General features: G+C 41.2%; 2 protein-coding genes across 5 annotated transcripts; one reads left to right on the top strand and one right to left on the bottom strand.

Annotated features, from left to right (window-relative positions):
* Positions 1 to 57,910: 57,910 nt before the first annotated feature.
* Positions 57,911 to 101,034, top strand: RNASEH2B (ribonuclease H2 subunit B). 4 transcript variants are annotated; one of them, XM_041467077.1, is made up of 11 exons: positions 57,911 to 58,038; positions 68,886 to 68,957; positions 71,894 to 72,001; positions 74,268 to 74,344; positions 76,923 to 77,040; positions 83,319 to 83,383; positions 84,606 to 84,711; positions 87,782 to 87,860; positions 88,646 to 88,688; positions 93,823 to 93,903; positions 95,842 to 96,587. In XM_041467077.1, the coding sequence occupies exons 1-11, from the start codon at positions 57,957 to 57,959 to the stop codon at positions 95,947 to 95,949; spliced, it is 939 nt and encodes a 312-aa protein (XP_041323011.1). In that variant the 5' UTR covers positions 57,911 to 57,956; the 3' UTR covers positions 95,950 to 96,587. The 4 variants fall into 4 exon arrangements, with proteins under 4 accessions (XP_041323011.1, XP_041323010.1, XP_041323013.1 ...); XM_041467076.1 differs by having other exon boundaries at positions 76,920 to 77,040; XM_041467079.1 differs by lacking the exons at positions 93,823 to 93,903; positions 95,842 to 96,587 and adding an exon at positions 99,196 to 101,034 and having other exon boundaries at positions 76,920 to 77,040.
* Positions 101,035 to 139,201: 38,167 nt separating this feature from the next.
* Positions 139,202 to 143,601, bottom strand: CUNH13orf42 (chromosome unknown C13orf42 homolog). Its single transcript, XM_041466935.1, has 3 exons — positions 143,188 to 143,601; positions 140,339 to 140,486; positions 139,202 to 139,434 (listed from the first exon to the last, which is right to left on the bottom strand). Exons 1-3 carry the CDS (start codon positions 143,599 to 143,601, stop codon positions 139,202 to 139,204), a joined length of 795 nt encoding a protein of 264 aa, XP_041322869.1.
* Positions 143,602 to 144,179: the final 578 nt, after the last annotated feature.

Raw genomic sequence — 144,179 nt, 5'->3', positions numbered from 1 at the left:
TGGTAAGATCTAATCCTGAGTACACTGAAATCAAGAGCAAAATTTTCAGTCACTTCCCAAGTACAGAATCAGGACAGCTATCCAACCACAGCTGAAATATTTGAGAAAGCTTTGCTAGACCAGAAAAAAAAAAAAAAAAAAAAAAAAAAAAAAAAAAAAAAAAAAAAAAAAAAGAGTGGCAGGCAAATTTTCAGGTTAACTCCACAGACACAGGAAAAAGAGCTGTTCCCCTACAGGAAAGGGAAAATGAAGGCTTCAGTACAGTGTGCAAGTGTGTGTGTAGCATCTTAGGGCGTCAGTCCTCATGGTGGGTTGATGCATATTTATAAGTTTCTCTTTTGGATGGGGACTAATTACTGCTGGTTTAAATGACATTAAATGCCTGTGGGTACAAGGGCTTATCAGTGATTAGAACAACAATAAGGGGCACTAGCAGCTTGGTTTTACTTCAACATTGTTTTTCACTATATTCCATGTTTTCTATGCATGTGAATATTCCTAGTAAGGAATGTTTTTGGGAAAAACCAACTTTTTGGAAAAAAAACCCTTTCCATGGGTGGAAATCAGTGTGGCTATGGGCCTTTCCACTCCTCCAGAGCAGTATAATCCTGAGAAAGGTGCAGATTTGCCAGGATCAGGGTTGTTTTTTGGTAGAAACTTGTCTTTTTCCCTTTTAAAAGAAACTTAAAAAAAATTTTGCAGCTGCATTTGATTGTATGTCAGAAAGGTGAACTGACCCTGCCCATGCTGCCCCTGTTTCTGCGCTGGAACAGGCCATCTTGTCATGATGTGAGAAGTTCTGGACCACCAGTGATTTTAGGGTGATGAGATGCAAATACTGAGACGATGCAGAGCTGAGTCTGGTCCAAACATCTGCAGGAATTACTTCTGTAGCATTAAGTCTAAAACATTTTTGTTGCCCATGTCTCTAATATCTGACTTAGGTTATGAGCTCAGATTTTTTTTGGGTTTTTTGCCCAACACAGGCTTAGTCTCCATTCTCAACCTAAGAGTGTATTGAACGCACCTCCCAGCAATCCAAAGCCATGAATCCAACATTCCCCTACACTCCAAGAAAAGGTTTTACATCAAATTTCTTCAGAAGTTTTAAAATGTTTGGGGTCTTTTAGTCTTCTCTTTTCAATAGTGCATTTTTTTTGGCATGTTGCACCGACATTGTTTCAAACTTAATTCTTATGAAGACCCACTTGTGATGTACCTAAAGGGTGCTATATAAATTCATGTAAATCATTTCAACAAACATTCGCTCTTCAACACCAAATCAAACTCAGGAGAGGCTGACAGCAAGAGGAACACACAGGAGAATGAGAGGAGAACCATGTTCACCCTGCAGCAGACCATTACTGGTCATCACCAACAACCTAAGAGATGCCAAAGCCCACCAGCCCCTTCTTGCGAGCAGAGGAGCCACAGCCTCCAGTTTTGGGCTCCTGTGTAACTTCTTGGCTCTGCTCACAGGCTGAGGGGCAAGAGGGATTGAAGGTACAAGAAAGAGCCCAGCCTTGACAGCACTGGGATGGAGGGAGCGTGTTGGCACACGTCCTCCTGCCTCTCCCAGCTTGATGTGTGATTTTCAGGCATAAAGCTATTGTTTTGCTCGCTGGGCCTTCTACGGTGGCTGGGCCAAACTTCCTGCTAGGAGCCAGGATCTGCAACCTTATGAAAGTTGCAGGGCCCGGCAAGCTGCCGGTATTTTCAGCTGGATTGAGCCCAGAACAATTTTATTTTCATCAGAAATGTTCCCTGGCCCTACCACATGTGCAAGCATATATGAAACCACCAAGAAGGCTCCCTCCCCCAGCTATCTTATTTAGCTAAAATTCAGCTGCCCAGCAGAACTGTTTCTTATCCAAGCCCTTAGAGACGGGAGAGGAGTGGAGAGATTTAATTATAATCTTTCTCTCCCTGCACCTCCCACAGTACACTAATGCTTTTCATTAGCCGAAGCCAAAACCTTGCTTTATAAGCTGCAAGAGCTGTCTTTTAAAAAACACATCCAGCATTAAGAGAGTTCTAAATGGCAGTAACAGCAGTGTAACCCTCATCCACAGGTGTGGGAGATTCGCTGGAGGATTGCTGGTGGAGAGGCGAGTTTTATTTGAAAGACATCTGATTCCTATTTCTGTCCACTGGCTGATTACGCCTCACATTACAACACTTCTGTGCCCACTGACAACTTCAGTCCAAATGAATGAGAGAAAAGACTCGACATCCAGGAGCTCTGGATGATTTTTATAAGTATCCAGATGTTTAGACTTTTATCTGAAGCTTATACAAAAAATATGAGGCCACTCCCAGGGGCAGCTTGACAAATATCCTCAGTCATTTATTCAGTGTGTAGAACAGACAGTCATACATACAGGTATGTTCATACAGACATACCACTGGAGTAGGTACATCTGCTAACCTCAGTGGCATGGAAATGCAGGAAAATGAAGAATTACATTTTTGACCCCCAACTGCAATGTTATTTGAGTGACACAATTAAAGGAGTACCTTCTATTGATGGAAAGGTTCTGAGAAAATATTACTGAATTAATGGTCATTGCCTTACAGAATACATTGAGCTGACTTTCATCTTTGAAAAATTAGGTTTTTTCTGGTACCTCCCCAAAAGGTGACTACCCAGAGGTCTGAGAACACTATGGATGGAGCTTGGTTCCCCAAAACACCTGGTTCTCTATCTCTCTTTTTTTAAGGAAAATGTCATTTTTCTTCTCATTCCCTTGCCCTCTGCCAGCTTCAAAAGTATAAATAGGCAAATAAACCTCAGCAAATCACTAGGGTGGCTTCAGGGATATTTGTTTGTTTTATCTAGTAGCCCTTGGAAGCTTCAGGCCGGTTGTGCCAGCTCTGTACAAACACTGAGTGCGGCGGGAAATCCTCAATCCTGAGGAAATCCTCACAATGACAGCCTGTGTGGAGGGAAGAGCATAAGCAGCAGCATAACAAATACCTGTCTGGTCAATAAAGGACAAATGAAAAGGCCATGGGATTACATGGATTACAGTACTTGGTTACACAGATTAACCAGGCAATTAAAGGCAGCAGGAATAATAAATATCCTTCCAAGGGGAGCCACTATTGGGCTGTAGGCTGAATGTGGCCTTCCAACTCTAAACTGGTTTTGCCATAAACACAAAATCACAAAAGCTGAAGGAGAGGGACAAGGCCCTGGAAACAGACCCACAAATGAGACACGCTTTCCTTGAATCCTCAAGAAATTTTATACTATTGACTGGGGTATTTTTCATTTATATTTTGATGGTTTCTTATCTTATGTTTTAAAAGGAAATCTGCTGAATGTCTAAAATGCCTTTTGGCAGTCAGGCCTTTTGTTGCTGATCTCCGACTTAAAAACAGTTTAACTTATCAAGAAGCTTTGGTGTAGATCTGGTGTAGTGAGTTGGTTCATTTGGTTTTTAAATGCTTTCTTTTGGATCACTTTTAATCATCACTTACATTGCACATGGCCATTTATGCATTGACAGGTTGATGGGGACTTTAATGTACATAAAACTTTCTCTGTCAGGACTTATGCCTCTCTGTCAGATTTTATCCTGCAGTAGAGAGGGTTCATGTACAGTTGCTGACAGATAAAATAAGCTCCTCCAGCAGCTGCAGCTCTGCCTCCCACAGATTTTTTTTTTTTCTACTCTGGTTCTGTGTCCCCAGCTAAGTGTTGAGAAAGCACAGGGCTGTGCCGGGACAGACAAGCAGGAGCACAGCACCAGACCTGTAAGAGGGACAAGGACTTCACTACATCGGGGCCTGTAGTGCAACACTAAATGTTTGACATCTTTCTTTAGCCCCAGGTGCAGGAGACAGATAAGTAAACCATTCTATTCTACAGAAAAGTGCATTTCCAGCCTGGATTTCTGCAGAGAAAACCTAAAAGGGAAGAAGCTGACTTTGAAAAAAGTTTCAAAGTCACGAATCACATAAAAACTGAAAAAGCTCATCAATTTTAAGCCTGTCCCATGATTTTAAGGACCTCCTGAATTTGAAACTCATGGGTTTCAATATGAGAAGCTGTGCTCTGTTGTGTGGTTCACAAGGCAAAGCCCTAAGGTTTCCTTCAAGCCTGGTACAATCATCTAACACTGGAGGTATTCAGATATTATAGCTGATATGAAAAGATGCCCAGTGTCTGTGACTCACACAGAAGCCAATGGAAACTGCAAACACTCAGCTCTGAAGGATCAGGCCTTTAATCATTAATATGTTTCCAGATCTATAAAAAAATGTTTCCTAAGACACTTTATTTCTGCAAGAAATTCCCTGTTGGCAAGAGACTTTTCATAGCTCCTTAAAGACCTATAAGAAACTGTGGAAGAAATAAAGAGGGGTTTTGCTTATGGAAATGAGACCTACTAGAGAGCAACTGGAAATGTTTTTATGAGTCTTTATAATGGAACTACAGTAGCAGTTCCATGTTCATTTTTATTGGAAGACCCAATATTTTTTTCTTCTTCTTTTGTAAGCCTAATTTTTTCCCACCTGAAGCTTCACGTGTGGTCTCTTGGCAGAGGAGAATATTTTTGTAACGGCTGATTGTTTTAAGTAAAGAGATATTTCAGAGAACGCTTCAAAAATGTCTTCAAAGCTTTCCTTGTTCATTTAGAAGTTGAAAACAGCTAACACTAAAAAAAAATCCACTTTGATTTTATATTTGCTCTTAAAGAGATAGAGCTTATAAACATATACTTGGAAATTTCAGTGGTACCAAAATTTGGGCCTTTATTAAAGGTAATTTTGAAGACTATAATAAAAATAACATTAAATATGAGAAACTATATGAATAGAAGATTTAAATGTTAGATATAGGTCCATCAATCAACATGAGGATATAAACCAGAAGAGATAACAAATTAAAATATATTCTAGAAGCTTTGAAATAATTAAGGTGTTCATTGTTTTAGAACTCTTCAGCCTTCTTTTTGTATTGATGATAAACATTTTTGTAAATAACTTGTTCCAAGTAAATTTAACCCAAACTACTGTGCATGTCCAATAGCTGATTTCTAGTAGTAGCTGAGAACTATCACATGCCCTCAACTGACTTGGCACACAAGTAGCAGTTCTTGAGGGGAAAAAATAAGGAAAAGGTAGTTTCAGTGAAACTTGAAACTAGACTGATAAGTCTTTTAAACAGACCTATCAAAGTGGACAAAAAACTGAATTTCCCCATATATGACAAACAGTTCTGTAGTGATACTTTGAGTTACCCCAGGTATCTCTGAAGAGAGCTCTGGGGTAGAGAAACTTCCTCCCTAAGCAAGTCTGGAAAGGAGCATGTACCTTTTTCATTAGCCAAATTTTAAAATGCCTTCAGCAAAATTTTAGCAAACAACTCACCAGGTTTTGTTGGTGGACTCACTTTAGCTTGCGATACATGGCCTGATCACAGAGGTCACTGCATCTGAGCTCCGTTCAGGACTACTTGTTCCAGGCTTTACTCCATGGCTGTGGCTGGCAAAGTGCCACCCTCAGGCTTGCCTCCCTTTTCAGCATTCGGGGGTGCTGAGTCTTCCTCCTCCTTCTCACTAATAGACACTTGAGTTGCAGACAACAGAGATTTCACCTCAATATTCATTCAACCTGCTTCTGAGAAGTTTTGTTGGTCTTGCCCTTCGTTTTTCTTAAGAAAAAATTGCAGGAGAAAAAGTGATTCCTTAAATCTCTGGAAAAAGAATCTTTCTCCTAGCAGACAAGTCTCACATCTTCTTTCTGTGTGCTCCCCTCTACTTTGCTCCTGTTATCTCCTTTTCCTCCCCTTATGCTGATAAATCCATTCCTGCTTGTTTGGCTTACTATCTTCAGCACAGAACCTTTTTTCTTTATTTATTTATTCCCTACTGATACTTTTATTGCCTTTGGTTATATTTTTACAGGAACTTATTTCCAGAAAGGAGGAGAAACATGGAGCCCCTTTTCCAATTATACCATTGTGCCTATCATATATATAGTACAGTGTATATCCTGGTATCCTGTTTTTCTTCAGCTAGAGCAGAAAATTAATCCACCTAATTCTTTACCACAAGAAAATATACTACACTCAGTAGGGAAGGGACTGCTTGCTTGTTCTCTGTAAACTTTTGTTGAGGTTTGATGAAGAGCAAGTGCAGAGAACTCCACCAGCAGGGCTTCCCCAGCCAGCTGCTTGATCACCATCATGTTCCTCTGCTCTGTCCCTGTAATGTGCTCAAGTGACCTAGGGCTGTTACTGCTCAAATTTGGCTCATTATAAACTCTGCCAGGTCAAAAACTCATTCCAATCACAAAGCAACTATTGTAGGATGAGATATTATACCCAGGGTAACAATAATTTCTATACTTCTGTTTCAATGAAAGACTCTCACCACCAAGAATAAGAGCAATGTCAGGCAGGCAGACTATAATGTAGGTTGTTCCTTGTATAAGTCAGGCAGGTAGGTTGTTCCTGATACAAGGATTAACTTGTAGTCCTGACCTCAATCAAATAAATTCAAAGTTTCACAGAAGTTGAACAACAGCTTGTTTTCCTTCTTCTTCTTCAGCAGCTTCACATTTCTCATGGTAATGAGTACCTGTAGCAGAAAATCCAATGAAAAACACGATTTTTTTTTTTTGTAGTCTTTCTCATGTAACTAGATGAAAATGGTGAGCAATCTCAACAGAGTATACTTTCATGTTTTTCATAAAATTCTCAGCAGTATTCAATGCTTTTAGTGACTACTTGATTCAGACTTCTGGAGATTCACCCTTATTTGCTAATCACTGTTACTGGGATTTGATCTGTATACCTTGCCACAGACTCCTTATACCGTGCTGCTTGTGATGAGGCAGCGCCATGCAATATATTCCATCCTTTAACAGTGTCTCCTTTAACAGGGACTTGGATATCAGGTCCTGGACAAAGGTTTGGAAGGCAGCACTGAATTTGCAGTTAGATATAAGCTTAAGCAGCAATCACTCAGTGATTTTCTATATAGGTTCCAGGGTGTGAGGAATGTAGTAACTGGAGATAGAATGTCCCGTGGATTGTCTTTCTGTACTGAAGTAATTCCTTATGTGCTGCTTGGATGGCTCCTTCAGAAACATGACATGACTGTCTCAAGTAGCACACCTGTTGAGAAAGAGTCCTTCTCAGACCCTTGGGTTGTTCACAGCAGAACTCCTCTCAAAATGGGGTGGTGGTAGTGGTATTTGAGGGCTTGGCTGCACCACCAGCTTTTTCAGATATTTGATGTGTATGTTGAGTTGCTAAGCTTGTCTCAAGGTTTTATATGTGCACATATTATTATTATTATTAAGAAATTCTTTACTGTGAGGCTGGTGAAACTCTGGAATAGGCTGACCAGAGAAGGTGTGGATGCTGCATCCCTGGAAGTGTTCAAGGCCAGGTTGGATGGAACTCTGAACAAACCAGTCTAGTGGAAGCTGTCCCTGCCCATGGCAGGGAATTTGGAACTAGATGATCCTTAAAGTCCCTTCCAACCCAAATCATTTTAGAATTCTATCCTTCAATGGCTGCTACTTTCAAGAAAATAAGAGGTTCTGATAATAATACCATTGTATGTATTTCATGTAGGATTCATATGACCAGCTTTAGCCATCAAAGTGTTTGACTTCCACCATTCCAAAACAGAATTCATAAAATAAGTGGGATCATCTCTTTGCTTGTGTGTGCCTCTCTGATTGACTCCAGAGGAAATCCAGAAAAGCAGCTGAAACCACCCTTTGGAAGTGGAAAGCAGATACTGTCATGTCCTTCTGGACATGGATATGGTAAATTGTCCACTTATTGTGACTTAACAATTTATTATTCATCTACCAAGCCATAGTAATTTATTGTGCACATGATCCCAGCTCACCCAAGCTAAGTGCTCACCTTAATCATTCTCTAAAGACACACCTTAAGTTGTGGTAACTTAATTGCTTATCCATGTCTATTCAGACCTTATTTTCTCAAAGTGCACGGTCATATTCACCCACTTTGTTCCAGAAAGCCAACTAAATATTGGCTAACACTCTACACATAAACTGAGACACACAAAATTAGGAAAAAGAGAGAAGTATTAGGTCTACAGCTGTATATATTTCAAGCAAACCTTCCAAGTAAGAAACAATGCAAATGTATAAAAGTAATAACATCTAGATGTCCTCTTAGTGTAAAGTTGGAAGAAAGGCACTAAAGATATAAAAAACAATTATAAATATTAGGAGTCACATTATATTTTTATTTGCTTTCAAACAGGAGCTGTGTGGCTCAGGGAAGGGAAACATTGACCTTTCACTTCTGTTCTCTCCAGCTTCAGTGCTGCTGCAGGCCCTAAGTGAAAACGAGTCTATTGGTATCATCCAAACCTCAGCCCATGTTAGCCCACATTACAAAACACCAGAGAATTTGGCATGATCAGCAGTTTCTGCTCAAGAGAGGCCCAGGACTGCAATAGCAGAGGTGTTAGAGATCAGAATTTGGGAACGCTGGTTGAGTTACGTGGGAAAGCAAAATGCTTCGTCTCCTGCTTTCATTGGGACTGTATTCACTTGCACAAAATAAACACAGTATGAACAATACAAAAAAAAATATTTATATCACAGCAAATGATACTTATAAATAAGGAAAACAGCTCATTACCACCATTCACCCAAAGGTCACAGAGTGCTTTTAAAGCAGAAATTTAGCTGCACTGGTGAAGCAGTGTAACATCGTTCTTATTTTACAGATGGAAAAACTGAGGCACACAGACACCTTCCTATCCAAGACCGCACAGGAAATCTGTGGCAAGACCAGCACAGGCTCCTGATCACAGGAGTCTGCATGTGTAGGGGTTTGGGGAGGACAGCTGAGCTGCCTTGCACTCAGATGCCTGTGGCAAGAGCTGAAGTGCACACCAGCAAAAGGTCAGTGTATCCATTCTCCAAGCCACAAAGTTCCAGTCTGAAGAGACATAAAAATGCAATGAGATTTTTCTGAGGTTTTTCTTTTTCAAATATTAATTGTTTCTTGGCACCAGGAGTCATTTTTACATCAAAAATAGTTATGTATTACATACTGTTATTTACATAAGTTTGCACTGTCTCTAATTTGGAAAGTTTAATAGGAATATAAAGAAAACCTGTAGACCACTAGATATCAGCCTGATGCTGTCCTCTTAGCACCATGTGATGGTAAACTGTTCTAGCTGAAATGGGTGAATGTCCTCTTAGGTCTCTGTTTCCAGGTTATTGTTTTGTTGTTTTTTTTTCCTGAACTGATATCCACATTACTTCCTCCTTACATCCTCTGAGCTGTAAACTAAATTAAACATTATTCTGGATATCAGGCTTTTGGCTATAAATGCAGCTGCTTGGAGTAAAATCAACCACCCAGAAGAATCCAACCTAGGAGAAGCAATGCTTGGGTACTGTGACAGAAGTGATTTTTATGGGAATGAAGCCAGAGGAAAATCAGTTGCTCTGTAGTTGGGGATCTCCCTGATCCTTTTGCAAGTCTCACAATATCATCACCACATGTGCACAGACTGTCACTCCTCCAAACTGTTCTCACTCTTCATTCCCAGGTGCTTGATCAAATGCTTTGAACTGCTTTTGGTGACTCCAGTTCATTCCTCCATACCTTTCATTTTTGAAGGGTCTCCCCTAATTTGCTGTTTGCTCTCCAAAAACATGCTATGTTGTGAGTCATTAGATCTCAAGTGAACTTCTCTACTCTGGAAATCTATTAGATTCCTCAATTAAAAAGAATTACTTAGATGCTTGTCACCCAGTTCCCCTGCATTACCATGAGCCCCATTAAATGGGAATACTGGCTGAGGACACTCACTAAGCACCAACCTAGTGCTGGAAGCAGCACAGAACTGCAGGATTTCTCAGGGCTCACACATACCTGGACAGTCCTTGGCAAGAGGACCATCTGCTGCAGGGAAGAAAGACGGGCTCTTTGTTAAAAAGTGCACCGGACACTGTATTTAACTGGTGTCCCTCATGGGAGCTTTCAGCCTGTGAGGAACAAGCCAGGAAGCAAAAGGAAGTCACAGGGGACTTGGTGCAGCACACCTTAGGAGCATGTGCCCCACAGAACATCCAGCTGACTGCACCTCTGGCTTGCAGTGTGAAGCACCAGCACAAAGTATTGTGGAGAGGCTTCCAGGGAAAAAGTAAACAAGAGAGGAGTCATGCTCTGATGGCTTCTTCAGGCTGAGACATCTTGCTAACTTTTAAAGCCAAAACACAGTGGTAGTGTTAATGCTGCTTAGGTTAAATATCTCACCTTCTTCAGACAACCCTGGGGGAGTGAAACTCAGTCTGAAATGAGAAAAGTTTCCCGAAGGTGAGTTCATAGATCACAAAATGCGGAGATGGAAAGAATCTATTCAATCATCTCTCCCATCTCTCTGCCAGTTCAGAATTACTCCCCATGATGTTTTTAACATAACTGCTTTTCTCATTTGGAAAAAAAAAAAAAAAAAAAAAAAAAAAAAAAAAAAAAGGGGCGGGAAAAAATGGGGGAGAAATACCTAAAAATGGTCTATGAGCTTTTCTATGAAAAACTGTTTGATTCCTTGACTTAATTCTAGTGTCTCCTTTTGATTTGTGCAGATGAGTTCAGCATGAGCATGTGCCAGGATGAAGAGCAAACCAATATTTTCCGGAGGGACTCTTCCACCATCTGCAGCATCCAACAACTGGAAAAATCCTCCCAATAACTGAGTTGCATCTGCATTTTCTTAACTGTGTTAAATTTCTCCTCCCTTTACATGGGACTGAGAAGTTGGGCTTTCATGATAGTATTCTGTGTGGTTATAGACTAGCTAACCTGGAAAGTGCTACCGAGTCTCCCCTATTTCAAATATTACATGCAGAATGAGACACATCTTTGCTAAAATAATGGAAATAACCCATGAGTCTAAAAAGTGGTTTGGATGGTGCAGTTATAAAAGAAACCATCCTATTTCACTGTGGTGAAGAGAAGAACAAAGAGTGTTTTTCACCTCTAACTGAGGATTCCACAAGTCTAACACTATTTTTTTCCCCAGTTTAATTTATGTCCATGTGTTACATAGTTTGGATCTCTTTTAAATGTCTGGTTGGAGACTGCAGCCTGTTTCACCCCCAGCACAAGTTTCCTATTTCCCTCTCAGAGCTGAGATGTCCTGGGGCCCTTGCAGGGCTCCTTGACTACACATATATTTGGGACAACCCTGTCCATGCAAGAAAAGTTCAGAAAACAGAAGACAACATGTGTATTACTCAGAATATCCTATTAACACAGGCAAATGGTAACCTGTGGGGGCAGCAAGACTTCACCCTGTTCCCTCTGACACTGATGCTGCAGTGGGAGTGGTGCCAGCAAGACTCTGGGTTTGTAGGAGTCCACTCTGGGGCTCCTCAGTCCATCCTACAGACACTATGGCCACTTTCAGACTGCTGAGGTGTGAAACACTGATATCAGTGTAACATCAGAGCCAAAAAAGCTTATTTTATCAATTTAGAGTAACAAAAGTGAAGAACTTCTCGCTCTACTCATCTCTTGCATTCATCACCATGAAATGGAAGAACGAGTACGGAGTCGTGCAACAAGCTGTCACATCAGCTTCAAAAGCAATGGCCCACACAAGCAAATTTCCCTACTGTACAGTCTTGTTATTTAAGATTATTTAATCAAAGGTAGCAGAAAGCAAGAGGTGGTTGTTGTTTGTTAGTTCTTTTTTCCCCAAGAAAGCAATTCAGCCATTTCCAGAACTGGCCTGAGTGTTGACAGCAGCGTCTACCCACAGATACAAGGTATAAATTGCTTAATTATGTGTGAAGATTATGGGAGCTATGTCAAGCCTGAGTCATCAGCAGTTATTTGAAAAGGTAAAACAAAAATGATTAGCAGATTCCTCTGGAAAGTGGTTATTGTAATTTTTCTTCATGTGCATGTGGGTGTTGCTCTGTCTCCTGGCAGTACTGTGGCCACCTTCTCAATGTGTGCGATGGCAGGGGCCAAACAAAACTCAGGGCTCAGACATTGTAATATTAACAGACTTCCAAGGGACAATGCAAGGCAACAGAAGAAAAGCTGGAAAATTTGATTTTCTAAAAAAAACCAAAAAAACCCAAAAAAAAAGAGCAACACCTCAAGCAAGTAAAGTCTTTGGGTTAAAGATTATTATTGTAGCACTAAGGATCTTTCCCTCGCCTGGTTTTATGCAGAAAGCTTTCCGCATTTCCAGAACTACCATTAAAATGAGGAATGCCCAGTGATACTCCATTTTGTGTAGCCTCATGCTGCTGGCGAGTGTTGGGCCCATGAGTGTGACTCTGAACACAGAACGTACCTGTTGCATGTCACGGCACAGTGCAAGCAGCACAGTCCTACTGGCAAGTCCAGTTAGGGCTCCTCTTCACCGGTGTAATTTTTGACTCCTCAGGAGAGGTAGGTGCTATACTGGTGCATGTAACCACTAGCTAAGGCAGAGTTGCACTTGAGGTATCACCAGAGTAACTGTGTGATTAAAAAAAAAGAGATCCCTGTCTCTTGTCATAGCTGCAGATTTCCAGCGCTTTGGGGAGTGCAAACATTGTATTGGAAAACAGCCTTCCCGCGGCGTTTGAGTTCCTGCACTTTCAATCCCGGTAGATAGAGTGGAAGCGAGTGGAAATTTAATAGCGATTAAAAAAAAAAAGTGATAGTTAACTTAATTGCTTTGACCTTCTGAAAAAGCGGAGGGGAAGATGCACAGACAAGTTTCGTCCTTTTGTTTATTTATTTATGTTCCGTCCTTTCCCTCCTTTCCCTGCCACCTCTTTCCCTTCCCCTCCTCTCCTCCGCCGCCCCATCCCGTCCCATCCCATGCTCCCGCGGCACGGCCCCGCCTCCCACCACTCGCGCATCCCTCCGCAGCCCCCACGGCAGCATCACTTTTTCCGCTTTTAATTCCTCCCACCTTCGCGTTCCTCCCTCCCCGCGCCCGCTCCGCGCCCAGTTTTTCACCTTCTCCGCAGCCTCCCGCCACCCACGACGGGGCCGCCGCGCCAGACCCGGCTCCCGCTCCGCTCCCGGTTCACTCCCGCTCCCGGTGCGTTCCCGGTGCGCTCCCGGTGCGCTCCCGGTGCGCTCCCGGTGCGCTCCCGCGCAGCCCCCGCCGCGCCCCGTGGGCGACTCGCCAGCGCCACCCGCTGGGCGGCCGCGGTCAGGGCGGCCCCGCGCAGCCCCGCGCCCCGCCGGCCGCGCTGCGGGGACCCGAGGGCGCCGAGGGCGAGCGGGGACGCGGCGCTCCGGGGCCGCTCCGGAGCAGAGCCGGCATGAGGCTGACTGATAGACATCGATGCAGCCCTAGTCTGTCACCCCGGGAGATGCGCCCGCCTACGCATCCCGGCGGCAGAGGCACCCTGGAGGGCGCTGGCCCGGATCCCTCGCTAGTTCCTGCTGGTTTTCCTCTGGGCAAAGAAGGTTACACCAGGCATTGAAGTTACGCACCACCATGTGCAGAGCTGGGCAGCAACGTGCAAAGCTGGTTAAAGCCCGAGTAATCCTGTCTCAACCTTTCCTGGGCTGTCCATTCCCATCCGGAGGCTGAGCCCCGGCCTGGCCTTGTCCTGCCCGTGGGAGGGATGACAAGGGGCTGTGGCAGCTGCGGTGCCCTGTGCCCACCGAGGGCAGCATCTCTCGGCTGCCACCTCTGTGTGCCACAGCTCCTGCTCTGCAGAGCGGCCGTGCGGCAGGCACGGAGCCACGCGCAGCGCTACGGGTCACAGGGATGCTCCTTCGGGAAATGCTCTCTGCCCTATGTTCTCTGTCCGGGGTGCACACTCAGCAGGAGCCTCCAGACAAAGGGTCTGGAATTAAAAACTTTCACATTATGCCTGTCCAAAAGGGAGGTATTGATGGACTGGCAAAAAACTAAACTTTGACAACTCTTTATTTCCTTTGCCTGTTTGATGGCACGGCCTTAACAGTGCTCGTTGCACACTGACCTTCTCTAATGACCACAAACATGGCTAAAGAAGAAACCAGAACATTCTGTGGTGTGATGCAATTATAAAATCAGTTTTCCTAGGGAAGTTTTCCTAGGGAAGTTTTAGATTCTTTATGTGACATTTTCTTAGCGTGTGCAAGTTTGCACATAACACAAATTTAGCAACCTCTGAACTGTCTGGAGAGGTTCAAAGTGACAGTCACCTTTAAGCCATGCAATATTCAGCTTAAAATTGTTTAAAAAAACCATCAATTTCTACCTGTGGGGGCCTGTCAAATATTTCACATTTCGTCTGGCACTGAGTATTTGAAGTTGACGGTGAAGGAAATACACTTTAATGTTTGACAAACAAGGAGCTCAGTTTCTCTGAATCTGGTCAGGAATTTGGAAGGCTAAAGCAATCTCAGAGCAGGGATTCATGAGCTCAGGTGTGCTGCTCAAAGCTGAACAACAGATGAAATGTGCTACAGAGATATGGAAAGGTTACCTAAATTGTAGGACTGGTCAGAGCAAAACCAACACCTTTTGGAAAAAAAGTGTTCCAGTCTTCTTTTCTGATATAAATCTCAAACTGTTCCAAGCAGCTAAAAAAAAAAAAAAAAAACTCCAACTCGGATGCAGGGCAGTTAGCATGAGATTTATTTAAGAAAAAATATCCATATGAAAAATCATTAAAATTTTTTTCTAATTTTTTTTTTTCAGATTTAATGCTAGATTTTGGAAACAAAATCCAAGTAGTTCTACATATGCCATGAAAAGGGTGTGTATGTACATTTTTGTTGCATTACTATGTAAGTTTTTTATTTTCCTGGACTACTTTGCCTCATTTGTTAACCTGAGCCTCATGTGTGGAGTACAATAGGAGGATACTTTTATCAGATTGTTGGAATTGTTGATACATTCATGCTCAGGGTTTCCTTGCTGGTTCAGTTTCTTATTCACTAGTTCCCTGCTGTAGCAAGGGTATCTCGTGTTCGAAGCCTTGCATGCTGGTGGGAAACATCCTGATCCTTTAGATGCTACTGTAGGAAGATCCAGCTGAAACAACAGAGTGTGTGCTCTAGCAAGGACTGCTCACGTGAGCAGGGATTTGAGTCATCCAAGCCCAAAGGGACTGGTAAGGAGGAGGAAGCTGTTTCATCAAAAGCCTGGTAGCAGGAGATGTAAATGCATAACCCAGGCAAAGAGGCTGGTTTTGTGGATCATATGCACAGTGGTTGTGCTGAACTGGGTGGTGTCATTTGGAAAGCACGACAGAAAAGGTGCATACAGAGAGCTCTGAATCAAAGATGCTTCGGTGTAGGATATTGGGGGTGGATATATGGAATAACAGAGGTGCAAGCAGTGTTTGTTCTCCTTCTGAACCCAAAGTGGAATACCTTAGCATTAAAATCTGATGTTTTTTAGGTGTGGCAGCACTGTGTGTGTGGCACTTGAGCTGGTGACAGCAGGTCCCTTTGCACTTGTCGAGGGCAGGGAGGCAGAATGTAGGCTCTTCTCTCTGATGCTCTAAATTTCACCAGCTGCATAGCAAACACAAGGCACTGCAGAGAGCAGCTTGCACCCTGGCTCAAGGGCTGCTCACCCTGGAGAGGACTGCCAGCCTGCCGAGGCCACGAGGCCAGGAGAGCTGTGAATCCCCACCCCAGGGGCATGTCGGATGCTCGTATCTTCTAGCACACTTCATCTCAATTAAGGCCTGATGAAACGGGACCTTGAGCAGCAAACATGCCAAGGGGTAACTTGAGATAAATGTGCAGCTGCACAGATCTCCTGAAAGGGGGTGAGTTGCACATTTTGCAATTAGGGTAAGCTAATTGTATGTGCACAGGCAGTTGCCACAGCTCAGCTGATGGGTGGTAACTTATTAAACCACAGTAATGTGAGCACTTTGAGTCATGAAACCATATCCAAAGTGTTTGCAGACTCAGGGCCTCAGAACCCATTGCCCTCCCTTTCCATTGCATCGTCATCTCGAGGACAGGGAGAGGAATTGAAAACCTGTGCTGTATATTCTGATGCAAGATGAATTCCCCAAGGGATTCTTGGATTTCTAGCCAGAATTTCAAAGAATTTAACAATGTTTTCTTTTTAAATGACCATGAATCCAAATATTCATTTTAAGTGGGAATGTTTGGGAAAGAAAGAGTTCTGGAAATTTTCAGCATAAACACTAGTTCTTGTAAAAAGACATGAAGAGTGATATTCAGAAGGCCTAAATTTCCCCCAAGTCTCTGGGCCTTGTGTTTCTTCAGCTAGAAATCTCTACAAGCCTTGAGCCATCCAGAAGGGAACCTGTCCAGTTTGGTGGAACTGTGGCTGGACTTGCTAGTTTCTAGGCAGCTTGAGGAGAAAATTATCTGCCAAATACTTTCACTCCTCTGCAATTTCCTCATGAGTTTTCTATACACATGCATGTGACCTAACAGAGTTCAAATCAGTCAGGGGTCGGTTTGTTTGTTTATTTTCAGAATCTTCCTGATGCCAACCCTGTTAGCAACACTGAAGTGAGCTTTGACCTGGACAGCATAGCTCAGATTCTGGACCTGGTGATGTCAATGGGATCTTTCTATTGATCTTCAGACCAGGATTCCAACACACTGAGCTGCCTACAAGTGAGGGGTATTGAGATTCTTTGGGGAAGCTTTTTTTTTTTTAAATGACTTTTTAACTAAACTGGAGATAAAACCATTTGTGCTTGAGGCATTGCTGAAGAAACTGGAACTCAGGCCCTGTAATAGGGTATTTTTGTGTGTGAGAGCAGAGGGAGTGAACTAATAGAAACAACTGTACAAAGCCTAAATGGTGGGGAATAACAAAACAGCCCCTTGCAGCTGGGGCAGCAGGGGTCTGGCTCCAGCGGGTGGCTGTCACACCAAAGTGTGTGGGGGTGGTGCCACCACTTCGTGCTCTGCAAATGGGGCAATCTCAGGGCTGCAGCTGCATCTGCCTCCTCACAGGTTTCCTCCCCCCGCCTCTCTGCTGCCAACATGTCTCCCCTCCAAGAGGATACCATTAGAAAAATAGCATAAAATCTCATTTCATAGGAGGTCTTCAGCTTTTTGTCCTTCCGTGTGATGGGTGGTGACACCAACAGTGGATGCATGCTCACTAGAAACCGGTGTAGGAACGTGTATAACACCTTTGTGTGCATTCCCTCTGTTTATTTGCTGCCTGCTGTTATGCTCAGCGTTGCCCTGGAGATCACAACATTTCAGCAAACACCACCGTGTTGTGCTCCCAGCAGAGCCCTTTTCCCTCTTCCCCTGAGGGACAGAGTCACACTTGAAAAAAGAAAGCGGGTATCTAGTGCTGGCTGGACCTTCATGGCACTTTTTTACTATTTCTAAATAACTCCTAAGCTAAGACATCCCATGCAAAATTTCGACCCAGGGCAGCTGTCTGAATTCACACCAAGAGCCAATGAGTAAGTTTTTTGAGGCAGCCTTAATTGTAGTTGTGAGAATGAAACCAGTGTAACATTTAAAGTGTGAACATAAAATATGGCAAATCAATCAGAGTATGGAACCACATTTGGAAAGTATTCAGTTGATGATGTTCCTGATCACACATTAACAGATTTTAAATAATAATTAAAAAAAATTAAAAGTCACATGTGGAAATTTACTCCTCCAGCCAATGGAAAGAGATACTTTTCTATCTCATAGGCAACAAAAATTCCCTCATCTACTACCCAAATCACAGTTAAAAGTAGCTTAATTTATCCCTTAAAAAATTTTTTTTACAAGCCCTTATTCCTGCTCAGCAATCACACAGACATTAAATCTTATTGCAGAAAGGGGAAGGGGGGGAATGTCTCTTCTCAGCATTACAGCTGCAGCTGTTTGACAGAAGTAAGTGACTTCATAAACCATCCTGATTTGGCAGTAGAAGAGCAGAGTTTTATGCTGTCTGCTGCACAGTCACGGCGCTGAGAAAGCTCTGCAAAGCAATCTTCACAAATGTTTCACCTCAGTTTATAAATACCTTCACTTTACCGTGTTAATACCTCTTCTGCTTTGCTTTCCATTCACCACCACTGGATCATCTACCAAAACCTTTTATTGCTGTAAAATGATTGATCCCACTGGACCCACATATTTTTCTTCTTCTTTTTCTTTGTCTTTTTTTTTTCTTTTCTCAACAGAAGGTATTGCACTTATACCTCTCCATTTGTTACTTGGCTTATTATGGTAAAATTCAGTAAAGATCTAGCAGACTGTCTTTATTTGCAACATAATCAGGCTGTATACCTTCTCATGAAAGAGTCCATACTTAAGCACTCTGTTTTCTCTGTCTCTCTCAAGTGTTCACTCCATAAAGAATTACTTGAAAACACATTTTCTTGAGCTGTGATGAAAACAGAGAGATTTCTGATGGTTGTCTTCCCAGCCTCCACATTTCTGTATTCATTTCAAGACCTTATTATTTAAGAATGAATTCTTGCGCCTCCAGAGCAACTTCTGGAGACATTCCCAGCTCCTAATAACATGATTTTGGTATGAGTTTGATATGAGAAGGCTATTCACTACTTTGCAGGAACACCATTTCCTCTGGGAAATCTTCACTGATGTAAAGTCAGCAGGAGCTCTCACTAGAGTGAAATCTCCAGGATTCACCTTTCAAGATATCTGTGATTTTTATAGGAGCATTACAGCTCATAAGCTTTGCTTGTTCCTTGGGCAAGCAGCCTGCTCCTTCACATTGCCAGGGGATTTTGCAGGATTTGTCTCAGAGCAGATCGGACCGGAATATAAGGATCTGAGGGAAAAACTGCCAATGAACAAATGAGTTTCTCAATGATGGTCTTCAAACACTGGTGAGCTTCAAGTAAGTCTGTCTCAAATTGTTGTGCCTCTCTTTGTAAAGCCATATGACTACAGATGTTAACTCAATGCTATCCTCAAAGAACTAGCAAAAAGAAATGAGGGAAAAATACTGCTCCACAAGCATTCTAGGCATGATTTTCTAAGCAGAAAGGAAATTTCTGCTTAGAAATTATGCATATTTTCTGATTTGGTGTGAAAGATCCTCAGGTTTGAGATAAATGTATGTAACCATTAAATGCCCTTAAATACCACTACAAGATGTCTTGGCAAGAAGTCCTGGGCAGCAATTGCACCTGCTCAGTATTAATGGACACCTACTTCTCTAGGCCTCAACAATTACTTTTTTAAAATTTTATTTCTGCCTTTTGCATCTATTCAGACCTTTTGCATCTGTCCTCAAGCAATTTAATTCCCTCTACCCTATCAGGCAGGGGTAGGACCTCAGGGAAATGTTATATCCAGAGGTCTCTGGAGAGCTCTCAATGGCTCCTGAGGGGACTTTATGACAGCAGCCCTTGCTGAAGCATCACTTCCGTGCAGTGTTCTTCATCTGTGATGTGAATGCGATCACCAGTGAGGCAGGTGAACTCAACAGCTCTGCCCATTGCACACCATAACTAATTCTGAAGGCTTCCCAGTCTCCCAGAGGTGGCATGGCCTGCAGCATGGAAAGCACTGCCCTAATAGCTGCCTGTGATGGGGAAATGCTCTGCATGGGATAAATGCATTCCTTAATGCAGTCAAACTGTTTGACCTAGACCGTCCCAGGTTCTTAAAAGCAAGAAGGATTTGCAGTTAAGGATTGAAATGCAGGTTAACATCGAAACCAGTGCTGAGTGACTGCTCCAGCCAGCAGATAAAAGGCATTTGTTATGGAAACTCTGGAACTGGCCATCCAAAACCTTTCTTGGGTCCTTTGGTATTGTATGGTAGCTCTTGTAGATCTGCTGTAGGCAAGGTGAACTCATTGCTCTGGTATGTCCCTATGCCAAAAAGCCAGGGAGTCCTGAGTCAGGAGCTTAGCTGAAAAGCAGCCTTTTTCACATATATTTCCAAAGTTTCCTTTTTCAGAAAGATTTTGATGTTTCCTTTGAAGGTCACCTTTCAAATCTGCTCTGTAAAGTTGCCTTAGATATAAAATCCTTACTCAAATATATTAAAAGGTCAAATAAATTGCACTAAGTAAACAAGCTGGCTTTGCTAGCTTTTGCAGGTGTCTAGCACATGGGAGTGTTAGGATATATGACAGAGAACAAAAACTTAACTTTTTTATCTCCTTTCGGTAAAAGTGGGCAGTAACTAACTGAAGAAAAAGTTTCAGACTAAAAAATTCTTTCCATTTTAGCTTCAGGAAATTGGCCCCTTGTGAGCTGAACTGATAGAGAGCAACAGCTCCTGTGGTACTTTGCCATTTAAGAGAGGGCAACAGGAATATTTGCAGTAATTTAATTTTAACTGTTTTCAATTGCAGGACAGGAGCAGATCCTCCCTGCAGCTTTCATTTGTCAAGATCCATATGTTTAGACAGATGAGTTAATAAAGAACCTCCCCCAGAATAAAAACAACATGGCCTACTAGTTTCAAGGCTAATTTACGGCTTAAAATTTTCCACTGCTCTGGGTCTGTTTCATGCAGTTGTCATTCAGTGGTAGGCTGAAGTTTCAGGATGTTTCTGATGGCCCAGCTTTTATTTTTGAACCTTAACATAAAATTGGTATTATCCAACAACTTCCTCTGTGATTATGAAGAAGCCACTTTTATAAAGGCTTTCTTGGAGAAGATACAAACGGCTTTCTTCCATCTTTTGTTTTATTCAGGGATGCCAACCTGACCCATCAAACAGATTCCTACAGCTGGCTGTTACAGAGAGCTGCCTTTTTCTTCAGCATACTCAGATTTTAGACCCAGGCCTGCTGCCAACCCTCAACATTTTTTCTTAATCTCCATGTGTCCTGGTAGACAAAATTTCCACTGAAGGCAGAGTGGCAGTGGTGGTGCCCTGGTCCAGGTGCTGGATGCGCTCCATGATTGGCGGGCCAACATCTGGGAGTCGTGGCTGGAGTGCCAGAGCTCCTAATGTCCATTTCTGGTAATTCAGGACTACCACCCCCACTGACCTATTTTATATTTTTCCAGTATAAACTCTCAGCATAGCTCAACTTCTGAAGGAATAAAGTGGCCATTTTAGAAAACTATTCCTGTGGCATTCCTTGGGTACATGGAAGTCTAAACTGAAGCTTTTTCCCAGAGGCTCTGCAAGGGGTCGGTGGGGAGCAATAGGAATGGTTTATCTGACCCAGCCTAGATGGCTGCTGTAGGATGAACTGAGTCTGAAGTTCCTCTTTCTCTGTGATGATCCTAAAAGGAAGCATAGTTTGAGCAGCTCAGTCCTCAGGAAACATCATGAGACAGATAAGCCCCACTTCAAGTCTGTATTCGTCTCTCAGCATCTGTTTTCTAAAAAGGTTGAATTTGGAAGATATCTCCTAAGACATATACCACTGAGAATGGTAGAGGTTTTAATAATTTCTTGTAAAGTTACTGTTCCTGTGGAAAAAAAGAAGTCCCCCAAGCCCCTCAAGTAGTTTGTTCTGCAGTTTGTAACTGCAAAGCCTTTTTCTAGCACAGCAGGTGCAGATTCATGCAGAGTGCAGCACTATTATATTAATAAAATGCAATCACCTAAGCGTATTTCCTCTGAGCTTCCAGAAAGATCTTGGAAGCATATCCTCACCTGAAAAAGTTCAAATTGTTCATTTGTCAGTATTCAAAAAAAAAAAAAATATAGCCACACAAACGAGTATTGATGCCTACAGATTGCAAATAACTTTATGGAGGGTGAGGCAATTTTTTCCAGCATCACTCCTCATATTAATTACTTTTAAAAAATGAACATTCAAAGCTATTGGGTCCACGAACAACTTCATATTATCAGTGGCTGCAAAATGAAAAACGTGCATGTTGGCACATTTGTTCAATCTGTGGTGGCAAGCAGGGACTCTGCTTCTGTTTTATGTGAATTTTAATGAAAGCAATTTATCTCGTTTCCGCCAACCAGAAGCCATTATTTATCAATCAGTCATCAGATCTGCTGCATAAGGAAGAACAATTTATTTTGGTACTGAGAACCAATGTCTGACTTGTGGCAGGAAATCAGCAACCAGAAAACAAGCTTATTAACTACCATTAGAAATGTCATCTAGCAACTGCCACCGTTTCCATATTCGTCACCCAAAATGGGCAGATCCCCAGGGTGGAAAGCCCTGGGCTTATGCTATGCTGAGCAGCTGGCACAGCTGCCTGGCTGCACCAGCCCTCGCTTATCTCCTGAGGACATCTCCAGATCTTCAGGTCACCTGTGGCCAAAGGCAGCAATGCCTGATGATGTGCTGCTCTTTGGCCTTCAGTGAACTTGCGGCTTCTGGTTTGTTCCCCAGGGATTGGTCTCTCTCTAGCAAAAAAACAAAGCCTGTGTCTGGCACGGCTGTGGCAGACTGAGCAGAGGCCACGCACTGCCCCCCTGCCTGCCTGCCTGGCAGCCTGCAAGGAGCCTGGCAGAGCTGCCTCTGCCATCACTTGAGTCTTGGTGACATGACTCACTCTCAGTACAAACTAAGTGCTACTGGGCTGATTTCACAGCAACCACACTGTTTCACCTAGATCCAGGAAGATCCAGGCCAAGGGGACTACAGGTGGATATGTGGGTCTGGCAATGCTGCTCTTTTTGTCTACAAGTGCCAAGCCCTTCTGCCCTGACCTTTCTCTGTGCTGGGCAGAGCAGCAGCACCAGGGGCATAGGGGCAGGAGAAACTTGCACTGTCAGAGGTTTTTTTATTATCCCTCTCTGCCAATCTGGCACTTTTTAAGGACACTGTTTTCTTTTCCCCCTTAAAGAAAACACCATGACTGTTTTGCAATTGGGATGGCTATTTTAACTTGGCATGATTTATGTTCCATTCCCTTCTGGCTGCCATTGAGATTGGCCCAGTCCTATCCACTACACATTTCTGATTTAGAACTGCCCTCACAACCCCTTGGTAACTTCAGTGCAAGAGACAGGATGTTATCAAAAAGCTGGAGTAATTCATAGCTGCACCTGAGCACAGCCAGGGCAAGCCACACACTGCTATTTTGGGAAGCTTTTATACCTTGTATTTTTCCTTTAAAAAAGCACTCATATTGCTGCTTAAAATACAGAATCTATTTTTAAAAGAGGCTGTTCTGTTCACCTTAGCAGTGTGTAGTTACAGGAGAGAGACAGCACGGGCATTAATACAGGGTGTATTTGTGGGGGCAGAAGGCACAAGGAGTTCTCTTGTGGGTGCAATGCCAGCAATCAGCTGGGCAGGCAGAGAGAGGGGTGAAGGGGTCACCTGAGTCCCGAGATGGGGAAAAGGGGCCCCTTGCCCTTCCCCATCTCCCATCTCCCCTTTGGCTAAGCCATCTCTACAGTCGTACTGCAAACTCAGTAACAACATGCTTGCTGTCAATAGCAAAGACTTTGCTCCAAATAGTTGTGAAGGTGTCACTTTTCATCGGAAATTAACCTGCCCTTTAATTGCTGAGGACCAGCACTGCCTAATTGTGCACTGGAGTGCAGCACAAAGTGTTGTTGTCAGTACCTACAGAGGATGAGCTATTTCAGTGTGTTCTTCTCATTCCTTGATTCTATATTCTCTTTAAGACTGTGTCTGTGTTTTGGGACTATTTTATGGAGTGATTTTTTTGAACCAGTTCAGCTGATAAATCAACTAATTAGGGGAAAACAAGGAACGACCTTGAAACAAAGGGATAACAGGAAAATCAGGTTTCCCGAGAAGTAACTGAAAGAATGTAACTGTAGCAATAAATAAGAAGTATCAAATACTGACTCCTAGCATGAGTGAGTGTCTCTGAGCCATAAACCTGGAGCTTTCCTTAAAAAACAATGAGTGGCGGAATATGTTATCAGGGGCTGCCAATTTGAAGGGACTTTGGCCAATTCATCATATCAGAGCTTACATTTAAGGGCTTGTTCATTGGAATTTACAAACAGGTTTTAATATAAAGGGATCCCTTGCATCCAATTTACCTCAAATTCAAATCTGCAGCAGTGAAATTACTTGCAATTAAAGGTATTAGTTACCTGTGACACAGTGTTTGAGGAAACCTACTGTAAAATGTATGTACCCTCACTGAAGAAGGATTGGGATGGAAAGTCCCAGGGCTCAACAGCTCCTGACAATGGGAAAAGAGGACCTAACTTAGCCTCAAGGAGAATACAAAAATCAGAACCCAAAATAAACCATAGTCTCAGTGGTATCTAAACTTATGCTTCCATGCAAGTAGATATTAAAGCTGTTCTGGGAAAGAAGAGGAAGAAAATAAAACCTTAATTGAGATGGCTGTGTTTCATCAAGCTAGCAAAATCCAAATGTCATTAGCCTTGTTTATTTTAAGTTATGAGCAACAAAGAACTTATTGGAAAATTTGCAGAACTCCAATCTGTCACTATTGTCTCATTTTTAAGAGTTATGTCTGACTATTTAATTTGATTTTTTAACACACTCTTTTTAGTTTCCAATATCATCCTTTCCACCTCAGCATGTATTTATTTCTAGTGGACTCTCAGGCGTCTCTTCCAGGAGACTGAAAATATTTGGATCCAAATGTTTAAAGGTTCTACTGATTCTTGATAACTGAGCTTTTGTGTGAGTTGTATCTTGATTTGAGATAGCTTGGATTTCATTTTTAATGAATTATGAACATTCACAAAACTGGACACAGTACACATGAAAACGGCACAGCATCCTGCAGTATGTCAAGGTCATCACCCAGACAGTGAGAAAAAAAAGACACAGCAATATTTCATTCACAAATATTCATCCACCAGACGAGACTTTAAAGTGGTCATGTCTTTGCAGCTTCAGTATGCCCCAGTTTCCCACATTGGACTGGTCTTTACTGGGAAAGCTGGCACAGAAGAAAAAGCAAATTCTAGTTTTAGCTCACCTAGCCCAGCACTTTGTGTCTACTGATGGTGTTTCTGTGGCATGCACCTTCAGTACTAAAAATTGGACAAGAACTGCCATCTTGTTCTACATGGTGTACCCAAGATATAATAAGGTAAAAACCTTTTGGACAATGCCAACCTAAACTGACTGGGGACAAGACATTGGAGAGATAATGGACTCGGACAACTAAACCCATGAATTGCAAGCCCATACCTAGGCTTTTACTTAGACTTCTTCCTGGGCTAAGATGCATAACAATTTTATTTGTTGGAAAATTGAGGATTTTTCCAAGTATATGTTCATTTTGCCTATTATGCTGGATATATTGTGTGTTAGTTTTGAACAATTCTGAGTTCTGTGGGTCAGCCATATTCCACTTGCAGGTTACAACTCTGCATCTTGTGTTGCTTTTTGGCTCCTTGAGGACTGGAGAATAGCTTCACAGTTTAAGACTTTATGTGCATTTCTAGAAATTTAGACATATGAAACTGGCTTCTGAAAAAGCTCTAAATAATCTTTCCAGGCTACTGAGCATGTCAGTAAGCCTTCATTGTGCCAAGAAAGCTTTTTTATCCCCTGAACTCCTGTGATGCAACTGCACTTAACTGTCAAGTAGCTTTCTGTTTTACGGGTTTTAGACTTAAATTACTTAACTGAAAATTACTGTAATTGAAACTCTTGCAGTTCGTATGGCAAGACCCAGCATGTGCAATTATGAGTGCAGTCCAGTGCCATTCTGTCAGAAACCCAAGATCAGTGTACTTCTTGTCTCTCTCTCACTTAGGCTTGGGTGGGGAGGAAGAGGATTCCGCTGTAGGAGAGGCAACAGGAGATGTTCTACCTGTAGAAGATGGGAAGTTGCTTCCGTTAATAGGGACATCTTGGTGGTCAAAGCCATCTCTTGAAGTGTTTCGCATCTCTCCAGCCTTGGCTAGGCCAGCCCGCCTGGCTGGGGCTCACCAGGGCTGAGAGGCAGGTCTCCACTCTCTTCTCCTTCCTTAGGGTTCTTCCCCAGAGCTTTTCTCTCTCCTTCCAGCCCCTGAGCCCCAGCATGCTCAGACACCTCCCCCTCCTCTCCTGGTCTGTGCGAGCTGGGCCAGACCTGCTGGTGCTGGAGGTTTGGGTGTGGGAAGGCTGTGGGGGCTGTGGGGAAGTTGGGAGCTGCAGAGCTCAGAGGAGGAGGAGAGGCCCTGCCTGGTGCCTGAGGGATGCAGGCAGGGCACCCAAACCAGCCATCAGGATTCCCACCTCGCTTCCTGCTCCAGACCTGGGTGAGGCTTTTTTAACCCAGTTTGGCCCTTTCTCTCCTCCTTCCCTCTTAATTCTGGCTCTGTGGTGGGCAGCCACCTGCCCCACCTGCCTCCCCAACACCCCCTGGCAGGCGGAAAGCTGTGGGTCCCTGGGAAGAGCAGGCAGGTGAGTCCAGAGCTTGGGATTGCCAAACCTCTTGCACAAGGCAGTGTAAATCCTCCTGTGGTCCCTGTGGGAGTGGGCTTGCCCTGGCTGGCCCAGTCAAGGGGCTGAGGGGCATGTGGAGTCAGACTCCAAAGGCTGCATCATGAACCTCGGTGCCGAAGGATTTTACAGGGTGTTTCAACGTGTAATTTAGAATGAGAGCAAGGGCCAGGAGCAAAGTCCTTCATTCCACACCCCTCCTAGTTTTGGGGATGGTTCTGGTTGGTACTCCTGCATGCCATGCCAGGTACCTCCCAGTGACACCCACATGGAGAGATAGAGACACCTGGAAATGCCCAGATGGGTCTGGCCATCAGGGTTTCCATCAGAAAGGCTGATGATGAGCCAAAACTTCTCAGACTACCTCCACTTTTATTACTATTATTATTATTTTTCACAACCCCAAAATGCATCAAATGCATCCAAACCTGTCAAGCTGAGAGTATCACATTTGGAGCATGTTAAAAAAAAGTCTCAAGTAGGAAAACAGTGGGTTGGAAACAGGAAGGTTGAACGAGCCCCACCTGAAATAACTCAAAAAAAATATTTTTGGCTTTAGCAAGTCAGCCAGAAGGATCCTATATGTTTTTGTATATAGTTCCCAGAGGACTTAGAACTGTAAGATTTGATGCTAAACCTATTTCTGTGCTGTGAAACCAAGGACAGCTGTACAAATATTTGCTGTTTTTAATTAAACCTAACATTGCTACTTCCTTCATTTAAGTTAGGTCAAAGGACTGGCAATTTTATGCTTTGATAGATGAAGAAAAACAGTTGTGGGTGTTGTGTTTTAGAAATATGTTATAAAATAAGAAGTCTGAGGGAAAAGGCCTCTGAGGCTATAATAGCTCTACCCTTGTGCTTTCTTCTCAGAGATGTTTTTCTTGTCAAATATTTTGCCTTATCCATACAGCAACTGTTTCTGGTGTAATTCTGTTCATAATTTTCCTTGAAAGACTTTTATTTAAACTTTCCTTACACTCTCTAGTTAAACTTTAGATACCATTCTCTCAGCGTTGTGTTTTTCATAAATGTAGATAAATCTGCTTTGTTAGGGGGAAATTAAGAGGGTCGTGTCAGGTCCCAATCCCTTTAGATGTGCCCCCCCACCTCCGCAAACTATATTGCTTCAATCACTCAGCAGAATTTTTCACAATAATTCCCACTGGAGAAGTGCTGCTCTGTAGAGACAGGATTTATTGTCACTGTTTCTTCCAAAATCAGAGCTAGATTATAAACTATCAGTTCAGAGACCATTTTTTGGTTACACAGCTAAGACCAAAGAGACCTGAGCTGCAACCAGAAGAGGAAAGTTCATGTTTCAGCTCCATGTTGCTTGTCCTAGGGCGAAGTCCCTCAGTCTTTCACTGTGGCAAATGAGGAGAATGATGTTGACTCCCATGGTGACCTGTTTTAGGACCTGCACAGTGAAAATGTCAGGCATTACAATTCAGCAGGCTTTTAGAGGAGGGCAACGATGACTCAGTATTAAGTAGCTGTCTTTTTGTCAAAAATTCTGCATTGATAAACATGTACTGTCTGTTGGAGAACAGCCAGTTTTATATTTTTTGTTTAAAAATCAGGAAAAAATGCTTAGAAAGTCATAATAATGCCTTTAAACACCAAAACATATATTGTAAAAATGTTTTAGACTGCTTTTAGGTCAAGGTACAAAAGGCACCAAGGAGGAGTAAGTGTTTTTCTTGTGTTGATTCATATTTCTTGTTTTGTATTGCTTTAGATTTTTATTTACCCAAAAAAAAAAAAAAAAAATTAAAAATTGTATTTCAACTTTTCATTCGAGTGAAAACCCTCAGATTTTTGTGAGGGAGGAAAAAGCACCATTTCTTCCCCTCTGCTATATACAATGAGGAGAAATGAGAGGTTGTCCTTTCTGTCCAGATTTTATTTCTGCTTTGAAATCACACCTGATTGTGCTAAGTGAAATCAGTATTATAGGATTTAAGGGTCTTCAGTAAAGCTTGTTGTTATTATTATCAATGTTACCATAATATTACTACTGCCAGCAGTTTTACCGTTGCTGTTGTTGTGGTGCTGAGCATTAATGTTGATGTTAGAAGAAAATAGTTGTTTTCCTAAATATGTAAACCTCATATATCAGTTGATAAACATCTGTCAGCAGATGGATATCTGTTCCTTCCCCTTGGGGACTATCAGACTGGCCTGGCATGCATGCAGGACCCGTGTCAGGCACTCAAACCAAAAATGTGCTAGATAGTGAATAACAGGTACAGGAGTAAGGAGAAAAACATGCAGATTTGCAGTTTATCAGCTTGATCTCTTCCTAAGTGCTAGAAGTATGATCTTCCTAGGTGGTCTAATGTCTTGGGCAGGATTAACGTTTTTATAATACCTTTTTTAATACAGAAACCTAAAAATCTTCAAACCATCTAACAAACTTGTATCAGAAATTTTTGTAAGAAATAGTATACAAGGTCAATTGCAAAAATGAGAGGAGGAAGTGTGTCTTCATTTCCAACATCTGCCTCCGTATCTGTTTGGTTTTTTTCATCTGTGTACCGTGTGGAGTCCTGCTGATACTGAGCAATTGGTGAAATAGAGTAAGCCAAGAGGAGATATATCCTGACTTCATGCTAAAGAAATCATATGCTGTGACATCTGCCTTTGTTACCACTAGCACCTCTCACCTCACAACTAAATCCTTGGCAGAATGGCTCAGCTACCTGGTTTTAGCAGGGTTCCAGTGTGTGTCCACAAGCCCGGAGGTTCTCTTCCTGGCTCTGCTGCTGTCCCATCTGCATTGCCGTGCATGCCTCAAGGGGCAGAAGTGGTCATAGGAGTGTTTGCTCCCCGCTCCAGGAGATAAAGGGAACAGCCAAGTTTTTGCCCTCTCTACTTGTGCTACAACTGAAAGTATTTCTGTATTCAATGAGTTTTTCTCAATGACTTAACCTTCGTTTCAGAAAAATAAGATGAATAGCTGCTTATTTTAATCTGGCAGCACTTTGAGCAAATACAGCATTTTTTCTGTCTCATGTAGCTCAAGGCTGAAAACCCAAAGAGCAAGAAAACTCCTCTTCTTCCCCCCCTCCCCCCCCGCCCTTCCAAAATGAAAGTCAAGATTTTGTGGGATTCAGCACAATCCATGGGATTTATGTTGCACCTGTTGAATTCTCATAAGAAATATCAATTAAAATACTGTGACTTTGGAAGGAACATAGGAAATCTGTGGGGAGACTCAAAGTCCATGGCTTTCCTGCACCTGCAGCAGTGTGCCGTCCCTGCTCTGTGCCTCTTGGACAAGGAGGGGCTGCTGGGCTGATGCCACGTGCCACTCCTTTTCCATTGGCACATGGGGAGGAGCCCATTTCCCCCACCTGCGCCGTGCTCGCTGCTTCTTGTTTGGGTTGGCACACACTGAAGGTATCGGGACTGTGAGACCTCGCAGACATAGTGCTGGGGTGTTTGGTGGCGTGGATTTGGGATGCTCTCCCTGCCCCTGAGTGTCTGGACTGTGAGGGAGGGAGGGGAGGCTGAGATTTTGTAGCAGTTGGCTCCAAAGCCCAGTCCAACCTGATACTAATTTTAAACAAGCTTGAGTGGCTGTGAGTCAGTAAGCCTTTGTTCCCCAGCTGGCAATAGTAGTATTTAGCAGGAATGGTTGGGTTCTGCACTGCTGTTGGTTGTTGCTGCTGTTCTTTGCACGTTACAGTGCTGGTGGCATGGCCCAGGGGGCGCAGGACCTCAGGGAGTACTTATGCTCAGGAGAGACCATGTCTCCAGGAAATGTGCTACATGTCCTCCCAGAATTCTGCAGTTCTAATCTGGACTTGATAGGTTGTCCTAATTCTTTCCCTTCCCTTCCCTTCCCACCATTACACAAAGAGGGGTGGAAACTACTGCTGCCCTTTGCTGCTGTGCAACTGCCCTTGGAGATAAGCCTGTAGGTATTCATCCAGAGAAGTACCTGCCCAGTGTATATTAAAGGAGCTCAGGCATAAGCCAGGTGCTGAACAATTACAGATGCTCCAGAGAATTTCAGAGACCCAGTAAAATGCTTATGGAAAAACAAGCAGAGGTTTTCAGGATCATGGTTTTGAGCACAGACATAATTTCTGCCATCTACTTGTTCATTGCTTTGGCTGGATGTTGACTTATTGAGTTACTCTGTTAGATCAGAGTAACTGGAGCCCACATTCTGATCCCCAGAGTCACACAGAGTGTGTTTTCCCTCAGTGTTTTCCCTGGATCAGGCTCATCCCTAGCATTTTGGTTGCACTCATCTTGCAGGTGTCCCCAAAACAGGCAACTCATCTCCCTGAACTGTGGCAATGGGGGACCACATTTGTGATCTCCCCCAGGGAAAAAGAAAAAAAAGTGTCCTCATTTTGATGCTTGTTGATGAATGAGAAGAGGCAAGTAAGCTGCAAAGTGTTTCCACAGTCTCTGACCTTTCTCAACTAGAGGCATTTTCTTGTGCCTGTGACAGTTTCTCCTGTTTAGTAACCCATAGTAGATCCCTTTCCAAGTGCCTATCCCCTGTCCCTTCAAACCTGTGCAGACACAATGTCTTTTGGCAACAAAGTCATGCCTACTGGTTACTTGAGGAATAATTTCAAGTTTGTTTTTAGCCTGCTTCCTTATAGCACATCTGTCTTGTACTGAAAGAGACAAGTCAATAGCCAATCCATCTCCTTGGCAGACAGCATTTTGCTGATTTCTTTTTCCTAATGCTCCTTTCCAGCTTCTTCCCATTCTCCTGCTACAGGTAAGTGTCCCCACAGAAGGCCAGCTGGGGTTGTCCCTTCTCCTGAAAGCATGGAGTCAGCCCAGTTCACTTACAAAACCATGAAAAACTGGATTAGCACGGGTGCCTTAGCAGTGTGTGCTGCAGACAGCCCACGTGGCTGGCTCTGCTGGCTCAGCTCTGGGGTCTGGACTCTGCGGCCAAGGGTCAGGCACAGCAGCTGGGTGCTGCAGCCTCTTCCACCACTGTGGCTCTTCCTGTGGGGAGCACTTGACCAGATTTAGGTGTGTGTTTCTAGGCTACAAACACAAAAATATTTTCAGTCTCACATGTGTCATTCTGGGAGACATTTTGCCCTCAGAACCGGCCTTTTTATATAGCACCAACTAAATACACATTGCACCTAAGTGGAGATACTCTGTTAGAAACAAATGTGCTTATAAGCATTTGGAAGTGTAAAGGTGATATTTATAAAGTGACCAGAACACCCACTATGTGCTGCATGAGCCAGTGAAAATAACAGCTGCTGAGTTTTATCAGCTTTAGAGCACCACAGGAGCAGCGCACTGAGTGGTTCATCTGTGATGTGTCAGTGCTGAGCACAGCTGACTAATGCACTGCTGTAGCTAAAGACAGTGTAATCATATAGAGACTATAAGTACATGATAAAATGAGTAGCAGTTTTATGGCTTTTCAGATGCTTTCTCTTAATATCCACATCTGTACTGTATTTGTGAGGGTAAAAGTAATGAAAATTCCTGCAAGTGAAAATAACTTTATTCTTAAGAGTATATCCAGGGGTGTTGTCTTCCCTCCAGCCCAGTGGTAAACATGTTGATGTTGGAGTAAAGAAAGGGTTCTTATTTGTCCTGGATGAGTGAAGAACAGCTTTATCATTATGCATTAACTGTTTCATATGCTGCGTACACTTTTTTTTTAATGACTAACTAATAGTTCATAAGTCACAGAAACTTTTTCTTTTATTAATTCTGAAACCATTAAGAGCTCCACATAAAATCTACGGTGTAAAGTCTAGCAGAAATTGAAGAAAATACAATTACCTAAAGTGACTGTTTTGTTCTCAGAACAGTTTCCACCATAGAAGGTTATGCTTTTTAAAAATTTTCTGTGTCTCTGAAAGAGATATCATTTTCCTTAGGTGCAACATCAGGTAAACTAATGGAAGCTGCAATTGAATGGACACTGAAAGTCAGTACAGAGGGGCATTGATGCAAAAAGACACAGCCCTACCTTCTCCCAATCTGGCCTCACATTCCTGCTTGTGCATCACCTCCTCCGTCGTAGTTGTGCAGAGAACTGGAGTGAGAAGCTGATCTAGATTTAGACCCACCCAGCAAAAACAATTCAGATGGATTTCCCCCCAGAAAACCTAATTTTGCAGATATGGAGGCTGCTGTGCTAGCATAGGGAGGAATGCTGTGAGGCATGAACCAGTGTTATAATATCAGAGATTTCTTTCCTTAGCAATACTTTTGCCAATTTACAGTGCTCATCAGGCTGTCACCACACTAATTTAAGAGTAGAAATATTAATATTAGCCAGTACTAAGTGGGACAAGGTATTTATTTATTAAAAACCGCTAATAAATACAGTTCTGTGTCTTTGGAAGAGGGGCCATGAGAATGGTTTACATTTTTCTGGAAGTCTAAATGCATGTTATTTGGCATGGAAGGGAGTTGCTATGGGCTCGGTCTCACCTGTGCTAGCCATAGTTCACTTTGCAGATGTGCTGAAGGATGTTCAACATGTTAGCAGCAAGTGACTATAATTGGACCTTCTGGGAAACATTATGGGTCACCTAAATTCAGCAAAGAGTCCAGAGGGAGGAAACTGAGCTTAAAAGACCTGAGAGACTTGAGCTTGTGCTGAACACAGGATATCAGGTGGTGAAGGAGGAACTGAGTCTGACCAGAGGGCCTGGAAAGGAGCTGGCTTGGTAGGGACAGACCTGTAAGGCTCCTAGCGAGGATGTGAGCTGGCTAAAAAAGATGGGAGGGAGTTCTCTGAAAAGTTTTGAATTTGCATTAATGAGGCTGGCTTTCAAAGGGGAAAAGTTCTTGGGAAAACAGGAAGAGAAAGAGGTTGAAGCAGAGCCAAAAATTAGGCTGGGTGAACAGCAGAAATCATAAATCTGTGCACAGGTTTTACCTGCTCTCGAAAAATCCCAGTCATGAAAGAAAACCAAACTTTCATGCTTGAGATCTGCACAGCGACACATGAGCAGTTTCTATGGGTGAATGCTCAGCTGAGCAGCTGAACGAGAGGCTGGCTGTTGGTTGAGAGTTAGTGATTGCAAACAGAGAGCTGTTTATGTTCACAGGAGAAGAATGGCATACAAATGTCCTACTGTTAAAGAAACAAGGTCGGGTCAGGTGAATAAAAAGGATAAGACATTGTTTGTATAATAAAAGGGGCTGAGTAAGGACTTCAGAGTGGGGTGTGGATGAAGTTACATAAACAGAACCATTAATAAATCTGCTGCCAGTACTGTACACTTGCCACTTATGCATGTGGGCTGGGCAAGGGGCCAAGTGAGTACACATTCATCTGCAGATTCCTAATTTTAGCTGGATAAAACTTGAGTGTACCACTCTAAATGCAGTCCTGTATATTTTCCCTTTTGTCAATGGAAAAAGAGGCAATCTCACATGGGGACATATTCCATTGTCAAACTCTCACAGAACTCCCTATAAAGGATATATGTATATGGGGGTGGCTCAGAGTAGGTGCCTCTTTTCTAGATGGCTGAGTTAGGTTGATGAATCCCAACCACAGAAAGTACTTTTCTTCAGAGCCATGGTGGAGTTTTCAAAATGTAGAACTAATGCTTGAGAAGCTGAATGTAGCTTACAGTCACTAATATTGATCTGTAAGTACATTTCCATCTCTCCAAAATTATTTATTTCTGCATCTACCCATCTTCCATATTTATGATGGCAGATCCCACTAGATTTGACCAAAGAGGTATTGTTTTGCTGTTGATGCTCCCATGGTACATGAGTTCATCCGAGTCTCCTGTTTGAAACAAGCATGTAAGGAGCCAATTCATTGAGCACAATTTATTCCAGATCTTTGCAGAAATATACAATGCTCTTGAGCCTGTACAGATGTGTAGCCAATAGGGAGCTGTTTGGCTACACAAGTTTTTTATATATATTTTTCAACTAAATCAGAAATCCAAATGCAAAAGTCAGCACTCGGGTGTCTACATGGATTTGTGACTCTCCTGCCTGAGTTGTAAGGTTATAAAGCAACTGAGGGATTAAATTCATATGTACATTTTTTTCTTTATCTGACAGACCTAAGATGAATAATATTGCTCATTTACAGAATTAGAGAACAGCGAAATGGGAAAGGTTTCTTTAAGCCACTGAGGTAAAACCATGGATCTTTCAAAAGGGTTTTGAGAACCCTCAGTGTCACCATTTTTCACAGGAAGACATCTCTTCTGCTAACTCTGATGATTTCTCATGTGTATGTTTCAGATCCTTGCCCACTCCAGCTTAAAAATACTCAGAAATGGGACATATGCTGGCAATCCTGAGACATGTACTAACATAAACGAAAGTTATTTAATAAAACAGTAATACTGTTCATTTTATCCAGTCCTTTCAGAAAGCCATATGTGAAAATGAAGACAGCAGAAAAGTGATGCCACTGGCAGTGAGCACAAAAACACTCAAGCTGCTTCAACCCACAGAAATGGGTTCAAAGATTATTATAGCTCAGGATGTACGCATTAAGTTCCTGAGTCCTGCCACACCCATCCCTCTGACCTTAGTGCTGTCCTCATCATAAACCCACCAACAGCTAGTCAGGTGCCCAGCCAAGTACATGGGCGCTGTGTCACACTTGCTGCCAAGCCCTCATGCCAGAAAGGGGGGTCTGGACTCACCACAGGCAGTCCAGGGCGTAAAACCTGACCTCACAGTCTTGTTTTAAAAACATCACTTGCAGGCTTGCTCTGTACATTTTTTGAAAGGTTCAGTTGAAAATGTTACACAGGATAATGCTGACACCTGAGGGCAAGATGTGTTAAATGAGACCTGCAGCCTCATTTAAAAAATCCTGAGCCAAGGTGGCATGGATGCAGTTTGCTTGGGAGAAGGCTTGTCCCATGCAGCGTAGACTAAAACCAGTTGGTGCCTGCTAAATGGAAACTCTTAATCCAATTAGACCCTTTCCCAGGGTCCAGATTAACAGAAACTAGAGATTATATTTGTTCCGACTTTCAGATGATGCCCTGACTTCCTTTAGCTTAGGATGCTTTTGAAATGAGCCCCAATTTCTTTTGGAATAGTGTTTGATATCACTGCCAGGAACATATCACAGACCCTACAGCTGGGGCCATGCTGGCACCTACATTTAGGGTATGGAGATCAGCAGCACATGCTGGTGAAACTTCAGAAAAGACAGTCCCTAAATCCCCAGGCCTCACCATTGCTTAATCAAGGAAGGAAGACTGTACCTTTTACTAAAGGCTGGAAGAATCCATGATGAAGTGGCAAGGCAAAAATAGGGTCAGTCTGCACGAAAAATCTTATATGTGCAGTTAGCTTTTCAGTATAGGAAGAAGTGATGACAGCCTGTTTGCTTCCATCCAAATCCCTCTATCATCTAGTCTTGGAGAGGACCAGGGTCTCTACATGGGACACACTATATTTTTAATCCAATTATATTATGGCTCAGTCCCTTTCCTGCAGCTCAAGCTAAAGCACTAATACAATTAGACAGCAACTGAGTTTAACAGCCATAGCCATAAACTTGATGGTTTGCATAATTTAGTTGGGAGTTTCCTTAGAGATTTGCTGAAAATACTGAACTTTGGGGTTTGTTTTTGTTTTTCTTCCAAATGTAGAAATGGAGACTATTACAAAGACTATAAATACAAACCTGATTTCTCTAGAAGGAGAGGCCTATGCAGTGTGTATTCTTATTTTGCAAACATGGTCATGAACTGCTATTAAATTCAGTGTGGCTTTGCATCTTAGGGAAGAGCCTGCAGGATTGGGCTTAGATCCATGGAAGTGCACGCCAGCCCTTCCACAAATACAGCATTAGCAGTTTTCACATTGTATTTTTCAATCAGGGGTGTGGCAATCAAATGTGTAGTTTCTATAGACAAATGGAAGAATGTGAATAGAAAAGAAAAAAGAAAAGGGAAAAAAACCACCCCGAAGCACAATAGTCAAACTGATGACAGAAATCAGGGATGGGCTTACATGGGAAAGTGAAAATGATATGGCTGTCCTGTTAACATTATCACCAGCCAGAGGAGTAGCATGACATGAGAGCACCTGAGTATCTCCATTGCAGGCCCTCTCCTAGATCAGACCTATATCTGGCCCTGAAAGTACCTCACAATATAGTCCTTGCAATAGGAAAAAACCCACCTCAATTAACAACAACTTCCTGGTATTTGCTGTAGGTGATTTGCTTTGTAATGTCATTATAAATCAACATCCCATTATTATAATATGAAAATTAACCCAGATTTAATTTCCTTTTTTTTTTTTTTTTCTGCTCTGTTAATTTAGTGTAATATGGTTTGGACAGGTAAGCATTTAAACATCATAATTCAATTAAATTACCACTGCTAAGGTATGTCCCTGACCAAAGAGCACTGAGTTCCTTAGAGTGGAAATTTAGACAAAACACAATGTCTTATTTTTATTCTAAGGTTCTATTTATTCTATGGTTCTATTAAGGCAATGTGCCTAAAAGGAATCAGATTCTATTAGATGTGTTAACAGGATTGTAAAGCACACATGCATGTTTTGGTCCTGTTCATATAAGGCAAGATGCTGAATAGTTGGAGGAAGTGGTTAATTTCCTTGTGTAGATCTTCATTCATGCATGTTTGAAATTGTAATGGGCTATTGGACATTTTACAATGAATCCTCTGTATCTTCACTCACCTGAATGCCCCGTGGCCATACTGAAAGTTAATTGGAAGATGTGAAAAGTCCAGGGGTATCATTTTCTATTTTCCATTACATGCCAACAAAAAGGAGGGGAAAAAAAAAAAAAAAAAAGAAAAAAAAAAGAAAAAGAAGGAAACCTTTGGTTCTGGAAGAATTAATTTGAACCATTTCTAATTTTACTTACCTATAGATTCATACCATGTGGTGGGTTATTTAGAGTTTATATTATGGATGGTTATAGTTACTCCATGCAAGAACATTTGTAAAAAAGATGTGCACTGGATACAATACATACTTTATCTCTTCCCAAGTAGAAAAAACTTGCAGAAATCTTCTCCCTCACCCCTCCCAAAGACCTGGGACTCTCTCCAGGTATCTGTCTGCTTTTGCTCTGAATTTTCCACCCAGAGTTGGTGAAATATATGTAAAGCTGATTCTGTAGGTCATGCTCATGGCAGAGCTAGAACCAGTTAAACAGGGCTCCCAAACCAGACCTAGCAATGTGCTCAGCAGGTGAGTGGGGAACCAGACAGAAGGGCCAGATGGATGTCAGATTTCTGTGACTTCATCGCTGGCCTCTGCAGAACATGCACTGGTGAATGAGTTCCAGTTTTGGGCCTGAAAAAGGCAGCAAGGAAGAAATGGTCTGGGTCAGCTGCAGCCTCTAAGGAGAGTGGGGTGCTGTAAAGGATCCAAAGAGATCCCCAAAGGGCTGACAGATGAAACACAGGGCTGTAGCAGACCAGCACCTGTCTAAGGCAGCAGCTGGAAAGCAGGAGAGGTACAGCAACACATCACAGTCACCACTGTATGGTTTACATTTACGCAACCATGTGCATTCTTTAATGTTTTCTTACAGTGCCTTGCACTTTGATTTTTCAAGTGATTTTAAATAACTTTTAACTGACTAAATAGATAACTTGAAATGAAATATTTTATAAAACAAAAACTTTTGTTGTTGTTGTTTTGATTTTTTTGTCTTTGGTTGTTTTTTTTTTTTTTTTTTCTTCACCAAAAGCAGTGTTTTCCAGTGTAGGTTTTTGCAGAGAGTACTGGTTCTTGTCTGAAAGGTCAGCCCAAGCAAAAAATTTCCGACAAGCTCTATGTTGAAAAAGTGGTGGGGTTTTTTCAACCTCTGAGACCCTGAAAATTACAGTCAAGGGATGCTGTGGCTTTTCACAGCATTTCATACTGGCTTATTTGTCTCACCGTTTATGTAGATAGGGGGCTGCTAAGAAGTCTTTTCTGGACCTTCCCATCTCATATGTCTGGGACACTTTTTACTCCTTCATTTTGAAATCAGAGTGAAAGGATCTTTTCTCTTTTCACTTTCTTTTCATCATGCCAAAAGCTGTCTTGAATTATGCAGCTTTTGTAAAACTCCTTGAAATGTGTTTATATAAGAACAAACCATAAAAATTGAAGTGAAAGGACCAAATCCAGTGCTGCACTTACTCTCCATTGATGAGGTACTCAGGGAAAGCCTGAATGGCAGCATGTGAATAAGAGCAGAAGAGAGATTAAATTATACTTTAGGGGAGTGGAGGCACCATGGGCAGGCAGTGCAGATTCTGAACATACTCCCTATGGATCCCATATGTAAAGGTGGACAGTTCATTCACGACACTGACACAAAATAAAGGTTGAGTTTCTCACCCACTTTGCATGGCAAACTCGTGGTGTAGCTGACAGCTGTTGCTGTGGCAACCATACTTGGGAAATTCGTACAGTGCCAAAGAAAGCACAGCTCGTCTTCTCTTTCTAACTGGTTTCCTCATGGCTGGTGCACTGGTACTGGTACATGGCACGTGTGCTGGGCCATGGCTGGGGAGGGCACTGTGTGACAGAATGGGTCCCCGAGCTCTGTGGCCCTCAACACAGGAAGGATGTGGACCTGTTGGAGTAGGGGAGAGGAGGGCCACAAAGATGATCAGAGAGCTGAAGCACCTCTCTTACAAGCACAGGCTGAGAAAGGTGGGAATGCTCAGCCTGGAGAAATCTCTGGGAGACCTTACACCTGCCTTCCAATACCTAAAAGGGGGCTCAGGAGACCTGGAAAAGGACTTTTTACAAGGGCATGTAGTGCTCGGACAAGGGAGAATGGTCTTAAATTGAAACAGGGTAGGTTTAGATTAGATATTAGGAAGAAACTCTTTATTGTGAGGTTGGTGTGGCCCTGGCACAGGTTGCCCAGAGAAACTGTGGATGCCCCATCCCTGGAAGTTTTCAAGGCTTGACAGGGCTTTGAGCAACCTGTGTCCTTGCCCATGGGACAGGAGCTGGAACTAGATGATCATTTCCCACCAAACCATTCTATGACTATATGATTTTTTATCCTCCTGGGAGAGAAGCTTGCAGGCTTACAAATGTCCTCCACAACTATGCCTTGAAGGCCACCAGAGTCCTTTTCTTTAACACCCTCCGGCACTGTCATTGCCAACCAAGCTACAATCATATTTTAATGCTTTTTGGGTTCATTTTTTTTAAATAAGGTGAAATTACTAGAACTGACTTATTACAAACACCGCTTTCCGACCAGTCACTGAGCCCCCTACTCTTTTGGCAGTGTAAGGATACAGAGTTTCTAGGTGTTGAAAACATGTAAACCCCAGTGATTTAGGATCTTTCCAGAGAAGACAGAGAGTCCAACTGTTCCAAAATTAAAACTTATACTTAAATTGCCAGGGGCAGATCCACAATTTATGGAAGCAGACATACTTGCATAGATATCTGCGGGAATTCATGCCAGAGGAGGAACTGGGTCTAGAATTTGATCCATTTTAAAAACATCCTTAACAAAACAGATCTCAGTTTATGCTTTTAGGCATGAAGAAACATATACATTTAATTTTAAACATGAATTTAATTTATTATCATATCAGAAGTAAGCAGGTAACATTTTTGGGGGGTGGGGTTTTTTGTCACATTCATTTTATTTATTCCAAAGAAACTGGGAGGTCATTTTTGTAGGAGACCTCTACTGGAAAGCATAAATATGCCACAGCAGAAGTCATTAAGCTAAAATAGCCCATCCTCTGATTCTCTCCTATGAAATAACAGCTCAGTCACACCATTTACAGTACTCCCAGAGCATCCAGGCATTTGAAGCAAGCAAGAGACTCTGTCTCTTACTTGAATTTACTGCCCAAAAGTAAATCACAGTGGCCAAATCCCCACCTTCCCACTCCATGAGGCAGCTGTCCTGATGGGGAGACCAAAGAATCTAAGAGCCTCCCTTGTAGCAACCATGTACCTGGAAGACACCTGACTGGTCCTAATCACTCCCACCCCAAAGGCACACTGTGGGGACTGTAAGGGACCTCAGCCTTCTGCTGGGGAAGAGACTACAGCAGGAAAGGGTTTCATGACCTTTTTGCCCTCCCATGATCTGCTCACCCCCACCATGTCACCACAACACCTTACCAACACAGGACTGACCCTCTCTGGAACCTCCCCCCTCCTGCACAGGGCTGCTTGGTGCACTGATAAGAAGCTTCCCTACTCTTTACTGACTTATAAACAGAGGATAATTTATGAATGTGACTTTGCCTGATTTTTGAGATACTGACACAATGCATATTTGCAAAGGCTGTTCCTTCCTCTGGCCATCTGAGTGCAGTGTTTGAGAGAATATTTATGTTTGGATACGTGAGATCAAAGACTTAGGCAAACAAAGGCTTCAACAGAAAAATAACAAATAGAAGACACTTGTAAGAGCTGAACACAGTTGAAAGCAGAATGAATATAAGGATAAATACAGGTTCCTGTCAGCAGTATGCTTGAAGGAAGAGATCAGCCGCAGACACAACAGCCAGGCACAAAGGCAGAGCGCTACAGTGTTTACAGAATCATGTTTGCCAGGGAGTGCCTGAAGTAGGATCTGAACAGGGTACTGAGTAAATCTGTGCATAGATGCTCTCAGCCAGCATCAGAAAAGGCAATGAACATTCCTACTGAGGTCTGGAAGGACCTAGAACAAGCCCCAGAGATTGTGCTTTCCCAACCTGTCAGAGCACAGAGTTAGCAGCTGTGTTTTGCCAGTGTGCTGGCCAGCACAGCCTTTCCCCTCTGGTACCAGGGGACTGTTACTTTTCAACCTGTTTCTGGCTGACAGGCAAGAGACTTCAAAGGACCACTTTTCTGCAAGACAAAAGGGCACATGGAGTTACTGAGGGATGATGTCAGTGGATTTGCAGCTAATATTTGCATGCTGTCTTTTCCCCGTGGTAGCTTACCTCTATCCCAGCAGAGTCTAAGTTGCAAGGCAAATCTGCAATACAATTAAATCACTTAGGGGAGAAATCTCCCCCAGCCCCCTACACAGGTTACACTGGCCCTCAGCTAACTCTCAGCATAGACTCTATTGTTTCATTCTTTCTGAAAAAAATAGCCAGCAGTTTGATTCTTACATTTGTTTCCTGCCAAACCTTCCAATTCATTTACCCAGAAAGAAAAGAAAAACAAAACAAAACAAAACAAAAAAATAAACAAAAACACCCAAACAAACAAACAAATAAAAACCAATAAAAAAACCTTCTTTCCTTTAGCTCTAAATAAATATTTTGGAAGTACATGCACCTAGACCTGTTCTCTGAGATCTCTACTGACATAAGTTTTAGAGGATGGCATAATTTGGTAATAAATTAGAAAGACATGTAGATAAATGCCTGACCTCATGTACTTTTAGACTCATAAAGATCAGAGATGGACAAGACTACCAGAACTCATGTTGCAAACAGCAGTAACTGTGTCCACAGAGCAAAATAGTGGAAATAAAGGGACACGACATACACACATGCTTAGAAATCATTGCTGAAACTAATGCCAAACACAGCAAATTAGGCATGTTGAAGTAAGACACACAGAAAAATTAAAAAGAGCAGAAAATAGAGGAACTGACATATTGCAGGAATTGTATATTTTCCCCATGCAGGTCACATACATAGGAGGTATGTGCTTTACAGGAATCTGTCAGTTTAATGCCTTGATGCTGATGGTTCTTATCTGCACGCTGCCCGAATATCTGGTGGTTCTGGTTTGCAGTTCATAAAAGCAGTTATTCTGAGAGCAACATTTTATTTGTGACCCATTGTGGTTCCAATTTCCATTGTTTTCCCACTGAAAACCCGTAAAAATACATTATGTCATTTTTTGAGGATGAAACTGTAATAGCCATCTTTTTTATGCATGTTCACTACCTTTTTTTATTGTTTTTCTCAGAGATCTTCTGTTAAATGAAAAATAACAACACAATGTGATAGAACAGATACTATTAAATGCTTATTACTAAATACTGAAATTTTAAAAATGACAATGATTGTACAGTTAAGTGTTAGCAGAGAAACCCTGTAGAATATGTGAGAGAAGTGAGGCTGGTTTTAGTGCATACACTTACACAGCATGGCCTCCTTAATATTTCATTTGGAACAACAGGGACTTGGGATATGTGCCTCCACAATAAAGATGGGTGATGAACATATCGCTCTTCAAAACAGGGTTCAAAACTCTTCTTCCAGAAACCTCCTACTTTGCCACTCCAGGTAGGGTCTGGATCCTAAAGGTGTCTGTATGCAGGTATTTATCTGGGAGCATCTTGCTTAAGCTCCTCTTGCAGTCAGCTGAATTCTATTTACTACTGTCAATAGAGTTCCTAAAAAAAAGGGGTCTAGTTGAGATTCCCTGGTTGCATAAAGAGGCATGTCTACAGGCTGGCAGATGTGACAGAGAGTTAGGATAGCACTTATGGCAAACCAGAACCCTGCAGCAGCAGCAGGATGCTACAAAGACATTCTTTACTATCTGACTCTTGTGTTCAACAACTCAGTGAAGCACAGTGGCTTCTGGTTGTACCTCTATTGTGACCATAATAATTGCACTTTTTAAGATACTGTGCCTTTATTGAGTGACTTGGTCCTGATCCTGACATGCAGAATAATTCTGAAGAAGCTGTACATGACACTTTCAAAGGATAATTACACACTATGATGCGCAGCAACAACAACAAAAAAAAAAAAATCACAATGTTCTTTCAGACTAAGAGCTGCTCTAGCACTGATGGCAATCCTGCTTTGGGAGGGAGGTTACACTGCATGACCAGGAAATCTCTAGGTATCTCTTCCAACTGACATTTCTATGATGCTACAGGCCTGGCTTACTCATTCCTACACAACAGAACACCTTCATAATCTCTTCACAAGATCTGTTCTATTCTTCACTAGAACCTGAAGTAAGTATTTACATTTTTTATGACTTTTTTTTTGAGTCTGCATTGGTTCAACAATTCCCCTGGCCACAGGCTGTCTCTACATTTGGAAAGGGTCCAGCACACCCTCTGTGCCATGCAAATAACAGTGTCTCAAGATACTGCAACTTTTCTTCAACTGGATCTAATTATATGGAGGCCTTACATGGAGAATTATCTCACCAACTTAAGGAAAAGCTAAGTATGAACTTAAAGCTGATCATATATTTAAGTGGTTTTCAGAACACAGGTAACCAAGAAAATAGCAAATACTGATTTTAACCAGACCAAGACTCTTGTTCCATGAGCAAATTCTTCCTGATTGTGACCATTCATTGTATTTATATGACCTCTTGGCAAATTTGAGCTGTTAGGAGGTGTGAAGGTGTGCTGCTACAAGTGGAAGGAGATAAGGTTAAATTTGAGCACAAGGTCCAGGTGTCCCCACTTCTTTACTGTTAGCTCCTTTTCTCCCTTTTAGCTCCACATAGTTCTCCCCAAAGCAAACAAGAGAGAGGAGGTGTAAGCAGGGTAAATGGGGGCACTGATTGCTTCTAGCCCTCTTCTATTTTGTAGTAGAAACAAAAGCACTGGTGAGACCAGCCTAGAGCAGCTTGGGCTTAGAGATTCCACAGATTTACTCAGAAACTGCAGGCAGCAGGGGAAAGGGGAAGGAAGGGTGGATAATATCAGTGCAGTAGGTGTGTTAGTTAGGAAGCACCTCAGGGCTGTCCAGCTTTGGGGGGCTGTATTGCACGGTGTTATGGTGAGTACTTGTGCAGTCAGAACAGCTGCATCAGCAGTAAGGCAACAAAAAGGCCCAGGATAGGACATTTATATGTCATTTATCCTTTTCACCTAAGAAATTAATTTCAGAACAGAATGAAATAACTGGATGTAATTGAACAGACATCCAGTTTAATACTTGTGTTTGTAACATTTGATAACTATATTTTTTTTTTGGAGAACATGGTGTTGGATTCTCAGTTGACTCATTCATTGTGAAAGCATCCACTAGATTTCCAACACTGAGATTTATTTCTTTTCATTAAAAGTCCACATTATTATTTATATGGTCAAGAACATAAGTAATGCTGGAAAAAAAAAAGTATTAAAGTCTAAGAAAAAATATTCAGATCAATAATAACAGAAGAAAAGAAAAATATGTAGTACATATTAAAAACGAAAACAATTGTTATAAATATAATGGCCTTAAATGTTTGCTTTTATGTGACAGATGTTTTTAACAAAATGTCTATGTTGGCAGTTTGAGCACACTTATGATTTTAATTTGTGTAATATTCCCTTTTAGTATTGATGTCTATTTACAACATCTGTGAAGGGTCTGTAACCTGAATGTGACAGGGAAAAACTAACAGACTGCTATTGGAATCTTTCCACTGGGTCCATGTAACAGACTATTAACAAAAATCTTAAATAGCTATTCTAATCATCAACAGCAATCTTACACAAATTATATCAGACCCAAAGGACCTGATTAACTTTAAAATGCCTTACAGACCTGAAACATAAATTTTGCTCCTCCTACCTTTCTCTGTAGAGTCAAAATCAGATCATATCACAGGCACTGGTTTTAGCTAGGCACACACAAAATCAGTATGCAGGGCAGGCTGCAGCCACGCAGGCAGGGTTCCACTTTCATGACAAGGAAAGCACATTTCTGAGTACTAAAATTAAATGTAATCCTCCTTTTTTTTTTTTTTCCCTGTTGCTGTTCAATAAATCTCCAACTGGAATTCCCATTCTGTAACAACTCTTTCAAACAGCTGGAACTTGGACAACATCCTGGCATGGGGAGGCATTAATATGTCATTGAAGTGATACCACTGATAGAGGCAGATACAGGATTTCTGCTGGAGGAAAGCCAAGTCTTACCAGGACGGTCGCACATAACAGGAAAGTGTAAATGAGAAAACATGAGTTGGGGTTTTTTGCTATTAATTTCTTAATATTTGCACCAAAATTTGAAATGCTAACTGTTATTGTTATGTCCCAGAGGTCTTTTCCACAGAGTTCTTGCTTGTTCACGCCTTCTAAGTCAGGAGCCAAGATTCCCCCACCTTTTGCCACTTAGGCCCTCTCTTTCCCTCCCCTCCCACACATACCCTTTATTTGACCCCATCTATACTACAATAACTATTTAATTAACAACAGTTGTTAAATTTGTTTATGGCCTGACCTTGTAAGTTTGGCTGGCCAGTTAAGATGGAGCCAAACTGTTTTATATCTTGGTTACAAAAAAAGCCTAGGTAGAGACCTCAGCTAAAGAGCTTTTTTTAATAAAAACTGAAAACCAAAATGCAACAAAAGAAGGTCATTCCATTTGTATCCCCTGTTCGCCTCATCCACCGTGGCTGTTCAAGCTGCATTATAACCAAGTTCTTGACAACAGAGCCCAACAGCCATTGACTGCTAAAGTTTTCTATTTCTCATGCAGCAGAGAAGTAGGACAGTCCTTTGCAAGTTTTTCATTTAAGGTAAAAATATTTCTTAATTTCTAACCCTGTTTTGCTTGGCATTTGGAAGTTGGGTCTAGTTTCTGTCAAGACAACCCTAGGGTCTCTGACAAATCTGGGTCTCTGCTGGCACAGCTGCTTCTGTCTGAGCCACAGATATGGTCCCATGGGTAGGAAATTTCTGGTGTTCCCTGCAGTTACTCCTTCTTTCTCTCTCATTAGACATATTTCACTTCTTTGTTTCTAACTTTTTTACCCTCCTTTGCCAAAATCCTCCTTATTTCTTGTGGGTTTATTTACAATTGCTCTTTCCTTTTTCTGCTTTTTGTCCCTCAGAATTTCCACATTAAATCACTTAAGAGTTGAGCACAGAAGTCTTAGTTTAACAACAAAAAAAAAAAAAGATGTTAGCTTTGGTTTACCTCTCTACTCCTAAGTGCATTAAGCTGCGAGGCAGAGCTAAGATAACTTCCCCAAGGACTGATAGTGTCCTAGGTGTGTTCTATGTAATTCACAAATTATATATTGCACAAATAAACCCAGCTGGTTTTTCCATATTTATTAGGCTTTCTTCTTTTTCAGAAATATTCAGATAATAGTTTTAGCACTTCAGTATTTTTAATACCTCAGTGGAAATACCTCTCCCTGAGTCCAAGATGGTTCCCCAAGCATTCTGCTGCTTAAGCAAAACTGACTTGTAAAATTTTATTTCAGCTCTGTGAAGAAAAAATGTGACTGCAGATGGGTCTAGAGCCAGACCATAGAAGGCTTAGAGAGTATTTTCATGGTGGAAAAGAAAAGAAGCAAAGCCTGGCTACAAGCGAAGGAACTCACCCATTTGCCCTCTGAAGGCAGGTTGGTTGTAGGTGGAAAGGAGAACTGCTCTTCTTTGTGCCAATGTCACTGCTCACAGAACAGGACACAGCACTCCTGTGGGACCTGTCTATGAAAGAAAGCCAGCCCATGTGATCAGAGATTTATTAGCACTTTTCATGAATTCATACCTTGGCCAAACTGGCACTTAATTTAAAAAAGAAAAAAGAAAAGTAGCATGGGTGGTAAAATAGACAGGCATTCCATACTGTGAATGTCAAGGTCTTATAGGAAAGTCTTCAGACTTTCACTGAAAAATACTAGGGATTCTTACTCCTAAACAGCTCAATTCTTCTGTTGTGCAACTGAGCTCAAAACAGGTTTCCTGAAGACCTCATCCACTTCCTAGTCACACTTGTGTTTGAGTAGAACTGCCATCAAAGTATCTCCTCACTCTGATTTCAGACCAAGAGGATGAGAAGGCACAAATCTTCATTTTATAGTGTGTTCTTTGTTATCCAAATATGCAAAAATATTTCAGCTTGAAATCAGTCAGATTTTTTGACTACAGGCTCTGCTGTTTTCTTCTTTTATTCAAACGGACTTATTTCAAATTCTGTTAGTATCCCTCTGAACCAGCAGTTCTCCTTCTCTTTTTGTGTACTGAGCTGTACATGCTCCAAAACAGTCAAAGATAATTAAATCATAAAACAGTAGATCTCTGATCCACCTGAGTGTCAAGGAAAAATTAAAAACATATTTTGGAGAAAGATTAAGGAATCACATCAGCCACTGGTCTGAGTACTTTCAGAAGACACAGATATATTAGAAAAGCTGAGTTCAACTGGTGATGCATGGCATTTCTAAACAAGTTTGTGTTCAAGAAGTTTTTGTCTTCTTTCAACTCACTACCACTGTATGTAGCAGAATCAATTGCCTTACCTGAAATTAAATTTTGGACTGAACTCTTCTATAATTTTGAATTAAATTGTTCCAGATAGACACAAGACTTGGACTTGTATTCAATAATTCAAAATAAGTTTTAATGAAACGAAATGAAAATTTATTCTATTTTTGCAGTATTTTTCTACAGTATCTAGAGCAATATTAAAGCACACAAACCACTATATCAAATACACGTACCTCCTAATTGCTATTACTTTTAGCATAGTATGCCATAATTCCCACAATGGGGCAATCTGCCTGTCTTCCTCTCCTGACCTCCATGGCCAATTTAAATCAAATTAGAAAGAAAAAGATTCAAATTGGAGCCTTACCGTAGGTTTTTAACTTGATCAAACATTTCAGAAAACTGAAGAATAAGCTCTCCTAAAGCAAAGTTTCCCTCTACAATTGGTAGAGACAGGTGAGTACCTTTGGATCTCTCTGAAAGCAGACCCTGTCTGCAAAAATTACATGCCTAGTCTCAGGACGGCAGCAATGATCTATTGTTGCTTTGGTAGGGCAGAAACACTGAAATAGGACTGGCTCTCTGGCTTTCTTGAAGTTAAGTCCCTCAGTTAGGCAGGCTTGAACCCCTCTCAGGCATCCATGAAACAATGAAGTTTTTCTGGAGGCCAGAGGTGCTCAGAAAACTTGCCCTCACTGAGACAGAGACACGGCGAGCTCAGCTATGGCAGGGCCCGGGGGCCAGCAGCACACCCCAGCTCTGACTAAGCTGCAGCATGGGATGAGTCTCAGCTGGCTCAAAAAGTGCAGAGGACCTGGGCAGGGGAGCTGGGGTTATGATGAGGGAGGCTGAAGAACAAAGACAGAATTCCATAAGGAACAATTTGTTCTTTTTAGAATTTGTTTGCATTCATTAGTTCTGCTGCGCACAAAACAACTTATTCAAGTGTGTCAGTTGCTTTTGTTTACTCTTGTAATTGCAAATGCATTCCAAATTCAACTGTTGGAGTAATGGGTAAGCCTGTCCTTACCGTACCAATTGCTTTTCCAGGACATCAAATGAAAATCCTCTGTTGTAGGAATATATCTTTTGTGGGTGGATTTGCTGATAGTGCAGTCCAAATGCCTAACTCTTACAGGAACAACCATTGCACTGACTCTTGCTTACATTTTTAATCTTTCTTTGGCCCCTGGCCATATTCTAAATAAATGAAACATGCCTGTATTGTTCCATCCAGCAGACAGATGATAAAAAGTCTGTTTCAGACTATGGGCAAGTCAGTCTTCAGCCAGTCACTTCTAAAGATATGGAACAAGTACAGCAGTCTTTAAGTTTAATACAACCCTTTCACATTTTAAATCAATTTACAATCTTTCTTTGTAATCAGTTTGGTTACTTCCCAAATCCAGTACAGGGGATGTTTTATTGCCAATTTTTTATTTCTGGTATGATGTTCTTGATAAGGGTTATGTCAAAGACAACAATTCTTGATCTGTAGAGAATCTTTGAAACAGCATCTCACACAGGTCCTTTGTTTCAATAAAGCTATGGATGGTACATAAACCTCAACAGGTTATTATTGTAATTATCTGCCTTAAAGGTCACGAAATACTTTTAATGATGTTCCAAGGAACAAGGACCTTTTTCCTCCTAGAATTTCCCTTGAGAACATTCTTGGCTGAAATCAAATTTTATGTATATTAACAATATAATCTTTTTGCAGTGTTCATAAAATAAGACTTAATTGCATTAGTGAAGACGCAACACTTCATAAGCCAATACATAATTCAACTGAGAATACTGATTTTCAGTCTGAATTAAAAGTAACCTGAGAGTATAGCTAGTTCCAATACGATTAACACATGCAGCAAGCTAAGAATTCACCAAATACCTAATTTCCAGTAAGATTTATTTTGCCCATGAATTCAGGAAACTTTTAAAAGATACATGAAAAACTGTTGTGAAGTGAAAAGTTTTATATGGTATAGGAAACCATTAACTCAGACACAACTGAAAATTCTCAATTCTTAAGTATATCTTCACATTCCACAGAAAATACCCTTATTTTTTTTACCAGAAAATTTCTACTGTCGGAAAAATGTGGTCAAGGATCCCTGCATGCCTGGCTGTCCGTTTGGAGCCTTGGCAATCACTTTCCCTGGGCTGGTAGTTCTGGGTAAATGGGCACTGTGTGTGCACTGGTACCTGCACACACATGCAGTTGTTACACGGTCTATTTCACAGAGATGCAGATCTACAACAAGTTTTCTTCATGTGTAGTAAGTCTTGCACTTCCAGAAATGTCAAGCTCACAGTGCATGAACTGGCCATGCCAACAAAATCTTCACCCACAAGTCCTAGAAATAGGTGAGCCTTGCAAGATTTTTTAGAATACTGACCTGTTGTGCCTGCTTACATTCATCCTATTTGGCAAAAATTCTCACTGGGCATGTTATGAGCCATAGTGAAGCATGGCTGTGTCTAAACTAGCAAATAAATCAACCCAGAGTGCCTTCCATTGACCCAAGGGAAGAAGCATGATGCTGACACTGTACTCTTCCCCCAACACAGGGTGGCCCTGCGTGGTGGGTTGACCCTGAGTGTCAGATGTCCACCAAAGGCACTTTGTCACTCTCCTCATCAGCTGGACAGGGGAAAGAAAATATAAGGAAAGGCTTTTGCATAGAGATATGGGCTGGGAAAAATCACTCAACAATTACCGTCATGGGCAAAACACATTCAACTTGAGGAAATTAATTTATTGCAAATCAAAACAGAGCAGGGTAATGAGAAATAAACCCAAATCTTAAAACACACTCCCCTCGCCCTCCCCTCCCTTCTTCCAGGCAGGGCTCAACTTCACTCACAATTTCTCTCCCTCTGCCCTGCCAGTGGCGCAGGCGGATGGTGAATGGGGACTGCGGTCAGTTCATCACACATTGTCATCACACATCCTCAGCAGGATGACTCACTCTTTCCCTGCTCCAGCACAGTGTCCCTCCCACAGGAAACAGTCCCTCACAAACTTCTCCTACATGAATCCTTCCCACAGGCTGCAGTTCTTCACAAATTGCTCCTGTGTGGGTATTTTCCATGGGGTGCAGCCCTTCAGGAACAGGCTGCTCCAGTGTGAGTCCCCACGGAGGCACAGGTCCTGCCAAGCCTGCTCCAGCACAAGCTTCCTGTGAGGTGACAGCCTCCTTTGGGGCATCCACCTGTTCTGGGTGGGGTCTTTCACATGCTGCAGGTGGATCTCTGCTCCACTGTGGACATCCACAGGCTGCTTCCTCATGGTCTGTACAAGCAGCTGCAGGGGAATCTCAGCTCTGGTGCCCAGAGAATCTCCTGCCCTGCCTTCTCCATTGAACTTTCTGCAGAACTGCTGCTATTGTGTAGTCTCACTCCTCTTTCTGTCTGCAATGGTGCAGGTTTTTTCCCCCTTCCTAACTCTGCCATCCCAGAGGCACTACCACTGTCAGTGCTGGGCTCAGCCCTGGCCAGTGGAGATTCTGTCCTGCAGCCGGCTGGCATTGGACCTCCCAGACACAGGGAAGGCTTCTGGCAGATCCTCACAAAAGTGACCCCTGTAGCCCCTCCTACTACCAAAGCCTTGCCATGCAAACCCAACTCACACTGCTCACACTACTTATTGGGCAAAATCTTGTTGTCTCTGGCATTGTGCTGGTGCAATGTCTGGAAAGTTGACTGCATGGCACAGGATTAAGCCTGGAGTTGCTACCAATTAGACAATACAGATGGTTTCTGGACAGTGTTTGAGGCCATGTTCTAACCCTGTTTATTTTACTTCTCCTGATACCAGTTACAGTCACAGTTACAGTAAAGAAGCCACAACCAGGAATTATGCAAGAAGCAGAATACAGCTGTGTTCTGTGGGAATTGGCCACTCCAACTGTGGAAGAACCAATAACTTGCCTTAAATGTGTTTCTTCATCTGTGAAGACAGTGTTTGTATTCTATGTCAAATGAGGCTTCTTGGAATTAAAACTCAGGTGTCTCAAACTGCTATGGTCCTGTTCTTTCTAAACTCACTCATACCTGTGCCTTCTGCTTACAGATCACCTGCTTTCATTTGTAGGCAAAGCTCGGTTCTCACACAACCACCACACAGCCCACACTTCTGGCCCCATAGAGGGATTTCTGTGCATGACCACAGATGGGCACAGGCAGATAACCCCTCCTAACATATCTGGGATTTAGAACAAGAACAACAACAAAACAATGTTCCAAATTCACCAGTGAAGCTCATTTACTAATGAATTTGAGCTCTGTAGGTGATTGAATTTTCCTTTGAACTATGGCATAAGCTCAAGTTCTTGTTAGACATCACATAACCCATGCACATGTTAGCATTTTACAAATGCTATTACTCAAAATTGGGAAGCCTTCAGGAATATTCACACCTACATGTGTTGTGGTTTAACCCCAGCTGGCAGCTGAGCACCATTGCAGCTACTCACTCACTCCCACCCTTCCTGGTCAGGAGGAGAACCAGAAAATCTTCAGCCTCATGGGCTGAGGTAGGAACAGTTTAACAATTCAAACAAAATAAAATATATTAATAATACAAATAATATTAATTATAACAATAACAATCTTCATAATGAAAAAGGAGAGGGAGAGAAATAAACCCTCCAAAAAACAACAAATGCTCAATACATTTGCTCACCACGCACTGACTGATGCCCAGCTGGTCCCCAAGCAGTGATCTCCTTCTTCTGGCCAGCTTCCCAAAGTTTAAATACTGGCCATGGTGTTCTGCAGTATGGAATACTCCTTTGGCCAGTTTGGGTGAGCTATCCTGACCATGTTTCCTCTTGTGCACCTGCTGGCTGGCAGAGCATGGGAAACTGAAAAGCCCTTGATCAGAGTAAGCACTACTTAGCAACAATGAAAACGTCAGTGTGTTGTCAACATTGAGATATATTCTCATACCAACTTCAAAACACATCTCTGTACCAGCTACTCAGAAGAAAATTAACTCTATCCCAGCTGAAAGCATGACAACAAGAAAGAATAATTAAGAGAGAGAACTCCTGGCTATGATGTTGATACTCCACTGCCTTAGGACATTTGAACATAAAAATATACACAACTAAGGCATTTAGAATTTGAATGTCTTTATCTCACAACCCTCTTCTTCCCTAGAAAGGTCACTAATGTCATCTGAGATACCCTGAGGTATCTGACACGTGTACATGCCACTAGAGGCTATGACAAAAGACCTATGGGAGACAGCACCCTACTAGACCAGAGGTGGATGGCCAGGTGTATACACAGAGAGATGTACAGGGTATGTATCCATGTGTATAAACTGTGGTAGAAAGGTATTGTTAACATTTTTTTATCCTATAGATATTACATTTTAAACCATTGATACCCTGGAAGGAAAATTGCAGCCTCAAGACCCTCAAAATACTTTTGGCTAATAACATTAACAACAACAACCAGAAAAAATAACAATAATAATGCCACTACACAGCACTTACAAGGGTCACTGTAACATTCAATCTCAAGTGTTACCTTCTTTCTTACCACCCTGGACATTTTGTTTCATAGCTTTTATTCATGCTTTCCAAGTGAACACTTGCTTTCAGAGAGTGTCCTAATGGGGCTGAGAAATTTGTTGAAGTACACAATAAAGGAAGGCAGGGCTAATACGGCTGCTATAACGGTTTTGATATATATTTATAACTTTTAATCTGAAAATATTAATAAATTCTCATATGTTTGGCTTTTTTTAAAAAAAATTATTACAGGGGCTTTGTAGGCTTTTTTTGTTGTTGTTGTTGGTCTTTGGGGGTTTTTTGGATGTGTTTTTTTTTAGGTTTTGCTGTTGGTTTGTTGGTTTTGTGCAGGAGGTGGGTTTGTTCTTGGTTGCGGGTTTTTTGGGGTGCATGTGTGTTTTGGGTTTTTTACAGTGTCTGAGTCATAATGAGGATATTTTGCAGTAACTTACTGCTGTGGATAAATGTATCAAGCACATTAAACAAGTGTTGCTACTGTTCATTTCAAGCTAGCTCACAATCTGTATACTCATTCAACTTTTTTCTCTAAACAGTATACATCATTCTGAGCAGCTTCTATAAACAGACCAAGATCTGCTTGCTATAGCAACACACCTCCAATAAGTGAATTTTCTGGCTGATTAAACAGAGGAAGAATAACACTTAGATCTAGCATACTTGTGTCAATAAATATCTGCTCGTGCTAACCCCACAGTAAGGTCCTCATCCATTCTCAGGGTGCCATGGAGGCACCAAAAACAGGGGGAAAAGGAGAATGACAAGAGTGATCACAACTGTATGTAAACAGGGGCCTCTCCCAGTACAGACAAACAAAACAAACAAAAAACAACAACAAAAACCTCTTACCTTTCATCTGAGGTATCTTCAGTTTGGATATCTACCTCTAGATAGGTAGGCTAACTCTGACATAAACTTACGAAGTAGCTCAGATGGATGCTACTCTGCTTCTCTCCATTTAGTAGAAAAAGACACTATATAATCAGATTGAAACTACACATTTACAGTATAAAATTAGGCAATATGATTACTATGGTTTCTGTGGGTGTGCCTACATTTTCCCATCTAATTCTGCTTTCTTCCTTTTCTTTCTCTTACTGCTATTTGACCTGACATACTGGCAAACTCTTGAACTTAGTAGGTTATTTCTATTAAGGCCAAAACCTACAATTGTTACCTATAGGTGCACAAGGTGATGCAACCTTGTTTAGTGCAAAGGACAAAGTGATTTCTGCTCAGAGCTGGTTAGAATATTTTTCACTGTGGCTTGAGTGCTTTTAAATGAATACTGTTATTTTCCTTAAAATGGACTATTTTCAATAAGAGAAGCACTTGTTTAGACAAATGCTGTCATGAACAACAATTTAAAATAATTACTTTTCAGCCTGACAGACTGACTCAGAATTTCAGTTAGAAATTCAAATGATGTTTTATAGGTTTGCAATGCCAGCATGTGTCCTTTCAGGTCAATGCCATCTCTGTGTCTGGCCTCTATATTTCAATTTGTTTAAATGCCACAAATGTTTTGTTTTGAATAAAACAAACAAACAAACAAAGCAACAATTTGGCCTGTGATTAACTTAGAACAGTATTTTAAACTAGATAACTTAAAATGGATCATAATTATCATGGTACATCTGCTGGTTACATGTATCACTAGGTCTTTTACTGGCATTAAATGTAACCCTTGCATCCCAATGTGCAGGTGACCCTTAAATGTGCAGAGCAATGGATTTAAAGCCATGCATGTAAATGCTTGAACGACTGAAGCATATAAACTTGGCCCATATTTGTTGAAACAGTGTAAAATGAAACATAATTATGTGGAAATAATCTTGTCTTTTAAACAAGAACTTCTACTTAACAATGAATCACACTTCTTTCTATACAGTCTTTTGTTTCTTGCTCTGAGCAAAGTTTAAAACTGCCTTCACTTAAAACTAGTGTAGAGTAGAAGGAAGGAGTAAATTCTGCAGCTGAAGGTGGACAAGAGGTAGCATTTTTTTGGCACCAAAAATAAGTAATTTTTGTTTGGCAAAAAGGGACGCTTGCATTTGCACAGATATTTGCATTATAAGAAGCAGGCCTAGCAGAAATGAATGAACAGACAGCACGTAGGTGAAGTCTGAATGCAAATCAAATGGCTCTGAAATGTGGAAAACAATTGTCCTCAGACTGGGTTAGGGTTAGTCCCATATTGGATGCATTTAACTTTCTGGACTTAATGAGTCATATGGACCCAAATGAGAATACCCATGTGCATGAAATTAAGATTTGAGTATTTAAAAAGGATATCACTGCAGCAGTTCAGATCACTCTAGTGTTTAACACATCAGCATTTTCTTTCGGGGAGACACCACTACAGTTTAAAAGTGTTGGCAAGCCTGAAGGTAAAGTATTTAATTCTTAAGCAAATAAGATTTTAGTATCATCAGCCCTTGACAGAAATCCCTAATTAGTTTATCTTTTGCTTATAATGATATAGTATATCCTCTGTTTATAAAGGGGAATGGTATATATCAAGTGCGGATGAGTAACAGCAGAAAGTTTTAAATATTTAATATGTATAAATTACTGCATAATTTTTATTCCAAAACTGATGTCATTCTAGAGCCTTGTCCAGGCCTATTTGAGAATTTCCGTTTGGGGCATTTCAAAGTATCTGAGAAAAACATTTCTATCTGAAAGTTCCTGGAAAAGGACATTATAGATCCCAGGGCCAATATAATCTAGAGATTGTGGGAGATGCTCATAAATCAAAAGAAATGAACAGCTGAATTGTCCATTCAGCTCAGTTGATGGTAGGAGTACTCAGCACCTCTGAAAATTAGCTTGCTTACCAGGTGCCTAAATAAGGATGGAATGGTGCTTTGAAAAATGTGAGCTTAATAAGTCAGTTTGGTAAACATACAGCAATGTTTGCTACAACATTTCCATCACACGCTACAGCCAGGGAGGAAATAGGAGGTCTGGAACTGCAGCTTATGCTTCTAGACTTGATCCTGACACACGCTGCATCTGGAGGCTGGCAGACTTGGATTCCTGGCTTTTCCAGAGCTTTTTTAAGTTCAGTGGTGTACAACATGCTAAGAGCTGCCATTTTCAGGACTAGAAGCCAAATCTTATGGAGAACCCTTTTTTCTACATGGATGGCTTTCCTTCTAGGAAGGTTTCAAACACAGCTATCAGCTCTGTTCTGCTCTTCCAGCAGTTTTGTACAGATTACAGTGGAATTGTTGAGCTTCCTTCTCTCTTTGCTAACATAAGAAGTGAGGAGAATTTTACAAGACCCATCAGTGAGTGTTGCAATCCAGGCACACACCACGGCAAATTGCAATCACTCTGAGAGCAAGTGATTTCTCTGGGGACTTCAAAACACATGCTGCAGTGCGGTCTTTGGCACTTAATTCTTGCCTTACTTCAATCAGTGGAAAAAAAGTCAGAAAAATTACAATAAAACAAATTTAGATTAATGTAATCTCAGTGATGAAGGTATATGCTCAAACTTCAGGAAATTATTTTTTTCAGCCTTACATCAGCTCAGCTGTTTTGCATATGCTGGCCTTGGTTAGTTCTGCTCTGTTAGTATGTTTTTAATATTTGTTTAATATCTCTGAGATTTACAATTGATATGTATACTTTAATACTTTTGATAACATAATATTTATTCCTAAATCTCTGGGAAGGTGGCCATCAATCCAGTCTGGTGCAGGTAAAGCCAAGTTTACGTACATACATGTACATGTGCATGAAAATATGCATTTTGTGTTGTGGCTATGGCTTCTCAGGGCCATCTGGAGGTAAAGAACATATTTACCAGGATCATGTTGTACACATGACCCACACAGCTGGGTAGGATGACGGCTATGAGAGAACTGTGACTCTGCCCTCGACCAGCCTTGTAGGAGTTCCATTGAATGGCCAAGGCTGGCAGGCACCTCTGGAGAGGGTCTAGTCCAGCCCTCTTCTCAGGGCTACAGCTGCAGTGGCTAGTCAGAGCAACACACAGCCTGGTTTTTGGTACCTCCACTGATGGAGACACCAGAGTCATTCAGGACAACCTGCTCCACTAAAGACACATTTTCTTATGTTTAAATGGAATTTCCTTCAGTCTGCACCGTTTGTGCCAAGCCCTGTCACACTGTTAGAAAGAACTAACTACTACAGTACTGACATGTCATGAGATGTGGCTGGAGAAGGGGGTCGTGCAGAGGTAGGGCAGCACTTTTCCTGGACAAACACCCTTTTTCTAGTTCCTGGAGATGAGCACAACACAGTACAGTTTAAACACGGGAATGATGAAGCCAGGAGGAGGGCATGGACTGTAGAGGGGGATCAAGACCACCCAAGCCCCCCAAAGGCCTCTGACCCATTTCCAGAAAGATCGGACTGCACTCGGTAACTAATTTACACAGAAAGTGAGAAGCCTGTCTTCAAGGTGGAGAAAACCTATCCAAACAAAGGTATCCCTCCCAAGCCTGGCGACGCCTAGGACTAGGATGAATGCTGGAATCAGAACTGGCGATCTCTTTTCCCCTTTCTTTTCCTCTCTCTCTTTCTCTCTGCCCCTCTTTAACTCATCTCTTCCTTTCTCTCTTCCCTTTCAACCTACCCCTATATAAAACCCACTGCCATGTGCTTACACAGTAGGCCAAGGACTAACGAAACAACTTCCACGCCAAGTGCGCGATTCACTAATAAAACTTTCTGATTGTTTGCGGACCCCGTGGCTTCTGCCGCTCCTTTGGACCACGAGCCTTCAGGAACCTCGGGCGCTGCCTTTCCCTTGCGGGTGGGACATCCCGCCCGCCCGAGCCCTGAGGGGCGGCGGAGAGGGAGAGGCTCTGCCGCCGGCGCTCCCGCCGCCACGGCCGCACCGCCCGCCGCCTGCATGTGCCGGGAAGGGGAAGAGGCGGAGCGGCGGCGCATCCCGAGTCATGGCCGCGCCCCGCCGCCGCCCGGCCCCTTCCCGGCCTGCCCCGCCCGCCCGCCATGTTGGTGCGGCGGCGGCGGGAACGGGAGTGGCGGGATTGCGGGGCGCTCGGAGCATGCGGGGCGCACGGAGCGGGCAGGGCGCGGAGCGGCGTCCCGCGGGCGCGCCCCCCGCGCAGTGGGTGCTCATTGCCCCAGGTAACCCGGCGGGGTCGCTCCGCGGAGGGGCGGCTCTGCCGCAGCGCCGAGCTCTCCGCCCCGCCGGCCGGCTCGGGCGGGAGGCGGGCGCTCGTCCCCGGGCCTGGGGCAGGTGCCGGGGCTGCTGCGGGCGGCCGGGCCCCGCCCGGGTGTGCTGAGGCCGCTTGGACACACGGCCTCTACACGAGGCCCCGCACGGTACCCGCCCTCCCCTCTCCAGGGACCCCGTTTCCCTCGCTGGATCAGTGCGTTTAATTTACGTCTGTCATTAGCATTTTGCCAAGGGCTCTTGTCACCGATGTCCCCGGTGCGGTCTCGCTGTCCCCTCCCCGGAGCTGGCGGCCCGCCTTGCCTCCATGCCCTCAGTCCCTTGCTGCAGCTTTTGAAGGAAGCGCTTTAGTGCCCTGAGCCACAGCTGTCAAACAGACATCAGTGCTAAAGCAAGGCAGAGGGATCTCCTCAGCTCCTGGTGCTGAAGCAGCAGAGCTCCGCACGGCAGCTCTGCAGGTGTGATATCCACTGTGCTGCTGAGGCTCTCGCTCTCTCCCATGTGCGCTGAATCCGTGGGAGGATGCCTTTGCTCCTTACATGTATTTCTGCTCCTTACATGTATTATCAGGTTTAAACAAACAGATCACAAAATGATTTGCTGCTAAAAAGGATGAGTGAAACCGGATGTGTTCAAATGCCAAGTCATTAAGAGGAAGGAGACATAACTGTCCTTTTCTAGTTTAGTTTTTAAGGAAATGTGACTTCCATGATTATCTGTGGGCCAGCTTTGTACTGTGGCTATTTCCTAACTTGCCCATAACTGGACAGTGATAATAACCAAACCTGATAAAAAGGATGGAGTAATTTTCTGAGCTTTGCCTGTGATGGTGTGAGAAATGCTGTAAACGGCATCACTGAAGGAAAGGTATAGCAAGAACTTTGTTCAGCAAAGGTGGAAAATAAGGCAGGAGCTCAATCTTGAGACATGTGCCCATAAGAAACCAGGCTTCTCTAGTTACATGAGAAACAGAACCAATTGCTGTGATTTCACTGATTCCTCTCTTCCTCTAGTTTTAACTTTTCAGTTCCACCCTTTGGTATCTGACATATTTGATGCCTAAGAAAGGAATTTATAAAGTGAGGAATTCCTTTTTTTAATATTGACTCTGTGAAGACTAGGATTTAAAGCTGAATCTTGTATCAGATGACTGGCTATGCCAACAGATGTCCATACTGTGCAAATATTTACAAATATGCTTAGCTTATGCATGAGTAGTCAGTTCTGTGCAGTAAGTTAAACTCTTCAGTAAGTGTTTGCAGGATTGGAGCCAGAGCTTGTAACTTTCATGAAGCCAGACAGTTTGTATTACCAATTATGCCAGCACAGCTCTGACAAAATTTATGTAGTACTCCAGACCTGTAAGAAAGTTTATTAAGCCTTAGTTAAACTTCAAAGCACATAGTGATTTTTTTAAAAAGTCTGATAAATTCAGAACTCCACAGCTGATGAGAGCCAGCCAAACAAAACATTTCATGATTTTAGTTTTAACATTATTTTCAGAAAAGCTTTTTTAAGTTAACTTGTTACCACTTTTCAGAATTTTGCATTTCATAACTGCTCTGTTGAATGAATCTCAGAAATTTTTCATTGGCTGTTTAGCAGAATGTGTAGTAGGAAGACCCGATTACTTTCAGGAATGAAGATGGTTGCAGTTGGATTTAGAACAGAAATGTCTTTTAATGGTAAAATTCTATTCATATGACCATCTCTATCTTCATAATACCAGTATGGCATTATGATACATACATACCTAAAACCAACTGGTGCAAATAAGTACAGGATCTGTTTCTGGGTGTGAGTTCAATGCCATTTGTTCCTGAGTCTACTAAAAAAAGCTTGTCTGCTTTAATTGCATGGACAACGAATGGCTGCTCTGCCATTCAGAGCATGTGTGATGACTGACGGGACAAATTTCAGTTTTATTTTTGATTTTGTAGTTTCTATATTGGTTTCAGTGTTCTGGAAACAGCTCAGAAACAAGGAATCTCTTCTGTCAGGTAGAACTGCGCGTGTTCTTTGTTGAAGTTATGATTCTGGCTAGAGGAATGCAGTCAGGGTGAGTTTTTTACCAATGGTGTGAACTGTTTTTAGAGGGACAGACTGTCACTTTCTGTAGAAAGTGATTGATTCTTCATATTTCCAGCACTGTAAAAGTTTGGTAATTAGTGATCCTCTCATGCCTATGCATCACAGGACAGAGCTACAAGCTATGTGCTCAGCAGTGACTTTGCATGGTTTGTAGAGGTGGGTGATGGTGGGGAGAGGAAGAGGAGTTGACTGAGCCAGACTTTGTCCTCATCAGCCCTTCTGCCACACCAAGATACTCGGGCTGTTTGGCATGGGAGAGTTGCACAAAGGGGACTCCAAGTAGGAAGGGAAAAGAAGAGCCTCAGACAGTCATGTCTGAGCTGACTGCTAAGCAACTTCTGGGTGAGATTGGAAATTGTACCTCTTGAGATGGTAGCCTGCCCTTGGCCTGCTGAGAAGTCTTGTGGTGGTATTTCTGCTGATACTTGCTTTTTTTTCCATGAAGACAGGACAGTTTGACATGCAAATACAATCATATTTTTGTTTTGTTTTTGTAAGTGTAATGGTTAGGGATTGAACCATCAAGGGCAGGACAAAGATGGAAGCCAGAAGTGGTGGGAGAGGAGTTAGGAAATGCTGCTCAGGCAGAGTGAGAAGAAGGTGGTAACCATGTTAATGACTCCAGAAAGGCTGGAAGTCGCTGATGTACATTGTGCAGCCTTATTGGGGATGTGTAGTGAAAGGTTGAGAAATGGATGTGAGTGGCCAGGAGAGAAAAAAGTGAACAAACAGGAGATGGTGGGATTGATTGTTGTGGAGGAAGGTGAAAGGACAGAAAACTTGGTCATGTTGGTAGCGGTAGAGCTGTGCATGCTGGCCTTGAAACAGAGTCAGCTCTTCGGGCCGTTTCTGCAGTTGCAGATTAGCTGTGCAGTGGATATACAGGCACCAGATTTAGCCTGGGGCAGGCTCAGCTCAGCACTAGCAGTTTATTAATTCATGTGCTGTGCCATGTTAACACATCTCTGCTGTTTCCAGAACCAGCTTTGCAGTGCAGCTGCTTTCAGACAGTGTCTGAACTAATAAGTCCTGATGGACCAAGCTGGCTCTGTGTAGACCCACTTGGGTGTTTCTGTGCTGTGCGCCATGTTCCAGGGGATTTTATTAGCTTGGCTGGAAATCTGGATCTGAGCTTGCTTTGTGCAGAGTAGTTGACGTCGATGGTTAAGGAGACCTCCCGAATCTGGAGTTCTGGAGGAATCATGGTACAGAGACACCAAAGTGCTAACGAGTCCTGAAGGACCACATGGGCTTCGTTGGTGGACGGCTGCATTTCCAGATAGTGCTTTCCTGCATTTCCAGTGGGAGCTGGATAATCAAGGCTGTTACATTACCCTTGTATCCAAGCTCTCTACCCGTGAGAATGTAGAAATGCCTGTACTGGCTTTCTGTTGTTGGTCTAGCTACTGAACAGGTACAAGGGAAAAGTAGTAGCTCTTGGGGATTAAACCTTGGCTCTCTCACGGCTACAAAGTTACTAATGATGTGCTTTAATAGAGCAGATTCTGTCTGTATTTACTGAGTATCCATGTACTTTAAAAAAAAACACTGATACTTTTTAATGTGAATGTAGGAAATTTCTACCTGTCTTTTCAGCTGGGCCCATGGAACTACCATTTTTTATGTGTTCTCTGAAAATCATAAGAGCTAGAAGTTATTTTCTAGACTGAGAAATATTGTTGAGACCCAGCAGTATTTTAGGGCTATCTAAATCTAAAGATTTTTAATTTTAGGACAATCTAAATCTAAAGGCAGAACTTTGAAAAACTCTCAAATACTGTGGTAAAGTCACTGTGTCTGAGGTAGATGTGATCTGAGCTCTGTATAACAAACAAACATTCTTATGTAATAGCTTCAAACCGGTCTTACTAAAATCACACTAGCTGCTTAACAGGATTGGTGTGAAGGACAGTCTCTTTTTCAGTATTCCTCAGGGATAGGTGTTATGTCAGAACTGAAACTATTTCTATCCTTCACTGGTTTTAGCAAAGAGGTCAGGAATTGGAGGCAGTTTTCTAAGTGTGATGTTCCATTCTACACCTAAAGTTAAGAGTGATGTGTTTAATATGTTCTTTGTCTGTATTAGGAAAATAAGTAGGGGTTAGCTGCATGCTGAAAATTATTCTCAACCTTTATTTTTCTGAGCTAGACAAGTTTAGCTGAGCACATTTTTTCAGTCTGCTGTTTTCTTAAACAGTAAATTGATTAGCTATTTTATTGTTTTGTTGGAACTGCCATATGAATAGAACTGGAAGGGTTGCAATGGGGGAGGGAAATTTAACAATCCTATTATTTTTAGGAATTACTTATTCAAAAATAAAAGGAGCAGTTTCAAATTATACTTGGCAAATTGTTTGAACAAATCTCATATATGCCAAAAGTCAAATGGAGGCAGAAATAAATGGACTGTGATGCCAAACCATGGGGCATCAGCACACATTAAATTAATCCTCCATCCTTTCAGTTGAGACTAAGGAACTTTTGTCTCCATGCAGTAACCAAGGAAGTATTTGACTTGAAAATTTTGGGTCATAGTGAGAGAAGGTGTCATAGAAAAAGATGCTGTGGAATACTTAATTTGTGAGAGTGGTTTGCTTTAAAAACAGAAGTAGACAGGTTTTACATTAATTTTTTTTTTCCATCCTTGCACTTTGATACATGCTTTCACTTAGTGTTTTTAAAAAAATTCAGTTTATCTGCTATGAAATAGATCACACTGCTTGGCTGTTAGGGTGCTTGAATCAAAAATTGTAATGAGTGTCAAAATTGAGCAGAATAATTGAACATTAATACTTTCCCAGAATAATCTAGGTAAAGAACTTGGAAATAATGTTGCAATAAACAAATATGTATTTTTTTTTAACAGCTGAGTCAAAACATCAGAAAACCTATATAAAATAATTGCACATGTTTATATACCTTTTTAATAAGGTGAAAGTGAATATGCTTATTTTAGAAGTTAGTACTCTGTGGGCATATTTTACTAAACCTCCCCCTAAACTGGCATTTGCATCTCCTGAACAAAGCCCTTTGCCTGCAGGTAATTTGCACTCTTTCTTACATGTCATCTCCTAAAAGGCATACTGAGCTCTGCTGTGAATAAAGCAGATATAACTGGCAAGCTAAGGAGCCAGAAGGAAGCATAGCAAATAAAATAACTGAAAAGAGATGTTTTAATGTGTAACACCATCTCCCACTTCTGCTTTCTGCCATCTGGCTTGGAAGAGACCAACTTATGCCAACTTAGGCCTCTCTGCATATGGGAATAGGGCTGATTCAGCCAGTAATACAGCTGCACCAGTGCTGACCCTATAAATATTGAGAAGGGAAGTCTGTAGTTTTTATCCTTTCAAGTGATAACCAGTTCTTGAACTTCTCAAGACTGACCTCCCCTTTATTCAGCTGAAACTCTGCATGTTCTGCCAAGCATCTCGACTTCAGTAATGGATGAATTAGTACTGTCCATTGCTGCTAGTGAGTCCATGAACATGGGGGTTTTTTGGCTAAAAAGTGAATTGTGCCAGCATAAAAGGAAGCCAAAAGATGCTCTCAGGCTTAAATCTTAAAATTTAGCTGTATTGCCTAGCTGTGTCCTGGAGCAAAAGACCATTCAAACTGTTAAGTAGCATTTCTTTCTGACTTTGTGGTCAAGATAGAAAACAGTGCCTTTTTTAGATACTGTGGTTTATTGTACAATGTTCTAAATTATGTCACATTGAACATTGTTTCCTTAGGGCACTAAATAATAAATGCCATGATTACCAAACCGATTATCATTCTGTCTTTTACAATAGCCATGGCAAAAGTCCCTTCACTGAAGCGAGAGCTATGTACAGTCATAGAAGGAGTAAGGTGATGAGGTAACATCAAATTTACATAACTGAATAACAATTAAGAATATTTCCAAAAATCAAGTGTGGGCAAGTACAAACCCATACCCTCTGTGTAAGCACCTGCAAAATACTGGCTGTTTGCAGAGGTGAATTGAGCTGTGTTCTGTTCAGTGCTCCCCTGAGTATTGTGAGCCAAGGAAGCAACAATGTAGACCTGTGGCTCATCTCCTGCTTTCTCAACTCTATCAGTTCACATATGATCTGGTTTTCTGATTTGTGTACATTGGTCAAAGACACCTGTGTCACATGTGGAGTAGGGTGTATTCTACTCCATCAGCTCCTGCCTTGGGTCCTGTCTCTTGTTCCAGTGAGCTTACTGATAGGATTGAAAGTTATTTACTTCTTCATTGTAGTTGATTACTTCTCAGCTGGATGAGTAGACTGAGCTGACTTGCTGTGGGGCCATAAGCTTGCTAGTTTTGGTGGTACAAAACAAGAAGGGAGCAGAGTTGGGGACCCCAGGACTGCACTTTTCTATGGACTGTGGTCTTTGGCCATTTGAAGCCATTTATGAAACTGTATCCTCAGTCTGTGCATACCTGAATTCATTTATTATACTTGCAGTTGATTGTTACTTAAAAAAAAATCAAAAATTTGGGTGATACAAAGTACTGGATTTATTAATTATTTTTCACTAGGCTTTTTTCAGGGCATGCTGCACAACAAAGGACATGGACAGTGAATTAAAGCCATTTTCTTGAGGGTTGAGATTCGGAAAAGAACACAAAATGTTTAATAGATCTAACCTATCTGTACCCTTAGGCTACATAGTTTAAAGTCTTCCATAAAATGTCTGTTTAATGGGCTCCGTCATAATGTCTCCATCCGACACACCTTTCATGCACAGTTAGAAGTTAAGAAGGGAATGGAAAAGACTTGTGTAGGTGACGTATGGTTTAATATCTGTTTTTCAATGAAATCTTAACTTTATATTTCCAGACTTAAATAGTCTTTTTTCTTTGCAGGCTGGTGGTGGTTGGGAAATTTGTGCTCTCAGAGGGTTTTTTCCTCTTACGCATTTGACAGATATTTACAGCCTTTTTGCTTGCTTGGCTGGCAGCTTTTTGCATGGGAACTCCATATAACTTGATATTAGTCTGTTATATATAGTATTCTATAAGCATTTTTTAAAAAAAGGTGAATAGACTTTGCATCATCCATAACGGTTTCATAGCTCTTAGTGGGAGTTTTATGTTGTTTTTCAATTTATTTATGTTGCTGTACCAGGTAACACTTTTTTGTTTTAACGACCAGATTCATTAGTGCCTCATATCTATCCATGGTGGAAGAAATCATTGCCAGAAATCCTTTGAAAGCATTGTTTTGTTTATGCATTTTATAGGTTGTATGTCTGACCTCCATGAAACACCATAATCTTTTCTCCTTTTCTTCAGCTGTCTCCTGGAAGTATCTGCCTTCTGTCTTTTTAAAGAGTGACTTGCAGGCTGAGATGCCTCCTTGAGACAGGATTAATAGAACCTGTACCCTTCTATTAGTTTTTTATATCATTGTAGTGTATGTTGTCCTAGGAGAAAATCATGCTGTAATGACACATGTTAGTAAGCTGACCTGACTGTGGGCCTTTGTTGGTAGAGACTTTACTGTTCAAAAAGCTCTTACCTATCTCCCCCCAAGTGTTCTTGGGGGAAAAAGTTTCTCAGGTCTGAGCTATGGGAACTGTTATTATAAACATAGTGGCAATCATTTGATGTTTTCCTTTAGAATTTAACAAAACAGCTCTTCCTGTAATGTTACTTTTTACTGTTTATTTTCTGTAAGGTGATTTCTTATCTGGAGGTAAACCTTAAAATGGAAAAAACCTCCTAACCTAGTTTAACTCTCATTTTTTTCTAGAAAATGGCTACAGTACTGCTTTTAAGAAGTCTGTGTTTACTTAGCTATAAGAGATCCTTGCTGAAGTAGAAGGACTGATAAATGTAATGGCATTAAAGAAATCCAGTTACCTTTCCTGGCTACAGTCCAGAACACAAATAAGTTAGGTTTGGACACCTAACATCAAAAATCCCTTGCTCAGCATTTTCCTAGTCACGAGGTATTTAAATTCAGATAAATAGGGCCTTCTTTGCCCTTAAGGCCATATTAATACTGCATCCAGTTTTCCAAGCAGGCATTCTCCCAATTGCCTCTTTTTTTTGTCTGCCAACTTGACATATAGTAAGCCAATCTATAACAAAAATATACTTCAGATGCCCCTGGAAGTGGAGTGGAATACTGCCTACATTTTGAGGAAATTGAATGTTAAAGAAACTCAAAGAAACCGCTTTTGCCTTTGCCCGGTCCTTCCCTTCTCTTTGTGTGTGTGCATGTCCCTTCAGGCAAACTATTTTCCGTGGCAGCTGTGTGGAGAATGTGACGTATACTCTGATCCCATGAGATACTGGGACAGAAGCCTGCAGCTCAGACTGTTTGTTGGGGTTTGATCCCTGCTGCCCTCTGTGCCCTGCTGAACCCTCTGGAGCCTGAGGAGCACCAAAGAGTCCCGTGGGCAGAGCTGTGCTGCTCTTCAGCACGTGGGGAAGAGCTGCTGGCAGGACCAGAGGGGCAGATAGAGGGTGCTGAGCCTGGAATGGCATGGGGCAGGCCTGGATGAAGGAGGGTGGTTTTCTGGTTGGGAAGGTAGAGGATTGATGATGAAGAGAAGGGAGACTGTATTCCTTGGGTTTGTTACACTTTGTGCTCCCTACCTGTAGGTGTCCCCCAGGCTTAGCAGAGATGGATAAATTCAGTGTGTTACTAGCAGGTTAGGAAGAGAACATCTCAACCCAGTAAAGATGCAAATGTCATTAAAACCAGCAAAAAATTAGGAAGGATTGTCGACTTAATTGCTGACAAGATGCAACTTCAGGCTCAGCTGGACGGATTCCCAGTGTTCATCAATCTGTGCACGAAGAAAGCAGAGCAGGCGAGCGCTGAAAGTTCCTTTGGGGTTTTTTTGTTTTGCTTTTTGTTTTAAATTTTGAAACTCACATTTACTGTGTATATTTTAATATGTTCATGTGAAACACATCAAAGTAAACACGTGCAGTGTGTTTCTTTCACTGTCATTAATCACTTCAGTGTTTTAAAAAGTAACAAAAAATACACTAATGTTAAACTGTGGTCAAGAATTGAAATATACACAGCTCTAGAAACTGGAAAGTCGCCTTTGCCAGGGCAAATGTAGCTTGACAACCATGTGTTTATGTATCAGCATATGAAGCAAGTCTGCTTAGCAAGTACGGACTTTTTCCATTAAAAGCCCTCAACTTATATTGAAACTTTTTGAAGCACTTTTTCAAGCCACCTGAAGACTCAGTTGAGTATTGAAGGGGAGAAAATTATTTTAAATACTCTGAACAACTCTGAGAATTATTACCCTCCAACAGTTTTATCACTGAACACAGTTGTTTTTTGTGTCCCCCTTATGTCTTTATCTGGGCAACTTCTGTTGGTGGCCCAACTGAATAACAAGGGGTGGACATGAAGGTTGGGAGTTATTTGGGCCTTTTGGTTTTTTGCCCATGAGGTGTTAGTGAAGAGCCAAGTGTGAGAAGTCCACTTGTTCTTTTCAGATATGTTGGGGCTTTCAGCCAGGGTGGAGGACAGCTACTTTCAGTTATTCATACTTCCCTGTTTGCCAATGAATTGTGCCAGCTCCCTCTTCCCACACCTGCTGGACGTTACTGAAAGGGGAAAGTCAGTGTGGCGCTTCTGTTCCTTTGAATAGTCATGCAGTCTGCCTCTACTGCTCCTCTCTGCTTTCCTCAGCAGCACCGTAACACAAACATCAGCCTGATCTCTGTCAGTCCATTCTCTGGGGTCTGGATACTCATTATATATGTGAAATGGTTTAGTAATTTTCCTTGCTCTAATGAATGCCTGTATGAAAGGAACTGAGGTAGAACTGGCAGTGTGCAGGCTAAGAAAGATGATGCTGTCACGGTGCTCTTGAGATGTGGGAAGTTGTTTTCATAAATATAAGTTAGACTTTCCCTACAAAGAGAACTTGGCTAGAATATAATTAACTGGGGATACTTATAGATGTGGGTTTTTTTGTACTTGAGTCAGCGTCCTTGTGGTAGCTGTTTCCTTCTTTTTTGAGTTTCACAGAAAAAAAATTATGCTTTTGTGGCTCTGCTTTTTATCTTCTGTTGGTTCAAAGATACAGGAAAGAAAATATCTGTAAGGGGCTTCAGCCAGAGGTGCTGCATTCTCTCTGCTTCTTTTTCTTGGGTGTGGCGGGGGGGAAAATTAAATGCAGTCTTTATATTTCAAGTTTATACATAAAAGATAAATAAGTGTGCATGTTTTTCACAGACATAATAACTAGAATAGGCTAATTCCTGCATAATCTGACTTTGTGAAAGCTTTAAAGGATAGTTTCTTCCCGTGTGTATTTTACCTTTTGGACTTTCTTAATGTCCACGTTGTGCTTGGCCTGACTAACCAAAGCATTCTCATTGTCTTTGTGACTAATCAGGGCAGCATATCAGTTCATCTTGCTTAACTGGGATGTCAAATTTAGGAGCTTTCTTGCCTGAAGGCTCTCTGGGGGGAAGTGGTTTTCAAAATCTAAATCATCCCCAGGTGCATATCTTTCCTGTGACAGATAGAGAGTGCCAGGAAGTCTGGAATCATAATTTAAGTGCCTTGATCAGGTAGGATGAATTTGGGCTGAGGCATACAATTTTTGGGCAGATGTGTGTGTGTGTTTTCAAAAAGTGTCAATCCAATTAATTCTGAATGTCTTGGTGAAGCAGATGTGAAATACTTCACAATTTACAAGTTCCTAACTTTTTCCTCTCCCCCTACAGAGGCTGCTATTGATCCCCCTAAGACACCTGACAGCGAACCCTTGTTTACAAAACTTCGCAACCCAAGCACAGGCAAGTTCTGGAACTGTGACATGAGCCTGTTAAAGTCTGGTTGATTTTCTCCACCACCAAAAGATTCATATTTCGCAAAGCTGAAATAATGATGATAGGTACAAGTCTTAAGTGCCAAAGATACTGCTGGTTATGCCAGATGGTTAATGCTGTGCAAACATTTAGGATTTCTTTTATAATTTTAATTGGTTGAATTGTTTATTCATCAGAAATACTGGCAGAACAAAAAAGGGGTGTAATTTAAGTTCTTGTTTTAAGTGCATTAGTTTTGGGGAGCTTGCAGTGTTGGGTGTTGAGTCCAAGTTTCTTTTTTTAAATCCAAATTTAAGATTCTTAGCATTCATCTTATGCTATAAAATAAATAGAGTTAGAAGAAGTGATTCAATTGTACTTACCAAGCTTTTTGGGTCTTTTAATTTTTAAATCTAATTTTCTTCTCGTGGCCCAGGTCATGGTGTCTCTTTTCTCCTTAGCAGAGGAAGAGGCACTTTGAATTCAAAATACATTAGAAAGACCAGCAAATGCATGCAGGCAATTCAATGACAACACCATGCCACCATTACATTCTTCTAGTCATATTGTTCTTCTTGTCAAGGATTTTTAATTATTCTATGATTAATTAATAATTGGAGTGTATGATGCTGCAACAGAAACTTGCAGAAAGCCTTTGTTAGGGTTAACATTCTGTTTGAAAAACATTTTTCATGCTGTTTTTTTTTCTTTGTCTGAGCTAGTTTCTTTTCCATAGATTAAATTTTATTGTTTTGGTCTGAAATTGACTGCTTGTATTTATATGTATTTACATATGTGTGTGTAACTGAGTCTTCAGATGAATTTTATTGTCACAGTATAGGAACTATATTTGTTCTTGAAAGAGGGATATTGTAAAAACTAATAGTACAGAATGTAAAATCACTTACTCGTCATGATACCTTTTCTTGATTGCTCAGATTTACAGTGGGAATATAAAGACACATCTATTTTCCACCTGTGTTATTATTTCCTGCTGTAGCATACTGTTTTTGTAGTTTGTTATGTTTTTAAAAGCATAGATGTTAATTTGTTTTTCTCTGTGTAAAAAGAGATCTGTTTACCTTGTAGGATCAGAGATCTTGGGGAAGTTTTCTGGGGAAAACCTAAAGTGCAATGATTGTCTGGGTGTGTTCCTTTAGAATTTACAGGACCTTATTTATAGGCCTGCCTAGACTTTCAGTGATGTAGCCTGTTATAAATACAAAGTCTGACAATGGAAGAACTGAGAACGCACTATTAATGTATTTTCCTTACCTTTGTGTCTAACAGATGAATTGTTGGTGCCAGATACTGTATAAGTAGGCACTGAAGGACTCAGCACACTATAGAATTGATGCTAACCACTTTATTAAATAAAAGCATGCTTCATCCTTTATATAGAAAAGCACCTTTCGTCCTGTAAAAAGAACAAAATTTCTGTCCCTTACAAAGACTGTAAAGTAGGATCAGACTGCAATTTGGAAGTACCACAAGAGCCATCAGTGAAGTTGTGAGCAAAGCTGTCCAGGTTCTCTCCCCATCCCCTCCAGTTCCTGTCTGACAGTACTGTAGGGCACCTGTGGTGACTGTCCTTTTAGCATAATGACATAAATTAAGGAGCTGTACTTAGGTAATAAGAAGGGGTTTTTTCCCAAGATTTCGTAGCTCACCACTGGATTTGGCTAGCACACTCACTGGTAGGAGTCTTAAGTTGTTCAGTCAGCACTTCTTTGAGTAGTTTGATATGGGGCTGATCAAACTGTGGTGTAGACCCTTGTTGAGGGTGCACATGGTAATGATTGAAACTTCTGCTCCCCCCTTATGACTGCTCATTGCTCCTCTCCTCCCCTACCCAAAAGAAAAATTATCAGAGTACTGAAATTATATCCTTAAGTGAGGTTAAACATCTGGTCAGCCTTTTGGATAAAGGGGAAAAAAATGCATTACCAGTCATTTTTGGGAATTCATGTGTCTGCCCATTTTTGCTGACCTCCCTCCGCACCTGGGGGTGTCTGCAGACTGAGAAAAGCAATGCTGATGTCAGCTTTCAGGGCTTACACTGAGGCTTCTCTGAGCCAGCCCATCATCTGCAAGTCACTGCAGCTTTGCAATTTATGTGCTCTGAGCAGGACAGCCCTGCTGTAGTTACTCTTGTTCCCTGAAGATGGACTGATAACCAAGATAGAAGCAATCCAGCCAACAGACTCAGCTGACCGCATTTCAGTGGCCCCTTCTGTAGCTGTGGTAACTTCCCATTTCAGATATGAAACGTGCCAGTCCTGTTTGCAATGTTTGTCACCCTTTTATTGTAACCCAAAACTAACGTTAAATGGTAGAGCTGTGTTATGGGATGACCTAAAATAAAGCTTTCCCTTTTTTTTTCCCAACTATTAAGGTTCTGATGGGCACTTGAAACCAACTTCTTCTAGCTTCCTCATTTACTTTATATGTCTACGCATACAGAGTCATCACAATCCATTTTGGTGCACAAAAAAAATAGAGTATTTCAGATTGTCCATGATAGTTTTGAGACTTTTGTTCCCCTAACCCAGAGTCTGATATCCTCAAGACAAGCATGATAGGAGAGGGAATTCTCTTGTTTTCCACCTTCCCTCTTCACTGCAGAGAAAAGCTGATTTCTTGAGTGATTTTGATTTGGGTTTGGATCAAAGGCTTTGTGTTGTAAGATGAACTATTCACACGTCTTATTTATTGATTCAAATTCAGTTTCGTTTATAGAGCTGGTAAATGAACATCTGTATATAATAGTGTTTTTTGTCTGAGCTCTCTTTGTAGTGAGTTTATGTAGACTGTGTGTATGTTTGTGTGTCTGTATGTATATAAGGCACATTCTTCAAGCATATTGGGTATTCTTTTGATTTTTCTGAAAGCTTACAAACACAAACCAGATTTCTTTTCAACAGGGGAAGCAACCCTTTACTTATTCAATAGTGGTGCACAGCAGCTGTTTGAAGTAAAAGCTTTTCACGAGGAATGCCGTTCCTGGTTTATAGGTCAGACTGTTCAACAGGGTGAGTTGGATAATGTGCCTTTCTCCCATCTTTAACTAATGTTTGTACACAGACCTTCCCTCTCTCTTCTAGTAAATTTACAGGTGTTTTTCCTTGTTGTTTGAGACATGCTGTATCATATCCCCACCTTCTGATAGACTCATTTGCCATATGGATTTAACCAGGGCTGGGGGCTTTGTCATTTCTCTTTAAAAGGTTGCCTTTGGCAGCCTCAATTAGGCTGATGTTCATTTGTCATCTCTTGAAGGGGGAAGGAGGGGTAAGTAATTCAATTGTGTTTAAACTGAAGTGCCATAAAATAGTTAGCTTTCCTTGTCAATCACACCAGCAAGTCCTCTGAGTAAGCTAATATGTGTTATCCTATGGGAAAGAAAAGAAAGGGCTGGAAGGCCTTAGCTAGCCAAGCAAAGTGTTGTGTTAGAGCTCCGAGCACTGGAATGTATGGTCTTGTGTTCTTTAAATTGCCTCTGTAGTCCCCAGCCTAAGTGCTGGGTTCTCAGGAGAGGTCTGAAGCTGCTATTTCAGTGTTATCTCTGAAAGGAGCTGGTCTGCACTATCCTGGACATTCTCTGATCCTGCTCACCTTTCTGAAAATGAGGAGGAAGCTTGTGTAACTTGCTTGTGATGGCTTTCACAACCCATTTTCACTAAGGATGTTATTGTAGCAGTGTTTCTCTGCCAGCATGTCCACAGACCAGCATGTCCATAAGTATTAATTCAGATTAAGGTATATTTGTTTTATTCCTTTTCATTAGAGAAAAGTCCATTTATAGTAATAAATAAAAGCAACCCTTCCAGACATATGCCTTCTTTAACAGTAATATCCCAAAGTGTGTGCTAACTTTTAAACATCCTCTGCAGGCACATAAAGCGGTGCAAGCAGTATGTCTCTGAGCTTTTCCTTGCTCTGTCTTGGGGGTGAGCCAACAGACTGGGTCTGCTCCCTGCTCCCAATTATGTCCACATTGTATTTTCTCTCTCCCTTTCTAACCTTTATTTTGGCCCTTGGGAAACAGTTGCCTTAAGAAATCATGCCCTCAGTTTTCTTTAAAAAATACAGTGGAAAAATTGTTCCTGAATGTTAGGGCTGCTGTATCTCTGAAAGGGTCAGGAGAAGAACAACACAACAAAATCTGTGTGTTTGCAGTTAAAACAAATTATCTGGTTATCTGCAGAGAAGGGCAGAGGTCTTTATACACCTCTAGTGAGTCCGAATTTTTAAAACAAGCAAAAGTAACTCTTCCTGGAGGTTGGGTGAAAAGCATTTAAATGAAAGCTTTTAGAAAGTGGCTAGTGGGTCTTTTTTCTTCCAATTTCAATATCAAAGCTCTCGTGTTTGTAAGTAGTCCTGATGTTTGCTTTGCCTCACACTGAGCATCATGCTGGTAATACACATGGTAGGTTGGATATCAGCTTTGCCCAAAACATATTCTTCCCACATGATCTTTTGTTAGTTTTAGGGCCATCATAATAGGATTTCCTTTTCTTTAATTATCTTAATCATGTGCTTTAAAACAAAAAAAAATTACATTTATTTGCTTTTGGTTTGCTAATTACTGTCAAATTGTCATCAATTATTTGGTCTCATTAGTGAATTTCCTTGATGTTACATTGTTTCCAATTATCTGCAGTTGTACAAAAGGCCTGACTAAGCCATTGTCCTGCAATGAGCTCCAGATGGGCAGAGGTGTCTGTTTCAATGGGAGACCAAGTCCTTCCTTTGTGTGTAACCTCAAATGTAACACACTGAGCCATGTATTCTGATCTAAGTTTATTTTGTTCCATTAGGAGACTGCATCAGATTCTCCCTTTACAGATGAAGGCAGCTCTCACTTAACTAGTCCTTGAAATTCTTTCTTGTCCTGCCTGTCTCTTCTGCCAGTGCAGTGTTGCCTTGCCTGGTGTTAGAGGTGGGGTGTTGCTGAATATCTCTGGTATACCAATCCAATTTCTGTTGCCCCCAAATCTGCCAATAGAGGGCAGCTTCAATTTTGCTGGTTTTAATACAGTCCAGAAAAAAGGCAAAACTCAGAGTACATGAAGCAGAAGTCCTGAAGTGGTGTTTGTGCTTTGGTTTGGTAGGGTAGAGAATTGAGTTATCTCTGTATTTTTAATATGAAATTATAAATACTATTTTTCTGTTTTGTTTTATTAAAATATTGGGATACTTGCTAAAAAAAAAGTTGTTCACACTCCTAAAAAACATCCTAAAGCCCCAAAAAGGCAATATATTGTGGAAGCTTACTTTTGCATGTCTGTCACCTAGATGGGCGCCTGCTGTTTGTTACACCAATGGACCCCTTATTTCTGATACTTTACTACCTCATAAAGGCAGACAAAGAGGTAAGCCTGCTTTATTTTTTTCTCTGGAATTCTCAGGAGAAAACATTATTTCTGACTTCAGTTCTGCAGAAGTTATGTTAATTTTACAAAGAGTGACTTCCATAATAAAGGAAATTTAATTTGCTTTTAAAGCAGTATTATCTTAATACCTAGAAGTATTTTTTTCCATCAGGTTTTTTGGTTGGTAAAGTATGTTACAAGAGAGCTTTCAATCTCAACATGCACTAATCAGCTTCTTTTTTAAGAGAAGAGAATCTCTTTTGTCTTTTTGTGAGAGCCTGTCCCAGAACTATTGAATTTAAAATGCTGACATGTCATCAGATCAAAACAAACTAGTGCCCTTTCTGAGGCATCAGTAAAATCGTTATTTTGGGAAAGAAGGGGAAAAGAAAGAAAAATTTGGATGCTATGGAGGAGGAAGGAGGAACATTTCTGTGGCAGTTTGAATTTGAAAGGAAACAACAACATTTGTAGAGATGCTATATCATAGAACAGCAGTGGGCTGATTGAGTATCCAAAAGTTGGGTAATTAAAAAATGGCTTCGTTGATTTATTGTGAGTGTAGCAAAACCTCACTTAAATTTCTGAAATATATCAAAAGTCTTAGGCAAATTTTCTGATTTTTTTTCATAAGCAACCTGTGAAAAAAGGGGCACAAAATAAAACCAAAATGTTGATTTTTTTTGTTGTTGTTTTTTTTGCTTGTTTGTTTGGTTTTGTGGGGACAATGCACTTTATGCATCCTAAGAGTTTTTGCCCTAAAAGAATTTCTACAAGGTTGCTTGCTATTTTCTGCTTTAGATTGCAAGTGGAGAATGCAGGAGAACAAATGATTTATGGTGAAGATATAAAGTCTTCCTATACCTTTGTAATAGTAACTTACTGTTCTGTAGTGATGTTTTAATTATTTAAGGTATAGGGTGTGCAGTTGTATTCTGTATTTGGGTGGTCAGGATTGTCCACCAGAAGAAGTCATTCCACGAGTAGTTCAGCTTGTTCTCTGGGCTCTGCACTCTGAATTCATCATTCCTTTGAAAGCTTTATGCCAAACTTAAATTAGGGAAGTAGTAAATTTCCTCTCTATATGTGGGGTGGTGTTGAGGTAGCCTGACTAAAGGACAGCTACTGCTGCTGTTTCTGTGCATGGGAAGAGTCCTGTGCTGCCCTTCACTTTTTCAGTACATTGTTTTCTAGGTTTTCTGGTTTTCTAGGCCAGGCATGATGCCAGATAAATGCATAGAGCTGTTGTGGGTCCTAAAAAAGGGTAAATGCTTTCATGCAGCACCTTGCCTAAGTTAGTGTATTCTACAGTCTTGTGGCAAGGTTAGCCTGAATGCAGCACAGTCACTTCCAGCTTGGAAATGGGTATCAGTGGAAATCACAGAATCATCCTTTGCGCTGTCCTTTGATTTTGACAGTGTAATGAAGGATTGCTTGGTGTCTCTGAGCAGAGCCATCTCCTATGCAGCACCTTTCTTGGCTTAGGCTCTGTGCCCATGCATGATGTAAATGCAGCTGTCTTGCTTTGGGACACAAGCAGGTCAGTTATCTATAAGAAAGAGCTTATTGCAGTTTTATTTTTGTGTCTCCTAAATTCTTTTTGCCATGGTTATTGTGCCTTTTCCCTTTTAAGGAGAAAAAAATCCTCTAAATACTTTCTTGGTTCTGCTTTTTGTGCATTTGTTTGGGATTATTTTCTTTGTTTTTATTGTTTCTTGTTTTGTTTTATTTTATTGTTTTTAACAATAGATGGTTACTTTTATTAAGCCTCTGAGTGTCTGGCAAGAGAATTAATTAATAATGAAAGCAGTGTACCCCAAGTGGGTTTTTTCATGCTGACCAGTATAATGAGTTCAGCCTTGGCTGCAGAGACCATGCACTCTGTAAGCATGAGAAGTTCACAGTCTTTGTACTGATGCACTAAAGGATCTTTCCAAGGGGAAGGCTGCCAGTTGTGCCAAACCGTGCTGAATGATTATGCATTGTTTGGCAATGGCAAAATTTGTTTGATGGTTCTGTCATGTGTGGGGCTATTTAAGTTGTGCCAAAATCACTTTATATCCCTACTCTGGCCAAACTGGAATTGACTTTGCAGAGGTGAAAGGTTAATACTGTGTTCCAGAAGCTGCCCTGCTCCTTTGAGATTTATCTTTGTGGAAGGAAAAGCAAAATGTGAATGGAAGTTATGACACTGGGTTTAATCCAACAGGTTTTGGTCTAAAACACTATTGGCACACACTGACTACTGTGTCTTATGTCATCTTCCAAAAAATCCTGCTGTACTTCACATTAGTTTCTCCCTGTGTTGTTTTAAATTTGGCCTTTTAAGTGCAGTGTTTGAAGAGTTCAGCGTTTTGCAGGTATTTACTGGTCTGAAATAAATATTTATAGCTTGCTTTGTAATCAGTTTCTGAATGTGTCATGTGGTACCATTCAAAATACGATCTTCTTTAAATCCTTTATTTTAAAGCTATGGCCATTGCATGCATATATATTTATATACATATGTGTAGTGTGTATATATGTGTCTTAACATTTTAGTAATGCTTTTATAATCCCTTTGATGTATTTTCAGCAGCAAGGAAAGTTCCAGCCACTTGATCAAGTTGTGCTAGACTCAGAATACCCTAGCTGCCCATTGCTGCTGAAGTGTGCAGATGTTAAACAGTACATACAGCACGTAACAGAAGAAAAAGGTGAAAAAAAGGGGTGGGGCGCGAGGGAGGACCAAAAAAAAGACTCAATTTCTTAGTATCACCTCATTATAAGATAGATTTAAATATTGTTTTTTGCTTTACCAAACAACCGACAGCTGTACTTTGAAAACAGAAGCTTAGGCTTAGAGCTTGTCATTGCAGTCTTGTGAATAGAAATATGTGAATCTCAGATTATCTGCTGCAACTCTGAAAATCTCATGCAGTCTTGTTGCTAGGTGTCACACAAATGATAAATTCTTTATTTAGTGTAGGATGGTCTGGCACGGAAGTGGTCCATTTTACTTTTTTTCATCCTTTGTCACAAACCATTGAAAAGTAAGTAGAAAAAAGCTGGAGAAGAATGAATATGTTGCTGAAAAAGGAGAACACAAATTTTTTGGCTTTGCATAATTTAGTGTTTTGGGTTTAAGCTTAAAGACTTAATTGTTTTAAAATGCAAAAAATTGTTTGGGATGCATAAGTATATGAGAGAGAAAACTCAAATGGAAAAAGTTAGCAAGCTATCAATTCTGTACATAATTTCCTCAACCTTTGCACAGAATTCCCTTTGGTGTGGGGGCTTCCATTTTATTTGAGGACAATATATGCTTTCTAGGGAAGAGACAGGAGCGTGACATTATTTTTGCAGGTTTGCAGATTTGCAAAACATGCAAGACCTTGGTTTTTATTTTCAGTCCTTTAAATAGCATTATACTTAGGCTTGCTAACTCCCTGATAGGGAATGGAGATTTCCCTACATGCACATGGGGATCTACAGGAGAACATACTGGAGCAGAACTAGTAAGCTGTCTGATTCTTATGCACTAGAGCTCTTCCAGCGAGTTGAGGTTAAAGGTAAAAGATAGATTGAAAACTACAAACATTAAGAATTTGCTTTCACAAAGCAAGCTGACCCTTATAATTGAGATATATATATAAGAAATATTTTGATAATCTACAGATAATTGGAAAGTGGCTAAGGAAAGGTGTTGAAAAAGTAAGTCTGCTAAGTAAAAGACTAGACCTCCTTCTAGCTGTATAGAACATAAGGTGTTTGTGAGGGGTGGGAGCTGTAAGTTAATTTAGGTGAACAAGTGTAAGTATTTTGGGCTTGATATGGTGCATATGCAGTAGAATAGGGAAATTGCATTTGTACTTCAGGGCAGGACATGTTTCTGTAGGAAATGCTCACTTTCACAAGGGAGCAGAAAATCTAGATAGGAAGGCTGTTGTGACATTCTGTTTGGGACTGGGGTTGTTGGAATTATGTGGTTCCATAAACACATAATTGTGGAGTAATATTACTATTCCTCCTGCATTTCCAAAAGAACCTGCGGAAACATCTAGTTACATTTTGTATCATTTGGACCAAACAATATTTTTCTTTGGGTGAGTTCTGACTTTTGAGAAGGCTTCTTTAGGACAGGTGCATCTGAAATGCAAAACCACTTTTGCTTTCTCATGAAGTGACAAGTATTTCCATTAAAAAGTATTTTTAAGCTTTCAGGCAATTGCTGTGCCCTACAACTTTTTTAACATGGAGTAAGTAGCCAGGGTGAGAGAAGAGCTGTTGAACTTCTGTGTACAGAATGACACAATCATCAAGGTTGGATGAAACCTTCGAGATGGTCTAGTCCAAGTGTCAGCCTAGCGCTACCATAATCACTCCTAAACTGTATTTCCAAGTGCCACATCCAGACTCCTCTTGAACACTTCCAGAGACTGTGATTCCACCACTGACCTGGCCACTTTATTCCAAGGCCTGACCACCCTTTCAGTGAAAAAAATTCTTCTAATACCTGATGTGAACATCTCCTGGTGCAATTTAAGGCCGTTTCCTTTTATCCTTTCTCTTGAGACATGGCAGAAGAGACCGACCCCCACTTCAATGCAACTCTTTTCTGTTTCTGTTTGGTGTAGAGAGCAGTAAGGTCCCCCCTGAGCCTCATTGAGAGTAAACACCCCCCAGCACCTTCAACTGCTCCTCCTCAGACTTGTGCTCCAGAGCCTTTACCAGCTCCGTTGCCCCTCTCTGGACACACTCCAGCACCCCAATGTCCTTCTTGTAGTGAAGGGCCCAGAACTGGAGGTGTGACCTCATCAGTGCTGATGGAGACAGTCACTGTCCTGATCCTGCTGGCCACACAATACCTGATAACAGGCCAGGATGCCATTGGCCTTCTTGGCCATCAGGGCACACTCTGGCTCATGTTCAGCCACTGTTGACCAGCACCTCCAGATCCCTTTCTACTGAGCAGCTCTCCAGCCAGTCTGCCCCCAGCCTGTAGTGCTGCAGAGGTTTGTTGTTTGTTGACCCAAGTGTAGGACCTGGCATTTGTCCATGTTGAGCCTCATGCTGTTGGGTCTCGGCTCATCAATCCAAGCTTTCCAGATCCCTCTGCAGAGCCTTCCTACCCTGCAGCAGATCAACACTCCTGCCCAACTTGCTGCTTCTCTGAACTGATTGAGGGTGCACTCAATCCCCCCATACACATCATTGATAAAGGTATTAGATAAATAATTGGCCCTGGGGTCTCTAGTGGCTGGCTGCCAGCTGGATGTGACACATTCTCTGGGCCTGGCCATCCAGACTGGTTTTTATCCAGTGTACAGTGTACCTGTCCAAGCCATGAGCCAGCTTCAGCCAGGACAGTGCTGGGAGAGACAGTGTCAAATGCTTTCCAGAAGTCTAGATAGACAGCATCCACAGCCTTTCCCTCATCCACTAAGGAGATCACATTATCATAATGGAGGTCAGGTTGGTCACCCATCTGAGAAAGTGAAAAATGGAGCCACATCCTTTTGGCTGTCATACTTGAGTCGGCATAGGAACTTAGGACAAGGTCTGGATTGTTTTTTTGAAGAGACACTTCCTCCAAACAACAGTACAGCCTTTGGGCAGTATTTATGTTCCCAAAACATGACTTTTTTTAAAAGTATCTGCTATATACAAGATCTTGTGTCTTGGTCTAACTTCTGTATCCATTCTGATGCTGTATTTGCAATTGTTATCCATCTGGGAGCGTTCTCCCGTAAACTGTATTCTGTTAGACAGTAGTGAAGATGCTTCACTGCTTGGTTTTTTTCCATTTTATGTAATGCATTATGTATACCTATAAGTTTGTGTCATTTTGCCGACAAATGCTGTTAAAGGTGTGCTCACTTCCTGGGTTTTGTTTTGAAATGTGAGGTCATCAATGCTTTTGTCATAAAAGCTGTACACACACATCAGCTTTATGTGATGTTCTTGGATTTTCCCAGGCATGTACCTGCATGTACATGCTACTTCTTTTCTTGTTCAAGTTTGGATTGGGTTACAGTGGGGCTTGTTCTTAGGATTTCTTTCTTTTTATAGAACACCAAGAGTACCGTTATGCAACAAACCCATTGGCACTTGCTTGCCTGTCATGCACACATCACCTTTCTGTTTAATCCACTTCTATGTGTTTCATATTCTCATGTCTTTTATTGCTTGTAAAAAATACCAGCATTATGACTTCAGGTACTCACTCTTTTCTGGCTCTTAAGACCTGTTGTCCACTTTGTAGCCTTTCTCGTTTTAGGAGTAGAGCATTAGGGCAAGAAATACCAGTTGCGTTAAGGCTTCAGCAGCTCTGTTCTGCTTGACAGAACTTAACAGCATAATTATTTCACTCTTCATTTAGTCTTAAGACTTTTAACATCTGTCTCAGAAATTCTTACCCCAGAGCACTCCCAGTTTACACTTACTGAATTAGCAGAGAACCCACCTTCTCTGGCCTCTTTCTTGAAGGGCACTGAAAATTCATTTAGTTGAATTAAATTCTGAATTACCTGCTTTACTAGTTGTGGAAAGGGTGTGTTACAGCTCACTAAGTCTGGGTGAGGCAGGTTGTTTGCTATTAAATTCTGACATTGGATTGAATGTACAGTAAAGAAGGTTTAAGAAAGGGTTATGAATTCCAGTTCTAGAGTGTTACTCTTTGTTTCATTTTGCAAGGCAAAAGCTGCACTGTGATCTTGTCTGATGTGATTAACATGAAGAGCCAAAAAAACTTACCTGATTAGAAGAACTAAATAATATTGCCAAGCTTGTATTCCCAGGAGGTAGGAAAAAAGGGGCCCTATAAGTTTCAGAGTTATGGAAAACACTGAGAAAATGGATTTTAAAATGTGCTTTAGGCAGTTTGCTCAACAATACATCAGGGAAACTTCCAAGTCTACATAGCGATTACCCGATCACTGAACATATTATTTAATTGTAGAACCACTTATATTCCATCTGTATTTCTCAAACCCAATCTTTCCAGATGTCTCAGACCGGTTTTATAGGCACCAGACACATTAGGGAACAAAAGGCTTTCCAATATATACTCATATTATCAAATGTAGTCACTAACTCTCACCAATATCAAATGTGCATCACATGTTAAATCCACGTTCCAATATTGAATCCTTTTGTCAGCAGTTTGTGACTTTCATAACTCACTTTAAGTCTTCAGAGGTCAGGAATATTGTCAGTTTCTAGGGTTTAATAGTCAAAACTGTCAAGCACACAAAATATTTTCAAACAAAGTGATCTCTGAAGGGTTCAGTGTAATTATTTTTCACATGTTTTAATGAAAATGGCTTCACAGTTCTACATTTCCTTTCCCTGAGTCACTCTGAATCATGCTGTTGTGGGGGAGTCTGCCTGGGAATCCAGACTAGAATTACTTTTCAGCATGGATTGGGGGATGGTGCCCAGAGGATGTCCCTTCCCCCAACTTTCTTAGATAAGAGAGGAATCCATGAATTGTACTTACTGTGCTTGAACCCAAACCATGTTAGCCCTTTAAGAAGCAGGTTCAAGTATCCAGAGAGTTTCTCCATTTTCTGCTTCTTTTCTTTCAGAGACATTTAGAAGCCTCCAAGTTCTAAAGCCTGCAGCCAACAATGTCACAGCTAATTGTTTTACCTGCACCTCATCATTAAGCAAAGTGTACATTAGTGTTTTTTTTTTTCATTTTTGCTCTGAGGAATTTTTGTATTTTGCTATTATACAACTATTGAGACAGATTTAAACTTTTATCTTGCTAACAGCTTTCCTTGGCTTCTCCATACCCCCTGCCATGCATACAGAAAGAGCACATAATAGTTCACTGTTTGTGTGCAATTTGGAAGAGCCAAGATAAACCCCAAAGAAGGAAGTGCTGAAGGAATCATAAATAATATGTTTTTGTTTGCCAGGGGAGAAGGAAAATCCATGAAATGAGTGTTGGAATATGACACTGTATCAGTAAATGACATGAAACAGATGTAGGTATTTATGGGAATGGTATACAGGAGATCAAAACTTATTGAAATACCTGTTAAAGAAAAGGACTGAAGCAGCAGGCTCCAAAATCTCCTGTGAAATCTTATTAGGCATCTGATTCCATTTCCCAAATCTAGCTTTCTGTGAGTTAATAGTGAATTTTTATACTGAAATTTCCCTGAGCCTTTGTAATTTTCTCTTTTGCCTGGATGTTTTGAACTCATGTATCTCTAGATCACATGTGAATAGCAAGTGCTCATGATGCCCTCGTTATTGCAGGGGAAGCACTCTCCAGAATTCTTATATCATCAAGTTAATTTGTGTTGCTCCATAAATCATGAGTGAATCATGTACTTCCTCCCACAAGGAGTGAGTTTCACTATTTTGGATTCTGTATTTTCTTTTAACATTATATTGAATTATGTAAAAGGGTGATAGAAGTAAAAATTCTGCTTTAGTCACTCTGACATGAGAGAGAACTGATAGGGAAAGGGTTTATTGAAGAGGTGGATAGTTTAGCTTCAGTAACCAACTCTTTGTCCTGGTCCCTTACTAGTTGCTGGAATTCAGTACAGAAAGATTTAAGATAATCTGTTGTTTAAAAAAAAAAAATCGTGGAACCAACATTTTGTGTTAAAAGATAGGTAGTTAAAATCACCAGTCTGGTGACACATGACAGTGAAGGTGAAGTGAAACTACAAGGGCTTGAGAAGAGTCTTAATGAATAAGAGAACCCAAGATTACACATAAATAAATCTGTGCTTTGCTGGATTAGGTCCTAATTAAAGAACTGTCAGATTGTCCAGACTTGTTCATATCAGCGGAGTCTGGGTTTTTTTTTTTTTGCTTCCAATATTTTTTTAAACTTATTGCCCTGATATCAATCATGTGCAAGATGCAAATTAACTTTTATATTCTATCTACAAGTGAAAAGATTTTAAAGATATTGAAAATGCAATCCCAACCAGACATGACTTTTTTACCCTTGCTTGTTTTTCCTCAGAGATTGGCAGTCAGAAATTCCACAAATACAGTGAAGAGAAGACACTGAAGTGGTTAAAGAAAAAGGTATTTTCTTTCCCTTTTGCTTTAAAAATTGCTATGTGTTCAAAACGGAAATGCTTTTTAGCTTGTCCATATTTGCATTGGAGCCATGTGCTGTGCCTCAGTTCAAGGTACGTGTCCTGTCCAAGAAGGACAGACATCACAGTAAAGTTGCTCCACTTGGGAATGTGATCAGGTGTTAGAGATATTAACAAGCTTATTGCATTTCTCTTCTTGATGGGACTGGCCATGAAAGGGGCATATATGGGGTGTGGGTAGGAAGAAGAAGCTGTCAGGTTATTGCTTTAGGCTTTGCATAATGTGAGGGGCTTGCTTTTGCTTTGTCCCTTTCATAGGTGGGCTAGAGGAGAGTTTTGATTGTTACAGTTTCTAAATTCTGCTGTGCTTTGAAGATGGACAGAACTGCCTTGGTTTTGTGCTACCAGTGTGTTTCCTGAAGTTTTGGCAGAGTTCACTCAGAACGGTCCTGGTTTGGTTGCTATTATCCTGATCCAGTCATGCTGTTCAAGAGGCCTGTAGAGTTTACTAGAAATAAACTAGTGTTACAACTAAGCCTGATGGGGTCTTTGTTTTGGTATAAAGAAGGTGAATTTCATTTTACTCATGTGCATGTGCCCTTAACATGATGCTGCTCTGTACAAAAGAGGGTGTGCATCCCATGATGAGGAGGCGTTGTCATTTAAATTAATCAATACAAGCACAAAATCTGGTCCACTTTCTGAAGTTATGAGGCATGGGAATGAATATGTATTTTGCAATGATTACCTGAATATTTACAAGTGAACAGGTACCTATTTGTGTTGTTGAAAATACCTTCATCTGGCAGTTCTATCTCTGTTGGATCCAGCACATCAGTGCCCTGTAAAGTCTTTAATCTTTGATTTCCACCAGGACTGCCTTTGCCATCCTGCTGAGCTCAGGAGTGTTCTCTGAGCAGGTGCATTTCTCACCTGTATAATCATAGCTATTGAGTCTGAGTAGCTCAGCTCATCTTAGGGTGCTGCAGAAGTGGTGCTGTGTTGCCAAGGCAACATGTTCAAAGCCATGCTAGTTTCTTTGGGTTTTCTGAGCTCATCTGCTAGTCATTACAAATGTATATTAAATTTCACCACAGTCCATAACTTGAGTGTTTTATATGCTTGAAACAAAATTACAAGAGCTTTGTCACTGCATTAACGTGCATAACAATATTGATACAGGCATTTCATTCTTTGGTTTTCTGTAGGTTAATCAAACAGTGAAAGCACTTAAAAGCAACAATATATCAGTAGGTGAAAGGGTGCTTGCAAGTGCATGTATCAACAGTAAACAGATCACAGATGCTCAGGAAGGTAAGAAAACTAAACATGGTAATGAATTCCAATTTTGTGAAGTCACATAACTAGAGATAAAACACGTGATTAGAAACTAAAATATATTGAATTTGGCCTTTGCAGTAAATTTGTACCCTGTACAGAAAATTCCCTATAAGTTGTGACTCTGTGCCTTGGCTTTTTCAAGTTCTTTGCTATCATCATCAGATGACATTGTAATTAACAATTACAATGGTGTCAGCTGCGGTTCTCTTAGCTCCTCCACAGTTCAAGGAGGAAACATCTTGCTCAGTGAAATATTTGCTGCAGTGCTTTTTTGAACTGAGACTGTGTTAAAGAATGGGACACATATTTATAATGTATGTGAGTTCCCATCCAGTATGTGTGTCTGTATTAGAACGTGCTTCTTTTCATTATTACTGTTACTAGGATGCATGGAATATTAGCATTCATAGAATTCTTCAAAATGGCAAAGGGATCTTAGGAAGTCATGGTCACAGAGAAAAGGCTCCTGGTCCAAACATTACTTTATGTGACAAATGTGTGAGTTGGATGATTTTTGTGGGTGCACTGGCATTTTACCATCCTCAACACTGCAAATACACAAATGTGTGATTATGAAGGGCAAAATTTTGATAATAGGTGTATTAAATTGTAACAATCCTGTTACCAAAATGTCTGGTGGGATCCCATTTGCTTCTATTTACCATTTTTCTGGGGAGGGCAATGTCCTGGCTGTTACTGACACGAAATTCTGTAGGGAAACCTGAAAATGGACTCAGAATAAAATCTTTGAATGTTAATGGAAATTAAGAACAGTTTAGAGCAAGATGAACCAAAGCAAATTGTTTCTTATTACAAAGACATTCAGAAGTCTTCATGTTGTTGAAAATTAAGGAGAAATATAGCAGCTTGCTGACAAAGTGGAAAATGAGCTACCAAGTCATGATATCAAAAGAAACAACATAAATGAGATTTATGAGGCAAATAGACAATTTTATAGAACAGAGATTGTAATATATGGTTTTTAAAAAGAGACTAAGTTGCAAAAGTTGTGATGGTAGCTTTTAATCTTTTTCCCAACCCCTACTTTTTTAAAGAAAGGGGAAAGTGTCCTGGCAACAACCATCTTAATTTATGCTTAAATACTTTTTCTCTGAAATTTATAATTAAATATTTCATCTGCAGTGGTTTTTTCCCGCCTTGCTCTTTATTTGTGGTGACATGATTATAATAGTCTTTTTAAAATCCTTGGTTTTTCATACTTGAGAGAGCAGCATTGAAATTGGGAATGCTGGGGTTTAAAGGAGGTGAGTTTTGGAGGTAGTCCCACTGTGTGTGGCAAGGTGAATGACAGGAGGTCAAATGGACATTATTCAACACTTATTCCTAGTAAGACACATTTTCTTGTCTGATTTTCACTCCTGTGACAGTGCAATTTATTTCTGTAGACAATTGTTTTCATAGGGCTATTATGAAATTTCAGCACCTTAAAAATAGATGAGGTGTATGTAGTTAGCATCTACAGATGTTGTAGGGCAAAAATGGGGAGGATATAATGAGAGCAAATAGGGAAGTGGGGGAGGTTTATCATATGGGACTTGAATATTTCGTTCAGAAGACAAAGAAGGGAGGTGTGCAAGTATTCCTGATGTTTGATGAAAGATAGGCTGGCTTATGAACACAGACCCCATAGGAGGCAAATAGTGGTATTTTTAAATTGGTAAAGGAAGTCAGTGAAGATTGCTTCAAGTCAGAAATGCAAAGGGAATGGGTTTAGTATGTAGTATGAAATAACTACAATTGGTTTGGACTCACCATTCAGTGTCATAATGCAAAGATTGGAACCATTTTTCTTAAGCAAGAAATTGGACATATTAAGTGCTGAGGTGAAATTGTATTGGGTTGGAATTATTTCTTGTTCTCTCCTGACCCTAAAGTAGGCTTAGAGAGTGAAAAATCTTTGATGAACTTATGCAGTGAAGGAAGGAGAAGTGCAGATAGGTGATAGTAAGAATTTATTGTCAGTACAGTTGAAATGCATATGGTACTGTCAGTTTGTTAATGCTTTCTCCTTCAATGCCAGTTTGCATTGGGCTGTTCAGGTTAAAAAAAAAAAGAAAACAGGAAAAAAAAGATAAATTCATCTCTGGCACTGAAGTGATAGCTCTTTGCCTCCTTGAGATTGGTATGCCATGTGCTTCTGAACTCTCTAAGTGTGGAGGCATATGAGCAGATAAACTGGCCTGTTGGAGTTGGAATTCAGAGGGGAGATTTTAACTTAATATCTGTCTGGCAAATGCTTCCTGTACATGGGTGCAGTTTCTCCCTAGCAGCCTCAACAACAGCAAGTTTAAAAAGTCCAGCCCACGATCAGTCAGTGCTTGTGTAGAACGTGACCGGAAAAAATCTGGTTTAGGACTTTGTGTTATAAAAGGGTCACTTTTTTTTCCCCAGTCTCTCAGAAGAACATTTATAGCAGGAGTGCCCTGTACTGAAAACAGCTTCTAGTAGTTCATATTTCCACAGATAATTATCCTGTCTTGCCAGTGATGTTTAGATAGGCCTTGGCATTTTCTATAAAGTACTGAAAATTAAGTACAAGACTTTGAAATAGACTCATTGTCTCATCTAATTGTTTTCAGTTGAAGCCAGAAAATGTTCTTTAGTACTGAAGCCCTTGCCAAATAATTGTAAGATCCAGATGCTTTAAAATTAATGATTGCATGTTCTGTTGAGTCAGCTTTTTACTTTTGCAGGTTTTTAAAATTTAATTTCTTCAGAAAATACACGATATCTAGTACTCTCAGAAAGTGAACAGCTTTTGTAAAGTACATGCAGCAGATATTAATAACATGTGCTGACAAAGTGAGTGTAGTAAGTCTTTACTTTTTAAATAACCTACAAATGTCATATAACATAAACTACTCGAGGCAGAGAAGCATCGCAGTGTGTCCATTAGGAGTCTGTTACTAGTGATTTAGCCTTGTGCCTCATGGTAGCACGTGAAACATGGCTAAAGCAACATGACTGTGTAACATGAGTGTTCTTTTTCTCCTCCTTCCCACTCCCTGACCTCTTCCTGAAGACTATGTACGGTATGCCCATGGGTTAATATCAGAGTATATTCCTGAAGACCTGAGTAAGGAGTTGTTAAAATACTTGGGGTAAGTATTGTTCCAGCTAGCTTACAGCTTTACATGGCATGGATTAATGTCCATTTGGTCATCTCTGTTGAATACTGAGATTTGTTCATCAAGGTTGCAGTGAATGACACAATTGAAATTATATTTGCCACACTTTCAATGTGATTTTTCAAATGTAGATTATGGGTTATTTTCTGGCTTTCCTATGGTGTTAAGGACTGTGAGCTGGGGGAGATGTAATATTGAAGTCGGATAGGTCTGTTACCAGTGTTGCGTGATGAAACCCTGAGTAATGTATCCTGTTTGAAAGCAAGTGGGAGGAAAATCCAAAAGAACAGTTTGTCCAGAATTGTCAAGCACAAACAGCAGAGCCAGGAATTGAGTCTTCATCCCCAGTTCTCTTTCCTTTTCCCTACTCACTCAGTGCCGCTTGGGTTTGACTTATTTTTCTCACCTGTGTTAGTTTGTATTTAAATCTGGAAGGTGAGCCAACATCCTCATCCTGGTGTTCCCTGCCAGCAGCAGACTTGGCTTGGATCATCACCGGGACTCTGCACCTATTCATCAGTTCAGTTCTGTTCAAAGGCTTCTGTTATGGTGGCCTTTGGAAAAGTGTGCAGTTTGCAGCCTGAAGCCCCATAGCTGAACAGTTTCATAAGTCAGAAATACAGTCCGTGAACTGCTTTTTTTTGCAAGTGCTTGTATCAGTGCAGCTGGTAACCAAAGTAGCACTCATGAAGAAGGATTTCCAAACTTTAGGTTGTGCAATTTATCTCTCTTTATTTTTAAAATCTTTTGTTCTGCAGGCTCCCAGAACTTAGAAGCCCAGCACCAGAGCCACCAGCGAAGGTAGGAGAACATTAAGATATTGATAGATCTGTTGTAAGTTAATTTTTCTGAGTTATTATTGAAACTGGACCAGACCAAGCACTGGGTACAATACATTAAGTAAGGTGGCCTTGTGAAAAGCCAGTCTGAAACAAGCTCAAGAAATTTAGCAGGTAACTCATATTTTTAATAAGGAATATTTTGGTTGGTTTTCCTGTTTAAAATAGGGGAGGGAAAAAGAGAGGCATATTTTATGGTTTTGGTCAACAGACTTTTTCATACATGTTTTGCTTATTTAGTTTTATTGAGGTTGATGGGACAATATGACCTCATAGGTTTTCTTTCATATATAATTTATGAGGACCCTGAAAGGGACCTCCTGGGTCATGGATTCCCAGACAACCATGTTGAATAATCTCTCATACACCAACCAATCTTCACTGTAAGTCTCATTAGGATTTTTTATTTCCATTACTTCTCTTGGAAGAGTATTCAATAACCTCATTCCTCTGATGCTCGGAAACCTTTCTGTAAATTCCACCTTGAATTTATTCATGGCCAATTTATTCCCCTGCCCTTTTGTGCTAAGTTTATCATTGTTTTTTGAAATTGAAATGGCTCCTTTCCCTCCCTAACATTAGTTCTTTCAATGTGTAAAGGGAAAACATATATGCTTTGTGTTTTCATTTTGAGAAGCCAGTTTGGTTGTGTGAGATGGGTTCTCCATTCCCTCATTGTGGAAAGATTTCTTTACACGTATTCCAAGATGAACTCAATTGTTTCAAAGCAGGTGACCAGAAAAATGTGTAATTATTTCTGATAAAACCTCTACTTCTACAATGTGATGGCATTCTTCCCTTCTTGTCTTAACTAGAAATACTTTGTCCCATTACACACTAGAATCCCATTTGCCTCTACTGATGTGTGATCAGATAGCTCTCTGTCATGCTGTGAATAGTTAACACACGCAGCTGGGTTGTTTTTTTTTTTTCCATTGAAGTTTTTACTTGATCAGTTCTCAGATTTAGAAGAAATTCATGCAGTTAGTGCTGTGAATAGTTAACACACACAGCTGGGTTGTTTTTTTTTTTTTTCCATTGCAGTTTTTACTTGATCAGTTCTCAGATTTAGAAGAAATTCATGCAGTTAGTTTCTGTGTACATGACCTTTTACTTCTTCTGTACATTTAATCTGGTTTTAATGTTTCCACTCTTGAAAGTTCCCTGACTTTTTTACACAGTGTTAAAAGCTCTTTAGGTGTTCATAATGCTACTCAGTGGTATACATTCAGCAAATGTTAGCATTCTATTATTATCTTTAATTGGTAATTAATTAATAATCTCCATCTGATCCAATGGCATCCCTTTCTGCATTATTTGCCTTTGTTTCCCTTTTTCCCAGTTTCTCACCTACCCTAAACTTCTTATACAGTATTTGTTTTCTCTAATTTCAGCTGCTTAAGTGGCACCATGTCAAGCCCTCTGGCAATCCTTCACATTCTCTTGCCAAAAAATGTGTTATATTTGAGAAAATAAAGGCAAGTTAGTAGGCATTACCTTGTTTTGTTTTTAGGCTGAGACATACTGAGAGAGTTGGGGTTGTTCAGCTTGGAAAAGAGATGGTTCCAGGGAGACCTTAGAGCACCTTCCAGTACTTTAAGGGGGCTACAGGAGAACTAAAGAGAAACTTCTTACAAGAGCAGGTGGTGACAGGACAAGGGGCAATGACCTTAAGCTGGGAGAGAGTGTAGGTTTAAATTAATGTGAAGGTGGTGAGGCAGTGGAACAGGTTGCCCAGAGATGTGAACTCCCATCCCTGGCAGTGTTCGAGGCCAGGTTGGGTGGGACTCTGAGCCACCTGGTCTAGTGGGAGGTATTCCTGCCCATGGCAGAAGGGCTGGAACTAGATGATCTTTAAGGTCCCTTCAAACCCAAACCACTCTGTGATTCTGTGTTTCATTTACTCTTTAATTGTTCTTCCTTCTTTCACCATTTTCCCCCACTCTCTTCTCCTGAGTCCTACTATCGCTTTTTCTTCCTTCTTATATTATTATTATATTAGAGATGGGTCCATGGCTATTCTGCACTGATATGGTCCCAGCCTGATAGAATATACACCAGGTTCTGGTTCTCATCTTGTAGTTCCTGATGCAGTCTTCCAACCGGATCAGCATATTGAGTTTTACTTGTCTTGAATAGAGTGATTTCTATTCTCTCTTCTGTCCCTGTGCTTAACCTCTTCATTTTTATTGAAAATGATTTACTGAGGCAAAGAGTTCTTCCATTTTGGGTCCACACATAGGTTAACTTTAATATCTATCCAATCCCTCCAGTACAGCAGCTTCACTTTCTCTTTTTTAATTCCCTTTTTGCCTCTGTGGCTAAACAACCTTGTACTGTTTGTTTTAATTTCCTTTCCAAGGTCTAACTCAGTTTGACTTTTTGGCAGTTCTCACTTAGTCCCAGGATTACCTGACCCCTAAACTGATCTCTTTTTTTTAATAATTCTTTTTCCCCAGTCTTTTTTTCCCCCATTCATTAGAGACTTCTGCTTACACCTAATGTCACTTGGATTTTTTGGGGGATGGATGGCAGGTGGTGGAATATGCATGCATCTGTGTGAGCAAGGAACTGCATTTATAGTGTTTAGTCTGAGAAGCTTTTTCCTCCAAGATTTTCACCTTGTTTGAAGTAAAAGGTCCAAAATCACTTTTTGAGTCTTTTTCTTTTACCTTCCAAATGTCTTCCTTACACATCAAGTCCCTTTGCTTTGCCTCAGACAAGTAAGGTGTATGGTTTGCAAAGTTTGTCCCCCTAGAGCCAATAACCCCACTTTGGATAATCCTTTCCATTTAATTTAAACTGGGCAGCCTGTGTCTGCTGAAACGAGACTACGTACCACACTGGTCTTTCCCGCAATGTCCCTGCTACTTAGTGAAACAAAGTCTAAGAAACCCCTCATTTCTGGCTGATTCAGTGACTGTTCTGTTTAGCAGCATGTCAGCTAGCACATGGAGGAATAATTGAGCCCTACTGTTATTAATAGCATTTGTTCTCCAATGGAAATCCAGAGATATGTTATTTCCATGTGGCTGGACAGTTGTTCTGGCTGCACAGTTACTTGGCCCTTTGATTCAGTTAAGAATTATCTTTATGTGTTGTAAGAAATATTAAGCACACATCAGGAGCCAACTGATAGTCATTAGCTATATAAGCATGTTAAAACAACTGTATTAAACTGCATGTGATGTACATTCCATATTGTGTACGAATAGCTTTTATACCGTTGGGATAGTTCTGAGAATCTATTTTTAAAAACAGTTTTATTTCAGCAGTTTGGTTGCAGAGGAAATGAGGCTTAGAACTGTTCAGTTGTTGGGCAGTGAGACCTTGCTGAGGATCTGATTAATTTCCAGAGCACTGACCAGAGTGTGTGTGATGTTTCTGTGTTTAAGTCCTTGCAACTTCAGAGATTAAAACACTCCTTTATTTCACAATCTCAGAGGAGCAAGGTAGACTTATACATGGAAACTTCGTCTCCTTCAGACCATTTTTAATCACTTGTGTTGACATTTCTCTTCATAAGGGCAAGATGTATTAAAAGACATAATATATGATTATTCCAAAATAAGGTTCTAACATGCATTTCCTGTTTTGGAAAAATAATTGCGTGTTTGGACATTACGTTAAACTCTGAAGGGAGGAAAGATGTAGAAACTTCAGCGATCGGCCGAAAAGCAATGACACATTCTCTTTCTTGAGCAAGAACAAACTGGGTGCAGCCTGGTCTTTGTGATTTAATGATTAAATCAAAATTGCATGTTCTTTGTATTAATTGTAAACCGTTGATCTTGTGTTGTAATCATCGCACTGTCCAGTTTGTCAGCACAGGGAGTCTGGCCATTGGCAGATGATGAGAGACATTTACAAAGAGTATATAGGCTTTGCTACAACTAAACAGCAAATGTTTTGCTGAAATGCAAACATTTTTGTTATAAGTTTTAAAAACTTGTTTATCAGGTTCCAAAAAGAGGAGAAAAGTAATTCTTCATTAGATTGTCATTTGAAAATGTAATCACAGCACTGTAAACAGCCTCCTAAAGAGGCTGATCCAGATTCCATTGAAATCAAAAGAAAAGGCTTCAGCTGGATCTGGTTCTAAGAGCTGAGAAATCTAGGCTGCAGACCTGGCTTCTGTGCCAGAGAGGGAGGGGGAGGGAGAGAGAGAGATATCAGAAGCACCATAAACAAAATGAATAAAACAGGATCTTAAAATGTATGGTACCATCCAAGTTGCTTGCAAAATCACTCTCTTTGGCACAAAAGCTGGGAAGGCCACAGTCTAGATTTCACAGGATATTAAGGACAGGGTAGTAATATCAGATATATAATAATAATAAAAATACAGTGTTGTAAAATACTATATACTTTTTTTTCCCTTTTGGAAACATACCAGAAAGTTTTCACCTTTAAACTAAACACATGCTCACAGTTTATGGAAAGAAATATTCATTTTTACAGCCTGATCGTGTGGAGTGCTTAGAATCCTTCATGTGCATTATTTCTGAAGTTAGAAGGCACACAGCACGTGCAGTGTCAAACTTCCATAACGTACTGTTGGATTCAAGTGATGAATCAGTCAGTGGAGCTATGGCAGTGTTTCACTGTTGGCAGCCTGTAGAAACTAATTAATTCTTAAGGTTGTGAACAAACAAACAGACTAGAGATAATCCACATGTGTTGGCAGATAGCTGCAACACTGGAGGTGCTGCACAGGTCCATGAGATCATGAGCACCACAGTTCCTTGACTGTCAGGCACTGACTTCCAACAGCTGCTCCAGAAAGTTCTCTAAATAGACTGACACCAAAGTCACAATCATGGCTGATTTCTAACAGTCATCCTTCAGAAGGCTAGGAAGAAAATCCTTCCCCTGACACTGAATGCTCTCTTCTGAATGCTGTAAAGATGGTTTATATTCACATGTAGAGAAGACAATTGCAGACAGAAGTCTTCCACTCTTGCTGCAGATTCTTCAGTTGATTTCCAGTCCTGTTTTGGTGCTATGGTTACGTTTTAAAGCCAAAGCTTTGAACTTCCATGTGTGTACATCATAAAAGTGGTTGACAGAGCAACTTCCTCACTCTAACATTTCAGAAAAGGAAATTGTCAGATGTCCCTGTGGAACCACAAGAAGACTATACTAAATTTAACAGCGACAATCTGAAAACCAAGAAGGTAAGCAAGCCTTGCATTCATACATGTTTTGCTGAAGTGTAGATGACTAGCACAGAACGCTTAACTTTCTCCTTCAAAACACATCACAAATACAAAACAAATACAAAATTGTCTGACATCTCTAATTGTATCTCTTTGAACTTTTCTTTCAGGTTTAATGTGACAGTTTTAATTTCTGTTCTGAACTGTTTTGTACTATTGCTGCTGGGCTGTATTTCAGCAGTGAACATTTGAGTGAGCCTCACAGACTCAGACACACGTGTTAAGATGTTCGGCTGATGTTTGCAAAGCTCTTTGAGATCTTTAGATGAGAAATCCTATGGCTTAGTGATAGCAACTGGTGAATTTCAGTAACTTTTCAAAAAAGAAATTAAGATGGCAACATTTACTTAAATTCCAAGGGATGCTAGGACAGGCTTTATTTTTACCTAGAAATATTGCTTGTGCACTTACTTATGTCAGCTTAATGAAGTTAAGTCAACACAGAATTTACTGATTGCCAGCTCCAACGCATGTTTGGAGGCCAATCCAAATCTGAGTCCAGCGGTGCCTGCCACTGTACTATTCCTAGGAGAGCAACAGAGATGTGAAAAGAAATAGATCCTGTCTATGTCTGCCAAAGCTGTGAGGCTTGTACTGGCTTATTTCTGTGAACATTGAAAGAAAATGAATCTTCCTCCAATCCGTGGGGAACCAAAAAGGCCCGCTGTGCTGGTCTTGTGACCTTCAGTCTAATGCTGACTACTCGTTATCCCTTTGCAAAGAGAAGCAGCTGGTGACAGATGCATTCCTTCCTCCCCCCAAAACCCCAGATTTTTTTTGTACTCATTCCACATTGTAATTTGGAAGTAAGAGGATTGCCCCCTAAGTGAAAATGATAAATAGTTTAAATATGCATGTTTCCCCCCTCCCCACAATATATGCTATAGCTTTTAAACTTAGCATGAAGATAGACATAAACTGAGGAGAGATAATTCATTTTACCATTAAATATGATTTACTTCTGAAGTAATAATGCACATTGATGAGAGAATCTGGGAAAGAAAAGATAGCTCTTGGACTCTGTACAGTATACTACTCTTTTTAAAATACTTTGGCAGTGGTTTTGTTTGTAAAGTAACACAGACAGTCATACAGTTGTTGCCTATCTCCATCGTATCCATAACCATCTAGCTAATCCCAAGTACTGTTACTGGGAAGTCCTGCAGACTGAGGGGTATCATAAAGGTCAATACAAAGTTTTCTTAATAGGGAAAGCAGCTAGAGATTTAAAACATAACGCTTTAAAATACAAGAAAGAAAAGAGGTCAGCTCTATAAAATGTGGTTCATAAAATGTGTTTTAGGTGTAGAAGTCTGGGAAGTTGTCCCAGTGGCCTCAAAAGTGCTTTGGAAACGTTAGTTACCTTCTTCATTCCTAGTTCTTAATCTCTTTTCCCTTTATTTCACTGTGCATAGTCTTTGATAGTAAATCAGTGTGAATTATTCATCATCTGTAATGCAGGTCTGTAATTCAGCCTGCTGACAGCATAATCATGAGATTGAGTCGGAGGGTACAGAATGCATCTGTTCTATTGCATGCATTATTCCTGTTAATGTACACTCAGGGATTATCCCAAAGTAAACGTTTGATTTGGGATATCTCATTCTGCAGAAAGGAGAGATGTTTCACCTCCTTCTCCTTGTAGTTGGTTTTCTGTCTTTGTTTGAGGTTAAGTAATTCATGACAAGTATTCTTCAGTTTGAATAATCTCAAATTTGTTTTTTAATGTTTTTCTCCCACGATTCAAAGCCTGCATAACATTATCTTTACGGCCATATACTAAAAAAGCAATTCAACTTACTGCTTGACTTCTGTATTTAGGAGTTTGTAGCATCTGTTTCCCCCCTATGGAGTTGCTGTTTATTTAACTGTTTCTGTTTATCATTTCACTCACAGGCAAACACCAAGATGTCTGCAGCACAGAAGGCTCTGGCCAAAGTGGATAAGAGTGGAATGAAATCCATTTCTACTTTCTTCAGCTCCAAACCTAAAACATCAAAATGAAGACCTGTTCTTGAAAGAATTTTATACAGTGGTTATTTTTATGTTAACTCAAAGATGTCTCCTGGAGTTTTTTGTTAGTATAGTGTATGCAGGGCATGTCTGGGTACATGGTGGAGTGTGATGGAGAGGTCTGAGAGCTGGCAGGGCACAGAGCTATTAGGCTTAGTGAGGCAAGGCAGTACCATGATACTTGATTTTCCAGCCTGGATTGGGAAGATGGCTCAGCTGCATTAACATGGTGCTGTGAGCTAGAAACAAGGCTTAGCAGGGTACTGTATTGTGCTGCTGCTCCTTCTAGAGCAATCCCAGACAAGCCCACCAAGTTTTCTCCATTACACTTCATTCTAGGCTGAAAACTTGCCCACCTTTGATGATTTTTTTCTTAAATTCGTAAGGAGCTTTATTTTTTTCAAACTTTCTGAAGTTTTTTACCCAGTGTTACGTCAGAGTAGGATGGCATCATTGCATTTTTATTTTGATCCAAATATAAGTGCTGATGTAAGCATTGTCAGTGGTGGTATTTTATTGAGGCAAGGATACTCTCTGTATTGGGATTTGGGTTGTTTTCAATATGCTGGAAACAAATGGCAATGAATGTCAGTGTACATGTAATGCAATAAAGTGCTTTGTGTAAGAAACTTGTGCTTGCTGTATTTGCTGTATGCTTCAAAAGCTAGGTTGGGTTTCAGCACATTTTTTAGGTGGTTTTGGTATTTTCCTGTATATAAATTTCAATCCTTAAAGAGTTCTGGCATCTCTTTGGCTTTACGTGATAAATCTCTTAGCACGTAGCAATATAGCATATTTTTATGTTTAGTTCCAAGGTCAAGAGGTCCTTACGAAAATAATCAGGGAAAATTTGATTTAAAGGCAGAGGGTGGGGTTTTTTTTTTTTAAGAAGACTGTTTGGCATTGGATTCAAAAGCTTGAGTATGAGTGTCTTAGATAAGGTTTAGTTTTACAAAGTTTTGCATAAGGTAGGACTGTTACTTAAAATGCACTACCCACGCTTTTCTCTGTTCTTTCATCATTACAGAGTATTCCTGTGTATTTAGAGGGGTTGCTGATGATGTGACTTCCCTTAATCACAGAATTGAAAAAGAGATGGAGTCACTGGGATCATTTGTACCGATCTAGCCAATTCTGCGCCATAATCAATGTCATCCATCAGTTGTTGCGCTGTCTCATTACTGTGGATCAACTACAATGTGTGTTTTTGAAAGACGCTCTTAAAACACATCAGTCTTTGCTACTTCAGCTCAGTAGAGAATCTGCTTGTATCCCTTGGTGATGTGAGTTTCAGAGAAATTAGGAATTCCCCCTTTTTGAGTAACTGCCATTTTTCTGCTTCAAACTTACTTGCTGTCATTTACAACCCTTGGATTACAATGGTGTCTGTTAGGTTTAAAAGCTCTGTGGCACTCTCTTCCAGCCAGAAATGAAAGAGAAGCCTTGCCATGTGTTCTGTGCAGTTTTGTAGATCTTGTTGAGTTTTGTGTGCCTTTCAAACTGATGTTTTTTACAAAGTGTCAGATGTAGTTTGCAAATGCACAGAGGGCCAGCATGGTTGGAATTCCAGATAGAGGAAAATACTTGGAAATCTACAGAATTATTATCTCTGATAATAAATAGTATTTGATGAGCCCAGAACGAGCAATTGTAGGTATGTGGAAAGGTTAAATTCCAAAAAACATTCAACCTCCCAAATTCATGTGAGTAGAAGGGTGCCGAAGTGATGGCAATTTTGAAAAACACCCATCAAAAATGCAGGATGATATTATGGGAAAAAAAGAAAGAGAAATAACAGGCACATTCTGTCATGTTAATGGAGAAGTATTGTGCAGTAAGCAACAAGTTAGGGAGTGTTTTGGTAGAAAAAAGGAGTTTTGTATCTATTAATGAAAAGCCAGTTCTAGAAAACACTGAGAAAACAGCCAAGCATGCTTGTTGGAAAACCAAGAATGGGAGAGAATTATGTTAGAAACAGGAGCTATGGGGCAGAACAGATACATAGTAGAAGCTCTTCTGGATAGGCTAGATTTTTTATTTAAGCTAGCTCTTAAATATGCTAGTTTTAGGGGTTTGGGTTTTAAGAGTTCAAAAGTTTTGTGAAATAAATTTTGCAAGCACACCTTTTTGTTGAGCTGTTAAAGAGCCTTCTATGAAAAAGTTCCAGTTTCTCTGGTCAGAATTTGGGACAGAGAGAGAACAAATCTGATGCAGATGAGAGGCCTTTGTGCTGACTTCTGATCTGGGGTACCAGATTTTATTTTTTCTTGCTCTATGCATGGCTTTCACATCTGCTGCTGTGCTCAAGGACTAAGTCTAGAGTTCTTCCTCTGTGCAGGGATGCATTTTGCTTTAGTGCCACATCTCGACTTCAGCTCTCAGCTATGCTGTAACTTACCACAATAGTAATTTTATTGTTGTTACTGTGCTTTTGGTTGACTAGGAATTTGTGCATGACAAGAAAAATAAGCTATTTCCAAAAACCATTAGATCTTTCACGTGAAAACAAAAACTCTTTTCCCTTTAGGAAAGCAAGAAATACATTTAGTAACTTTGAAACTTCCTCAACATGTATCTGTAAGAAGTTATGAAGAGCGTAAGGTGCCAAGTGCATAAAACAATATTTCCTACCACAATGAGGATTTAAATACAGTTACCCTGCCTGGCCAGCAGTAGCAGTAGATCATTATGAAGTGCTGCTTTGCTATTTCTTCCTTGGTTAGCATAGTATGGAGCAATATGCCAGGGCTGTTATAGAAATGTGGTCTTACTTTATTTCTTTTTCTGGGTTAACATGACATCTCTACATGTTCATGTAAATATCTGATGAGCTGTGATGATTTTATAGTTGTTTATCTGGGATTAAACAGCTCTCACATTTTCACTTTTTTAGACTTTGCATAGCAAATGGATTGACATCATTTTCCATGGAAAACATGGAAATACAAGCACTGACTTAGGGATATTTAAGGGTCAAACTGGCACATCATTTTCAGTCTTAAGTAATAAACTTAGTTCTATTTGTAGAAGTGATTGGTGATTTGAATATTTTCAGTGGAAGAGGTGGCATTGTTGGCAGAACTTGCATTCAGATGTGAAATCTGGAAGGGTTCAGTGTGCTTGTTTTCAGGTGTTCAGTTGCATCTGACGTGATGTTTATTGGGGCAAAATTAAATGCATGGATGGTTATTTGAATAAAATAATTTTTTTGATTAGGGTTTTCTCTTTCCTTTGTAGATGCCTGAGAAAAGATGTGCAAAGAAGAAATGAAAGGAGCTTAAGGAGACTCACTTGTATTATTGTAACTCGCCATAATCACAAAGCTGCTTTTGACGGCTTTTTTTACGCACTTCCTGAAAAATAAATGTTTGACATCGGACATGCCCTGTTCCAAGAAAGAGCAAATCTCAGCAGATTAGCATTGTTAAATATGCGGTGTGTTAAACATACTCTGCTTCAAATTTTATAGCTTGCACACGATTGGTCTATCGGGCCCTTCCAGGAAAGCACTTACGAGCATGCCTAATGTTAAGCACATGAGCAGTGATCCTAAAGTCAGCCGTGTTGTTCGTGTGGGTAAGTGCTTTGCTGGATCGCTGCCTGCAGCCCTGTTAGGTGCTGAGCATCCTGATCCATATCCAGCAAAGCACTTACGTCCATGCTTATCTTGAAGTGGAAGGGCCAGTCTAATATTTGTGCATTAGTGTTCACCATAAAATCTCTCTTGGCACAATGACTCATATGCTTAATATTAAGCACCTGCCCAAGTATTTTGCAAGATCAGACCAACTGCATCCTTGAGCAAGTCTTAACTACTTGATTTTCTATGTTTTGTACTCATTTTTTTAATAGACTGGATGATTTTAGTGACTGTAATTACAAGTTTTAGAAGCTGTACAGCAAAATATGTTTGTATAGCATGTTTTATGCAATTTCTTCTTTTTCAAAATCTATCCAAATTCAGAAAAGTGGCCTTTTTGGATGAGAAGTCAAATGTTCAATCATGAAATCAACCAAAACGGGAAAAACCCCAATATTGACTCTTTATAGGACATTTAAATTTTTTTAAGTAATTTCACTGAGTTTGATTTACATGATTTTGTCCAACACTGACCTGTTTTACAGAAGGTGTCACCTGGCTCAGGTTGTGTGGACAGTGTGACTCTTAAATGCTAATGCTTCAGGTAGTGTTGTGTGTTCAGAAGAGCAGATGGAAAAGCTGTATTTTTTTATTTTACTTCTTTTATTCTAAGGGATCGAATCCTTACAAACATATATAAAATAATATGCACATTTTGCGTTAAGAACTAAACCAAAACTTAGGTAATCTTTCAGGTTAAAAAAAAAAAAAAAAGACCTAATTATCCTTTATTTATTAATGTAAGTGGCACTTTCTGTGGAGTGAGCTTCAACCAAAATGTCAGTCTGAGTCTACATAAAACATGCAGAAAGTGGATGCTAATGAGATCCTGAAGTGATTTGTGTCATATGCAGTCTGATGTTCTTAAATACCTGTGTATCAAACTACTATTAATATATAACTCCTTCCTGGAGAACTTTTTAAAGTTAATAATTGACAGGATTTTGAACAGAATGAATGTTTACTTCTGTAAATTCCGACTGTGACCCCAGTTCACAGAGGCTTACAGCAAATAACCAAAATGGTTGGTAAAGCTTGAATGTATTTTAAGTGTTCTAGATAAAACGTAAAGAAATATTTTACATCAACTCTAGCAAATTTTGCATAACTTTCAGTAAAGAAGAGCTCCAATAAGAGTTTATTATGACCTTGCTAGAAACTAAATTCCAGGACAGAGGCAATAGCTTATTCAACTTTCTTTTCAACTGACTCTGTTCATCTCTCTTTCCGAATATGAAAAACCTGAACTATTAACTGTTTAAAAATCATATATGAAAGGAAATGTAATCTGAATGCCTGTTTTAGGAATTTGCACTTATTTATTTTTGTTAGTCTGGTGAATGTGCACTTTCCCTTTTTAAGGAAAAAATATTTATTTCAACATCATTTTTAGGAATACAGCAAGATTATTATTTGGGTCCAAAATGAAATTTCTATTTTTCTAGCTTACATTACAAAATACTTGATGTACGAATTAAGATGATATATTTCATTATGTGTATATTTTGTAAGATTTTATTTTTAATTCATGTGCAAGAAAGAAATAAATGCCTTTGGAATATTTTGCTGATTATTTCTTCACTAGTGTCACAGAGGAATGCAAAGAAAAACACGGTGCAGTCAGGCTACTGATGCTGCTACCCTCCACAGGATAGTCAGTAATTCCTGGACTGAGTTGGAGGAAATAATGAATCCTGATATTAATACAAATCTAAAAGTTCATTTAGACTTTAGACTTTAGATTCAGTGATGCAATTAGGCTAATCCCTGAGGACCTTACCATACAGGTGTTCTAAAGAGAACCCATCTCTGTCTACATACAGTTGCTGGCCTACACACTCTGGACATTTTCATTTTCGGGAACATGGTGGTGAATCTTTTGAGCATTGGTGAGAGGAAAAGAGTGGAGGTGAAGAGAATGATGTCATTATTAATGTGTGACCTTTTACGTATTTTGCATTCTTCGCCATCACATATGTGATACACAGGTGATCCATTACGGACTGGTATGGAACTGATAAACAATTATTTTCCACGTTTTTTAATAACAGACAGTTAATAAAACACAGAGGAAAAGCTGTTCCTCTGCCAAAACATTATCCTGGTATCACCCTGATATTGTAAGTGCTGACATGAGGCTTCAAGGCTATTAGGACAGTAACAGTCATTGCATTTATAAAATCCAGACAGCAAGGGGCAAAGCAAAGGTGGTGGGTATTTTGTTTGGCTGTCAAGTTGGTTTATTGATATTAATGAAACCAAAAAAGAAAATAAGTAAGGCTTGTACCATTTCATATACCCATCGCCCACCAGCACTTATCTGAAGAAAGAGAAGTACCAGTGCTAACAACAAAGCCATTGCACAGCATCTATTTAAATATGAAGTAGCATTTACATTTCTTAGTTCAATGAAGTCTTCTCGCAAGGTGTTGCTAAGACTAAGGAAAACAGCATTCTGTTTCTGAATTTACATTCTTAAAGAGCTTCTATAGCTCAAGTGTCCAAGCTGAGCTCTCTAGTACCCCCTCTGTGCACAACTGTTTTCTTTTAGGGTCTGTCACATTGCAAAGTGCCCTAATTTTTCCAAAGCTCCCTTTTAAAATGCATTGCATACCGTGAGATGATAGTTGCAAAGCAAGTAAGGTTATGTCAGGTAAAACAACGCCCCTGTGAAGCTCATCAATTTTTAAAAGTGGAAGCTAATAGGAAGGTGAAAAGTTCTGCTTTAAAATTTGGCTTCTGATTTGGGATTATGGTCATTGTTTTGTTCACCCTTTCTCTTTTCAATCTGATTATTTTTCAGAAGGTGCTGATTTGTTATAGCCCCATCTCCCCTTGACTTCAGGCCAACTGAGCAGACTGTTTCAGAACAGGAATCCACAGTCATGAGGACAGACAAAATCAAAACTCTCTGCAGCCCTAGTCATGAATAGAATCATCACTACTTCCTCTTGAATTCCTTGTGCAAGCTGGCATTGCTAAAGGCTCTTCCAAAACAGTGCAGAGTTGATTCAGTAGGGGTGAAAGTGAAAAAACCCCAACCTGATGTACTTTCTTCTCTTGTAGTCAATTCCATGCTGGAGAAACTGAGCAGAAAGGTTAGAGAGACAACAACAAGGATGGAAATTAAGAAGGCAGCAAAGCTGGCTCAAATACAAAAGTCAATGTTGAAAATTAAGAAGTAGGCAGTGAGGAAGGAAATAGTGGAAAACAAACTGTTGAATTGAATGTGGCAAAAGAATACCACAATAAGGCTGAACATGAAGAAAGCGACAGCAATGCTGCTGCAAATGAAAAAGACTATATTTAATTTCTGCTGAATTTCTCTACCTTTATTAGCATCAGTCATGCTATGGTGTCACCAGGGATCTGGTGCCACTTGAGTGGGCACACTGGATACAGAGATAGGGCTGCTGTTATCAGCAGTGGGATTTGGTGCTGCACCTCTCCTCCAGATGCAGATGGAGCAGCACTGAGCTCAATCCTGCCATTCCTTCTATATGAGGTAGACCCCCAAGTGTAGCGCCCTTTGCAGAGCTCACATTATCTCCAGACAGCAGCAGATGGCACTGGGTGGCTTGTGTGGTATCTTCAACCCCTTACATGTGTTTCACCCTTCTTCTGACTTCAATTTCCTTCCACAATGTCACATCCCATTACATCATCTCTTGATGGTGCAGCCACTGGGCCATGCCCTTTCTTGTATTTCAAAATATCTTGGTTCCACCAGTGCCTGAAGGCTCCTAAAGAGTGAGTACTGCTTGCATCAGCTACTGGTTCTGCAAAGCCACATTCCCAAAAGAGAATTGTCTTCGTCTTCCTGCAGAGCCGCATGGAAAAGTGTCCTACTTTAGGGCAAATTTTGGGAGGAAACCTCCAAATGGGGTCCCTCTAGAAAAGCAAATTCAAGTGCCCCCTCCCCCAGCTGGTTTGGAAAAATATTTCCTTGGAGAAAAGTGGACAAAACTGTTTATTTAACAAGCAAAGTATTCACAAGCCTAAAAAAATGAATAATATTAAGCAGTATAACTTCTTGCTGTTTTGAAGAGATGGCAAATTCAGAAAGTCCTTTTTGTTGCTTGTAGATCAGCTCACTCAGTCTCTTATCAGTCCCTCTGGTGCTGGAATGCAGCGTCACAGGCCCTGGTGGGCCACAGGTGTGAGCTCCCAGTGTTTTTCTGAGTTTTCTGTCCGGAGCAGGTTTGAACAGTTCCTAGAAAAATAAAAACTACAGTCTGGGGAACTTCTCTGCCTCAGCTAGCTAAAAAAAAAAAAAAAAAAAAAAAAAAAAAAAAAAAAAAAAAAAAAAAAGCTAAAAAGAAAGCAAAGGAGAGCTCTCTCCCACTGTCTGTCCATGCTGCAGACGGCACAGTGCAGGAGAAGGATGTGGGAGAGCAAATGCAGTCCCTGATAACCAACTCCACACTTCTTCTCTCCCCCCTTTGCTCTCAGAACCAGTCTGTGCATAACCTAATATCCAGCATAAACAGAACAAACAACTGGGGATACAAGCACCATAAAGTCATCCCAGCACATAAGACAAGGGACAGCAAGTATAAGTTGGCCTGGGAGAGCTTTTGTTTTGACAGAAAGGAATTGTTTACGTTAGGAGCAATCATTCACTGGAACACCCTTTCATGAGTTGTGGTGGAGTCCCCATCACTACAGGTTTTCAAGATGCAGTTGGACAGGCTGCTAGATAATCTCATCTAGGCTCCTCTTCCATGAATGGTTGGACCAGATGGTGTTTTGAAGTCCCTTCCAACATGGGCTGTTCTATAATTCTGTGAAATCTGTAATGAATGTGCCACCACAGAATTGCAGCAAGAGTGAGTGCTGTGCACCTTTTTCCCAGCCCATTGTTTAGAGAGTGCAGCTCTGGTAGAGAGGAGACCTTAAGGGAGGATTATTTGCTGTGGTTTTTATTTCCAAGGCACGTAGTGCCTGTATGCATATGCCTGACTTGGGCATTTCCCTTCCAGGACTGTTGGTTAGTGACAAGCAGCATGGGCCAAATGATCTACAGAGACCAGAGGGTTTTGTTGTTGGCTTGTTTGGAGGGGATTTTTTGCAGGAAAATATGGGGGGGGGGGGGGGGAAGACTCAAAGGCTGCACAGGAAGGTTGTAGAGTCTCCCAGTCAGGAGATATTCAAAACCCACCTGGATGCATGCCTGTGTAACCTGCTCTGAGTGACCCTGCCTGAGCAGGGAAACTGGGCTAAATGATCTTCAGAGGGCCTTTCCAAGCCAAACAATTCTGTCCCTCTGATAAGACTGGAAATAGGAAGGATAGAGAGAAAAGAGAGCTTGAATAGCACAGGGAAGAAAAGAGGACCATGGTTCAGCACTTTTCCATGCTCTCATTTTATCTGGAAGTCGTGCTTTAAAAGTTCTTCTTTACTTGTGCCAATGGTATATGTAAACCACTAGGTAGCAGGCAACTACTAAAAAGCAGTAACTCATTAGAATGGAAATGCCACTCCATGACAAGAAGAAAATGTTACTGGACCCTTTTAAGAGAAAACCACTATAGAAATGAGTTTGCCAGTGACACTTGCAAGTATCAGAAAGATTCTTAGTGCAGTTTGCCAGGGCCTTTTTCAGCAGTTCTTCATAGAAAACTGTTTATTTTTACAGTGTACAAAAGAATCCTACTTGGCTTTGAAGCCACTGAGAGATGAGGTATCTGTCCCAGTGGGCTTACAGAATAACTACAAACAGTGACATTCTCAGATGTCCTCATACTTGTGTCCATGTGTTCTGTTCTATGTGTGTGTGAGTATTTTCAACTCTGCCAAAGTGTAACCCCACAAATTCTATTGGAAAGAAAGGGGGTTGTGTATCTGAATTCTGTCCGGGGGTTTGGAAGTACTGAGCTTAAACTAACAGTGTGTATAAACAGTGTGTTTTTTGGTTGACATGACCTAAGCCATTATGCTCACAATACCTGGTCTCCATGATAAATGGAAGGGCTTGGGAAGGAAAAGACCTTCAATGGGTAAACACCTGGCTGCACATCTCGTGCCAACAGGAATCAGGCAACAACTATGGAACCCACTTTGAGGACTGAGACTTGCTAGGAACAGGTGGGACCCATCTGACAAGATGGAGAGTTTGAGTGATACAAGCTCAGGAACAAAGCAGAGAAGAAGCAGAGAGGGATTATTGTCTCTGTGAAGGAGCCTTTTGGATGTATGGAGCTCTCTCTACACCTGGGTTTGGCAGCGCTTCATGGTTTGCTTGTGGCCCACTGTATTGACACTGTCACCAACTTGTTTACCTCCTTCAACACCCTATCAGCTGCAAGTATTCCTAGGAAACATTTTGGACATTTTGCCAAGTTGATGTAAAAGATGTATTTGCAGAGGGCCACAGAAGGTCATGTGTCCCTCCACCCCAGCCTTGCTTGACAGAAACCCAGGTGATGCTGATACTGATTCCCCTCCTGTATCTACAGAGAACTCTATAATTTCTGTCTGTTGGTTCATTTTTCCCACCTGATCTGTGGGACACTGATTTTTCCCTCTTGTTGAGGAAGCTATGTGGTATTAATCTACTGGTGTTAGAGCAGCACTTGTTTGTCCAGTGATCTTCAGTCTCTTCAAGGAGCATTTCTAGGTCTCACATGGTTTATCTTCTGCATGAGATAGAGAAAGAAATAAATGAGACAGTAAGAAGAATGTGGAGTGGTATGTCTTAATGAACAAGAGATGTCTTCCCTGGGGAGCCAGGAAAAGAATTAAAACTAGAGCCTGCCACCAGGGTTGGTGAGTGGGCAGGAAGAGGTGGAAGACAGGAAAAGAAAGGTTCATGTCCTGAAGCAAATGACATCAGCACTGCTTCCCATCACAAGAGTTATGGCAGTAGGCACAGCTGTCCACTGAGCCTTCTTGGGCTGCAGAGATAGGGTAGGGTCTCATGTTCAGCAGAAGTGTCCAGGTGCTAACAAATGTTTCTGCTCTGCATCTCTTGGAGCAGCAGACACAGGATATCTGCAGCCAGCTGGACCCAAGCGTCTGTGGGCTTTATTCCCCTCTCACATAGGTAAAGGTGACCTGAACGGCCAGAGGAGAAGCATAAAAGCCCTGACTGGCACCCAAAAATCTGGTTGCACTTCTTCTCTTGCTCCAAAACTCCACTGAGAGCTGGGATGATAAACATGTCTTTTTTGCCTCCTGGAGGGGAGGAAGGATAGAAATTTCTACTTTTCCCCCATCTCAGTGGTTTTGTGGTACCTTGTATTTTACTGAGGCAACAGCCAGTTTCTCAGTTGTCTTCATGCAGTTCTTGGCTTGAAGTCTTGATCATTAGTTATTCCTCTCAATCTCAATTGTAATATTTTTGTTTTATTCAGGGCTACAGGATTTGCCCATCTAAAATATCCATGAAACAAATAAATTCTCCTTGAAGAGTCCTAAGTCCTTTTTGATCTTTTCTAGAAAACCATTTAAGTGAAAGCTTGGTTTATGATGTACGCTGCTGTGCTTCTTAATAGACCTTTTCGTAAAACGTGAGGATTTGATTGAAATATTTCTAAAATACTTAATTTTTTTAAGATATTCTCTTCCTTGGGCCCCAGAATTCTATTGCTTTCAACTGGGCACAAGTACAGCCCTTTGCCTGAGCTCACTGGCTCCTGGCTTTGGGCTGCTGTTGGTCTATTACACCCGAGGGAGTGGTGTGAAGCTAATGACCAAGGGCAGAGGAGAGTTACACAAAAGGCTGCTGAATAAAGTCTGCAACAAACCAAAAATAGCTGGGGGGAGGGAGCAGGAGGAGGAGGGAAGGAGAGTTGTGCTGCACGAGGTTCCAGATGGGCTCTGCGTGCTGCGTTACAACAACAGAGCCATGGGGGACGAGCGGAATGTTCCCATCCCGAGGGGATGTATGGCACCAACCTGCAGCACACATTCCTCACCAGGTGAAGGATTGCACAGCTCCCTGCCCCAGGGACACAACCTGACCAATTGGGCTAGAGGGCTGATGTTCAATAAAAAACCAGCATGGCTCTTTGCTCCTGCAGCGCTTATCTTAGTAGCTAATTAGACCAATTCCTAAATAAGTGCTACAAATAATAAACATGCAGTAGCATCCTGGTTTAACCAGGAGTTGAAGATGGTGCTGAAAGCATTTATTTGTGTTTTAAAAGTCTACTGGAAACCTCCTTTTCAAGGATGAGTTAAGTAGCCTCATTGTCATGTCGCTTCTGCATTTTGAAGTTAAACAGCTCCATGATCTATGAACTCAAATCACACAGTTAATTACCCCACATTCCCCCTTCTTGCTCCCCTCCCTCTCCCACTTTGCTCTTGAAATACATTATATTTCTTTGGCAGTCCACTGAGAACAATGTCTGCTTTTGTGACAGCAACATTGCCAGTGGTGTAAAAATCTATGCGTCTGTCAGGTTTCCCCATGTGAAACATAATTGCTTAATTTCCATTTGAAAGTACATCCCTGACATTAGAACAACGTAGACACACCAAGGATAACAATGATTTCCTGACACCTACAATGGGGCATAATGTGGTAATAAATATGTGTGCAAAATGAATGCTCTGCACACAGAGGGAGCAGGTCTGAATTTACAGCTGCAGATGAAGTGTTCCTCAGGAAAAAAAAAAAATAATAAAAAGAAAGAAACCAACAGATTAGCATCAGTGTGAGTCTATGTCAACCAGATGGCTTGCTATGGAAAAAGAGCTTCCCTGCTTTATTCCAGTAACCCTGGCTAGCAGGCTGAATGTCTGAGATGAGAAGAGAAAAATGATCTCATTCAGTTGGGGTTTTTTTTGTCCTTGCATACATACAGTTTGAGCTGCAGCAGAGTAAAAGCTCTGAAAAGAACACAGAAGTTGTCCCCTAATGGTGGCATGTGATGGACCAGGAAAGCTCCTGGACAGGGGTTCAAGCATACCAAAAGCACAGTGGAGAGCCTTGCTAGCTGGGAGGAGGGCAGCCCTCAGGGGACAGTCACTGGGTCTAGCCAGGCATCTACTCTGCACCTTGAAATGATGATATGCTTCTCCCTCTGACTTCTCCCAGCTTCAGATGATCCCTGAAATAGCTGGGGCAGAGGTCATCTCCCCAGAGTCCCAGTTCCTAGCATCCTTAGATGCTAGTGTGATGGCAGGCATGGCCTGGCATGTTTGATCCTGGCCTGCCAAGACTGGACTTGGACTGGAGAACATTTTCAGTTCATGTGAAGGCAGCTACAGCAGGCTGCTGCCTTGTCCAGGCCACCTCATCTCATTTTAGGCATTTAACTGAACACTTTAAGGAGCAGTTTCCTTCAGGGTCACTGGGGACAAAAACACATCTTCATTTGAGTGTTGACAAGGGGTCTGGTGGTGCCTCTCTCTACAGACTGTGGGAAAAAGTCCTAGTGTAATAAGACTCTCAATTTGGCCTGAAGTGAAATAGGATGAGTCCAGGCTCAGATGTCTCCCTTCAGGGTGATGAGTGCTGTCCTTTGCCAGAGCAGGTCAGGACATCCTCACTGTCAGACTATCTGAATCACACATGGCTTCTCCCCCGAGACACTGCAGTTTGACAGCTAAGGAAGGGACCTGTAGCTGACAGTTTGAAGAAGTCCAAGTGCACTTATCTTTACAGGCATTTGAGACCCAGTATGAGATTTACAGTGTTGGCTTGCTGCTAAAGTATCATTTCACAAAAGCTGTGGTACAGTCGTTCCTAGGACAGATGTCATCATCTTTAGACAATCTGCTTCATGCAGCAGGCAATTTTGCTGGGAGTTTCTGGATTCCAGTTAGAACTAAGTGCATTTCTGTGACACTGTGATGAGGGTTGTCCTAGAGAGAGGTTGTAAAATAATCAGGGTGATTTGACCTCTCTTATCTGCAAAAAATGATGAGTTGTGACTGTGCAACAAGAAACGGGAGATGAGAATCTTCCTTCTCTTTGGAGAAGTTGCGACACCGTTTGCTAAGACCTCCTTCAAGGCTAGGGCACCATTCAGAACAAAAATTGAATAGATATTTTTCAGTTTTCTTTGTTTAAATTCTGTTGCAAATGGAAATTTTTCACAGTAAGAAATGAGGAAGATGTTTAACTTTGATTTGGTCTATGGTAGAATTAATGTGCATGGAATATCCAGTCCTCGATTCTTTACTTGTCTTTGGCACTGAATGAATGTCTGTCATTGTGAATATCTACAAAATTACTGTTTTAATGACCTGTTTGCTTCAATTAAGGTCTGGCTATTATCTTTCCAAGAGGCAGAGGGTTAGGGAGGGGGAGACAGAACAGGAGAAAAAAGCTGATCACTAGGATGTGTGAGTAGAACATTTAAGGGGCCAGCTGAAACTGAGAGTGGATTTGGAAAGGCTGTGTGATGAATCTGTGACATTGCAATATTTCAATCATCACATTTCAGATTCTGGTTCATGCATCATTTGCTATGAAAGTTTTGAGATTTTAATCAGTGTTTCAAGAGTAAATTGATACAGCCTAATCATTTAGAATCTCTGGCACAAGACCAAAGTGTATTATGTTAAGTGTATGTTATGTATTATAAAAGCTGCTTGCTGAAAATTAATTGAGTATTCCCGTGCTAGATAATGTTTCTCCATTCCCCAGAGCCCATCCCTTTGCGTGCGAGTGTTTTCCCAAGTGCAATGCAGATGCCAGAGAAAAGGTGAATATATAACATATGTAAAAGACTGGCTCAGTTTGACATAGCACAGTATCAGGCCTGCTAACCTCCCTGACTGGATTTTGGGGTTGTTTATTTCTCTGCATGATGTGTAGGAGGAAAACTTCCGGGTACAAAATGACAGAAAAATATATTTTCCATAAAAGAAAAATATGAGAAAACCTATTAAAAAAATGGAATGTGTTTGTATTTCTGCTGATGACCTGTGTGGACTTGGCAGAGCAAGCAGCCCAAGTAAATGACACAGTTAGCAGCCAGTGGGTCTAGGTAACAAATGTGCCACACACTGTGTATTGAAAGGCTCACTAAATTCCCATGTTGTGCTTGTCCTGCATCCTGCTTGACCTGTGGCAATGCTGATAAAAGGTAAAAGTTCCAAGATGAGGAGCTGGGCACACCTTTGATTTGCCAAAAGCCAACAGTGGGTGGCCACCAGCATTATTTATCCTCTGTGTTGACATTTCTGCTACAAAACATTTCCATCTGCTGAAGTTGGTTTCTCAAGGGGATTTGGGCTCCTTTTGCAAAGAGGTGTTGATCTTGGAACTTTCCCTGTCTAACTAGTACACAGGAAATAGGTTCAAGTACCCCTTCTGCCTCAGGTGCAGTTCTGCACAGGGACTCCCAAGATGAATCTTCACACCATCAGCATGTTCTCCCCAGCACCCTGGTCAAAGCTGTCCTAACTAATTTATGGGTTTTGGTCATTAGGCAAAATAAGGGTATTTGCTGGCTGCAGTTGGTTCTCACTTCCCTCAGCTCCAATCTCAAGGCCTCGTTACACATTTACTCCCTTTACCACCTTTTAGAAAGTGGAAAAACATCAACGCCTGGAGCATGTGTCCATCCTCTCATCTTCTCATAAGATCTCAGTGCAGGTTCATTAGCCTCAGCTGGGCAAGCCAAAAGTTTGAAGCCCATCTGTACACATCCCAGGCTAGAGCCCAGCCTCTCTCCCTCCCCTGCCCCCCACGATACTGTTGAAGTCCCTCAGCTACAAAGTGAGGAGAAAGGCAGCATTTGTCTTGATAGCACTGGCTAGGACATGTAGCCTCCTCCTTTGGCTGTCTGTCTTTCCTTCTTTGACTTTTTTAAAGCCCCAAGGCAATGGAAGGAAAGCATTTGTTTGGGGCCACTTTGAATTCTTCTGTCAAACAGAATGAATTGTTTCATTCCAATGAATATTGGGAATTCCTTTTTTTTTCTGTTTCAGTTTAATGGATAATCTCCCCCCCAAGAGGAAAATCAATAATTCCCATGGTCTTTATTCAGGCACACCCATTACCAGTGTTTCTAAGCTCAGATATAGTCCATAAGATGGAGGAGGGAGATAGCTGGGAGGAGGTCATTCAGCTCTCCTGAGGAAGTAACATCTCAAAGGACTCAAGAACTCCTTTCTTCTCAGAAGGTTTGAAGTCCCTTGCCTCCACCCCTGGCCTGGTTTGTATCACAGAAATGCCAACAGTACATGTGCTGGGTGCACACAGAGCATCTCTCATGAACTGAGCAGGGGGGTCCCACGTCTGGCTTCCCCCTCAGGCCCCGGCTGCCCTCCAGTCATACATCTGCAATTCCACTCTGCTGGACTCTCTGGCCCTTCTTTCAAAGGACAGCCAGCTGGCCTCCTCTGTTGGCAGCTTGCTCATCACCTGGTGGTCACAAAACAGCAGAGGGGTGCCTTGTCAGCAGGCCCCCTGCTTCCAAATGAATCCCCCTGCAGTTTAGGGCTGCATCCTTTGCCCTGATGCCTGGCCCTCTGACATGCTGTCTTTGGTAACTGGAGAAGATACTTGGGTGTCCTGTCGGAGAGGCTTAATGCTGATGATCATAGGTGATTTAACATTGCAAGGAAATGCAGTTTAGCCACCAGCTCTTGTTATTAGCATAAATATTCCAAATGTTTATTTACCCATTCTCTGTTTATAGTGGTACTCTTTGGTAGAACAGTGAAGAGGAAATAGAAATGGAGTATCCAAGAAGGCAAAATACTCCTAAGATTCACAACTGATATCCCTCTTCAACTCTTGGGGTGAAAGATCTTCCCTTTAGGAATAACTGAATGATTTAGTGACTATGACATCCTCATCTTCTCCCCTTCTGTCACTGAGACACAAAAAACATTCCTCCAAGAATAGGAGGCCAAGCTCTTTTTTTCTTATCTAGTGGAAGACCTTGCAGAACTTCTTTGGAATATCCTTCAGAGGTATTGGAGTCTTAACATCAGATGCCAGAAGACACAAATTCTTCTGTTTCATTTAGCACATATATGAAATGGCACAACCAGGTATAAAAGTTAACAAAGAGCTAGAAGCTTGGGCTGCTAGAGGTAACATCTCCTTCCTGAGAGTCCATTTCCTCCTTCCTGTTGCTGGCTGCTAATTCACCATATGGCTGTGGCCATCCAAACACTCTTGGTCCCTTCCTTGCCTGTCCCATTGAGCTGGTCTATAACATGTGAATTGCTCTGATACACTAAAATGCTGTTGACAGGTGTCTTGTTTCTCCAGCCCCATCAGAGCCCATAAGCCTCACCACAGTTACTCCATTCCTCTCTAAAAACTCATCTCTGCATCCCCCAGAAGTGTGAAGAGATGAGATGGCATCAGGTCTTTCCTTCTGTCACCTATCTGAAGCTCCTACAATGAAGGATCTAAATTGCTTCAAGGAGTAACCAGGCTACCATGAACTGTTTATAGAGTCTGACCTTGGGAATGCCTGCGGCAGGAAAGAAAAAAAAATTTCCCACTGGCAAAATATTTACATAGGTCAGTGCAGACATCAAGGAGTGACAGAACCCATCACCATGAGATGCAGATGTTAGGATTAGCAATCATAGCTCTACACAATTCCATAGATTCATGACTTCCAACTTTTTTCTTCCCTTTTTGCAGATTCCTCAAAGTTTTTCTAAGGGAAAGACATTGCTTTATAGTGAATTTAAGTCCACTAACAGGAGGCATTCCTCATCTCAAAGAACTGAGGTAGAAAATCTCTGCTATAACTGTAAGTAATGACTCCTAGGTGTTTCTTTTTCCAGACTTTATAGGATGACACAATCTCAGTTTCTTAGCCAAGGTATTACATGGGTCACCTACTGCTGAACCTCTGGCTCATCATGCTTAACTTTGTGCTCTGCTTCACCTGTGAATGAAGTCAAGGACAGCGATCCAAAGTCCATGGTCAGTGTTACTCTGAACTTTCTGTATCACACAAAGGACTTAAATTATGGCTCCAGATCCAGCTTGAAGACACCTGCCCTCATGCTGTATGTGTTTTTTAAAATAGTCTCTCATGAATGTCATATTAGCAAACTTAAATTTGGGGGCTCTTTCCTCTTTTACAGGGCAGTCACTCTGTAATGACATATAGCTCATCTTGAACTTTATATTAGCAGCCAAAGAGACAGGGTGTAGACTGTATTTGATTTTAAAAATATAGGTAATAAAATTTCATCTTTTTTCATTTTGGAACTTAAGACCAAAAGCTGAACACTTCTGTTTACCTTTATTACACAGTGTTGGCATTCCTAAAGTCTGGACTGAAAACTCATCATCTTTTTTCATTAAAGAAGTGCCTAATATCAGGCTTTCTGCAATTTATTGTTCCTTATTTTCCATGTATTATGACAAAACACTAATCCTAGAATGTCTGTTGCCATTGCTAATTGGAAAGCCACTCTTCATTGTTCATTTTTTTTTCATTCTCCATTAAGGCCAACTGGCTTTAGTTGCTGGCAGATAAAAAGTGAGAACAAAAAGAGGTGTTAAAAAAGTGCCAGGAAAAAAATCTCTAAGCAGGCCTCAGTGTGAACAGATCTAGTTTGTCAGTCACCTCAGGAGAAAACTCTGGTAATGCTGACGAGACTCTTTCTTGAGTGCTGCATCCAGCTCCAGGGCCGCCAACATAGGAAGGACATGGACTTGCTGGAGCAAGTCCAGAGAAGGGCCACAAAGAGGATCAGAGGGCTGGAGCACCTCTCCTATGAAGACGGGCAGAGACAGCTGGGGATGTTCAGCCTGGAGAAGAGAGGACTTTCTGGCATCCTTCCAGTACCTGAAGAGAGTTTACAAGGAAGCTGGAGAATGATTTTTCACAAGGATATATAGTGATAGGAAAAGGGAAGATGGCTTTCAACTGAAAGGAGTTGGTTTTAGATTAAATATAAGGAAGAATTTCTTTATTGTGAGAATGGTGAAGTGCTGTCCTGGGTTTCCCAGAGAATCTGAGGGTGCCTCATCCCTAGAAATGTTCAAGGCCAAGCTGGGGCTTTGGGCAACCTGATCTAGTGGGAGATGTCTCTGCCCATGGCAGGGGAGTTGGAACTAAATGATCTTTAAGATTCCTTCCAATCCATACCATTCATTGACTATGATGATTCTGTGAATGTGCTGTCCTTTGGGATTCTCTCATTCTCCGTGGCAGGGCTGGTGCATTGCATTCAGCTGTGTCTGACACAGCTGCTCCTTTGCTTTTGATTTCTTTTGTCATCTGCCATATCACCAACACTACAGGTCACGTAGCAAAAGCAGCAATCCCAAAAACCTCAGAGCAAAACTGTATGAGAAACTTCCTTATGGAAGATGGAGGAAGACATGGAGGTGGAGTGGACCATAACCTGGCACAGCAAATGCATGTGAGGCACCTTGAGGGGCCATATCAGATCAAAGAAGTGGAGTGATACTGTAGAAGCACAAGGTGTCCACATTCTTAGAGCTATTTTTTTCCCTTTGAACTGTCTGACTCTTTACCTTCAATTCCCTATGTAGCCAATAGCAATTTTATGATATCTCCAGGAGACTCCAAAGTCTTCAAAAACTCTCTTGAAAACTTGGTGATGAAGGAAACTTCGACGTGAGGCTGCTGCAAGGCAAATGGATGCTAGAGAGATGGGTGATGCCTTGTTCTGCACAATGTAAACAATCCTCATGGTCAGCTATCGTCAAGCCATAAAGGTGTGAACTCTGCAGGGACCAAACCAGATTAGCACTGTATTTAATGCAGTATGGTTTTATTCATAGTGTTCAGCGTGAATAAGGACAAATCAGATTATAAAACTGCTTCAGCTTGTGGGTCCCACATGGTACAAAATTGGAAATCTGGTGTTTAGCATGGCTTGCTGTGGTGGGGACTTCGTAGTAGTGCCCTTTAACTATGGTTGGGTTTAGCACTAACATAAATACATCTGCCAAATCCCACTGCTGCTGTGCAAACTTACCAGCCTTGAGCAAAGCTTTCCACTGGCATCAGCAATCAGGAATGTCTGCCCTGGAAACAGACAGGGTCAGGTACAAACCAGGGTCAGCAAACAAAGCCACAGCTTACACCTCCAGTCTTTCAAGATGAGGTAACTCATTTCGGGGACTCCAGTAGCAAAGCCAAAGGGACGGATTTTAAAGGGGCTTAGTTCCTTCTCTCTCAGGTTAATAAGGAGGAGTGAAGCACATAAATGTTGTAGAAAAACAATTTGGCCCTCAGGGAGTTATTTGCTATAGCATCCAGATGAGGTATGACCTGGCTTTACTAGGCTCATCTGGATCATCCTCAGCCCACCTCCCCTTGTGTGAAATAAAGTATCAGGACCATTTTAAAGCAAGCCTCTGACGAGCTCCCTGCCAGCAGTGCCGCTTGTGGGAAGCAGCTGCTCATCATCAGAGTGCTCCACAGCACTTCTCTGCCCAGGCTTCCTACAGCATCTGCCTCCTGAAGGGCTCAGAGGAGGAAGAAAACAGGGGTGACAATACATAGTGCTCTGAGGAGCCAGGAAAACACAGACTCAAAAACAGAAGGGAAGAAAGCCCTTTTAAGAGCCAAGTTTTCTTACATTTTCTTTTCCTTTAATGAATACAGGCTTGCTTGGATCCTCATATCCACACAAAGGCATGTGGGTAGCTGCCAAGTTGGGTTTGTGTGTGCAGCTATCACAGAGCTTATGGGGTAATGGATCCAAAAAGGGATTAGACAGATTCAGAGAGGGTAAGTCTGTGGTGGCTGTTAAACTTGGTGGTCTGGACACAACCCCAGGCCTAGAAAGCCTTTAAGTTGCTGATTGCTGGAAGCCAGGACAGGATGCCAACCAGAGCCTGAGTCCCTGCATTTCCCATTCTTAAAGATCTTCCCTAAGGTTTTTTACTGGCTCCTGCTAGAATGCTGACCTAGACAAACCTTTGATCTGAACATGTTCTGCCAACTTCACATTGTTATTCCCATATATAACATGGGCATGAAGAGTGGGGAATGAGCTTAGCTGTCCTCCTCAGTCCCAGCAACATCCCCAGCATGCTAAATGCTTCTACAGGATATGTGTTCCTCACATGTGCTGGCTAAAGGCTGGTGGCTTCATGCGTTGAAGAGGAATTCATAAATCTGTTACTGTTTTCACAGTCCTGAGGTTCAAAACCCAGTCTTTGCCAGAAACAATAGCCTTTTCGTCTTTCTAGGTGTGAGTGGGATCCTGCTGACTTGGACTTGCTTTCTGCCATGAGTGCTCCTGCTCTGTCAGAATTTCACTCTAAGGTGAGGTCCGATCCCTGGAAGCAGTGATATATGAGCCAACAAACCGGCAAAGTGTTTGCATCTGGACCAAGGTTCCTGGGACACTTCCTGGTACATTGCTGACATTTGTTTGATTTACTGCAGGGTAGGAGTCACTGCCTCACCCATGGGTATTTCATAGACAAGTCACTAAGCACGTGATGCAGTGAAATCCCCTCTTTTCGGAGGCAGAGGTGTCTTGTCACAGAGAGATTTTGTCTGCCTTCCACTGGCAGACAAAAGGTACATGGCCCAGTGAGACACACCTCTCTGTGCAAGCATAGGCTGCTGCCTGTGAAGGTGAGGCAGTCCATATTCCAAATCCTGGGGCTGGAAAAGGGCTCAAAACCAGACATTTGAGTCATGTTTCTAAACCTAAATTATTCTTTAAACTTCCCTATCCTACACCCCGCAGAAGATTTATATTTGTGCTCCTGACCCACTGCCAAGCTCTTTGCCTGCTCCTTTGACCTTTTGCATGTCTTTCTACTGGTTAACCCAGATTGTTTCAAGACATGTTCCCTCATTCCTGCCTCTGAGTGCTTGCTGGCTCTCCTCTCCCCTTCCACCTACACTCTCAAAAAATATTTAGGTAACTGCAACAAAGAAACTTCAGCATTTATGTAATTTGATATCCTATTCACACAGGTTTTGTGTTGTGTCCTCCACTTCCAGGTGCTTGGTGACTATTTGTTCAGGGCCAGGGCAATGTTTACCCCTTTTTACATGTATTGTTTCCACAGCATGGTGAGGCATAGATCTAATTCTATGTCTGCTTCCTCAGTTTTCCTCTATATCTACTTTCAAAAGACATCCTGCTGTCTCATTTTCGTATCATCCAGTGTGTTCACTGACAGCCAACATGAAAGGGGAAAAGAAGGTATAGCTGGGCACTGGGATATAAATTGAATTTCTTGAGGGATTTTCTTTAGGCCTGAAATGGAGAATGGCTGAATTACTTGACACTTCAAAATAAATTGAGCTTGCTACCTTTTCCCAGAATTCAGAGCAATATTGTTTTAGCTGCTTTATATTGGGCCGGCAGGCCTCCTGTATGAACCTTTCTGTTCAGCCTGGCTGCAGAGAGGCTTTGATTTCATCCTCAGTTGCATGCAGATGCTTCCCTGAAAAGCCCTTCTCCCTTTCACTTCCTCATTAGTTTCTCTTCTTCCATCTATTTTAAAGTTTATCGTTTGGCAGATTTCTGCACAAGAGAAAATGTGGAAGTTAGGATAAGGAAGACTACACCAACACAGGGACCAAGAATTATTGAAAGGAAATTAAAAAACTGAAATGACAGTGCACCCTCATTCCTGTTGTGTACATTTTGATGGCCAGGGCAGTGGTACCCAAGGCAACAGTTTATTGTCCTAGGTCACTTTCTGCTGTAATTTGTTCTGGGTGAAAACAGCTTCCTGTGTACTATGCTCTTTTACACAGAATGACATAAAAGCAGCTGGTAGTGTCAGCCCCAGCACCCCAAGGAGCCAATACACCCCTGTTTCCTACTTCTGATAAGGATCTGCCTGCAGTGGAAGAGATATGAAAAACCTCATTTACTTTGAGAAAGGATACCAAAAAGCTGGATGGAAGATAGGATTTCAAGATATTAAAGAGCTGTACAAAAGAATTCAAGCAGAATTCAATAAGTAGAATTCAATAACCTCTCAGTAAGTATCTTCTAATGCACAGCACATGGGTAGACAGTTAAACCACATGGAGTTCTTCTGCCTCCCTCCCTGTACGTGTAGCGCTCTGCCCAGGCATGTCATGCTGTGGGATTGGGGCTCAGCAAAGCCTTCTGTAATTCATATTTCATTTAAGTATCCAAATTTCACACATAAACCAGGAAAAAATGATCTGGTAGAAAAGAGAATGTGAGGTTCCATATTTGTGGATTCTGTTCTGATTTGTTCAGTTTATACCAGGAAATCTCTTTCATGAGTGCCAGCTCTGCAACCATTTGGCCCCTACTCTTCACTGGCTCATAGATCATCATCAGGTAAAAAAAAAAAAATAAATCTTGCAACTGGAACTTAACAATTCCACTGTGAAGCATGAATCAGAAAGGAATCCAGAGTTCTTTCCTACAGCTCCATTAGCTCTACAGTGCTAGTAAAAATTATTTGTTGCAAGCAATTTTTTTGAGCAGAAGTGAGCTTTGGAAGACTTCTCAGAAAGGAATCTGTTCCAGACATTTAAGGCTTTGTTTGCACACTTATTTTCCTGTTTGTTATTGCACTTTGCAGTAGTTATTGGTGGTGTGAAATATGTGAAGGTGTTATATGTCAAGCACAGCAAGCAGCATTTTGCAACTTTATTTAATGAGTATTTCTTTCTGTTCTTGTGAGAGCATGTGTTGATAATGCCCAAAGCAAGGCAGAAAGACTCCATGATGCTCAGTTCTTAAAGGACATTACAAGAGCATTTTTTTCCTCTTTTCTATAACAACAAGTAAATTACTTTATCTCACAAACTGGGTACTGTTTTTCTGCAGAAAAACCCAGAATTGTCCTGTGTTGCATGATACGAAGTGATGCCGAATGTGACTAGGTTGTAAGAGCCAGATGAAAACTTCAGGTTTACACAGGGAGTAGAGTGGAGCATCTTCAATCCACTGTGTCACCATTATGACAACTGCAGACCAGAATTTAGGCTCCTGAGGGAAAAAGTCCCACTAACTTCAACAGAAATTTTGCCCGGATGTGGAATGCAGAGTCAGACTCTGTTCACTAGGGAAGGAAGCAATGCCACAGTAAGAAAGCTGCTATGTAAGTTATTTATTGCTGAGTTTAGGGTTGCTTAGGATTTGTGCCAGGTACTAAATCAATTCCTGGTCATGGAAATTTTATTTTTAAGCACTGCTCTTTTGGATGCCCCAAAAATTTCTTTATCTGTGAATTATTTTGAAAGACCATGACCAATAAAAAATGTGCAAATAGTAAATCAGAGACAACATGTTCCTGCTGGAGACCCTGAGAATATAAAAAAGGAAATCAGAATCAGGACTACTGGGAAATAGCCATTTTTCTTCTACAGGTATGGGTAAGCGTAAATCCAAAGTCCTTGCTTTCAAGGGAGTTGCCTCAATTATTCCACAAAATCTTTAGGTACCTGCAAAGAACTCAGGTGTATGTGTCCAAGCAACTCCTCTGCATCCTGTATATATTTTGCCTTCTTCACCACTCTAGTCTGTGCTTTCTCTTTGTTGGATATCCACAGAAAGTTCCCAACTCATTTGTCCTGCATTTTGCACCAACCTTGCAGAACTCCTTCCCAGCAGCACTAGAGAGGACAAATCTAAAATACTCAAGGAATCTCTAGATCCTGTGTAGCTCAAATTTCTCCAGGTTGAAGCCCAAGCAGAAAGAGAAGAGCCTGCCAGCAAAAAAGTCCAAACACGGAATCCAGTGGATGTTACACCCTTTCCAAGTTATTACCTCACTCAGTACACCCTGTTGCTCTGAGGGACCTTGAGCCCATGGAAACCTGTCCGGCAGGGAAGCATGCTACTGCTTAGAGGTCTGGATCTGCCTGCCAACAATAGACTCTTGTGTGAGTACAGCAATTGCTAGGATTTTTACAAGGTGAGGGTTAGAAGAATCTTACTCCTCCATTTAAGCACCTGGATTTTGGGTGGTGGGTGGAAATACTAAGTAATGGTAAAATAATTCTGTTCACACGGTATGTATGTGTGGGTGGCAGTGTTCACACCTCCACTTACAGCTTCCCTTGATGTCTCTCTCAGACATGCTGGATTATCCCCCTGAATCAGCTACCTTTTTCCACTGACTCATGTTGATTTGACTGATCTTAGGGACATCCCCAAAATGAAATCTCCAAAGTAACCTGCTGTAGATAATTCCAAAATTGTTGTATGACTGCTTTAGCCAAAAGTGATGGGGAAGAAAATACTCAGGTAGGTTTGCATCTGCACTTCTTTTTCCTTACTGAAAAGTTGCTGAGCTGAGGTGGGTACTCCTGGAAGATTGTGACTTTCTCTCCAGTAAGCTGTGTTGAGAGTGTCTCCAAACAAGCGGTGCTTTTGGCATTTTCTCATCATCAGCCCCAGCAAGCACTGGTCCTGAGCAGATCCCAACTCTGATCATCTTTTAAGAGTCAAAAAGGAAACATCATATCAGCTTCTCTTTGTCTCTACCTAGAATATTTTGTAGTACCCCTTGAACAGTCATGCCTAGCAAAAGCTTGAACAGGCTGGTCTCCACTTAGCATTCTAGGGCCTAAGTAACTTCTTACTCCTCTGTGGGAGCTCCACTTCCTTGTAGAAACAAAGCTATAGCCTTGGGCTAATGACAGGGCAAGTGGTGTTTGTAAGGGGAAGATGATTGAGACTGTAACACCTTAGTTGTTTTCCTATCATTTTGTGACTGTCACCCCAGTGACAGCAATTGGCAGAAGAGGAGAAGGAATTACAGCCCCAGTGCACTCATGAAAAACATCACTTTGAAGATATCTCCACCGGACTATTCTCTCTTCCTTACAACTCAGCATGCTAAAGTCAGCCTTCTGTGTTTATACAATTAATGTTATGCTTTTATAGCTGGCTGATGAAGAGCTGTAAAATTGCATATTTTCAACGAGCAATTTAACGTGTCCTTGTACAAGTGCCTCTTGCAAGCAAAAAGCAAGTGCAAAATAAATTATTACATCAATTATTTTGTGTCTGTGCATGAGTTACTAAATTACTTTCGGGTTATCCCTCAGCGCACATACCAAAAAAGACAGAGTTTGTTTCTGAGTGCTTGTTTCTCTAAATTGTCAGTGAGCTGACTACTTGGCTATGGTTAAATGCATGTTTTAGTGCATTATTGGATTCTGAACTGTGAAATTGTTCCTGCTGCAAAATCCACAGCCTGAATTCAGCATGACATTACACATTAATATCAACCTGAAGTGCAAATATGTTGACATTCACTGGAAATTGAAATCCTGCTTGAATATCTACTAGTATATAGCATCTTTTCCAGAGCAAGAATCCAGTCATACCTCCTTGGCTGGGCTCCTCAGCCATGGGGCTCATGACCTCTTGGAGGCAATTCTCATGTCAAATGCAAGATTGGCTGCTCTTCATGCATGGCTGGTGATGGGCACTGTGATGCCTCCAACCATCATCTACAACTGTTTGAGATTCTACAGTCAAGCAACGCCCAATCCCTACGAGCCATTAACGTTAATGGTAAAGCTCCCGTAGGGATAAGATGGACTCAGAAAATGTCCCAGCCTTAGGATGTGCAAAATGTTTCCATTGCCATTGTAGGTGTGGGTGTCAGCCATTGAAAGGATAAATAGTTATCATTAACATGGGCAAGCAATTTTTTTAATATAACTTCAAAAATTACCCAATTACAAGGTTTTAGTTTGTCGGGTTGGTTTTGTTTTTTGGGGTTTTTTTTACATATATGGGTGAAAGGGACATTCAAGACATCTCTAAAGTCTCATCTCAAAGAATTGAAAGGAGTGAAATCGTATTTACAAGAACAGATACTTGAAATTCTGAAGGAACTCTGTACACCCCACATTTTCAGCCAGTTTCACTTCCTGTGATGACATCAGATTCTGTTGGGTTAGACAGAAGAAAGCTCATCATAAACCCAACCCAAACAAACAAAATACACAAAAGTGTCACTCACCAAAGAAAACAATAATGGAAACATTTACTGTACAAATTTGATGGACATTGCCAAATTGATCAAACTTGGAATACATTTAATTCATCATATCCACTGTTTGGAAGGGCTCCCAGACAGAATAGATATTTGTGATTGTCACAAGATCATTGAAGAGTACTGTACAAGAATCAAATTCTCATGAGGAAGAACTCCACTCCTAGATGGACATTTGTCCATAAAGGCTTCTATTCTTATTTGACTAAGTCATCAATAGACTTTGACAACAGATTTTTGTAACTTGCCAACATTCTATTGATTGGCTTGATAGCTGAAGAAAAGCTTTCTGTAAGAACAGGAAAGATTCCCATCTTTCCCTGTTTGGGAGCTGAATTATGCTGATTGAAGTACGGACATCTCCCTTCAAAGTTTCTTTTGACATCCCAGCCTGAGCATTCTAATATACTCAGCCTTGTTGGACAGAATTTGGGTCATCTCTTTTTTGCATCTGTTTATAGATCAGATTTGCCTGAAAAAGCACAAGTGCCCAGAGCCACACAGGGGACCTCATGCTAAAGGTATAAATTTGCAGCATTAACTCCAAATTCACGGTCACCATTGTGTGCAGACATGCTGAAGCTCGGAATTCTAACACAAATAAACACACCCACACCGAGCAATAAATTATTGCGTGGTAAGCAAGAAGCAGTCAGACACCTCTAGCTGTAGTGGCTAAAAAGGGCTAGTTTGATAGGTGTTGTACAGGACTTTGCTGAGCTGGTATATTCCAGGTTGAAGATCAGAAAATACATGTGCCAGAAATGCCCTCTTTTCCTGCTACAAACTGCCTACTTCTACATCTACTTCTTCATAACAGGGTTCTCTTTCAAAAAGCTTTGTAGCAGTGGTATCAGGCATGAATTTATGATGCAAGTCTCCTAGGTGGAGTTCCCAGGCAAGGCCTGTTCCTCATGTGCAGCCATCTGTTCCCCATCATCATAGCTGCAAGTGTCCCTGATGATGCTTGTATGCCCTGGGTGTTGTAATTCATTGTCTGGAGAAAAAGAATACCTTGGAACTGCCCTGGTAAATGCACTGCTACAAAGGGAGCTGCAAAGTTTAAAATGATACATATTAGGAGAAGAAGAGGACAAGCAAGGAACCTCCAAGGAAGGAACCAAGCTGATTCCTTCAGCTTCCTTAACCTAATGTGTTTTGGCAGCATGGCATACAGCACAGTCTGTCTTTTCGGCTTCCAAATTCTTGGACCTCTTCCATTCTTCCTCTCCAGATGGTTTGAAAGCTCTATCTCTGCCAGGTGCCACTGGTTCATCACAGGAAGATTTTTTTCTTTGCTGCATCATGAGATGCAGTGTCAGGGAGAAGCTCTGCTAGTTACACCAAGCTGCAAACCTTGAGGGAGCACAAGTGCATCCTACATTGCATGGGCTCCACCCAGATCATCCCAGATTATCCTTTAAATAAAAGCATGGGTCAACGACACTATTAGCACACACACTTTTCTCCCTCACACCTTCCCAACCCATGGATTAATGTGTGATAGAAAAAATACAATTTAGCCACGCTTAATATAATTTAGGAACAACTATTAGAACTTATCCCAAGACTCCTTGGAAGGAAAGCTGAGGGAACAGGCTAGCATAAACAACTGAGGAAAGCCTCCTGCACAGGCTGAGGTACAGCTGTGTCTTCAGCTTGTCACAGTCCCTCACAGAGAGCTATACCTCATCCATTGGAGACACCAGTCTCTCTTTTTTCCACTATACTCTCTAGAAGTAGACAATCAACTGCCTTATGAATCTGGCTGATGCACCTGGCCACAGAATGGAAGGCCATATTTACCCATCTAGGAAGATGTCTCAACACCCAAAAGGTTTTCTAGGAAACAAATCCTATCCTTGCTGCCACCCTTTATCTCCAGTCCCTGCCTTGTGACACAATAAAATCAGGACTTGTTTCATGGATGAGAATCAAACACACTTGGAAGGTTTTCCAGACGTTTTAATCAACAGCTGTAATTTTTATGGAGACATGGACAAGATGTTCCAAACAGAGAACGAAAGTAGAGGTAACCTCATATGTAATGATGCGTTAATGAAAAGATTTTTTCATGTGTTCATTGGCAACTTCTCTTCATTCCCACTGAAGTCAGAACTAAAGTTTTCACTGGGAGCTGCCATGACAATGTAAAGAAACAACAAAAAAAACCCCATATTGTATCAGAAAATTACGTTTAGGATCTCAGGTGCTTGGAAATGGAGGTTGTTTAATGGGGAAAGAAATCTCCAGAAAAGCTGGATAATATTGAGTTTATATAAAACATATACACACAAAATCTTCAGTTGCCTAATCTTTTTGTTTGTTAGATTTGTGTTGTTCCGTTTTGGTTGGGTTTTGGTTTTTGGTTTTTTTTTTTTTATCTTCTCCTTTCTGTGGTTTCTTCCACAAAGACACAAGTAAAAAATATTTCTGAGATTCAGCACAGACTGTGTTTCTCCCTGTGTTAGATTAATATTTTCCTTTTGCTTTGAGAACAAAGTTGACAATACGTTTTTTTGTCCTCAAAATGGGGAAGGTAACTGGTAGATGGACAACAGCAAATGATTCATTAAACAGGCCCCTGAATTTCATACACTTGATGTGAGTTCATTGCTTGATACACAGCTGCATGAATGAAAATTACGAATAAGGATTTAAAAAGCTGTATTTCATAAGAAATGTAAGATAATGACAGTGTGCAGGTAAGGAGCCAGCCCATAGACTTGTTTCTCTGAAATAAAGGTTTAGTTCCATGTTAACCCAAATATACTGCCCCACTGCTTCATCAAACACAGACTGGGAAGAAATGCACAGCAGAATCTTCTATCTTCAGCCTCAAACCTCTCTGAATACCAGGATTAGAAATAAGTTACAAGTTCTCTGTAAAATAACATAATAAGACAAAATAGCGATACCAAGATCATGGAGAAGATTTTGAGAGGCATAAATGCTGCTTAAAAAAAAAAAAGCCTTGCTGAAGGTCTTGAATGCCTTTCTGTTCTTTGTACCTTCAGAAACCTTCTTTATCTGTAATAAACTGGTACCAGAGCATCAAGTGATTAATAGAAAAAATATTTTTGTTTTCCACAAAACAAAATATCTTAACAAAACTGTTTTGTAAAACCTTCTCATTTTTTTTTTCATGGGATGATTTTTATGTGAAAATAGAAAACAGTGCTTTCTGGAGGTTGTAGTGAGTCCACAAAACCAGTTTTTTGAAAATGGTGACAGAAAAAGATTCTGCACATAATAATGCAAACTTTTTTTATTGCTATACAAAACTTCTTTGTATAACACTGGAGAGTTCCTCCCTCCAGTGACTTGTGAGATGACTCTTTCTTCATTACAAATATTCCCATGGATACGGACAAAAAATACTTTCCAGTTCATGTAGTTTGGTAGAAATGGCAGCATTTTGTCTGCCACAGCCTATTGAAATTCTGTGGTTGACCAGTGGAATAGCTCAAAAAGAAGAAAAAGAATCCAAAGACAGTCACCCAAAAACACTGAACTGTAGCACATCTGGGAAAGTGTACAAATATATATTGTACATGCATCCTGGCACATTCTAGTCAACAGTCCTTGAAACTGGGATGTCTCCTTTAGCTGGTGTACGTGTACATCCATGTGTGTGCACTAACACTAGTGGTGGTCATAGGCAGCCATCAGCAGTGCCTATCTAAAATCTGAGGAATTACTCTGACAAAGAATAAAGAGTTTTTTGCTCTTCATCATCATTCCAGACATCAATGTCCCATCTGACAGCAGCTGTCAAAGATGTGTTGCATTTTTTTCACTTCAGACAGACACTTCTCTGGAAAGCCAACAGGACCATTCCTGTCTCCTCCTTTAGTTGTATAAGCAATCCCAGCAATTATATAACTGGTGAAAGACCAACTTTCTTTCAGGACAAATGTACACAAAATAATTGAAAGAAATGAAGGGCAATCCAGAATATATATTTTTCCTGAGAAGACAACACAATGCACCACAAACATAAGTTAAGCAAAAAGCCTACGACAACCAGAAGAAAATAAACTCACTGCATATCTTGGTCTGGCTGCATTTAGACAAGAAAACTTCTCCCACCAAATCCAAACTCTGCAATCCCTGCATAAATCAATGACATCACCTTTGGTGACTCACTCCTTACAATATTTATATTCAGCAGGCTGTCTCCCTCGTGGGAAAGTGTCTGCACTGCTGAGACCCATAACTCATTCTGATCCTTGTACGGGAGATAAAGAGGATGTTCTCTCACCTTGCCTTAATTTCACACACTCTGCACGATATCCCAGCAGGATTTCTTTTCCCCATTTCATGACAATGTTGGACAGAACCTTGTCTGCTGTGAAGCTTCAGCTTATGCTGTCTAGGGAACAGCATAGAGAAGAACATATGTGAGTGTGCACATGTTCCTGTGTATGACATGAATCATCTCAGTAGACTGTTTTAACATGATGCACTTAGATAACACAAAGGCTGAAAGATAAGCACTTACTAAACATGAGACGGCAGTGGTGCGTGCAAGATTAATTTTGCTTCAGTCTGCGAAAGGATGATGATGCATTCTTTCATTACATGCTCATACACTTATTCTCAAATACTCTCTTGCACATTTTTGTTATGTTTTCCCATTATCTGAGCTGGTTGCCCCAGGCTCCCTTTATAGACAATAATAAGAAACAAGCATTTCTGCAGTGCAATTCATTTAATCTGAAAATAGACATCCAAAATATGACAGCTGAATCACCCTTGAAAAATACCCTTCAGTCATTTACACCTGTATAAAATAGAGTCACTTGCCTTGATTTGGCTCACAGACAATTGCCCTTTGTGAATGGCAAGATAAAAGACAATCCAACGCATTCTTCCCCATCCCTCTTTAGACTTCAAGGCTATAATGTGTGTTATCACTGAAATATTTCTGGTAGATGAAAAAAATGCCAAACTGGAAGAGAAAATTGTAAGCAATTTTCCTCATTTCTGTAAATTATTGAATGTACCTCATTACCTTTATGAAAGGCTCAACTTTCTAAATTTGTGTCTATTCTTGTTTTCTTCTTTGGGCTGTTAAACTTCTGCAGCAGATAAAATACAACATGCTTCTCTCCCTCTTTGCACTCTTCTTCTTGATTAAAAATTTCCACTGGCACTCACCATTGAAGAACTCTGGCAACAGACTCTAGATGGCCTTATTTAAAAGCAATCATAGCTTCATAGTGTGTCCTAATGATTAAAGTAAATTATTCTATGTCAAGTCCCACCCAAGTTTATTGATTAAACACATTTTCTCTTTTCTCTCTGGTTCAACCTACATTTTAGCTCTTACCTAGTACATCAACAGGAAAATTAAGTATATAACACGCCTCATAAGGTAACAACTATTGCAGGATTTAAGAATAATTTATGTCCTACAGATTTGTAAAACTTAAAAAATTTTAGTAATGATTCCGGATTCACACCAGAAGAACCAAATTGAACATCTGGATCATAATTTCATCCAGAGTAAAAACTTCAAGTCATGAAGCTTCTGTGTGCATGGGCTGGGGCGGGGTGGGAGGTGGAGAGTGTGTGTGCAAGATGATGTGTCTTTCACATCATCTTGATGATGTGATGATGTGAAATGGAAACACCAGGCAATTTTATGATTCTATTAATAAAATCTGGGAGAGAAAGTTGTGTCTCACACACCTAACTAAAAATTATAAACAAAAAAAATATGATTTTCATCTCACTCTTTCAATGTTACTGCAATTTTTTTCTGTCTATGTTATTTATAGAGTATCTGTCACTGCATACACCAGCTGCACAACCACTGCTGTTTGGATATGATCAAATTAAAGTCTTAGGGCTAAGAGAGGTGGCCATTAAATTCTGGGGAGGAGTAGGAGGGGCCTGGATCTGAAAAACAGAAGTACTTTGCATTATGAATTCCTGCATGTGACTGCTCTTCCTCAGCAAGTGTCCTCTCCTCACTTCTCCTCAAAGCAAGACTGTCAGGGCATGCCTGGCCAGGTGCAGTACAAGTGAGACAGCACTAGCCTGGCATCACATCACAAAGGCCTCCCTTGGCAAAAGAGCAGTGAAGAAACATTGCTCTGTCTGTCCTCCTTTCCAGATGAAAAGATAGTACATTCATTTCAGAGGAGAACTTCCAAAGACCTACAGATGCTAAGAAAAGCTTGGACATAGAAGCTGCTGGTGGAATCAGCATGCTACCTGTTTGACCTGGCAAATATTTCTTGAGCAAAGATCAGGAAAAAAAAACAACCTACTGGAATGAGGAATCCCCTTCCTTCTGCTTGTTTCATGGAGGTTTCTGTTTATATTCTGAGACGTTGTTAATGAAAATCAAGGCTGTGCAAGCCCCACAGAAGGGCTGCTTCTCACTTACAAGCTTTGGTTGTCTACCGGGAGAAACAGAGAAAGCTGTTGGTCTTGTGCAAGTGGGAATTCAGAGAAGGATGGCCTCTTTACACAGGGATGTAGTGCTCTCCGTGTGCTGAGCAGTCATGTCCATGTCTCCATCACTCTGTAGGGACACTCTAGGACAGGCTTAAAGGCACCTGAAACTGAGCTCCTCCTGAATGAGCCAACAGGGCCTGTGGAGTTACTGCATTCCTGGAGGAGCTGTATACAACGGGTCAGCTAAATAACCACGGGCTTCATCTGATCCATTGACTAGATCTCCAACATCCTGGAGCTTAGACTCCTAACTTAGGTTTGGACACTGACATACACAAGTCTGAACTTCCTAACAACTCAACACAGGGTCTGACATCAGGGTCTGCCAGGAGGCACTGGCATAGGTGTGCTCTCCAAGCCATAGAGAAGGATCAAATTGTCTTTACTTACTCACATGTGTTACTTGAATCAGTAATGTCATCATACAGAGAACAAGTCATGAAGATATTTCTGATTCCTGCCTGGATTCTGTAGAATATGGAGCACAATGATTCAGGTAACATACAGGGAAAATTATCCAATCCAGTTCCCTCTGAAAATGATCCTGCCAGTGTTAGGACTGGATACAGGGGAGACAGAAAGCAGGACACAGCATTCTCTAAATTTCTTGATTTTATAAAAGCAATTTCCAAGGAAAAATAAAGAAATTTGATCAATCCCTGTCAAGATGTCTTTGGAGTGATAAGCAGAGGGGAACACAGTGGGCATACAAGGGTTCCTCCATGTTTTGTCCAGGAGGTATGATTCCTCAAGCAGAAACACAAGTGGAAAAAATAGCCATATGAGGAAAAAAAATATAGTCCTTTAGCCTTATCTCTTTAGAGAGTCTTATCTCTTCTATATATTTTCAACTCAGTGCAGGGCTCTCTCCTCTTCCCGTGCTGAGGAAGAAGATCAATCAATGCCACAGATAAAAAACTACATGGAATCATCATTCATTCATCAGAATACGTGTCCCTGTGCATCTTCTACATCTGAGCATCTTCCAGAGGGCCAGACAAGACCTTGGTCCTTGTGTGTCAGGTGCAACAAAAACCTGAGTAAGAAAGAGTGTCTGGTTTAGTGGGATCAGGGAAAGGCTGAGAAGGAAAGGGAGATATCATGATTTTACAGGAGTGGTTAACACCAAGATGTCAAAAATAGAGTTTGGATTCCTAGTTTGAAATAAATAAATAGATGTCACTCGTATCTTCCCAGTGAAACTCCTGATAGAGATAGGACATGTTGCAAAGAAAAGGTTTGAAATTCGTTTCACCTGCCTTTGGATTGCTAGAAGCCATGCGTGTAGTCAGGGCTAATTGGCTAGAGCCCTTTATGGGTTGTGAGAGAAAGGTATTTTGAGAAGGTGATCCTTCCTACCCATCCTACCCCCGAGATGAATATCCTGCATGAATGGCTGTCAGCCTCTGGTGACTGCACAGGAGCTGGGCCATGGCTTGTGCTGGATGCACAAGTCCTTAGCTGGTAAGAGTCACTCCAGACAGAGTTCTACAGATTGAAGGGGAATCGATGTATCCTGTCAAGAAGAGTTAGCAATTTTTTATACCTAATAGAAAATTCTTATATTAGTCAGTCCACTTTCTCTGCATGCTCTTGTATTTTGGCTACACCTATCAATAAATTTTTCTTCCTGTTCTCCTGATATTAGTGCAATAAGCCGCTACCAGAGAAACAGAGTTATAGTGGGAGGTGAGGGATAGGGGTGGGGGGAAGGAGAAATAAAACACACTGCACGCAAAACCATTTCAGAGGCCGAGAACAAAAAATCAGAGCACAAGCAGAACAGCCTGAGTGTTTCTGGCGAGCTTGCAGGCACAACACAAGTAAACATCTGAAAGACAAAACTACTATCAGCTCAGCACAGAAAGCAAGCTGCCAGATCCAGAAAAAAATGAGAGTGAGGCCCAACTTAAGCATGTGTGTGCATGCTGAAAAGAGCCAGAAAATCTCTGCAAATGTCACCATCCACTCTGGTTTGATATATGGGCCCCAGAGGCCAAGAACTTGACTCTCAGGTCTTTTTTTGTGCAAACTGTGACATCTCAGACTCACATTAAGAGCTATCTATATGCTTTGGCTCAATATCTGCACCCAGTTATGTTGGTGGAAGGAACTTTCGATTCACACCAACCTAACAGAGTTTATTTTGCCATCTGTCTGTGTTTAGTCTTCATATTAATAATTAAGTCAAGCAATGTAGTTTGGTATGGGAATTCCTTCCTGAGGACCAGACCTGTGTTCTGTGCAAACCACCTAGCAGGCACTGAAACTCTTGTTTTAAAAATTACTAGCGAGAAACCTAACTACTCATTTTTACCCAAGTATCGTCATCGTTAAGCTGTGCATTGCCATGGGCCTGTCATTTAAGATTTCTGCTGAATAAGAACACGCCCCAAAAGTAATGAGCTCAGTTAATGACACTATGAACTCACTGAGGATTTTTTTGAGCTTTAAATGCACTTTCTGTGATCTTTTTGTGATCTGTGATGTTAGTGAAATCATCCTTCCTGTCAATGAACCAGGGCTGTGGAGAGACGAGTTGCATGAGTTTCCAGTGGAGTATTTCCCAGCCCATGCCACAGCCCAGGGTGAGTGGCAGAGTCCCCTTCCCTGGCTCAGGAAGCTCTTCCAGTCAAGGCCATCTCCCTCAAAGGATTGTTGGCTTTTGTTGTGGCGTTGGCTCACAGCTTTCCTCCACCTAGGAGAGGGTGGAGGGTCACCACTGAGCCAAGTGGGTCTCTGTCAGCTCTTTGCTGCCTCCTGACACTGGCGGGCCAAAGGAACGAGTCTGTTTTATCACACTCGACACAGGAAACCCAGAGAGGAAAGGTAAACCTGGCAATAGGTAAAGGCATTATTAATCTCATGGGCAAATGAATCTGTCACCACTGATGAGAGATGTCTCTGCCTCTTCTGAGTTCTTTCCTGATTTACCCTGAGCACAAGTCACTCAGCTTCTATGGGGATATGACTCAGCACTGAATTTTGGCACAAGCTGCTCAGAATTAATTATAATTGTGAATTGCAGAGCTGTTGGGACCCCAATTCTATTGATAATTCTTCTCACCACATAATCAGGTTTTAACTCCCTTTGACCCCATTACAAAAATGCTCATTTGGACCAGTACTTCTTTTCTGAAGGATAAAATGCATGTGTTTTTTTCAGGTCTCTTTGCAAAAGGTCTCTATAATGACATTTCAGACATGAATGGATAAATCCATACTAAAGGAAGGGAAAACAGTAATATACTGTACCTCATGGAATAAAAAGGGAAAACAGAGCTCACGAAATGCTAGTTAAAGTGTAATAGTAAGCCCCTAAAAGAAGCCTAGTGCCCTCATTTTTGTGTGTTTTCATTTTTTAATAGTTCTGCTCATTTTGACCCCCAGTCCTAAATTCTTCACATCAATAATTCAAGTTTCCATAAAGAAAATAGTAAATTTTGAAGGAAGAGTGTGACTAAAGACAGCTACAAAAAAATAATCTCTGAGCAATTTGAATCTTTTTAGAACCAACATAGCTGAACTATTGACAGAATAAAAAGAGGAAATTAATGGATCTCATATCAGATTTGACTGGAAGGCAACTGGTATTTTGTGAAAACCACACAAAAATTGGCATTTTTATCTGACATTCGAAGATTGATGTTGGATTTTTGTTCTCTCACCTCATATTTTCATGTTAAACAGTGATTCTGGAAGAAGCTCACCAGGGTCAGACTGTCTGCTTGCTGTTTCAGCTCTCCTCTCTTTGCAGCAACTAAGTTACACCTGCTCATTGCTGTTCTGGCACAGCAGATGTGATTTTCTTTTCTTCTTCATGTCTTCTTTTTCTTTTTTTTTAATAGTGCGTCAGTTTTGAATGCCTCTTTCAAGAGCCCTCAGATGTAGCTGTGTGAACATAAGAGCAGCAGCACAAAGCATTTATATAAATTCTGGGTTTGTGAGTAACTGAACTTTGAGGAACACTGTCAACAAATTCTTCAGGCTCAAATTAAATGGGAAGATCAGTAACAACCCCAGCCCTGCAGGAAGAGAGCAGCAAGGGCTGCAGAAATCTGACAGAGGTGTGGGACAGTCCTGTCTAACTCAGAATGACACAACCCCAGGGCTTAAAGTTAATAGGCTTACAGGCAGAAAGACTGGTCTAATTCTGGACTTCTCGTGAGTCTAATTTAATTCCTAGAAGTGAAGCTGTGTTTGCTCAAGATTGGCTCCAGACCAGCTTTTCCAGAAGCAGTCAGGCACCAGTGCATTTGTCAGAGTCACTTTACTCCCACTGATGCTAGTTACGTGCCTTTTGAAAATCCCACTTAGGGTGACTGCAAATCTTGCCCCAAGTGTACTCACTTGGCTTTATTCAACTTTAATTACAGGTTAGCTCTGCTTGCACCAGAGTCCTTCCACCGAGCTCCTCACTTTCCTGGCACAGCAATGATCTGTATCCCTGATGTGAGGGTGGTAAAATTAATTCTGCATATTGGAAACTGAAAAGTGAAGCTATTGAAGGGCAAGAATGTTATGAATCAGTTCTCTCAGTGAAGTGATAATAAAGCTAACTCTAACTTAGGAACAGCTTGTTTTTTCTTGACCAAGCCCCTTCTCCCCTTGCTGCTCCCCTTCCACACACAAATACCTGTATAAGATGGCACTACATCTGTCAGTTAAAAAGGACTCAGTGTCACATCAAGCCACAACCCAGCACAGACTGAGAGCCTGCATGTGAGCAGTGCCAGGGCTGATGGGCCTTTTTAATGCAGGGAACCTTATTAGTCTGAATATTTTGAGACTACAGAGCCATCTAAATCTGCCATTGCTGACTTGTAGTCATAAGCAGTGCAAAGACATCTTCCTTTTTCCCCCTCCCTTTAAATTAGTATTTTGGCATAAAACAGAGGGAAAAAAATCTAGAAGTTTCGCTTTCATGCCCTAAATATAAACATACCCCTGGAAGACACAGCAGTGGCAGATGCAGAAGCAGGATCAGGTTCATTTTTGACTAACCAAATTGCTTGGATTAGTAAATTCTGGAACAACAGCATTACAAACCCCAAGAAGCTGGGAACTTCATCTACTGATTCTCCTGGGCCTTGGAAAAAACTCCAGAATCAGGTCAGAATCTCAAGACTGAACTTCTGAATCTTAAATTCCTCTGCTTATTATTTTTAATCCATCTCTGTATTTTCTGTACCTTGGAGTGCATTACTCCTAGCGATGACATTACTTTGTCCATTTGTTTCCAGCCACAGTCAAAGGCAAGTGGTCACCCTCTCCGCCGTGATTTACTGAAGTCTCAGTGTCCCCTATGATGTCATGGCTGTTTATATCCTAAGGAAATCTCTCCCTGGAAAAGTAAACTCATTTAAAGAACTAATGATCACTGGAAACTGCCAAACAACTGCCTGGGAAATAAGGAGCCCAGAGGTGAATAACAGATACACACACTGACTGTCTCTTGATGAAGCAGGACAAAACATCCCTTTTACTTTCATCCTCAGTTCTCTTATTCACAGAAATAGGAGGGTTGCAGAATAGCTAGGAGTGAACTGCCACCGTGTGGCCAAGTCACAATTTTAGCTACCTTTCTAGAAATTTTCAAGACAGAGCTGATGCTGTGACAGTCCCCAGCACTTAATTACGGAAGGTTTGTGCTCAATCACTTATTTCACTTTGGTGTCACATACTGTGTCTCCCTATCAGTGCCATAAGCTTCTTGTTGAAGTCTTGCTTCCTTCTCAATCTCACTTTTACTGAAGAGTGGGATACATCACTTTTGATTCCATAAATTCTTTTTATATTTTCTCTAATGGGTTACCTCATCTTCTGTGAGGAGTCAGGGTATCACTGAGTCATTGGGATGGTGATGCCTGGTCTTGCCTTATAAAAGATGGACAATATTTTAATATGACAAGCCTAGTAGTAGAAAACTTGTCATCACGCACTAAATTGCTGCTAATCAAGCAACAGGCTTTAGCTTCTGCTTCTCCATCTGGTCGGAAGCAGCTGGGCTCATTTGTCATGGTTTGCCCTCAAAATTCCTCCAGAACATTTTTCTACCTGCTAAACTCACAATAGTGAAAGAGTCATTGCACTGACTTTATGCAGCCTGTTTCTCTTAACCATGGGCATAATTCAGAGCTACAGGCCCAAAAGTTGCCGAGAGCATCCTAAACACAGCCTGCTGTGACTGGTCAGCTTTGTGCTGTTTTCATCTCCTTGTGGACCTGCCCCACCACCAAATCACAGGAGACACTCTCCCAAATTTACCCAAGCAGAATGACAAACTGACCCAACAGCTGTGAAAATTATCAAGACACCCACTAGGTGTGAATTTAATATTTTTAATACACCCCCTCAAAGCTGGAGCAGCAGATAACCATGTATTTTTCTATGCATTACCTCAGAGGACTTCCTGCTTTACTCGAGGCGATGCTGACACCTTCTGCCTTCATTGTAACTTTATGGCACTGCAAGATTCAAACCAGAGCTTACATCTTGTCCAGCTGCCAACTTTCCATTAGCTGCCTATATTTCTTCTGTTTCTGCCAAAGACCCTTACGATTTCACCTCACTTACATGCATTGTGAGTATACTGAGTTGCTCAACACAAAAGTATTCTTTTGAATCCTCCAGGATATGATTTCTTCAACAGATTTCACCTCTCTTCAGTTGCTGGATTCTTGTACACAGTGTCTTTAGTTTCTCAAAGACAGATGGGGATGTGGTGTCACAAGAAATTTGTAGCCAGGGCCCCTTCAGAGCTGGTACTCAGCAATGACACAAGCTAGAAGGACCTGACATATCCTAATACTTTAACTGAGCTGGGTTTGAAACAACAAAATGTGAGATGTTTTCACAAAGATCTTGCCTATTATTCCCGTGCACTCTGGGAAAGAGCTCTTGGGGATCAGTGCCGCAGGGAACACTGGCACACGGCGACCTTGATCGATAGAGCTCCTGATTGATGTCCTTCATTACCACGGCCTGGGGGAATGACTCAAAGGGCTCACTAACAATCTCCTCAAAAGATCTAGGTCATGCAGAGCTCTGCCCGTCATGAACAGCTCTTCTGTGTGATTGGCATTGTCAGAACACTTCTAGTAGCTGCCTAATTTTAAGGATGCTATGCTTGAAATTAACTGTAGGTTGCAGCAAGGTCATTTAGAGGACAAACCCCTAACAGAGAGAATCCCTTCCGTGTCCATGCAGAGAGCTCTGCCTGCAAAGCCATGAGGGAATGATTCAGCCCAGATAGGGAGCACTTTTGCAGGGCAACCAACTGCTCCTGGAAGCTGTGTAGAAAGCTGCCTAGGGTGAGCCAGTGCCAGGCAGCAGCGGGGTTCTCTGTCTTGGGATAACACAGAGGGTGCTGCCATCCACACTAAATCCTTCTCTGAGGAGGCAGCTGACACTGGGGATGGAGATGCTTCCCTTTCTTCTCTCATGCTCCTTTTCTGCTTAGCTGCCTGCTCTAGCACAGGTGGCACAAGACCATTGGACCCTCAGCTCCCACCTCCACAGAGAGTGCCCTGAGATGCAGGGATTGCTCTCCATAGCTCTGTTGGAGCTGAGCCGTGTTCAGTGAGGAGCACACAAGGGCTAATATGCTAGAAGAAGAAGGAAGGTGTCTGTATTCATGGGATAGATGATAAAATATATTCTCAGAGAAAAACTAGTTTATTTTACTTGCTTAATTAGAATTTCCTAAGATAATGACTGGCTTGAAGTGAACTTTAAGAAAAGAGAAAAAAAATCACAGAATCCAAATAGAAATTATAAATCGGATTTCCCCCCCGCCTTTGTCTCTTATTCATAAAAGCAAACCCAATTTCACACTGAAGCTTCTGTGCTGGACAGCAGGGGGACCCTCACCCTCTATCACAGCCAGATGATCAGAGATGTCTGTTTTACAAGGACAGACAAGAGGTTACAGGGAAGGTCACACATGCTGGAGCAGTCTGGTTCTGCACATCAAAATGCATTCTTAAAACAACAGCAAAGAGATCAGTTACTCCAATGCATAAAACCTTGGCACTATGAGCATGAAACACAGTCCAGGGCAGAAAAACATTGGAATCCTTTTCTTTTTTCTTCTCATCAGTATTTTAATTATGCACATGCATAATTCTGTTATAGTAACTGAAACAAGATGGTGAGATTTTCTGTCAGCACCCATCCATGTTGCAGGTTCTAGTAGCAAAAAGATGCCCACACAGTCAGTAAAAATGTTCCTCGGCAACTTCAGTATGAAATTCTGTTTGGAGAGGAGTTTCAGGGTGACACAGTTGCCAAAAATGTACAGTTCTGAGCACTGTCCCCCTTCTCTCACACATACACAGAACTACAGCCTTGAGGCATGCCAGAACCCAGGGGTGTGCTTGGAACATGCTGTGCTCTGGCTCTCCCACCTGACTGAGTGGAATTCAATGATCACATTCAGAGGCAGAATAGTTTTAAGTGCATTCAGACAGTACAGAACTGGGGAGGTACAAAGGCAGCAACACAATATAAAGGATACAGACTATTGTGAAAAGCGCCAACAGCAGGGAGACAAAACCCAGACCTTAATTTAAACTCTTCTTGAATATGTATCAATTATGTTATTTAAACTGGTCATTTTCAAGAGGATGCGAACTAGGCCAAGAGCAACAAAAGCACCTCCAGAACTGAAGTGCTACACAATTCTTCCATCCTCTTCACAAGCATCACTAGAAAAAGAATCAAAATGCTTTAATCAAACAGGAGATGCCAGCTCTGAATGGAGGAACATATGGTTTTTTGGCACTTTCCTATCTTATGACAGAAAGTGGCCTAGATCATTAAGTTCAGAGATATAATTGCAACCCATGGCAGAAATGCCTTTTGAATAACTTACTCCCAAGGACTGGGAACACAAATCAGCAAGAAATACCACCTGCCAAATATTCTGTGTGAGGGTACAAGGTTTATGGAGGTTTTGGTATATCAAAAAGGCTGTATTGATGGCCAGTGCCTTAGGAAATTCATCTAAGCCTGTGGACACAAAACTACTGATCACAGAAACAAGAAAATTCACCAGCTGGTCATAGCAGTGCTGCCATGATCCATCTGTCATAGTCCAGTGCCAGCTGAATGATGAAAAAAAATCAAGCAAAACTTGATCCCAAATACCTTAGCAAATTCTTAAGACAAAGTATGAGCTGGGCAAAACAGGCAGAGCATGGGTCTTATTAATTCCAAGTATCACATGGAATACGTATCCCCTCTAAGAGGAAGAGAAACACTTCTAGACTTCATTCATCCTAATATATTGTGTTTAATGATGGAGTAGCAGAATTTCAGATATTGGGTATAATCTAAAGGTGATGTGGTGGCTTTGTCTGCAAGTTCTCTTCTGCCCCTGAGAACAACCTTTGCTCCAATTTATTCACAAAATGTTCTCAGTGACTTTAAGCTTTTTTAGTGTACACTGGGTGTCTAGATTCATCAGCTGGGTGTTAAAATAGATGAAAACTAGGATGTGGTGTAACCATATGAAAAAAGTTACATACATTTTTGCATGCAGTGATTATTTTGATGCATCCAACAACAGAACCATTTCCAATAGCAAGCAGAGTACAAAACACACTGGAGCATGCTATTTCCCCAAACACAAGTTTCTAATGCTGATTCCCTCACTCCAGCTGACAGAATCACAGAACTCTTTTCTGCTTGTGCTGCAGACTGAGTGTATCTTGGTGCTGCTGTATACTCTGAGAACATAGAGTCAATGATGGCACGTACAAATTTTCACAAGCAACAGAAGGAGAAAATTCTGCTTCACTGCTCTGACATTGGAAACACTGCTGCAAAAACTCCAATATATTCACTGAATTCCTTTAACTGCTTTGCAGTACTGGAGTCAGAAGAAAAATTACTGCACCAGGCAATCTCTGAATCATTGCTTTCTGTAACAGCACTAGAAAAAAAGGCTTGTCAAGCTGGAGTTCCCCCCACCAAGCTGAATGACAAAGCAGTATTGTTAGGCACAGAAAATTTGATGACTTAAACCCTCATATGAGTCCAACATTGGAATAGCCATGGCTTAAAGTATGTCCCCTACGAAGAATCTTCAGTGACTGCACAGGTCACTTCTGGAGTGTAAATGATAGATCAGTGGTAAAAAAAAAAAAATAAAAAATTCAGGTCTTGCATGAAATAGGTCTTGCATGCCCTATTTCATATATTCTGTCTTCAAGTGAAAAGGGAACATTCTTCTTTCAACATTCTTTCTTGCGTGTTTTAGGCTTAAATTTTAAAGTGCTGTATGCCCCTTCCACAGCTTTGGGCAGGTACATGGGATGCCTTTCCAACCTTTTCCTAGAGCCAGTGGTTCTCCGCTGGCTGTTTCTTTGAGATTGCTTAGCTGCTTGGGCAGTATCTTGTGAATATCTCCGGGGAGCACGAAGGATCCAGTTTGAATGCAAACTGTGTTCACTCGTACTGGTAGCAACTGAAAGACAGAAGATAATCTGGGATTAACAGTTTGTCAGTGACATTTTTATCTGCACAGTCAGGGAACACAGCAAGGGTGCTTGCTGGATCTTTCCTGCAGGTAAGATCAGGAGACAAACCTTTTCTCACTGCAGGATATCACTTGGGATGGGATTCATTTTATCTAGAATTTCAACACCTGCAGCATAAATATGTATGTGAGAGCTAGTCCCTTCAAATACACTCCTTAGGCACTGCTAAAATGTCCTGCTTCTATTATTCACCTCAGTCTGAAGCAAAGGTGAGAAATATCTATAGCCCTCTGCTGATTATACAGGAGAGATGGTGACCTTAGATTGGCACATCTTCATTTCTTTGGGCAATCCCATCCTTTCTGATGGAAACCTCCAGTTATTTAGCCTAATCACCAAAAGACTTATTTTTTGATAGTTGTAAAGGAGTCACCCAGCCATTTCTCAAAAAAAAAAAAAAAAAAAAAGAAATTAAGAAAAAATACATTTACACTTTCTATAGTTCTCCAAAGACAGCTTGAGGTAGATATGCAAGGGTGGAGAGGCGAGACCTGAGCAGAAGGCAAGCACTACTCCAACTCTGCACACACTACCTTTGCCAGGTAATGACTGCACATAAAATAGTTGCACCCGTTCAACAGGGAACAACTGACATACTACTGTAATTTCATGTATTGCATGTAATGGTCCTAGATTTGGGAAGCAAAACTAGAGGACAACTGATTAATTAAATTAATTAATTAAACAAATATTATCTCATAATGCTGTTCCTCCCTCTGCACCCCAAACCCCATCATATTTGACGGCACCCTCTGCACCCCAAACCCCATCATATTTGACTGTACCCTCTGCACCCCAAACCCCATGATATTTGGCTGGTTTATACTGCACCATCAAAATCGACATCCACATTTGGCAGACCCACGTCAGGAACTCTCCTCCACCTCTCTGAATCCAGGTCTGCAATGACTGAGTCGAAGAAAGCTATTGCTTCTCTTACATCTGAACTGGACTGCGGGCCTTTTCTTTCCATGGATGACTGTTGATCAGACAAAGGAGAAAAAAGTTAGCCAAGGGTTGGGCACAATGATTTCTAAATGAGCGAACTGTATATGAAACATGTCTTTGATGCCACACTTCAGGCTGTCAGAAAAGAAATACAGGTCGAGACCACTCCACAGTGTAGAAATCAAAGAAAGCAGGGCAGCAGTCTAGCAAATATCCATTCTGTTGCATGTTCAAAAACAAGTATCTTCCACTTGGGTACTACTGGCCAGGTGTTACGAAATCCCTCAGAATCCACATAGCAGGTCATTTAATTGGGTGGCTAAGTGACAGCTGGGCTTTTTGGCCAAATTTATTCTGCCTAGCACTAGGCTCCTAAAGAGCCACACGTTAGAAAGGTAGTCATGCAGGGCTCCTTCTGTAATTAATGCTGGGCTCCAGTACCTTCAGAAGATGAGTCAGGCCTTAAGTAGGCTGAACCCTCCTCTGCAGGCAGCTCTTTCTCTCAGCTGAAAAGGGATTGAGGGGTAAATTTGTTACTAATATAAGTATCTTATTAAAATGCCTAGGTTAGGTGAAATTAATCCAGATCGAAATTGCTGAAGTCTTTTTGAAATTAAAAAGGATGGTGTGTGCTAAAATGTGAGTCATTCAACACTGTGACAATTCCCACAGGAAAGCCACACAGTTTAAAATTTGGAGCCTGTCTTGATGAAAAAGGAAATGCCTATCTATAAATGCTGAAGCTATCATAAAACCTGGGTTAGGGATTCTGAAGGTACATATGGGATGAATAATTCCTGCCAGGTTCTACCTAATGAAGGGACATATATTTTCCTTGCTAGTCCAAGTCAGGTAGTTGTCAGGCTGCAACACCAGCTCAGAAAATTACTACCCTGGGTTTCAATGAGAGAAAAGGATACGTGCCATGTCACACCTCTGAAGGACCAGCCTGTTCCCTGTTTTGTGGAGGCAGAGAGATGAACTAGCTGATTCCCCTCCTGACATTATGGGTTGATTGACATTCTCAGAAGTGTTAAAAAATAGCTGCTACCACACATCTACTGGAAATAGTGACTGCTATTATGACTAAGCCTTTATTGGTTAAAAGGCATTTTAAAGGCATGCCTATGTGCTCCCAGCATCTGATCCACCTCCATTCTTTTCTTCCACTAGACACAAGTGGCACATTTTGAATCCATGGTCAGTCTGTAGTCCAGGACCCAGGGATCTTTGGATAAAAACTCCCATGGGGACAGGTTTGTCTGGACAAATTATCTTCCCATAAGTCATGCAGCAGGTTAGAGAAAGAAGTGAATTTTCACTGACAGGTAATTTAATAAGAACCAGGTAGCTTAGGACAAAACCATTCAAGCCTGGTGATAACACAAACCTTGCAATCTGTGAACATAAAATGTGTAGTTAGGAAGAAGAACAGTCTGAATCTTGTAAAAGTCTTCTTGACCTCTCCCTAATTTTTACAAAGCCAAAGGTGTGCAGCTGTGACCCTGGCCATTTGTGTTGGCAAGAATACCCTGCTGATATTCTGTCTGTTTCCAAGGGGATGGGTAATGGAGTGAGCATGGCAGTCACTACCAAGACTGTTCATACACAGGGGCTAGCTGGCCAAACTCAGATGACAGCATTCTTAGCCTCAGACTGTGGGAGAGCCAATTTTTTGCCAGAAAACAAGTTCAACTTTTGGTGTTTTTCTTAATCAGTATTTTCAGCAGCACATCTCAGAAGTTCACAAACCATTCTGACATTCTGCTGTGATGGAACATCTGAATATGGCAGCAACATTATTTAAAGTCAACCTGGCCTAATCAGTAATTTCAGCCCTACATCCCTTCTTCCCACCATCTCCATTATTATCCAGCTAAAAGACTGCACTGGATAACCTGTGAGTCTCCTGTTGAAGTCTTTTTTGCAGTCATGTTACCTAAGGAGATCATCCCACTTTCTGCAGTCCTTTGTTTTGTCCTCATTGAATCAAGCCTAGTCAAAGTAAGCACCAAACTGTCTAGTGACATGCAAACTTATAAAGCTTTTATTTCTAGGATACATGAAAATAATCTGCACCAAAGATGATATTCCAGTTTTATTTTTGTATTTTCATTACAGTAAAGGGTTAAGAATTACACTGTCTAGAAATGACCCACCAACTTATTCATGAACAGAGAAAGGAAACCTTAAGAATTCCTCATGCCCCACATCCTACCAGTAGAGGTTGCAGTGATGCTAAATGTAGCACTGAAAAGTTAACTGACCACTCAGGAAAAAAAATCCTTCTTGTTTCAGTGAATTTATAATTATTTTGTGTTAGTAAGTTTGTCAATAATAAGACTGCCATGAAATCCAGAGATTACCACATTTGTCAGTCATTAACAGCTATAAATAATCATAGTGAAGGACTCCGAGGTATTTAAGTAGAATGTCAGAGCTTGCTCTTTCATAACATTCTCCATACTCTCATAACTTTTTCCTACTTTCTCTCTCCCAGCACTTGCCCCCCTCAAACATAGACATATACATTTCTTTCTATGACCAGTCATTCATTCCTAATTTTACACTACTTAGAAAGAATCTTAAAGTATTAAGCAACACTTAAATTGAGGCAAAAGTAAAATGACTACTGGCTGAAAGCAATAAAGTAGAAAATCAATACAGGTGATATAGCTTCAATTATTTTGTTGCTTAAGACTAAGCACATGGCAAAAGTTCTTGGAAATTACCTTAGAAGACTCTTTGGAAGGAAGTGGAAGAAATGACTTTTTTCCAGTTTTAGATGATCTTGTGGATGCTGGAGAATCTGCAGCCATATGCATGGATTTCAAGTTATTGATATTTTCAAGATATTTTTTCCTCAAGGCTAGAAGATCCTGTAGGTACTTCAAGCAGTCCTGAGTCTTAGAGTACATCCAGTCTCTGTCTTCCTCTTTTGGCTGAAAGCAAGAGTCGATGCTGGTTGTACTTCTGCACTTTTTTAGTGGTTCACTGACTTTTTCCTGCTCACCTCCAAGGACATACATAGAAGTGCTGCGGATCAGTCTCACTGCAGAACCAGCGCCATCACTGTAAGGGATGTCATCTGTCACGTTTCTTCGCTGGGAGTTGGGGTGAAATATAGAATGGATCTTTTTGAACATAATGTGTCACTTCCTCCCCTTTATACTTTTTCTCTTTCAGCTCATTAATTTCACACTAGATCTGGCAATCAGCAGCAGTTACCTTTGCCTTCAGCAGACAAAAAGAATTGCCACTTAGTGTAATGAGGAGGGAAAAAAACCCCTATGGCTGCACCAATTGTTTTCAGTCTAACATTGTGGGAAGCATGATGGTATTGCAGAAATGACTTTTCTATTCCATTTGTGTCTGTGAAAGAGCTTTGTCCTTTCCTCTGTTTAAAATATAGTTGAGGAGGTCCAATAGCATGCTTTGACCTTTTGTTTGGCGTCTGGTCCCCATAAAAAGCATCAGCACAGAGGCAGGACTTCCTTTTCCCAAGATTCCTGCGCTCTCCTGGGTTCCCTGGGCTCCGACTGCGGGCAGCGCGGGGCGCTGGCCGTGGTGCTGATCCGCTCCCGTCCGCCGCGGGGTGATGCCCGGGAAGAGCCGGCCGGAATCAGCCTCCGAGGGAAAGTCTGAGTAGAGAGGAATAGTTTCTGCCGAGTGGAGTCCAGTTGCTGAAAGAAGTCTCTCTGGGCTTCAGCCGGCAGTAACCAGG

Source organism: Pyrgilauda ruficollis, unplaced genomic scaffold (genome assembly GCF_017590135.1).
Source record: "Pyrgilauda ruficollis isolate IOZ18807 unplaced genomic scaffold, ASM1759013v1 scaffold20, whole genome shotgun sequence".
Classification (NCBI taxonomy): Eukaryota; Metazoa; Chordata; class Aves; order Passeriformes; family Passeridae; genus Pyrgilauda; species Pyrgilauda ruficollis.
This window is presented reverse-complemented; position numbering and strand designations above follow the sequence as displayed.

Excerpts from the sequence above, each read along its gene's own strand:
- RNASEH2B (XM_041467076.1), top strand. The coding sequence starts at position 57,957 with ATGCGGGGCGCACGGAGCGGGCAGGGCGCGGAGCGGCGTCCCGCGGGC. Across the intron at positions 58,039-68,885 it reads GTGGGTGCTCATTGCCCCAG|AGGCTGCTATTGATCCCCCT; the intron begins GTAACCCGGCGG and ends CTCCCCCTACAG. Across the intron at positions 83,384-84,605 it reads TGAAGTGGTTAAAGAAAAAG|GTTAATCAAACAGTGAAAGC; the intron begins GTATTTTCTTTC and ends GGTTTTCTGTAG.
- CUNH13orf42 (XM_041466935.1), bottom strand. The coding sequence starts at position 143,601 with ATGTTCAAAAAGATCCATTCTATATTTCACCCCAACTCCCAGCGAAGA. Across the intron at positions 140,487-143,187 it reads CTTCCAAAGAGTCTTCTAAG|TCATCCATGGAAAGAAAAGG; the intron begins GTAATTTCCAAG and ends TCTGATCAACAG. Across the intron at positions 139,435-140,338 it reads TGTGGATGTCGATTTTGATG|TTGCTACCAGTACGAGTGAA; the intron begins GTGCAGTATAAA and ends TCTGTCTTTCAG.